The sequence below is a fragment of the Saccostrea cucullata genome, unplaced genomic scaffold (genome assembly GCF_032062105.1).
Source record: "Saccostrea cucullata isolate Sc308-1 unplaced genomic scaffold, CSIRO_AGI_Scuc_v1 ctg1005, whole genome shotgun sequence".
Lineage (NCBI taxonomy): Eukaryota > Metazoa > Mollusca > Bivalvia > Ostreida > Ostreidae > Saccostrea > Saccostrea cuccullata.
The window spans coordinates 10,971-137,476 of record NW_026927867.1 but is presented as its reverse complement, the minus strand read 5'-3'; the positions used below and the strand labels follow the sequence as shown (position 1 = coordinate 137,476).

The 126,506-nt window shown below is 32.5% G+C and overlaps 5 protein-coding genes and 2 long non-coding RNA genes across 8 annotated transcripts; 1 reads left to right on the top strand and 6 right to left on the bottom strand.

Annotated features, from left to right (window-relative positions):
- Nucleotides 1–6,583: 6,583 nt before the first annotated feature.
- Nucleotides 6,584–16,341, top strand: LOC134275690 (protein DGCR6-like). Its single transcript, XM_062757951.1, has 2 exons — nt 6,584–6,700; nt 16,135–16,341. Exons 1-2 carry the CDS (start codon nt 6,584–6,586, stop codon nt 16,339–16,341), a joined length of 324 nt encoding a protein of 107 aa, XP_062613935.1.
- A 1,669-nt stretch (nt 16,342–18,010) lies between these two features.
- On the bottom strand, nt 18,011–19,914 carry LOC134275689 (uncharacterized). The gene is made up of 2 exons (XM_062757950.1): nt 18,390–19,914; nt 18,011–18,207 (listed from the first exon to the last, which is right to left on the bottom strand). Exons 1-2 carry the CDS (start codon nt 19,146–19,148, stop codon nt 18,196–18,198), a joined length of 771 nt encoding a protein of 256 aa, XP_062613934.1. The 5' UTR covers nt 19,149–19,914; the 3' UTR covers nt 18,011–18,195.
- Nucleotides 19,915–30,385: 10,471 nt separating this feature from the next.
- Nucleotides 30,386–31,919, bottom strand: LOC134275688 (uncharacterized). The gene is made up of 4 exons (XR_009993880.1): nt 31,719–31,919; nt 31,122–31,182; nt 30,718–30,791; nt 30,386–30,502 (listed from the first exon to the last, which is right to left on the bottom strand). It is a non-coding gene; the product is annotated as an uncharacterized LOC134275688 (long non-coding RNA).
- Nucleotides 31,920–33,721: 1,802 nt separating this feature from the next.
- Nucleotides 33,722–35,183, bottom strand: LOC134275687 (uncharacterized). The gene is made up of 3 exons (XM_062757949.1): nt 34,320–35,183; nt 34,066–34,218; nt 33,722–33,962 (listed from the first exon to the last, which is right to left on the bottom strand). The coding sequence occupies exons 1-3, from the start codon at nt 34,573–34,575 to the stop codon at nt 33,949–33,951; spliced, it is 423 nt and encodes a 140-aa protein (XP_062613933.1). The 5' UTR covers nt 34,576–35,183; the 3' UTR covers nt 33,722–33,948.
- Nucleotides 35,184–38,714: 3,531 nt separating this feature from the next.
- LOC134275686 (uncharacterized) lies at nt 38,715–42,789 on the bottom strand. Of its 2 annotated transcripts, XR_009993878.1 has the most exons (4): nt 42,731–42,788; nt 40,248–40,339; nt 39,070–39,235; nt 38,715–38,816 (listed from the first exon to the last, which is right to left on the bottom strand). It is a non-coding gene; the product is annotated as an uncharacterized LOC134275686 (long non-coding RNA). The 2 variants fall into 2 exon arrangements; XR_009993879.1 differs by lacking the exon at nt 40,248–40,339 and having other exon boundaries at nt 42,731–42,789.
- A 2,499-nt stretch (nt 42,790–45,288) lies between these two features.
- On the bottom strand, nt 45,289–103,067 carry LOC134275697 (uncharacterized). The gene is made up of 9 exons (XM_062757958.1): nt 103,028–103,067; nt 96,787–97,266; nt 96,087–96,326; nt 75,330–75,824; nt 57,975–58,226; nt 57,549–57,782; nt 53,388–53,500; nt 48,208–49,470; nt 45,289–46,340 (listed from the first exon to the last, which is right to left on the bottom strand). Exons 1-9 carry the CDS (start codon nt 103,032–103,034, stop codon nt 46,314–46,316), a joined length of 3,111 nt encoding a protein of 1,036 aa, XP_062613942.1. The 5' UTR covers nt 103,035–103,067; the 3' UTR covers nt 45,289–46,313.
- Nucleotides 85,464–87,846, bottom strand: LOC134275698 (uncharacterized). Its single transcript, XM_062757959.1, has 2 exons — nt 87,517–87,846; nt 85,464–85,643 (listed from the first exon to the last, which is right to left on the bottom strand). Exons 1-2 carry the CDS (start codon nt 87,805–87,807, stop codon nt 85,476–85,478), a joined length of 459 nt encoding a protein of 152 aa, XP_062613943.1. The 5' UTR covers nt 87,808–87,846; the 3' UTR covers nt 85,464–85,475.
- Nucleotides 103,068–126,506: the final 23,439 nt, after the last annotated feature.

Genomic DNA, 126,506 nt, shown 5'->3' with positions numbered 1-126,506 from the left:
AAGACTTAAGTTTAAACCACTAGAGCAATAAAGGAGAATAACAGGGTTTCAACATCGATTTTTGAAACGTTGAAGCGATTATGTAAACAACACAGGTACTTTGTCATCATAAATTAACAGAAAGATATATAAAAAAAAGTCATGGATCACCATAAATTATAACATTTAACCTACATGTGTATATCTTTTTTAAAATGTCACACATATAAACTGAATATAAATAAATAATGCAAAGCATGATACAATGATGTAGTTACATACTGTATAATTGATAGTGGTAGAGAATAATTTTCGTCTGAAACCTTTTAATCCAAGGTTTTTTGTTGCAGTAAGTGCTTGCTCGAAAAAGAAGCTAGCTCATCCATCGATATCTAGGGAAAATGCTTTAGTCTAAATACATGTACAGTCATGAACTTCAAGCTGCAAAAATTGTTTTTTTTACCTGTTCACCACTTTTTAGTTAAAATTTGATAATTAAATGTTTCCTCAATAAAAACATATAGCCCGTTTAAAGATTGAACGATATTTTGTAAAATATATGCATCCGGCTTATCTTTTTAAAAGATTGGTGAGCTAACGCTGTGGCCAAATAAAATACAGGAAAAGATGTTTGACTATTAGTTAAGTGTTATTTGTGTATATATTGCAATATGCTTGATTATTGGAATGCGCCGGGATCGATAGATCCGTGACATAATTTTTTGTCCTGTCTGTCTGTCTGCATTTCTGTCTGTCTGTTTGTCTTTTTGTCTGCAAACTCTGACCTTCGCCATAACTTTTGAACCATGAAAGATAGAGACTTCTTATTTAGTATGCCTACTCCTCTTGCAAACCTCTTTCAAATGACACCAATTTTAATGACCGAGTGACCTTGAACGTGACCTGTAGGCTTAAAATAGCTTTTGTTTCGCCAGCAAAGTTTAACCTTCGCCATAACTTTTGAACCGATAAAAATAGGGACTTCAGGCATACTCTACAAATTAAATTCTTTCAATTTTACCAATGCCAATGACCTTGTAACCTTGACTTTGATCAAAATGCTAAAAATTTTTTTTTCCTGCAAACTTTTACCTTCACCATAACTTTTGAACTATGAAAGATAAAACTTCATATTTGGTATGCGTACTTAACCCATTAAGCTCTTTAAATGACTCCAATGTCAATGACCACTGATTGTGGCCAGCTGTGCTTTCATCAATATTCGTTGAGCACTAATTTTCGTGGATTTCGTTGTTGAGCAGATCCACAAATTCAAATGTTCATCGAATTACGAAATATGACATTCATTTGTGAAGAAATGCTTTTGTACACGAAATTACGTATCCTCGAAACTGTCTGTTTTACAAAATCCACGAAAATTAATGCCAATGAAAATTGATGAAACCACAGTATAGTATAAGCTAATAATAGCTTTTTTAAACCTTAACCATAACCTCTGAACCATCAGAGTAAAGACTTTATATTTGGTATACATACTCCACTAATCAAGTTCTTCCAAGTAATACCAAGGACAATCACCTTGTGACCTTGACCTATATGCTAATACATTTAATAGCTTTTTCGAATCTTTTTTTCCTGTTGGGGTCGGGGTTTCAATTCAGAATCTAAGAATGGACTTCACATTGGCAACAGCATAACTCGAAACTGTAAGACATTCTGTATTTAATTTTAATTTCAAGGTGAAAATTAAGATGTTGAATATATGGAGATAACAAGGTCAATAGAACCAATGATCACTAAACTTAAGTCAGAGGATACCTTCACCAGATATCTGTTTTGTATATATTGGTAATGCAGGGGTTGTTCGTCGGTGCTCGGAAAGAATCAAAAAGGTCTTTTCAATAATCTATTCTTACGCAGCACAGTTAAGGTTACAAATGGAAATATCGTCGATTTTTTAAGATAAAAAATAATACTTTATTAGGATAGGCGATTCTTTTTAGGAATTCACTGATATCCAAAAAATGTATTGTGGTTTAAATCTACATGTTTGGGACATTTAGATTTTTTATTTAGACTTGTTGTGTGATGTCGACGTCACAGGACTTTCGCAATTATACTTGCAGTTTAGATGTCATCTATAAATTTCAATATTGCACGGGCATAACCAAGTTAAAAATCTTAGTTTATTTTGTAATCCTTTTCAACACTATATGTACTTTGTGAAAAGTGCTGCGAACCTATGAAGATTTCACTATTTAATTGCTAAACTTTACTTTGTTAGATGGCAGGTTGAATATTTTGCTGCTCAGCTACATTAAATATAGGTATATTTAATTTACTTGCAGATTTTCATGAAGTTTGCAGCACTTCTTAATGCTTCTTGAGTTTATGTGTAAAAAGGTTGGCAAGATACATTCAGGGTATTCTCTTGCACTAAATCGATTTATTAGGGTCTTTCTATTACTTTTTCAATGAATCTGCATACAAGCACACTATAGTATCGCTTGTCTGGAGAATGCACGTATAATTTATAAATAAAATACTAAAATAGACATCGCATCCAAGTAAACGGCTTCTTATTTTATTGCAAATAATATTTTATTAGAGAACAAAAAACATTTTTCATTGTACAAAATGCGACTTGATCAGCCTCTCACTGTGTACAAACTGCGTCATTTTTGCGTGATGACGTCACATTGATAAGTGCATTGCGATCGATGCATCGTTTATTACCGGCCGCCAGGAGGCGGTCGGTTATATGATATGAAAGTTTGAAGTCGCTGTGCGTTTCTGCGGACTTAAAACAATTTAAATAAAAATATTTAACATTAATATAATAGTATATTAAAAAGAGCGTCTAAATGTTTAACAAGAACGCACAATAAACATATAAAATTATTTTTTTTATAAAGAACATGAGGAGGTAAATATTTCATCCAATCCTGATTGAGAAACTTAGACATGTTTGAGGTGCGGAGAAAAATAGGACATGTGTTGGGCCTAGTCTAAAGCAAAGACCGCGTTATGTATTTTGCACAATTTTACTTTCTCTATTTAAACATGATTTGTCGTACGTATTTATTTTAAAATGACGTGTTCACATGTACATATATAAAATTTTCAAAAATATGGGTAAATATAAATTCATCAAAAGACCTAGCAGGCTACAGAATATTACGAGATTTTGCCCTTAGCAGACGAGGATAATGCACGTTTTACAATGTGCCAAGAATTTTCCCGCTACAACTCAAAGAAACTGAAAGAGAAGAAATGTATTGGCGGATCTAGAGGGAGTTTAGTTTTTCCTCTAAGAGAGAGCAGGGAGCCCCTCATATTTGTTGCGTTTTTATCAAATTAAAACTACACTGCATATCTAGTTGTAGATTACATTAAACTTCAGTTTTAAACTTTTAATGTAAATGCCTCCTAATTATACAGCCCACGGTTTGTTGACGCAGAGGACCAGGGGTACTTTGCTTATATATACATGTAATACTGAACATGCATTATATAATTAAGAAAATCATGCAATGTTGTGCACAAGCGTTTAATGTCACGAGGATATATATACACAGGGGCCTTTAACATACTGTTTTTGATTTTACGTAATCACTATCCTTTTCTGTATATATATAGTGATTACGTAAAATCAAAAACAGTATGTTACAGGCCCCTGTGGATATATATTAACAGATAAATATAAGCTATTTTAAAGACCCAATTTTTTTACCGTACGGTTACCTGAGGAGGGGGAGTGGTCGAAGTAACAGTGGTGTTATTTACCTGGAGACCCCCAATACCCAAGATGTCAAAAATCTGTGTATACGTAGCATTACACAGGAAGTCTGTGTTTGGTAATCAGGGTCAACATTACGTGTTTTGTGTCTGGTTTTGAGTGAAACAACTTAAAATAATTATTTTAATATGAAATTTATTTGTAAACTAAAAGCATTTATCGTAATTATGGTAATGTTTTGAAGGAAAAAAAATAATAAGATACATGTATATCGTTTTATAAAAATTTTTCCTTACATAATTGATAAAAAGAAAAAATCACGTCGAGTAAAAACGTCAAATCAATAATATTTATTTTTTTTAATCTTCAATAAAAGAAATCACTTGAAGATAAAAGTCTGAATATTGAAATAAAAAAATTATTAATTCACCTATCCGTCGTGCATGTGAACATGCATTTACCGCGATCTGTATGTTTTTTTCTGGCCAGCAATGTTGTCCAAAATATTTCATATTTTTGATTCTCCGTGTGTTAACAAAATTTTATTGTTAGAAAGATTTCCTTTCAGAATCGATCACTATTATATACAGACGCTAGAGGAAATTCGAGCATTAATTCTGACATCAAGTTCTGTACAACATCGTGTGGATTGTAGCCATAGTACAAAATAAAACATCTTTTAAAACCTATGCTATGCCGTTTATTAGTGCTGAATATTTTTCTTACATTCCATTTCTTAAAAAATAATTTAAATCGTCGGCCTTCCAATTACGGCAAATAGAGCCGATTTCTGTGGACGCGGTCTTTTTTCAACAGATAACGTGGACAATATTACACTTACAAGTAACAAACAGCAGTGAAGATAGAAAAGAAATAGTTTATTTTGTTTAATAATCTACTTTCAATTATTTTTTGAAATAAAATTCAAGCATATTGGAGTTTTCTAACTCGCGTGTATACTATGCGGGTACATGAAAGCGTTTGACGCGTGACCAGGTAATTGTTTTTAAGAGCCAGTCCGCGAGAAAACCATGCAGAACTGTCCAAATCGAAGGTTGTCATATCTTAATGAAATTTGGAGGGTAGTTAGACTTTATACTATGTTGTTAAAAAATGACCAAAACAAATCCAATCATTCAACATGGCAGCCGTAGGCAGCGCCACCTCCTTTTTGCACACTTAAGTGCAAATGCACTTAAAAAATTCAAGAAAAATGGTAAAATTCACATTTGATTTATTTTACTCAAAATTAAACTTGCATTTCCATTAAGGTATTTTGAATAAAATAAGGCTATTTTCTTTCAAAATTGACATTTATCATAATCAAATATGCAATATATCACAGGGCAGACAACTCTTGAAAATTGGCATGATGCCAATTTTCAAGAATTGCCAAAAGTATTACAAATTTAATGCCCCAAATCTTCCAAGACCAATCTTTGAAATTAATATTTTTGACTTTATTATTCAAATATAACTCTAAACATTATCTTTGCCAAATATTGAGCTTGGGAAATAATAAATAATTGAGATATGGGGATTTACAAATTGCCAATTTTCGAAAAAATTGCTCAAACTCAAATGGGTTACAGTCAAATATAGTACTTTAAATTATAAACAATTGTTGTTAGATATTGAAACATGTAAAAATTTTCTTTGAAATGATAATTAAAAGTGAAAAATATTAAAATTAAAAATTAAATAAAACTAAATTGTCAGAAAATACCCCTAATATGAGGACTAGCATTTTGCCAATTGTTTAGAAATGAAAAAAAGAACATAATAAATTGTATTGGCTTACTTGCAATTTTTCAACAATCATATTAACATATATGTTCCTTACATTTGTAAGTTAGTTTCTTTATAACTAATAAAAGGGAAATTACAAGCATTTAAATTCAAACGGACTCAGTATCATTCATATAAATTTTGAGACTTGAACATGTAAAATTTGAGCCTTCAGTAAGTTGTTTGCTAGCTGCAGAACTGTAGCTCTCCGAAAAAATATATATTGATAGACCGGAGGGCTACAGTGCCACCTGTATATTCATTGCGCATAAAAAATGCGCTTGGTTCTGGATTAATTCTTCCAAATTCTTACCTCTATTGCAAAAAAGGCTAGATTTCAATACAGTCCTTACTCCTTTATCATGTTGATAAATTAACGGCATGGTTTAAATCAAAGGTGCTTGAGGACAGGAACCCCCCCCCCCCCCCAATATAGACCCCCGGGCCTGTTAGACTTTTTTCACATAAATTATATATGGATGACACATTTGTGATATAATCTATCCTATCAATTCAGAAAATTTGCTTAAACTTACATTTTATAATATCTACCCTCTCTATATGATTTTCATATAGAGAATGTAGGGTAGATTTAATAGAACGTTTGTTTTAGGTAATTTTTCGATTTGCTGGTATAGATCTTATCACAAATATGGCAATGAAAGATATCTTATGATAAAAAAAAGCCTATCGAAGGGGGGGGGGGGTGTCCTGTCCTCAAGCACCTGTGAAATTTGAGATGACAGTTTTAAGAACACGGAGAAATAATCGAGAAACAGCGCATTTTTTATGCGCAATAAATATACAGTTTTTTCAATGGGTGGCACTGTAGCTCTCCGGTCTATCAATATATGTTTTTTCGGAGAGCTACAGTTCTGCAGCTAGTTGTTTGCTTTATGCCAATTTTAAATTGGTACAATCTTATGAAAATACTGACAGTGGATTTATACAAAAAGCTCCATAAAGGAGTTTAAGAAAATGAAAGATGCTGGAGTTTACTCTTATCAATGGCGGGGCAGCATACATTCCCTATATACTGTCGGCTACATGTGCTTCGACCCGAAGCTTAGCATGAGTTCTCTCTGAGTATTTGGGCCTCTTCAGCTACGGCAACCAATGCCGTTCCCGGACACGAAGTCCGTACCTGGACACAAAGTCCTAGTCTTAGAGCTTTCTGAAGCAGATCGGAACCTGACTTCAGATACGGCAACCCCTGCCGTCCACAGACACGAAGTCTGTATATGGACAGAAAGTCCTAGCTCTAAGACTTCCTGAAGCAGGACACCAGACACCCAGAGGCAATACGCTGCCACATATTTTGCAACGTGAAGGGGTCACCCATCCAAGGGTTAAACAGGCTCGCCGTTGCTTAACTTGCCTGGAGGGAGACTCTACCGCATCATCAGAAAAGCTAGCTCACTGGCGATGCAGTATAAGTTCCCTATATACTGTCCACTACACAGTCTTTTATCATGTTTATAGTCAGTGTTAAATTTTTACCACTATGTACTGCAAACTAGCAAAGTTTTGGCTGCAGTAACGACTCATATTTTCTTGGGGGGGGGGGGGGTAGTACCCTCCTACGAATAATTTTGCGAATATTTATCGTGGAGGGTCCTACGGTATATCGGTGGGGTACCTAAATTGGTGGCATCTTCTTTCGAGCTGATGATTTTTAATGTGAGGTCTGAGTTCATTCATTCAATATATGAATGTTACGTAACACAGTAGTTTAAAGTATGTAATGTAAAATTAAAAATATTTTTAGGAACGACGGTGTTTGGTTAACTCAAAAACACACTAAATTTATGAAACCTAAACAATTTACGTGTAGATTGAAATTACAAATTATTTTTGAATTTGTTGAGAGTATGCAATCAAATACCTGTTTGTATTCTTATATTTTCTCAAATGATGACAAGACAAGTTTCTAAGACACTAAGAAAACTACGTGCGTTTATATTGAAATATATGATTTTAGTTAGTCATTCCTCCATGATTTTTCGATCCCTCGCTTAATATTTCATTATTACATGTTTCTTAAGTGTTTTTCTTTTCTTTTTCATATTCTGATTATGTATATCATATACTTGTCCTCTGACCTGAATTTATATATTGTAAATATTCTTCATTGTCCTCATGCACCTGACATGGTTTGAGTGAATAAAAATGATCTTGAACTTGAACGGGGCCAGGTGCCTTAAACAAAATATCAAATGTATATTTTGATTAAAAATATGTTATTTAACTTATTATTTGATTTAATTTCCTTATTTTCCTATTATATTGTACTTGTTAGAAAAATTTTGTATCTGTTAATTACCATGAAATACACGTAGATTCCCCGAGGACAGAACCCCATAGAAAACATACCTACTACATGTATATGCCCCAAATAAAAAAAAAACATCTGATGGCCTTTTATTATTTTTTTTTACTTTCTATGGAATTCTTTGTATTTTTTAATAGTTGATAATGTAGGTTGTCCCCCCTCCCCCACACTGAAATTGCTTCCATGGGCCTGTTACATGTATTTGTTAATTCAAGCTAAATTGTTATTTTTTACATTCAAATATCTTAAAATAAGTTTTCCCTCTTTCATTATGCAATAATGCTCCACAATAACTCCCAAGGTGAAGAAAAAATGATCATACATGATTTTCTTCTGTCCATATTGACATACCTGTCACTTTTTACCCAATAATACAAAAGAGTTCCAACAAGGGGAGATAACAATTTAACTCCAGGAAATTGGTAACAAGGGGGTAAAATAAGCAGAGGAAAGTTATATGACGTGTCCAAATCAGTTATTCCTCTTCTAAAAAATATATTAGATTAAGAATCTTCTATTTTTCTTTAAACATCATAGAAATAATCCAAAAATATGACAAAAGACTGTTATTTAAAATATGTGAAATTGTAGCAAAATATGGTATTTCAAAGTTAATTTACAGCATGTAGATATTATTTCCCAAGCTCAATATTTTAATACAGAGTTGACCTTAGATCATTCCTAAAGTAACAATTAATTTGATTTAATTTCAACCTTGGTCTTGAGAGAAACGAGCATCTAAAAATGGCTAAAAAATCATACTCATTTATTTATGATCTATAAATAGATGTGTAAAAAATAAAATATTCATTTGAATTAAGTTTTTCCTCATTAATTGTGTTAATTGGACCATGACTTTGAAAATAAAACAAAATTTGAAAATAAACTGATGACAAAAGGTAACTTTTTGACTTGATCAATTTGTATACATTTTCCATTAAATTTTGTGTGATTTTCGACAAATATGCAAATGAGCTGTTACTAAAAATAGATGCTGGGTTCGACATTTTTTTGTGGATATTCTGACTTCTACCGTTATGTAGAAAATTTTAAGCCACTCAAAATTCTCAAGTTGCAACCTTCCATTTGGACGATTTTTTTAATTTTGCATGGTTTTCTCGCGGACTGGCTCTTAAAACATGCAAACTCAGATTATCAGGAGGCACAGGTAGCTTACCTGTCAATCAAATCAGAAGCTATTGTTTTTTTAATGATTCACAGGCGGTGAATTATTGATCTTGAATCAGGTAGATTTTGGGGGCGTTAACATAAAATTGGGTGTTTAAAAACAGATCTACATCACCATTTCAGTCTTTAGATGCTTCATAAAAGGAACAATTAATTGATTTGCGGCCGATTTTTGACGCTTGCGTCAATATATGTTTCTTGTATACTGTTGTGTGGGATTTAAGAAACAACAAAACTACATGTGATAGTAAGTTTGTATGTAGTATACAGCTATCCAGCTGTTTGAAATAGCAGATAATTTCATTTTCTGGTAATTTGAATACCTTATATTATGTGTGACGTCATAGTAAACATTTCCCGTACAAATTAGGCCCCGCCTCCTTACTGTAACCTTAACTGTGCTGCGTAATGATTTTACTTTAATATTAAATATTCTATCTTAATTAAAGTACATATCTGAAATATTTTTCCCCTATTTCTGATTGATTTAGAACATCCTTTTGAGTATGGCCCTTTATACATGTACACTGCGATATGGCAGATCCTATGATTTCCAATACTCGTTTCTCCTTTCTTAAAGTTTTTTTTCAATTTTGAAAGTGAACCAAATCAAATGGTGAAAAATCTGGCGAATATAGTTGGTGTGAAAAATTAGCTTTGTCGTTATCCCCCAAACCCCTTTACTTATTATGACATTGGATTCGGACGCTGTTATGAATAAATCTAATATAGTGGATTCGTGATTCTGGTTCCTTCCTCTCAAAAATCTTAAGATTTTTTGCAAAAATTTGGCTTTTAGTCTGCTCCAGAAATTGAACTGCCTCCCCAAATTAGATTTTGCACAACAAGACCAGTAACGTTTAAAGAAAATAGCTTACAAAATGGTTTGTGTGCTCTCTTAATTCTTTCCCTTTTCATACCTTGGCTGTTTTTGCCAAGTGTATCTTAGTGAAAATATTTGTTTTGAAGATTTAAAGCAATGGATTCAATTTTCATTTTCTGTATGAATTTCAGACAAACGTGGATAAGTACATTGGTTGTTGTAATCCATTGTCAACAAGGACAGTACCCATTTTTTGATACTCATTATATTAATCATTTTTCTTGAAATACACCTGCTAACATGCCAATAAAACGAACATAAGTTGCTGTAATTTTCAGTAAATATTTATTTAGCATTTCTAACAAGTTAAACAGCAGCTTATTTCACTTTAGTTTACTGATTCTTTACCATTCATTTATAATTCAGTGTCTCGAATAGCCCTTGTTTTCCAGTTTCTCACATTGAAACTATGTGGTGAAAAGTTGTCATATAAACTGTAATCAATTCATTAAAGATTCAATAATGTGAAAATCAGGCTTAATATCATAGGATTTCTGTGTTGTATGTCATAGAGCTGAGTAAATAATTTACAAAAAAATATTTTATAATACATGTAGGTTATCTTATTTAAAATTGTTTAAAAAAAATACATAACGTAGCGTTTTTTAAATTTCTGCATGTTATATCCAAAAGGATTTTATAAGCAGCACCACCCCATGGTAACTAGCACAAATGCCCGGTAAGGTACCTCATTTTTTGAGAGTTAACTTGTAAAAATAACTTTACTTGAAAGACAATGTTTCAAAAAAATATATTACCTAGGAACCTATTGTCTTTTTAAAAATATTTAAGTGTATTAATGTTTTTAAACATTTGCAAATTCTAGGGTCTTTCTAGCAAGCTCTGAAACATCCAAGCCCTGTAGAAAAGACCTATGAAGGTAGATCAGAAAAGCAATGCATTGGATACAAATTTTAAAATACACGTGTAGCAGTATTTGTTTTATAAAACCTGAGCTACTGTATTTTTTTGTTCATTCTGATCATATCTACGTATACTTTTGTATGACAAAACAAAATTTTTATCGTAATATCTATCAACAGTAGATTTTCCAGAAGCCCCTTCCGTGAAAGAGGAGCATGCGTTCATCCGAAATATCCTCCTATCTGATTGCTCGAGCTAGAGACGTAATAGAAGTTGAATTTAATGTACTTTTTTATAACAAAGTCTGCATGATTGTTTTATATCAAAAATATATCATTCCCATCCTATCCATAGAAGAACCTGTAAAAATATTTTTTAAAAACTTTTGTGAAATACATATGTACATTCACAAAGTATAGGTTACAAGCCGAGTAGTATTGATTATATCGTTTTCATGGGGCGTGGAAATCGAGGGCGCTCCTGTAAGCAACTTGTCGCATGTCTGATGAAGTCAATTTCATTGAGAGTGTCAAAATTTAATAAAAAAAATGTTCAGCGTGTCATTAACTTAAAATTCATTTCAAAATAGCTCTCCAACATGTCGGACGTTCTTAGTCATTTGACTTCGACTTTTTAACCTAGTTTGAAGATTTTGACTATTTATTTTTGATCCAGGCACTCGGCAAATATGAAATCACGGATTCTGAAGCAAATATCAAAGAGTTTAACGATAAAAAGTTTTGCAGATTTACCGTAACTTTCAAAATTTCAAAATAGATTAATCTTTTGAACGACTGGAAACTTTCAACCGAGTTAAATAATGTATGTTAATTTAGTTAAAGGCTAAATATAGCTTAACATGTTCATTTTTTGTAGTAATGAACTTATGTGAAATAAAATCAGTTTTTTTCTCATGGCCCTATTTCTGCCTTCTGCAGTGATATATGAAGGGGTGTGGAAAGTATTATTGCATATGTGATGTGGGATATATCACCACAGAAAGATCAAAGAATATCACAACAGATATGCGACAATTATATTTACTAAATATTTTCTTATGATAATTTCTCTTGTTTGAACTTATGGTTTCTCATGCAAAATCATTGTGCAATGCATTTATGTCAAGGCACTTTACGTATATAATAATCACAAAATAATTTGAAAATGAATAAAGCAGTCCTAATTAGGCGTGGCTACAGTCGAGGAGCGTCTTCTCTATAGTCGAGGAGTAAGGAGTCAGTCCTTTCCTCTCGGGGCGGCGTCCCCATATAAGTGAAAAATTCTCAAGTAAGATGTTTAACAACAAACTAACATCCCCTTTTGAAACAAATCTCATTACAATACGCTATTTCCTTCAATGCATTGACTTTTAAAGCGAAAGTCGATTAGAAATACGTGTTATTTCCTACGGATTAAATTCAAAGGTTGTAAAAAATATAAGAGAAAGTTGTTTTGAAATAACTTTACTTACTTCATTCCTTATCGCTCGCTTTTCGTACAGGAATTTTCCTTAGTTCACATTTAAATAACGTTTATTATTTATTACAGTAAATGTAAAACATGTCAGTGCAACACCTACTATCCTGATATTGAATCAGACAATTTATCACTTATTGACCGTGAACTTTAAAGATAAAACTAAAACGGCTTTGATTCATTGATATACATTAACTACTAGCTAAAATGCTACGGTTGCGGAATGATAAAATTTGAAAGTACAACTAAATATCATTTTCAGCTTCAAGCAATAAAAAAATATAATTTTTATAAAAATATACATGTAGATGAGCATACATTTGTACGTCAATATTTATATTTTATTTTCAAATGATAGCACTACTCTCTCGTTATCAATGACAGAAGGTTAAATAACACCATGTTTGAATGTACCATATGCAATCGTGCAAATGATAGGCGTTCTCAACATTTTTAGTCGGGCTTATTGCTCAAAGAACAATTGCCGGCTTATGTGATCCTGTTCAAGGCAGGATGTTGACCCCTTAGTCGCCATTTTAAAGTTACGTGCAGAAATATAGTTCTTACTCGCAACCGCTTTTGAGATAATACAAACGCTAAATGAAGCAACAAAAATAAAACGAAGTTTTATCTATATAAAATAAACATTGGAAGTAATAACTTTGAAACCTTCATAAGTCAAAGAACATAGTTCAATAGCGTAAGGATTTTTGATAATCAGTGTCACCGTAGTTCTCTACACGTACGAGGTAAAGCAGGAGAGAGAACCAGACTGGCCTGTTTGTTTACATTCAGCTGCGCTACCAGATTAATTCTGATTCTGACAAAATCGGACCGTTGTATTAGGATTGAAAAACTCACTGTCAGTGTCTTACATGTATCATTTATATTGATAGTTTTGAAATATTTTTTCATCAGAATATAAACGTGATTCATGTACGAAATCCATTCTACTCTGTAAATGAGCCCGGGTCTCTGTACTTCTGAGTACTTTGATTTTTAAATGGATGACAAAATTTAAAAAGTATTCTGTTATAATATTCAAATAGAATTAGTCTAATAACACAAAACTTGCAAGTTTGATTTTTTTTATTTTTCAAAAAAAGGTGATGGTGTAAAATAAAGTAAAATAAAATGAATTCATTTTCTTAGCGACAAGGCTTCATTACTAGTATGATATATGGTAATGCATAAAGGTTAATTTTGGATCATTTTTGAGCCACTCAGATGACGTATTACTCTTATTTCACCAACTTGTGCGTCGTCCGTCGATTAACTTTATTATGTACTTTTTGTCTTCGTTTGAAGACTGAATTATTATTCAGTATAAAGAATTTGAAAATGTGACATCTATTAAGAGAATCAATTTAGAGTCAAGTTATATGTTTAAAAAGATTAAAAAGATGGAAAGTTTACCTATACAGAATGTAAAGCTAATTAATAGGGGATAAATACTAACTTCGAAGTTAGTAATATCAGTTTTGTAGTTATATATTTCACCTTAATTAATGAATGCCGTAACTTTTTTTCACAGATTTTTCCGATATCTCAATAAAGTATTGATTTCAGCATTGAGTGGTCGTTATTAGTTTGTTTTGTTTTTTTTTACATCGTTTAGATAAGTTTTTTTCACTATGTATTTTTAATGAAATAAAATATTTCCAAATAAGATGCTTAGGGTAAAAAAAATAATTTTATAAGATACATTATATTTATGTGATGAAAAGCCTCATTACATATCTTTAATCAAAAGAATTTTTCAAAAATATACCGCATTGTGTGTTTTGTTGGTGGATGTGTAATTTTTCCATCTCAAAGGTATACCAACAATTTTGGCCTAATTAATTTTAGCAGACACAGGGTTTCTACTCCTTTCATGTGAACACTAAAAAGGGTACTAAATACTTTAGCGATTAAAATTTTGCGGGCTACTATCAAAACATCAAAATATGCTAAAACTAGCACTCCGCTAAAAGAAATCTGCTATGCGATAACATATCATTTTGAAATATTTTCAAAATCTATTGAAAATATATTTTAAAAAGAACACGTAAATTTTACAGAGAATGTGTTTAACAGTCATATGCTGAAGGATACTGATAAAATTGTAAAGAACGAGGGCGCTTTTGATTGACATTCGGCAGAAATGTGGGAATACTTGAAAAGTGAAAATGTTATCGACATGTTACATGAAATTTTAACATTTTTTAATATATCTAGTTCCCGTACAATAGGAAGGAAAATATTTTCCTGTAAGTGAACTTTTATTTGCTTATAAATAACCTTAATATCGGCTGTGTGAATGAGTCTAACCTCGGTGATCATTGACGAGTGTAATTCATTTCCTCTTAAATTTTACATTAGTGCGTTTCTGAGGAGGGGGTACTGGCTGTGTTTCTGAGTTAGATAATTTGTGTTATTATCATACCATGGGTGAAAAAATTATTTCTGAAACAACTGAATGTGGTGTGGTCATTAAAAAATCATTCACTTACAAATAACTAGCCCAGAGAAGCTGAAACTTATATGGAAGCATCCTAGGGAAGCTCTCGGATAGATTGTATTTGTAAACAAGCTCCTGTTAACAAGCTCCTTCTTTCGACCATAGAACTTACTAAATAATGACATTAAACCAGACTCTTGATATTCTTGCTACTTTTTATGGCGTGGAGCGAAGCTCGGGCATCATCTAATGATCGGTCAGATTTACACAATCGAATGTGTCAGTGGATCAACAAGCATCCGCAATAGAAAAGTAGCAACAGCTGTAAACCAATTTCTTTGAAAACGCTCACGATAATTAATAGCTTGAATATAAAATTATGTCAATTTGTATCTTAAATTAATCTACTACAAAACTACGATATTGTATATAAATTTTACACTAAAAACGTTATGGTTGTTGGGGATGAATTTCTACAGAGAGAGTGCGTCGAATGACATGAATCACATTTTTGGGACCGATTCAATACTGTAATACAAACAACCTTCAAGACGGTAAAATAATTACAAAATAAGCACGAATCTTACAGGACTATAAAGATTGAATTTCTTAATCTTACAGTGTAGCTTTACATTACAATCTTCAATCCAATTTTATCCGAACAACCCATAATATTGACCAGTATTACTGTTATTTATCCATTACCTCTGTTTACCGTTTCCTATGATAACGCGATCGTACTTGTAACAATATAGTCGTGGTTTTAAATGCAATAACCACATGTATACTGTAGAATAACACCCTGACAATGGCAATTATAACAAATAATACATAAATTTACGTAACCTATCATACACATGCATGTCTTCGACTGATTGAAAAGAAATTATAAAATAGTTTTGATATTGAGTGCGAACATTTCTGACGATGTCTGGTCAATCCGAACACTACTTCATTCGGACCAGGACATAAGGCCCCCGACTGTATTTGTATTAAAACTTCTTTTTATTTTATTATAATTACATGACTGTATGTTACCCGAGTCACTTACTTGACGTATCTTCAGATCCTTTGCAATTACTATCTTTCTTGTTCGACGCCATTGCAGCCTTTCAATTTGTCAATTACTTACATCATTTTCGAAAATATTCATAAGTAGAGTATGCTCTTCCATATCGCGTCAACCTAGAGATATAAACTTCATATGCAGGTGACAAGGGTAGATTGTTGCAGAAGTATGGGATATTGGGAAGTTGACGATTGTAACGTTAAAGTCATCACGTTTATCACAGAACTTGGTTGTTACATTACTTTTAACGTCTTTTCCTAGTAATATATCTTATTTTTAGACTTTTCCAATTGACAATAAAATGAACATTGATTGCAGTCAATCTTTACTATATTACATATTTCTGATGTTCATTTCAAATCTTAGTCATCATAAATTTAGACTTTAGCATCTTATGATTTCCCTTTTTCAGACAATGGAGAAGAGGTGTGAAGAAGAGGTGAAGAAGAAGGACATAAAGATAATCATGGAGCTAGATCAGAAAGTGATGGATCAGCAGGTCATGTTGGAGAAGGCGGGAGTTCCGGGGTTCTATGTCACCAACAAGAGCATTGACGTCAGACTACAGATGTATCTACTGGAGTTCATCACCAGAATGGGACACATGCAGCCGCCTTGAAAGCAAGGCATTAGGTCGTCGTTGTTTTGATTTAACATCAAGAAGTCTTTTTCTTGAATTTAGAATTTAGAAAAGAAAAATTGATGAATTGAGGCAAGTAGTTTGCAAGATAAATTGAGATTGACCTTTCAATATGGAATAAAATGGACCCCCGAAAATAGAATTATTAATCTTGTGAACATTGTGGCATAGAGGTATCTTGTTTAGACTATACCACTGTTAAATCACATGCTTTTGTGAAGAAAAGTTCTGGTTACGTGAGAAATTGATTCTTTGAATGAAGTAATGTTTGTAAAAATACATTTCATGATTAAAATGAGTCATGATTCAAGAATTTGCAGTTATTTTCGTACATTTATCTCAAAAACAATGAAAATTAAATCCCCCATGAATAATGAATCTCATCACAGTAAATACAAAGATTTTTTTCTGATCGGGAAATAATGTGCAAGTTTGTATATTTCCCATTTGAAATTTAAATTGATCAAGATAAGATTATTGTTTTTATTTAAACTTAATATCTAATTAATTTAATTATTTTTATGTTTTCACTTTGTGTCACACTTCCTAATTGTGTCCAGTGAAATTATTCTGTTATCATTCATTTATATTTATTCACGGACTAAGCCTTTTTTTCTATCACACGGAGGACAATAAATGTAAGAAATATTTGTGTAAATTAATACATTTTACCACTTGAATAGTATCTTGTAAATGTTTAATTTACTAGTTGGAGGCAATTCCCGCCAAAACCTTTCTATTCTTTAATTTGTAAAATTTGCATTTACCTTCAACAAGTGAATTCAAAATGTACTACATGATAACTATAGAAAGTATGAGAAGAAACACACAAGGAAACAAAAAATGTTAAAAAATCTTGACACAATCAACAAGCTAATTATAGTACACAATCATGTATTTATATAAATATACAATAAAATATACATGTTAATTGTATACGAATTCATGTTTTTATTATTAACATATGAGTAATTAAAATATGAATGGAAATTACAGAACCAGGGGGGGGGGGGGTGCAACAAAAAACTATAATAGAGGAATTGGAATTTCTCGGTGAAATAAAATGTATGTTAGATTATGTATTTTATAATGTATTTAAGATTATTTGATATCAGTATAATTTTGAATATGTTTGAACATAAATTTTCAAAGGCTTTGAGAATAAGTGTACTTTATTATGATCACATGTATAGTAAAAAGACATATTAGTTCGTTATTATAAGCTTAAAGTGGATAAAAACATTTATTTTGCTGAAAAAGTTTCATTTTTCATTTTTTTCTTTGTTAGGTTGGACATTGTATTATTTAAATTGCCAATTAAAATATCTTTCATTGAATATATTGTCAGGAAAATCAACTCAATTAAAAAAACATTAGGTATTTTGCGTTCGTTTGTTTCAAATACTCTATCATTATTTGCTCATTCATCGAAGAATATTTTTTTTGTTATAACAAAAACGTTGACAGGGTCAGAATAAGAGCGGAGGATATATACTACATTGATAGCAAAAAGCAAAAAAAAAAAAAAAAGAAAAAGATTTGTTTATACAATGATACATGTAAAAAAATAATTTGAATTACTCAGTGATATTTCTTCAGTATCAATCTCATCTCTTCTTAAAAAGAAGGTCAACGGAGGATCAGTCCTTAGTAAATTTTTTTCAATCTTTTCGTGACTACACAAGTTAAAATTTATGTACATACACTATCATTAGTCAATAATAAGTATGGAAAAATAATAGGTTGTTGCGCAAAATGTTCAGAGTAATCCACTTTCTTGATTTCTGGAGATGCTAAAATTGCTTTGAAACAATGAACGCTGCTTCTAGTACGTTATTCAGTGCCCTAAAATGAAATTAAATAATTTGAAAAAAGCATAAGAAATTATTTTTGAACTAATATTATAAAAAAAAATAATTAATTAATAGATAACATTGAGGAAATGAATGCAATCAACTCATATTAATAAATTTTCTCATTGTTTTTGTTTTGTTTTTTTTTTTAATCTAATTTTTAAAAATCCTTACCGTGTACCAATAATACAACAAATTGTCACGAACTATGTCGTGTTTCTCATGCTTCGTTGGGGGTACATGATGGGGGCAAATTCTTTTGTTGGTTGTCAGTTCTGCCACTGTTTTCTCACTTAAAAAGAAATCTTCATCCTCCTCAGTGATATTTATATCTTTACACGTGTATCCGACTTCAAAGAGAACTTGTTGATGGAATGTGGATGTTATGTCATTCATCATCCTCTCACTCTTTGATCTGATCTGTTTAATTTTGTCTTTTGTCAGCTGGATTGCTTTATCCGGTGTAAGCACTTGTAACTGAATAGAGGTTTTGTTTACTGCAATAGCAATGTTTCGGTCACCACCTTTATCTTTGTAAAATGCAATGTTTTTGCAGAGTAGGTCATCACGTAATGGTTCCCAAACAGAGAAGCATAAAGCTACAAGTCTAAAGAAAAAGAAATGAGGGATGTAAGTTTTGAAAGAAAATATTAATATGGGAGTTTTGTTGACATTTTCCGTTATCGCCATACATTCTTTGGTGAATTCAGTTTTATTAATGCTAGGAATGAAGTAAACAGGTCCAATTTCCTTTTCAGCAGCTTCCTCTGTTCGTACTATAGCTAAGTTTTTCCATGTAGGGTGCAATGATGTCTTTCTGAGAAACATACGAAGAATTTTCTCCCCATATCTTGACAAGTGTAAAATCAGATATCTTGCCAGTTTCCATGAATATCTTCCATTCCTTGACCCTTTCGCAAAAAGGTTCAGCATGAGTTGGATCAGTTATAATATTTTTGAATGCATCTACAAACCACTGAACGTCATTGATAGCATTTTCTTTTAGAAATTCTTCTGCAAAATAAATAATTAGACCTATCTCTTTGAAATATCTTAGCATATCGTCCACTTCCTTTACGTTTAATGGTTTAAATTCCTTCATTTTTAAAAGTTTATTTCTGCTTAGAATTGTCATCCCCTTCTCCTTTTTCTCTCTAATTAACTGCTCAAACATTGTCCATTTTAATGGTATTTTTTCACCCCAATGAGAGAGGCTTCGTGCAGCACGAACAATACATTTTCTGACATTTTCTATCATTTCTCCTTGGTGTTCATTCAAACCTTCCTATGGACATTCTACTTCATAGTAACGTGCGTGCGAAATAAGACCTTTCAGTGTGTGCTCCTCGGGTAAACACTTCTCTAATTTGTTATAAAAAGACTCGTCACTCTCCGTTTCTGGTTTCTTCTATAGTAATAAATAAATGGATATTTATTACAAAAGCAATCTTTTTGCAACTTTAATATATCTTTAAGAGGGTTGTCATTTAGATTGTGAAACAAGAAGCCTACGGGCAACATAGCTCACCTGAGCCCATGGGCTATCCAAAACCACACATTAGCTCAGTAATGAAAAGTTTACTAGGGATGGGGGACTTGAATATTTCATATGTACTACTTGAGGATCCCATCATATGAATTAAGCCTGCATGTTCATGTATGACTTTGCCGTTATTGAAAAGATGATTTATTAAAGATTTCTGTGCATTTGTACCTCTCTCCCGAGTCATGATTTGAAAAAAAAAGAATCATCTCTATATGTGAATGCTTTAATGTTAACTTGATTAAACATAACTTTTTCCCCATATTATGTCATTTAAAACTTAAGTATCTCAGTGTGTCCACATTCTTATCCCGTGGATCACTGTACAAACCTGAATCTAAAGCGCTTGTGGATGCTTCCAATATTTACTAGGGATGTCAACGAGTACCCGGTTAACCGGGTACTCGATCGAACGTCCGAGTATCGAATTCTAAAATCGGTTACTCGGATGTATATTTTTGAATATTTCTTAGCTTAATTATTAATGCATTAAACAATCTGTTTTAAAACGTAAAATACTCATTGCATTTGTACATACAGTAATTAGGGTTTCCTACTCCTCTAAATGAACGTTATCGCCCGTGGCAGTGTTTATACAGTACGCAGGTATGTTAAGGCAGCACATGGACCAGAATTCGGCGAATTAAGACTTTTTTATAATTATGTAACACTTATAAATCGGAAAAGTCAAGCATAAAACTTTTGTTATAAATATGCATTCTACAGACTTCAATGGGACTTAACGTTATACTACATGAAGCACTTCACCACGACGTCACTGCTTTAATTTTACGAAGAAATCGTTGAAGTATATTACCATACCTTATTTATAAGCTTTTTTCCCACATGAATTACACATGATATTCATTCTAAATGATTTAAACTCCGATTTCTTGTGTTTGTTTACATGAATTCTCGTTACGTTTCACATTCACTCTGCTACTGCATGATCAACAGTTATGACGTCACGGGTTTGGAATTTAACCCCTGTGATAACTAAAGAGACCCAGAAACTACAAAATTCTGTTTGTATTATGCCTCTGCATATTTTTATTAATTTTTACGACCTCAAATCAATCTTAGATATCGATTATAAGAAATTGTTATCTCTAAATGTCATGTCATATAGCTTACTATGACGTCATATTATATAGGCAAGTAGAATATTTGGTTGTAACCTTAACCTACCTGCGTAATTATCGTGACCAAGCACCTGTAACCTGGCTTTTCTCACCTTTGACTGTCTTCTACCCTTATTTTTGATCAACTTTAATTATTTGTTTTCACTGAACATCGTTTATAGTCTATTACCATTTTATAAATTGGACAATCTTGTCAATTCTGCAATAAGTCTTTTAAAAATTCTCGGGAAAAGAGACAGATGATATTGCCCGTGCAATTGTTGATATGGTTGTGTTTGATTATCTGCCAATACAAATGGTTGAGGCCGAAGGCTTAACAAAAACATATGTCCATCATTGCGCCAAACTACAAAATACCGTAATACTAGAAAATCTATGTTTGAAAAGTGTACTACATGTAAAACCGTAAATCCGCTCTGTTAGGCGAACTTGATCAAGTTCAATAAACTGTTTGATTAATGCCTGGACGTCAAAGGCAACAAAGAATTTCATTACAATATACGGAGCAGATAAATTTTTGAAACAAAAAATCTGTGAACTTCCTAATGATTTTATTTCTTGTGTTTATCTGATGAATAAATAGAACATAAACGATGCTATGTTAATCTTCGGACACGAAGTGCTCTTCGTTGTTACAACAGAGATACACTAACGGGTAAACCTTCTATGAAAGCATGTGGTTTTATTTCTACAAGAGTTTACAATGTTTACTTGTTCATATTTATTTACACCTTTACCTACCGAGTACCCGGATACTCAATCGGAAAAACGTCCGAGTAACCGAATATTAAAAATTGACCGATTTGACATCCCTAATATTTTCATATAAATAAATCACTAATCATAGGTTTGCTGTTTCCCAACATTTTTTAAAGATATATAAGTATATATCCCTAGTAAAAACTCACCCCACATCCCATATTAATATAACTAATCATGGCTTTGCTGTTTTACGAGAATAAGATTTTTGAAAATTTTTCCAATATATTGATATGATAAGCTTTTATTGCTCATAATGGCCCACCCTACCCACAAGGGTCATGATTTGAATAAAGTTAGATCAACACTACATGTACCTAAGGATACTTCCATATTAACAAATCATAGTAGTGTTATTCTTGGCCTCATCCTCCGGTTTCTGTGAGTTATGACTTCAACAACTTTGATTAATTTTTATATCGTATAACACCGATTCGGCAATATTTCAGCCATGGTTTGGAGGTGAACAAATTGAAGAACAAATTTGAAGAACTTGAACAAACCTGAGGGTGATTTCACATGAATTTCATCTTTTCTGGCCCTGTGATTCTTGAGAAGAAGGTTTTAAGGATGGCCCCATATATTCCAAAGTTTAACTTTGATCGTCCATTGTGATCCCAATATACCTCCTTGGTGCATTATTTGAACAAACCCGATTGAATCAAAATGAATCAAGATCACTTGTCTTTTAGTGGCATAAACGATTTCGATACGGTAGAGAATCATGTGAAGACGATATCGATTTCTGAGTTGGATGCCCGAAACTTGTTACCACTGACAATTAGAGTATTTCTTTTCATCCTATCTCTTTTCTTCCAGATAAAATTATATATGATCTTTGAAACATTTTTGATAAAGTCGATACTTGGATTTTGAAATATGCAAGCATTATATATTATCTTAGAAATAGCTTATGTGTTTATTATTAAAGGTGTAACGTTGAATATTGACCCGAATTGAAACTGACCCGAGGTTCATTTTTAAACGTTGAATATTGAACCAAAGGTGTTTTTTCAACGTTGAAAATTGAGACCAAATGTCGTTGAATTTATACCCAGGGTCATTTTTCAACAGATTGATAATTTTTTTTCTTATCCCTGATGACCTCAACAAGTTGAAAATTGACCCTGTTGAATATTGGCCCCACCCCAGAGTTTGAAAATTTTTTGAACTGGGAAGTTGTTTACGGGACTTATCAGTATCTCTTTATTTATATTTCGGTTTCAATTTTTTCCCTTTTCAAAGATAACAGAAATAAACTTTTCACCCTGTATATATATATATATATATATATATATATATATATATATATATATATATATATATATATATATATATATATATATATATATATATATATATATATATATATATATACATACAACATGTATTGGTAACAATCCTCTAAAAACTAATGGCCAAATAACTGTATCTCACTTCTATTCTCAATGACCGTGTAGTGTAGGGCAGCGTTGTGAGAATTCCATCGGCATCGAAAGCAAGTTTTAATAACTTTCCTAGATAGCCGAGTGGTCTAACGCGCTGTTCCTGTACTGCTAGGAGACAGATTTCGTAGGTCGAGAGTTCAACCCCGGGTTGGGGCGGAAGAAAGTATCCTTATAAAAGTGAATTTCTCTGTGCTTTCTATATTAATAGTTCTTCACTTAAGGCAGTTATATTAGTTAAAGAGTTGTTGTAAATTATGCTTTATAAATAAAATTAATTTCATCACAACATGTATTGGTAACAATCCTCTAAAAACTAATGGCCAAATAACTGTATCTCACTTCTATTCTCAATGACCGTGTAGTGTAGGGCAGCGTTGTGAGAATTCCATCGGCATCGAAAGCAAGTTTTAATAACTTTCCTAGATAGTCGAGCGGTCTAACGCGCTGTTCCTGCACTGCTAGGAGACAAATTCGGTAGGTCGAGAGTTCAACCCCGGGTTGGGGCGGAAGTGAGTGTCCTTATAAAAGTGAATTTCCCTGTGCATTCTATATTAATTTTTCTTCACTTAGGGCAGTTATATTAGTTTAAGAGTTGTTGTAAATTGTACTTTATCAATCAAACTAATTTCATCACAACATGTATTGGGAACAATCCTCTAAAAACTAATGGCCAAATAACTGTATCTCACTTCTATTTTCAATGACCGTGTAGTGTAGGGCAGCGTTGCGAGAATTCCATCGGCATCGAAAGCAAGTTTTAATAACTTGCCTAGATAGCCGAGCGGTCTAACGAGCTGTTCCTGCACTGCTAGGAGACAGATTCCGTAGGTCGAGAGTTCAACCCCGGGTTGGGGCGGAAGTGAGTGTCCTTATAAAAGTGAATTTCCCTGTGCGATATATATATATATATATATATATATATATATATATATATATATATATATATATATATATATATATATATATATATATATATATATATATATATATATATATATATATATATATATATATGCACTAAAAATGACCAACGTCACGAACAATTTAAATTGTCAAATTTTTGGGACGCCCTGACCCTTCCTCAGGACGAAGAAAAAAGTTAAAAAGTAAAATGTCATAATAACAAAGGAAAAAGAGAAACAAAAACAACTAGCACTACTACTAAACTACTAAACACTAGCTATTTACATACATAATTACATGTTGAATTGGAATTTTTTAAGAACGCTGATAACGCAGTACAGTTAAGGCAACATTTTCTATAAAAAGTCACCGAAAACAATACAATTAATATTTAACTATTTTATTTTTTAGCAAAACACTCTAGTTAAAAAAGCTTTATGTTATCTTGAAGAGTTTGTCCATCGCTATTAAAGTAGGAATTTTTGTGATCATGTGACCCTCTAAAGTCACGTGGGCTCCGATTTTAGGTCAACAAATGAAATGTTGAATTTAACCAAAAAGTTCAAGGGCAAGGCAAACAAACAAATAACTGTACAGTGTTTTAAATTGTCCCTAAGTATCTATACTTTCGCAAAAATGATGCTCATTCAGTTGGTTTTCCGATACATTTAAGTTATTCACCTGAAACAGTCAGTAGTATATGAAAAATAGGGTATTTTCCTAATATCATCGGAAATTATAAATTACCTAAAGAATTACAAAGAAATTAGCATCACTTTTTGAAAACTATACAGTAAAATGAATAATTTAGAATAAACCAACTTATTAGATTGTCGCCTTGCCCTTGAACATTTTGATTAAAAATTGACATCTTGGTACAGTCAGTCTAAATATAGTTATCAAACGCATCGTTGACCCAGCATGGGAGATAACTCTTGAGTACTTGATAAAGTTAGTTTACCTCGTAGATTTTAAATAACTAGGCCTAAATTACAGAATGCGCTGGGATTTTTTAACTTAATCGAACAGTCTGCATAAAATACTGGATATTACTTTCTATTTTGTGACTTCGTTCTCTATACAATGTGTGAATTATGTATGTTATGATAAAACGTCTTTCAGACCTTTCGCATTTCCTCGAATCTGTGTAAACACACATGCAGCTAAATGTAGGTATAAAGTTTGCCGCAGCATGTAATCTAAAACGCTGATTGTTAATAAAAATGGGAATATTCAATTATAATTGTCAATTGATAGCCTCCATCAATAATCAATTCGATAACCATACCCCTCTGTCACTAATGTACATACACTTGTGTACAAATATTTTTTTCGCATACAAGATTATATCATCATGGCTTTCTTTCAAACCTTCAACTCCTGTGGGATTTAAGGTAAGGTTTGCGTCTCCCTCCAACTTTTATTTTTTTTAATATGCACACATGCCATATATCAATTTATTCAGGGAGATTAGCTTCATCATTTAATATGATTTTCAAAGATATTGCCCGTCCCATTTTTTTAGTAAAAGACGCCAAATTTAACGTATTTCATATTTCACCTCGAATATTATTTTCATTGAAAAAATTGATTTATTTTATTAATTATCAAACTTTTATAATTAAAATGACCTGAATTAGTATAATTCATGCTTCTATTATTTAAACTATTAATTTTCCATTATCAAAAATGTGAAAATTTGGGTAAAAAAGATTTTTCAATTTTCCTTGATAAAGTGAAACCGTTGCCATGGCAACAAAAATATAAAAATCAACGTTTTACATATCTACCGATTCCATCAAATTCCATGAAGTTATGAATTTGATCATTTTAAATAATTTGAACCAAAAAAATATGTATGTCCCCAATATTATTTCCATGGAAACAGGGGCTATATTATGGGTTCGGAACACAAAAATCAGGCTTTTTCTACACTTATAAAGACAACATTGATATCACCTTGTCATGGTGAATGTTAAAGACTAAATGTATTTTTGATATTGTTTTTAAGCAAAACTTGGCCAAAAATATTCAAAATAAAACTCCTCCTGTGCTACAAGATGGTCTAAAAATTTATTCCATGGAAGAAATCTAGTATTTATGGCAATCTTTACATCTGAATATTCTGATGAAATTGTCCATGAATTATACTGCAACACTTTAGAAGTACATGTATATGTTTATAAACATACTTCAGAACATGTTGCAACTAACCCAATTAAAAGCCTCTGAATTTGATCTTATGCTGATTTAGTTATTCCAACATGTAGTAATTTCTAGACATCTTCGTAGCAAAATATCTCTATTCAGTTATGTCTCGTGACTATCATTATACATGTATGCCATCTTTTGAGTGAAATGTTGTAAGCATTGCATCCATGAAGCTGCTGTTTTTATAATTAAATGATTTCTTTACTTCGAAGAGTAGAAATGCTATCTTGAAAGTAATGTTTGTTTGCCCTCTCTTGACTCAGGGTAAAATTATTGGGTCGGTAGGTGAGAAAATCTTCAACAACATTTCTTTACGGGGAATAAGAGGAATAAAAAGAACAAGAGGCCCATGGGCCACATCGCTCACCTGAGTAACTTGGGTGATGCAGATCTTTTTAAAAGATTTGTTCTATATATATTTCTATGTAAAACTTGGATTCCCCATTGTGGCCCCACCCTACGCGAGGGTCATGATTTTAACAATTTAATATCTACACTACTCAAGGATGCTTCCACATAAGTTTCAGCTTTCCTGGCCTAGTGGTTCTTGAAAAGAAGATTTTAAAAGATTTGTTCAATAAATCTCTATGTAAAACTTGGATTCCCTATTGTGGCCCCGCCCTACCCCCGGGGGTCATGATTTTAACAATTTAATATCTACACTACCCAAGGATGCTCCCACATAAGTTTCAGCTTTCCTGGCCCAGTGGTTCTTAAGAAGAAGATTTTTAAAGATCTATTCTATATATTTCTAGGTTAAAATTGGATTCCCTATTGTGGCCCCGCCCTACCCCCGCGGGTCATGATTTTTACAATTTAATATCTACACTACCCAAGGATGCTTCCACATAAGTTTCAGCTTTCCTGGCCCAGTGGTTCTTGAGAAGAAGATTTTTAAAAGATTTGTTCTATATATTTCTATGTAAAATTTGGATTCCCTATTGTGGCCCCGGCCTAACCCCGGGGGTCATGATTTTAACAATTTAATATCTACACTACCCACGGATGCTTCCACATAAGTTTCAGCTTTCCACCCAGTGGTTCTTCAGAAGAAGATTTTTAAAGATTTGTTCTATGTATTTCTATGTAAAACTTGGATTCCCTATTGTGGCCCCGCCCTAACCCCGGGGGTCATGATTTTAACAATTTAATATCTACACTACCCCAGGATGCTTCCACATAAATTTCAGCTTTTCTGGCCCAGTGGTTCTTGAGAAGAAGATTTTTTAATGACCCCACCCTATTTTCGTATTTTCTTGATTATCTCCCCTTGGAAGGGGTCTTGGTCCTTGATTTTAACAATTTAAATTCCCCTTTAAACGGACACCAGGTGATCAGAAAAGCTCACTTGAGCTTTCAGCTCAGGTGAGCTAAAAAATACGGCCCTGCATTAAAAAAAAATTTCAGTCTGGTCATTTTAGTCAGTCGGTCTGGAGAGGCCGACAACCAAACATATCTTAAAGATGGCCTATTTCTACACTTCATGGACATTAGCTCAATCATTGGATTAGGTAGTCTGAGAATCTAAATTGAAATATCAGACAGAACAAAATAAAGATGAATTCTAAGTGACATCAATTCATACTTTAATGAGTTGACAGAGTACTTCTGATTTCAGAGAAAAGGCAAATTCTGCAAAATGGCATAACACTGTCATAAATATTTGTCAAGAACAGGGAAAAAGAAACAATGTTACAGTGATAGATATATCTCCTTGATATCCATGAAATAATAATTTAAATATAACAATTTTTTCTCCTTTTTAAAATCAAAATACAGAAAAAAATTAAAAGATTATAAATGTAAACAATTTTAAAATAAACTACATGTATTTGTGAAAGATTTTAATTTTAGTTGATTACTAAACTGGTCTTATCATTCCTACTAAATTAACTACCTTTCAATTTCCAAGTGTCATATTTTAAACTGTTAAATGTTCACTGCAGCTTTATTTACAAAACTCATCAGTTTTCAGAAATACTTATTTGAGCATATTAGGTCCTGGTAAGAACAAAATTTAATGAATAAAAATATTAAATTTAATTGTTCGTGTATTAATTTCCTTGCAATTTTACAAAATAACCCTTTTAAGAAACTTGTTACTTGTAAGTGTAGACAAAAGCAACCTTCAATTAATACCTTAATGTATACATTTATTTTACTGAAAACAAATTCAAAGATGGACAAACAGAGCATGCACTGCAATCATCACATACACATACATGTATTTTCTAAATATATTGAAAACAGCATGTATATACTACCAGGTAGATAAGGATGCTGTTAAACATTAAATTTTTTTCTATAATCTATAGACATATAAAAAATATGCATTGGGTACAACAAATCATCATTTCTTTTCCAAATCTCCATTGACTTTGCCATGTCTGGTTCAACATCTTAGCTTGATCCATCCAACTTTCTTTAATATTCTTGAGCTGATATGGGATGACCTCTACTTTGATTGATGGCACAAATATTTTAAGGAAACACTGAAGTACTTTTTTTTTGTTCTTATCTATTTCAATTAATGACCCAATTGATCTGAAATCATATGTGTTCATTTTTACAATAACATTTAAGGAATTGCATTTTTGGAATAGCATAAGGAATTGGACTGAATTTCATTCACTCAATGAAATGAAATTTCCAATATAATCAATGAAGAATCAATATGAAATTATTGTACAATTTATAAATGTAGATTGAATTAGTGAAATGCAAATGCTTGATCAAGAAAATTAATGTTCTTGTCATGCACAATTTGTATTAATTAAAAAATGAGATATTAATTAAAATCAAACCTCATTTAAAAGGTAACTTGAACAATTGAATACCTGTTCCAATAATGTTACAAATATTAGGCCTAAAAAGCAAGGATTTTTTTCATAATTTCTTGAATGAATGCATTTTTATTTTTTGGCAATGTTGGGATATTAGCCACATCCTGACATCCTTGTACCGTTTATTCGTCGTTTTTAAATCTGTAGTCAGAAGATCATTCATAACTTTCAGTAAAATGAATAGTTAAATAATTACCTGATGAAAATACTATCAACAATCAAACTGTCAACATCATCATTGGACATGGTCAAATGCACCGTGACTTTTCTTCCCTGTTCGGACTGCATAAAGCATAATACTTTACAGGATACTCTCAGGTCTTTTCTTTTTTCCTTCCCATTCTCACTTAAAATTTTAGTGTAGTGGTGAAGCGAGAAACACACAACAGCACAATGCGTCGATAACTTTCTTCTGGTCGGAATGGCCTACAACTTGCCACATTCCGTATCGAAAATAAACAAGTCCTCCTTTATTGGTTCATCCACATGCATCACGCTAATCTCAAAGGCTTTTAAGATTCCTATGCTTTAATTTGTTATAAGACTTTCTCCTGAAAACGTCCTTTGTTTTTAGTCCTAACAATAAGTGACAACAAACATCAAGTATGACAGAGGAAATTCGTTACCGAGATGCTTAGCATCGCTGGTTTAAAGTCGCCTGTTTCAAACGCTTTGGTGATTCGCAAGAGTTATCTCCCTGTTAACGCAAACCTTACCTTAAGTCATACGTTTTAAGAACTAAGACTTAGCGGAAAACATACAAATTCCTGTATTTGTTAAAGGGACTACCATTTTATTCCAAAAGAGGGGGAGGGGTTATATCTAAAAAAATGTTGAAAATAAATGTCCCAAACAGAATAAAAAATTTTTGATCTGCCCCAGACCAGTGTTCTCCCTCCTATAATTTTTTTTAGCTTGTCAGACAATTTTCAGTAAGGATGAAAATAAATAATCTGTCCTTCATCTTATTGGAAATAAATATTAGTAGACCTGTCCTTCATTGACATGAACATGAAAAGAAATGAAAAAAATAATGACTTGGGAAAACTTGCCAACCCCCATCCCCTCTTCCTTTCAGAATTAAATAGTGCTCCTCTTTCTTGTTTTGAATTAATAAGGGGAGCCTTTAATCTCCTTTTTAGCTACTTTTATCAAGAAAAACAAATTAACACAATGAACATGCTAGAAAAAAATCTTGCTGGACATTGACAGCCTGGCACCACACAAATATATGCAAGTGAAGATTATCAAATCTTAATAGTCTTTTCAACACCTGTTCAGTTAAGTACATGTATATGAAAAACTTAAAAGTGAAATCATTTTCATGAAGAAATTTTATTTCATAAACAGCTTTTCAAATTAAGATAGACTGTACAAGGAATGCTGGGCAGCTGCAAATTTTTTCCATCACTTCATGTTCTTGTGGATGAAATCAATTCTGAAAATACATGTATGAGAAATTCAGGACATATATGTAGTAATTATAAACCATTATTGAGAGTAAACTGGTGGTTAAAATTGAATTGAATTCAGATCAATGCATCGAAACATGCATTGTATGCATAATTAAATGTTTGCAATTCTACTGTTATATTTTATTGTTTGCCAGGAATATTGCATGGTAAATTGGTTTATAGCTAATATGGAGAATACCATTTTCCTTACATGATGGATTAACTTGCTGCCTGATCATGAATGATTCCATTGGTCGTATTCTTTAGAAATAGCTGCAACACATTATATGTGCTATTGCTAGGAGATTACTAAATAAAATACAATTGTCATTGTAAAATAAAATGAATTTACAGTTGACAAAACAATTCATGATATATTGTATAATGTAGTGAATTTATCAAATTCATATAAAAGTTAAATGGAAACAGTTGTATTACAAAACTTTTCTGGGAAATTAAAACCTCTGACATTAACGAGAACAAATGATTAGAATATGAAAAAAACATTCTTTTATCTTTACCAAAATGAAAAATAAATATGGGCCTAATCATGCACGCATGCATGGTTTAAAAAAATCTGAAATGCTTTATAAGGGTACATACCCTGTGGAGAAATGGATGCATTTTGTATTTATTTATACTTCAAGCCTGGATCTCTTGACTGCTACAATAATAAAAATATTATATGAGTAAAAAAATAATTATGTATAAATTACAGAAATTAATTGACTTAAAAATTGACATGAAATCAAACTAAAAAAAAATAAATATTTTATTCCCCATTAATTAAGAAATTCTAAAAATTTAAAACCATAGATCTAAAGTGGAGGTTCTTTGTTTTCATCATAATGATACAAATGATATTTTCTTTACATTATGTAACATGTATGCCAAAAAGACAACAACATTACATGTTCAGTAAATCATTGTCAACACATTGATTGCAGCAATGATATTTCACATGTTGTCTCAAAGAAAATAAGCCAGTACAATTAGATTTTTAAATTTCTAGTAAAACAAAGTGATCAACTTTATGTGGGCTGTTTGAAGAGGGGGGGGGGGCACACACTACACTGCATTAGTTTTTCATTGACTGTGATAATACATCTAAATAAACACATACACACTCGCAATCGTTTTTTCTTCGATTTTAACAAAAGCATTTCTACATAATGCACATACATGACTGTGCATACATACCTGGGCTGAATGCACTGCAGTGATGGATCTAGGGAGCTGGCGGATATCGTCTCACTCTTCCATTATTTTCTGTAATAATGTCCTCATATTCTCGTAATAGGGATAAGCAATGCCTTGTCTCTTATCTTATCCCTATTTTCTTTAAAGAATGTCTGATTATTGCAATTAAATCCACTGCATATCTCAGCTGATGTCGTCACGTTTTTAGATGTAAACAACATTCCGTGTCATCGAGTGCAAGCGCTTGGCTGAAGCTGAATGCAGCCAAACGGCACATTAGAAAGAGAATTATTTTAAAAACATGCCATTCTATAGAGGAGAAAATCACTAATATTTATTAATTTAAACATGGAAATATTGCCGTTTGTTAAAAGTTCTTGCAAACATCGGTAAATAGTTATTTTGAGCTCTATTTCCTTATAAGGATCAATCAGGGCGGAGCAACTGTCATAACGTCAGACCTCATTATAGCCTCATTACCATATTTTTTCCATGGGTTGCCTTTACCGTACTGCGGAAGAAAGAAATCCGGACCGCTTTGAAATGCGTCCGGTCTGTCGGGTATACTAGGGTGAAGTGCGATTTACATAACGCAGCACAGTTAAGGTTACAAATGGAAATATCGACGATTTTTTGAAATAAAAAATACATACTTTGCTAGGATGGGCGAATCTTTCTAGGAATTCAATGATATAAAAAATGTAATGTGGTTTGAATCTACATGTTGGGAACATTTAGATTTTTTTATTTAGACTTGTCATGTAATGTCGACGTCACATGACTTTGGCAATTATACTTGCAGTTTGGAGGCCATCTATAAATTTTTATATTGCAAGGGCATAACCAAGCTAAAAATTTTAGTTTATTTTATAATCCTTTTCAACACTATATGTAGTTTGTAAAAAGTTCTGCGAATCTGTATTCCCCTTTTTAATTGGTAAAATTTAATTTAGTGGATGGCATGTTGAATATTTTGCTGTTCAACTACAATACATGTAAATATAGCTATAATTAATTTATTTGAAAGATTTCAAGAGGTTCACAGCACTTTTCAAATATCTTAATGCTTCTTGCGTTAATTTGTAAAATTTTGACAAGATACATTGAGGCTATGCCCTTGCAATAAATCGATTTATAAGGGCCCTTCCATTACTTTTTCAATGAATCTGCATACAAACACGACAGTAAACATTTATTGCATGATAGTGAGGGAAATATGAAGATTTCTTCACCCATGAAAAATCATATTCCCCGAGGGCAACGCCCGAGGGGAATATGATTTTTCATGGGTGAAGAAATCTTCATATTTCCCGAACATTCATGCAATAAATTGTTTATTATACCGAATCAAGCATTGCATCAAATTAATATGAATAAAAATGATGATCAAATATGACATATTTAATAAATTTATTTAACACACTCAATTTTAACAACTGTTCAAGTAAGAACTGAGAAACAGCATAAAACATGTACCATTTCCTACTCTCTCTGAAAAAAATCCATTCTGCTTTGTATCACAGACAAGAAAAACTTAACAATTTTAATAACAGACAAAAATTTGGCTAACTGAAAAATATCACAATTTCACAACAACAAAAAAAATTAACTGCTTTGTATCACAGATAATAAAAAATTAACAAATGTAATAACAGACAAAATTTAGCAAATTAATTCCAGAAATATCATAATTTAAATATAATATCTAACTTCTTTGTTTAATATAACGTAAAAAATATGTAATTATAACATTTTAAACACAAAACAAGTATTATAAATGTTTTTAGACTGGAAAAAAACTATATTCAGTCTTGTAACAATAGATAAAGCAATGAAATTCAACATGTTAAATCAGTCTCATCAAAAAGTTCATTACTTGTGATAATTTATGTTTATTTGGACTCGGCAATTTCCCGAGAAATTTGGTCTAAACCATCCAGGTCCACTACTAGACACATCCAGCTGATTTTGGGACACAGGCTTCCTTTGATCAATTTCTCGACATTCGACTGAAGATTATCGAGAGGATCAAGTTCAAAGTCCTCTGCAAAAACACTGGCTAGATCACTAAGATTTTCCGTGACTGTTTCTGGGATTACGTTTTCCTGTGTTGTATGTTGGTGTCCGAGGGCTGCACTAAGGGTTTCTGATATTTCCCTCTTCTTTCCGTCACTTATAAAGTGGGAGTATGATTTGAGTGAGGTCTCAGACTTATGGCCGGAAACTTTCATTATATGTCGCCCACTGATACCAGCCACATCTAATACTGTGATACTTGTCGCACGGACAGAATGGTTCCTATAAATTTTGGAAAGTTTTCCCACATTTGAGATATCAGACATAAAACTGGCCAAGGAATTTTTCCCTACAGATGCGTTTACATACCATACATCCGCATCAGGGTCGAATGAATCTCGGGGTCTCTGCCATAGATCACTCTTATTGGGATTTAACTTGGATAAATACTTTTGAAATGAAAACACAGGGCAGTTCTTGTTTCCTGGAAATATTGAGAATAAAAATGCAATAATACATGTGTATTCTGTAAAAAACCAGAGACCTCTAATTATACATAATTGTTTAAACAGCTAATTATTTTACCTGGTAACTCGTATATTCGCCCATCTGTTACACTCCCTGCTGCATCTGCTCTGTGATTCTTATCCAACTCGTCAATGGACTGATACACATACTGTCTACCAACGTCATCTCTGGCTATCTTGAATGTGTCTTTAGTCATGGACCTCAAATTTTCTCTGCCTCTTCTGCATAGGTACAGAGTTATTTTAAACCAAAATTTTCTCTGTAATCCATCTGAAGTATTGGTATCAAATACTGGGGTGTCGACGCTGTACATTTTCTGGAGATCTTTCTCAGATATTGCCGGGAGGGTGGTGATCAATTCCCCAAAGCCCTTTTCTTTTCAAATCTGTAGAAACTGCTTTAAATATTCCGTTACTTTCATTGAATTCTGAGTCTTTCACAATGTCGATGTTTCTTTTCTCTTTCAAAAAACGTTTTAACCCATACCGATTGTTCTGTAATGCACTTTTCTTGAAAAGCTCTCTTGACGTTTTTCTTGCACCGACATAAAAGGATTTCAACGCTTTGTTTCAGTCTTCTACGAGAAAATCCTCAAAATCCGTTGTCAAATCAGGGCATTCTGCCAAAACGTCACGGAGACATTTTACTGCCACTTTTTTAGCTTTTTTGTGTTGATAGCGTCCTTTTCGTTCATTAATAATGCGTAATCCTCACTGACAGGCTGGTGAAACCTTGCCATGTTTGTTATCATCGGATTTATTCGGAACTTTTCGGTTTTGTTCATTTAACCGGAAACGAAAGTGAAACAAGAGATATCCGAAGAGGTGGAACACGACGTTTTGCTGCAGGGAAAACACGACGGTCATGTGACCTTCTCAGCCAATCAGATTTTATTTTAGTAGTGTTTATTTAAATGAGGTATAATAATATCGCTTGTCTGATAAATGCACGTACAGTTTATGAATAAAATACTAAAATAAACATTGCATCCAAGTAAATGGCTTTTTATTTTACCCAAAATAATATTTTATTTGAGAACAAAAGACATTTCTCATTGTACAAAATGTGACTTGATCAGCCTCTGACTGTGTAAAAACTGTGTAAAAACTGCGTCATTTTTTGAGAAATGACGTCACAATGATAAGTGCATTGCGATCGATTCATTGTTTATATACTGTTGTGTGGGATTTATCAAACGACAAAACTGCATGTAATAGTAAGTTTGTATGTAATATACAGCTATCCAACTGTTTGAAATAGCAAATAATTTCATTTTGTAGTATTTTGAAGACCTTTTATTATGTGTTACGTCAATGTAATCATTTCCAAATAAGGCCCCGCCTCCTTACTGTAATTTTAACAGTTGAACGAATTTAATTATGCTTATTTATTACGACAATCAGTAAATCGTACATTTTTTCATTCTCTCAAAATGGCGTAACTTTACTTAGTAAGGAATAATGAAAGAAAAATCAAAAAGTAGGGATATTTAAACATATGAATTGTGATCAATTATAAATTTTGAAATATTTAAGAACTTATTATCGGGAAAAAATAATTATAGTCTGTCCCACCAAGTTACTGTAAGCACTTTTCGCATAAAATCTCAAAATATATAAATACCTTGGCTTTCAACCCAGTTCCGATCGATAGATTTTTTTTCCAACCTTCCGCCGTTTATCCGAACCCTCGAGGTCAACCAGTGTATACACACGGCGGCAAATTCAAAGTCTACGGAGATTTAACATTGTCAAAATGGCCACCCACCACTTCGGAAGGGGATCATCCATTGTTCGTAATTTTCCGTACGTCGTCGTCAGTAAGGAAATGACGTCGAACACGTTCGGGAGTGCTCTATGGTTATCGACGTCCGAAAAACCTATAACGCCCGAGACTTCCAAGTATATATTTATACTACAAGAAATATTACTTCTTCAACATGTTCAACAAACTTTCATACCCAGACTGAGACCCAAGGGACCAAAGATTCATAAAAGGGTTAGTCACTGCATAAAGGCAAATAGGTATGACTCAATTCATACATAACATTTCGATAGAATAATCGAGGCTAGGCTACTGCAAATTTAGCTCAAGTAAAATTAGTTTTATAATTTATAGCCAACACGTAACATTAGAGATCAATCAAAGTAATATCACTAGGATTAAGATTTTTAAAAATTATAATTGGTGCCTTACCTTAACGTTTCACCTTAGTTTTCCTTATAAATCCAACTCCTTTACGTTTGTTAAAAAACTATAACACACGGTCAAAATAAGCCATATTATCGTTTCTATGTCACAGTATGTGAACAAGTGATGTCCTCACATGCACATGCCACAGTATTTCTTGACTTTGATATACTTCCAACTCTTTGAACACATAAATCCTTCGTTGATATTTTATTTTTAATCTCGGTGCAAAACAACGTTTGTTGTCTGCATCAATTAAACTACGTCACCAATGAATTTTGACCTTGCCCTTCCAAACCTTCCTGTAATGTATCGGTGTTAGGTAAATTCAGACCCAGGATATACATTTTTGTTTACCTTAAATATAACAGAATTATACCAAAATTTAAAATATTCCTATACACATAAAATTAAAATACATAACGCAAGTGTGAAGGATTATGATTTTTTTTAGAATATATTATATTTTTTTTCCTTTCTCTATTTCAATAAAACAATTTAACAGAAAGCCTTTTAATTTTTATGAGTTTTCAGAACAAAAATTTTCATTGCAGGAATCTGAATAGCTGCCTGGTGCAACTACAAGATAGAAAAGCACAAACATGTACATTATACATATTAAGCCATAAGTACCTGCAGATACATATATATTGAAGGTATGAAATAATGCAGAGTTTGATTTTTGAGTCCCAGCAATTTTTTTTTCCTTTTGTATTTGTAAACTTTCAGAGTAAGTTTATTCATTGACAGTTCCCTAGTACGCAAACATGCATATATGCCTATATCATATACCTAGTAGTGTATCAGCTCTGATACAGATGTTTTGGACTAGGTGAGACAGTGTCTTGTAAGGCCAAAAAAATAATTATCTTGTTTCTTGCTTCCAGCCTGAAATAAAATTGGGTAGGTAGGCAGGAAAATTATTTTATTTTTTAATTTCTTTTTATTTTCGATATGAACTAATACAAAACCAAATTAAACATGTCATAGACCAATATTTTCATTACAAATTAAATTTTGTCTTTTGATGCATGACTCAAGTAGTATGTTATGAAAGTCCATATTTAAAACATATACTCGGTAGTATCATAAAATACTACGAAAGACGAATAGGGCCACATAAAAAAATATTTTTATCTCGTAATTACGAGAAAAGATCTCGATATAACAAGAAAAGATCTCGTTATTACGAGTTAATTATCTCGTTGTTACGAGAAAATATCTCATAATTACGAGATAAAAATATTTTTTTATGTGGCCCTATTCGTCTTTTGTAAAATACCACTTGAATATACATTATTTTTTTTCAGTTTTAGAACATGGAACATGAAATTACAGAAATTCAAGATTTTTTCCAAACCTAAAAAACTGTAGGGTCAGGTGCGAAAAATTAAGGTTGGGTAACAGGAAACAAGACTATAATTTTTTGGGGCCTGAGTACAGCTGTCTCTCCCTCGGGGCTGAGATATCTCTGTCTCGGCCCATTGTCATGGTGCTGTCTAGCCCTCAAATGTCAAATCATTATTTCTGTTTATTTGTGTGAATTAAGAGTAAAATTCATATTTAAGTAAGAGATTCTATATCAAAAATTTGTCTAGATATGAACACAGATATTGCGAATTCACAGATATAGCGAGGTAACCTTGGATCCCCAGCTATGTAAATTAATGAATTCCTTATACGGATAAAACAAATTATGGTTATTGCAAAGTATTTTCATAGGTCCCATTGACTTTTCTTTAACAGAGTTTTACTATATAAGGTTAACATTTCGACTTTCTACAAGACCTTTCTGAGAACTTCAAACAACCTTAAAGGACATTGAGAAGTTATAAACATTTTCATGATAAAATAAAAACTGTTGCATGAAGAGATTTAATTTTTCAAGATTCATTTTGAGATTCTGAATTACCGCGGTAAATTATAAATTAAAGAGTTATCCTTCTTGGCTGAGAATCCAAGTACCTTAACAGATTTTTAATAAGTCTTGTAAAATTATAAATGCTTGGACCATAAAACAGCTTTATATTATAGGATAAACCAGTTTGTTTGCACTGTTTTCATCGTTTTATTAAGTAAAATTTAACAATATTTTAAAAGATAAATGAATTGTTTGTCCTATATTTAAGGATAGTAGAACAAAATAAGAAGAATAATTGTCAAGTGCCCACTGATGCTGGAGTCCATGCTGTAGAAAAGACATGAAACAGAAGTGAGAAAATGTCGACATCAGTCATCTATGAAGATGGAGATTGCCTAGAGCTATTCTAAAATTTCCGAGGAAAATGGTGTTGTCTGCCTCATCCAATGATCACTCCATTTGCAGACTACCAGGTAATCTTTGATTTTGTCAATACTTTGTGCCTGAAAAAAAATTAATGATAAAACATTTTAAATCATCATAAAGATTTCAGTGCATAAAAAATACTTTTAAATTTGTGCAAAGTGAAATATAAAGATACAATAAAAATTCAGATTGTGCTCATCATATTAATATGAATTGTTTACTTATCAAAAATACATATACTTGGTCAATTCTCATTTTCAGGTCTCAATCTGAAGTATACATAGGAAGAGCAAAATCTTTCTCATTGACATATACAATGTAAACACTTACAACCTGTGATCCAGAAAAATGTCCTGATTGTTTAGTCCAACATAAGATGGATTTCAATTTGACACGTTATTCTGAAAAATTGAGTGAACAGTGCAGGCATGTCTTTGTTTCAATATCTCGACTCTGCATGGTCATCAAAACTTTGGACTCTTGTGATTTATTCATCCTATAAAAACATAATTTTGTAAGCAATAAAAGTATAATCAAATATTCTATGCTTCAGTTATAATTACATTTTTTTTATCAATATGTTTGTTTATTCTTTCAAATGGTGAGATAGTGCAGTATTACAGGTGCTTAGACACAGATTTGCAGTTAATATTTTCTCAAATTTTCTGTAAAATATCACAACTTATATAACAAGAGGCTCATGAGCCACATCACTTATAATTACATGAATAGCTTTGACGATGCAGTTTTTTACCAGATTTCCCCCTTGTTATACCTTTTGTGACCCAACCTAACCCCTGGGGTCATAATTTGAATTTAAAATCTACACTACCCCACAATGATTTTGCATAAGTTTCAGTTTTGCTTGCCTAGTACTGGTAATGCCAAAGAAGAAGATTTTTATAGATTTTTATGCGCCCGAATTTTTTCGGGGCGCATATTGTTTTTGTCCTGTCTGTTTGTCTGTTTATCTGTTTGTCTGTTGTCAACTTTAACCTTCGCCAAAACTTTTGTCATAAGAGTAACAAACTGTAAGAGATAGAGACTAGATAACTGTAAGAGATAGAGACTTCATATTTGGTATGCATACACCTCTAATAAAGTTCTTTCAAATGACATCAAGATCAATGACCTTGTGACCTTGACTGTGAACTATATACTAAAAATAGCTTTTTAGAACTTTGTTGACGCCGGGCGCATAGTGTTTCACAAACACATCTTGTTCTTGTATATTTCAATGTAAAAGTTGGGTTCCCTATTGTAGTCCCACCCTACCCCAAGGGTCATAATTTAAATAATTTAGAATCTACACTACCCCAGGATGCTTCTGCATAAGTTTCAACTTTTCTGGCCAGTGGTTCTTTGGAAGAGGATTACGAATGATGAGGGAAAAATGTAACATGTATTCACATCTGACAGGTGCTGAGCTTCAACAAATCATTCTCAATACATGTATTTAAAAGAGACGGGATATTTTGAAGATCTTGAATATTATATGGTAAACTTACTGCCTTTGTTATGCAAATCATCTTTACTTAAGTCAGGGTTTCTGGTCTGCTTCTCTCCTTATAATGCAGTGGCTAAATCAAGCTTAACATTGCTGAAAGAAGAGAAAGTGTTATAAAAGAGTACAGGACATCAATATCATTACAAACTAAAGTGTTCCAAGGAACACATATGTCACCCGCTTTTAGCTTCTTTAAAGATGTATCTATAAAATCTAAGAGTTGTCAGCTATTTTTATGCTTCTAGCATATACAGAATGCAACCCTCAACTGAATAATTAAGTTGAAATCATCATAAATAGTTATTACTTTACATGTGTTAATAGCAATTGTCACATTGCACGATCCACTTTGTGAGATTCCATCCCAATGTATTTTCATAATATTAAGATATCAGTTTTTGTGGTTTACTGAATATCATATAGGTTAAAAGAACAGTTTTATGAGCTCATAAACATGTATAAAATTAATGTTAATTATCAACATACATCACTCAATATTTAAAAAAGTCTTTAGTTAATTTAAAGTTTCTGGGGTATCTTTGTAAAGTAGGTCAAAGTTCAAGTCAACCAAATACAGTACTAGCAAATAAGGGCAACAATATAAACAAATTTCTTTGATGTACTCAGACTGACCCATCAAAAATAGCCCAACCCAATCATTTTTTCAGCACTTTGAATTTTTGATTTAAAAAAAAATTGTTTTATTTATTAGAAATAGATACTGTTTCCTTTTAAAATTGTGGTATGTGATTTCTGTTGGATGCTTTTAGATTAATAATTTTTTAACAATATATATTTCATCTGTCTTAGATATCCAGTGTGTATTGAAAATATTAATAAATTTCTGTCGAGTCTGGAATTTTTTAATGACACTTTGATATCAATTTGATCAATATTATTAAGCCAAAAAAGATACGTACCTACCCACCTAAGTCCTTGAAAAATGTGTGTCAGGGTACATCAAACAAAAATATTTTAATTATGCTCTACGGTTTTTAAAAACAAGTACTTTAAATGAAAATCTTGGAATTAAGGAAACAGAAATTTTCAAATTAAGTTCACATTTGAGCAGTATAGGACTTTACAGAAAAAACAATGCTGTTGAGGCCTGCCTTCTCCCAACTCAGGATTAGGTTGGTATATAGGTAGATGAGAAAATTATTCTCAGAAAAATTACCAGTAATTATAAATTAATAATGTGTTCTCCAGAATACAAACTAGAGGTACTGTGAGCAATGAGCCCACTAAATGATACCCCCCGCCTCCCATATGGTTATAACTGATGACAAAGTCCATGAGTTGCCATGGCCGGGAAACCCAAAATATGTGTCAGATCAAAAAGTAAAATAGGAGGTGCACAATGGCAATATGTAATAAAGATTCTGTGAAAGTTTCGTTAAATTTCACTCAGTGGTATAGTTGCGGATAAGAGATAGGTACCCTAAAGCGTACCAGACGGACGGACGGAATTAACGATTACTATATACCCTCCCGCTTTTCAAGCGGGGGGTATAAAAAAGTTAATTGCTTCTTGGAGATAAAAAAAAAAAGTTTTGAGTCATTTTAGCCAGTTGGTTGGGACAGGGCAATCAATTTTTTTTTTCGAGATGACCAGACTGAGAATTTGAACTCTGAATATGTGCATGACAGCTAGTATAACCGGGTAATGGAAGATTCCCTTTGATGTTACATGTATATCAATTTTATTTTAAAGTCTGTACTCAGATGAAATAATTCAGCCTATCTTAACTTCTTGTGCTGATCAAACTAATCAGACATGTTATTCTATTTAGTTTTTCTGTTTTCCTTTCATGAATACTACATATATAATTACTTTCTCATTTAAACTGCAAGGTCAAGACAAATCATTATTTTCTGAAACAGTACGTGCATATTCATCTACTTTATGCCTGGTTCTGCTAATTAGTTCATCAATATGAATGCATGTACATAAATGACCATTATAGAACTCAATCCAAAGACTTGATGAAAAATTACATGCACATTTTAATATTATAAAAAGTTTTGAAAAATAATTCCAAAATGTGTCATCTATTGAAAACTGTTTTGATGTCCCCAGGGTGTTGATACTACACATAAATGAAAAAATAAAAATGCACTTTAGATCTCTAGCTTATTATTTATTTGCCAAATGCATGTAGTATGTACATGGAATGTTATAAATTGAAAATGAAAATAGGAATAAAATTTTAAAACTTTAGTTACTAAGTTAACTAGCTGTTATATTCTTTTTGGTATTATTTCATCTAATTGTTTAACCATATTACATTCAGACCGTTACTGAACACGAACGGTTAACCATGAGCACTAACAATAGAACTGTTGTCCTAATGTCAGCAATATCACGCGTTTTGAAATATATTTACATTCTTAGCATTTGTAGACACTTCTTTCTTGTGTGTATATAAGCTAGGAAAACAACAACAGCTGCAAAAAGTACCATAGAATATATAAACAACTTACGTTTTAAACACTGCGCCTGGCAAGCTTGCATCATCATGCCCACAGCCATTATCCACAAGTTGTACTTTGTTAGATTCGGACTATTTTCTCGTAGTTTATAATTAAATTTGTTAAATGCTGTTAAGATTTATTTCAATTCAAAGTAAAAGTTATATTATCGATAAAAGCAATTTAAATTAATTCCTTGAATTTTTAACGATTTTTTGGAAATTTACTTTGCAAAGGACGACTACTCCCTTCGAAAACTGGTTCCCGGCCCCGTAATCTAGACGCTAATGGACGAGTTTACCATGTTAAATCTCCGTAGACTTTGAATTTGCCGCCGTGTGTATACACTGGTTGACCTCGAGGGTTCGGATAAACGGCGGAAGGTTGGAAAAAAAATGATCTATCGATCGGAACTGGGTTGAAAGCCAAGGTATTTATATATTTTGAGATTTTATGCGAAAAGTGCTTACAGTAACTTGGTGGAACAGACTATAACAAAGGCGTAAGCAATACATAGTTATGTGGTTGTTCGAGAGTTGGTGGCGCAAATTAACTGTAGAGTTTACACTAAATTAAGAGAATAATTTTGTTTAGTATGATCATGTCATTCAATTTGTTAATACCATTTGGGCGGAATGACTTCAATCTGTGCATCCATAACTTTTCTTTGCTTTTCCTCTGAGCATCTGTCTATCTTGGTTATGGTCAATCACCCCTACTGTCATGTCCTCTCATTTGTGACCCTCAAGGTTGAAATGTTCCCCGACGGGTTCATTAAGTTTTTTGGTCCTAGTGGTCGAACGGTGGTTATTGACTCTTCTACGGAGATCTCCTGTTTCACCAATATACTATTTGGAGCAAACTTTGCAACTGATGAGATAAATGCAGTTGTCAGGACAAATTCCCTAGTATTTTGTAGCTGCAGTCTGTAACAGGGCTGTTAAAACTGTCTGTGCCAGTGATGTGCTTACAAAGAAGACATCTCCTGTCAGAGCAAGTTTTAAAGCCCCATAAGTAATGGGTTGTCCAGTCAGGTTCTTACTACCACGTTCTTTAGATTCCTAAGGCGTCTGTATGCAGACAATGGGGGTTCCTTAAAGACCTCTGTCATTCGTTTGTTTGAATGGAGAATTGGTAGGTTCTTTTGAAGGATACCGCTAAGGTTCTTAAGGACGGTATGGTATGTGGTTACCAGAGGGACCCTGCTGCTATTGTCTTTTTCCTTGTAGCGTAATAGGTTTTGTCTGTCATGTTCCGCCATCTTATCAATAGCTGTTTGTACGGTCGGGCATTGTAGCCTCTTTTGCATAAGTGGGACTTAAGAAGACCACTTTGCTCCTGATATAAAGCAGGGGACGAACAGATGCGTCAAATTCTGGTGGCTAGACCCTTAGGCACTCCCTTAAAAGTGTGTGGGGGATGACAGCTAGTGGGCATAAGATATTGGTGGGAGTCTGTGGGTTTGGTGTGGAGACTGAATTCGATTTCACCATCAATCAGGGTAGATGTAGTATCTAGGAATACGTTTTTCGAATTAGATACGTCTACTGTAAATTGGATCCACTGATGAAAGGTGTTGGCAATATATATGAAATTTTGTCGATACAATATGCCCTGGTGAGCTTGATATTAAAGTCTAAGACAACTGTGTATTTTTTTTATGAAATAAAGACAATGAATATCGGACTGCCAAAATTAGTGACTTTTAATTTACCAATTAAATTGAAACATATTTAAATAAATACAGAAAACTGAACTAGATAATTTTATTTATATATGATTAAATGTTTATGTTATCACTACACACATTCATAAAAATTGTTTAAATATACGTCAAAAAACATGGAAAAGAAATAATTATTATAATAAGATCATTGTTTTAATGCAACAAATAGCTGGAGTTATAATGTTTTTGCCCGGAATACGGCATATTACTAATGGACTAATAAGAGGAGTGCTGACTTTTACTCTTACACTTGGACAGTGAATGGAAGCTTTCTTTCGATAGAAATATATACCTCAACATATAATTCAACGAAAATAAATAAGTGCACCTAACACCATTTCTATGACCACTAGGAAGGTTTTCTTATCCATTATCAATTCTGTACCTCCGTAGTTGATACAGGTTAAAATGTCCAAGTCCATGTCCAACTGTAAAAGTCAGTTCTTCTCGTAAAAGTCCAAAGCCATGTTTATCATTTGATGAAATCATTTCAAATCTGCTGAGTATGAGTTATTAATATGACTGTATCATCAGTACTATTTTATGAGCAATGATTTTATAAGCTGCTGACAAACTGAGTTTCTTTAATTTTGAGACTGTAAATAATTGAAATAGATGCACGAAAAAACATTTGTTAGCCTAAAATCCTTTTGTCTAGTTACGAGATATATTCATTAAAATCTTGGAGTTTTTTTTTCTTTTGAGACTTTAATTACCCAATATGTGTGTGTCGGAACCTTTTGTCAGACATGAAATGATTTTAGGGTCTACTATGTTGCACAATGAATGTTTCATAGAATTTTATCCCCCCCCCCCGAAAAAAAAATAATTTGACAGGAAAACATATGATTACATGATAACCTTTTTAAAGTCAACACAATAAACGTTGATGTGGAGCTTTATATTCGAAATCAAATTGCAACAAAAAAATTTACATGGTTTAAAAAGATGAGATGATAAAAAATTGAACAAAAATCCTTAGTCTTACATATTAAATGTGAAGTAAAGAGCTCTGATATAGCTATTGAAATGTATATTAAAACAATCTATTAGACCTAAATACACACAATTAATTTTGCCAGCTGAAATATTCAACGTATATCCTATTATCAATAAATTAAAAAAACTGGATTTACCCATTCACAATTTACGACTTAAATACTTCGAGGAGACTTTGATTTTATAATATATTAACTGTACGTTATACATATTAATACATAAAATGTGCTAAATCAGTAGCTAAAAGCTTACATTAAACATTAAAAGTTTATTAATTAAAAGCTAATGGAAACATTAAAAGTTTATCATTTTAACTTTGTATATTTTGTTTTGTGGCATATTGAGTTCTTTAAACTGTCATTAAAAATAGCTGTTTTATCACATAATTCCCGGTAAAACATTTCAAGGAGATAAATTTTTTGACTGATTTTAAACTATTGCAAATAAAAGCAAATAACGTTTCTGAAAACAGAATTCATTTAATTAACATTCTCTTTACTTGTTGAAGAAGCGTAGAAAATATCGGGATAAAACGCACATTGTGCTGATAACAAAGGTCAAATATAAAAGATATGTTCATAAAAAACTGAAATATATATTCTTTGAACAATACATAAACTCCATTATTACTGCAATATCAACCTTGTATCTTCATCAAAGACAAGGCAACGAAGGATCAGATCAGACTATGTTAAGGTTTTCCAGTTTTTCTTGACTATAGGAAATGAATACATGTATGTACAGAAATTTAAATTAGACAGTAACAGTTATGGAAAAATAATAATTGCTGCGCAGAATGCTCAGGGTTTGCCTGAACTTTCCAAGTCCTTAAATTTCAATTCAAAATCTGTTACGTCACTGTTGCGTGTGCTAATTCTTGATATTCTTTTCTGGATCCTACGAAAAAAGTAATGAACGTCATAATAATTGTAAATGAAGCACAGGGTTCTCCATGAGCTGTTTTACTGCGTTGTTCTAGACACAATAAAATTTTCTTCGACACAGTTACGTTTCAAATTTTATGCGAGCAACACATTAAAATTATTTTCGACACATTAGAATCTGTGATTATTAGAAACTCCAAACATATAAATTCTCTCTAACTGAAACTTTAATCAAACAATTCTACTGTCTTTCAATTCTAAGGTAGAGCACCTAATTACTATGGTTTCATCTTGCATAATCAAATATCTCCTAGACTGTTGTCAGACTTTAAGGCCCTTTCACAATTTGCGCACGAACACTTTACAACACTTTGCGATCGGAAAATTTTAGCTTCGCACGAGCTCTCGCGCATACGTTGCACGATGTTTCGCATTCATTGCATGTGTTTTAGTGGTCGCATCAAGTCTCTTCAAAATAGTCAGCATGCACACTATTCAGACGAGACCAAATGCGATCCTAATTATCGCAATTCAACGCACGAAAATTAGTACGAACATCTTACAACGTTTTATGTACTCGTAAGAGTGATGTACGATTTTGAAAGATCGTAAGATGAATCGCAGCTGTCTTTTCGTGTGTTTTGCGACCATGAGACTGTTGCTCAACATGTCTCATGTAATCTTGCAACGTTTTACAATCATTGCTTGATTTATCACCTTCAATCGCCATTCTTTGCAACAGGTATAAATACCCTGTATAATTATAAGCATCTTAACTCTGTCAACTGAAGAGCGTCGGAAACGGGTGGTATATATACCCGGCCCTCTGACTCGCACGAACATTCGTACTATGAAATGCATGAGCGTACAAGTACCGCACGTCCAATCGTATTGTCGCAAGTTCAATCGTCCCATTACCTGATCAGTCGTGCCATCCCATGGCATTATCTTACAACAATCGCTTTCATTCTGCAACAGTTGCATATAGACACAAAAGATATCGCAAGATTTAATGTACAACAGTCGCTTTAAATCGTGCAAATTTCGTACGAACACTTTTTTCATATGCGATTATTTTGGCAACAGTTTACGATCCTAAACAAAATTATTCGGTCGCACGAATATTTTGCCGCATCTGCTCGTGTGCCAATTGTGAAAGGGCCTTTACGCATGTTGGAACAAAGACATATATTTTATTTTCACACTTCCATGTAACGGGTATTTGGTAGTTGTATTTTAATACATTGTATTAATATAAAAATATATTTAAATACATGTATGCTTTTTCTTAGAGCCATGGCTCTAAACATAACATTGTACCGAATTCATTTAATTGATGTTAATAAATTGCTTAAAATTTTGAACATTTTCAAGGAAGTCTTAAAAGTAGTTTACTATTCTGATTTTTTTTTTGTTATTTGGTAGCTTGATCACGAAATTTGACATATATAATCACGGAAGATATATTTTCCAAATTGTTAAGTACATATTGTAGTTCAACAGTATCAACCAGAATTCCCTCTGCTTTTCTGAACATGTGCTTTTACTTTTAGCAATATGTACGACCATGCCACCTGTGTATAGAATTATAGATTTTTGATGTATGTATTCCTTTGTAATTAAAATGAATAGTGATTTAGTTGAGAATTGAATCGCGTAAATACAGCAAAATTGTAGTATTTCGCGCAGACTCTGCAACACAGTAAAATTTAAAAATGAGAACCCTGAAGCATCAAAAAATATTTTCGAAATGAAACCAACGATAATAAATAAAAAAAAATAAACACGACATCAGTTATTCAAAAACAGCAATAAATTCATTCTGATAAAATTTCTAATAATTATTCTTTTTTTAAAATTTAATTTCGTAAATTGCTTACCGTGTACCAATAATACAACAATTCATCACGAACTATTTTATGTCTCTCATGCTTTGTTGGAGGTATATAGTTTGGACAAATTATTTCATTGGTTTCCAGCTCTGCTACTGTTCTTTCGCTTAAGAAACAGTACTCATCCTCATCTGTGATGGTTATATCTCTACATGGGTATCCGACTTTATACAAGACTTGGTGATGGAATGTGGTGGTTATGTCTTTAATCATATTTTCTATGTGAACTCTGATTTCTTTGGTTTTTTCACTTCTTAGCTGGATTGTATCATCTGGAGTAAATACTTGCAACTGAATGGAGGACTTGTTAACCGCAATAGCAATTCTTTGGTGACCACCTTTGCTTTTGTAAAAAGCAACATTTTTACAGAGTAGGTCATCACGTAAGGGTTCCCACACAGAGAAGCACAAAGCTACAAGTCTAAAGAAAAAGAAGTGTGGGATGAAAGTTTTGAAAGAAAAAACCAAAACAGGGGTTTTGTTGACGTTGTCCATAACCTTTCTATGTTCAATTGAAAATTCAGTCCTATTAATACTAGGAATGTAGTACACATGCTCTACTAGTAGTGGGTCGTTCATCTTCCCTTCCTGTGTCTGTATTGTGGCCAGTATGCCAAGCTTTTCCATATACTGTATAATGATACTTTTATGAAATACATACAAAGAGCTTTGCTCACTCAATAACTCAGCAAGTGTTGAATCAGTAATTTTCCCAGTGCTCATAAAAGTCTTCCATTCTTCAACACTTTTGCAAAATGAACGAGCATGAGTAGGATCTGTTATTATATTTTTAAAGGCATCTACAAACCACTGGACATCTACTATGATACTTTCTTTTAGATTCTTTTCAGCAAAGTATATTATTAGTCCTATCTCTTTAAAATATCTAAGCATATCCTCCTTCTCAATTTCACGTAAGGAATCTAATTCAGATATGTTCTGTAGTTCACTTCTACTCAAAATTCTTTTTTCTTTGTTTTTCTGTACAAAATCTTCAAATATGGTCCAATTAACTGGAATTTGTTCACCCCAGTGGGCAAGGCGGCTTGCAGTCTTAACAATACATTTCCTGACATTTTCAATTACCTCCAGCTGGTCTTCATTTAATTTTTTCGGTGGACATTGAATTTCAAAGTAACGTTCCTTCGAAATGTTATCTTTTAGTAAGTGTTGTCCTGGTAAACACTCCTCCAATTTGTCATAGAAGGTAAAATCTTCAATTTGAGCATTGTGTGTTTCTACTTTCTCGAACTGTAAAAATTAAATGGAACTTCATTTTTTTACATTAACACTTGCTACTGAGGAAAAGAATATATTAATTCTTTTTTCTACCTGTCTTTAAATAATGAGGGGGTTATAATGAATTTCAATTTATTTTTTTAGTCATTACATAAATGATGTACTATATGTTACACAAGGTACATGTACATGTATGTATTTATAAAAAACATGTAAAATTTGCATTATACTTCAAAATTCATTTTTTTTCTTTATTTTGATTTCGCTACTTTAGTTTTAATGATGTAATGTCTGTGCGTAACTGCAACTTTGAATGTTACTCTTGAACAATGCCTATCTGAGGTGTCTAGAAAGCTTGAAGGGTATCCTACATCTTCAACCTGTCGAAATTTAAAGAATTCGACTGAGATGTCGTTAGTAACTTGTTTCTGACGTAAGGATGTTCTTTGTCAAAGTGACCTCATTGTTCACACTTTACACACGTTTACTTGGGCGACTTTTTTCAGATCTAACTCCTACACTATCGCTACTGTTTAAACTGCATTTTTTTCTGACTTGAGGATTTTAAAACTTTGAGGATTCTTGAATGTTAGTTTTCATTTCCCTTGTCTCGTCTTCTAACCTTTTGACTCTTGATACTAGATTCGACACTTCTGTTTCTTTTGTGTACATGTATTGAGTTAAAGTTTGTTTCGTGTTGTAAATAACATTAATTTTGATATCTTTCTCTTCATCTTCCTCACTCTCGCTCTTTGAACTCTCGAACGCCCCCTATTTTGTTTCAGACTTTTGATTTGTGATGACACTTTCTATGTTTTGTGTTGCAATGTCTTATGTGGGTGGATCTTTCTTTATTGCAGTGAGAGCAGCTTGTTTGTTTGTACATCCCCTTAGAAATGCATCTAATGCTACAGTTTGCTGACCACTTTTAGGTGTGTCAAGATGTCCTTCTTTTGTCATGTCTAAGACTTTGTCTGTGGCAAGTCAAACGTTGCAACATTTGTACTGTAAAATTTTCCTTTTGAATTGTATCATTTTTATTTGTATTCTATAATTTTCAATTTGCATTGTTTAATTTTTCATTTGTATTGTATAATTTGTATTTGTATTCTATAATTTTCCATTTATAAAGTATAATTTTTCATTTGTATTGTATAATTTTCATTTGCATTGTATATTTTTCATTTATATTGTAAAAAAATAAATTCAAAAAAATCATTTTTATTGTATGATTTTTATTTGTATTCTATATTTTCCATTTGTTTTGTATAATTTTTTGATTTGCATTGTATACGAGGGAATGTTTGTGTTTATTTTGATTTGTTTCGAAGGATTTCATTGGTCTAAACTAATCATATATCGGGTTTGGTAATACCTGAGATATATGTTCGGGATGTTTACATATGTTATCCAGTCTAAGCATAAACTTGCTGACCTATTTGATCCTCGATATACAGCAACTAACCAGTTATTTAAAGGGCTGCGCTCATAACAGTCAATATATCTGCACTCTGTCGCAAAGGTGTCGGAACGGAGGGGGGCTAGAGGGGACACAACTTTTTATTTTAAAAGCAGACATTATAAAGGCATTGGAAATTGGGATTTACCTTTTTTGGTTGGTTTAGCCCCCCTCCCTTAATTACGATTATACCCCCCTCCTCACTTTCAATTTGCTTCTGAAGTACGCCCATACTGTGATCTGTTTTTATTTCACCGAGACTGAAAACAAAACAGACCACTGCATGGGCGTCGAAAGCAAAATGAAAGTGGGGGGAGGGGTAATCGAAAGTGTGAGTGTGTGTGTGTTTGGGGGGAGTAAACCGACCAAGAAAGGTACTATGAAAAGGCACTCTCACAGGCCTCAGAACCGTGGGGGGGGGGGGTTCGTAACAAACCAAAATAAACAATCCCTTGGATGCAATGCAAATGAAAAAATTATAAAATACAGAAATATACAAAAACATAGAATACAAATAAAAAATTATACAATACAGATGATTTTTTTACAATATAATTGAAAATTATACAATGCAAATGGAAAATATAGAATACAATAGAAAATTTTACAATTCAAATGGAAAATTATACAATAAAAATAAAAATTATACAATACATATGGAAAACTATACAATACATATGGAAAATTATGCATCACAAATAAAAATTATACAATACCAATGAAAAAAAAAATACAAATGGAAAAGATCGAATATTGCAACGTTTGACTTGCCATATTTGTCCTCAAATTCTTATACTGACTCCTCATGACTGTTTAATGTATTGACGTTTTTTCTAATGATATGAGGGAGGTCTTCCTTTCCAAATCCGTTATCCATCTGGGAGAGAAGTTTTATTTATTCTTTCCATCAGATGTTGACAGTTTTGGTTGACTGGTATTAAGGTTCACATATGATGATTTCCTGTTAATTTCCAGTGGGGCTAATTTGTCTTCTTCTCTGCTGAGTTTCATTTTCAACTTGCTTGGTTTTATTTTCTAAATTTTTTAGTTTATTTGACCATCTGCCAAAGGTCTTTGTTCCATCACCACAAGTTCTTTGTTCTTTCCTGCCATTTTCTCACTAATTGTGTTTTCAAAGTCTGCTTTTGTGTTTTCTAACTGTTTTAAATTATTTTTGTAAATTTTGCATTTGTTCACAATATTCAGATCTTAATGCATTCTCCAAAAAAAATCTTATTTGTTGTTGGCGAGCAGTTTTCCCTTTTGTTAACCTAACTATTTATGATTGTAATTTTGCAAGTTGAGTTCCTACAGAGAATGTCACTTTGCCCTCTCTTATTCCGATATTAAGCCCTGTCCCTTATTCTCCTAAGTTTGGGATTGATTTTAATTTCCCTAAGTTGGCATTGTTTACGTCTACAGGGTTTTCATTAGATGTCATTTGGTTGTTGTTCTATTTTATTTAGAAAATAAAGGAAGAAAAAACAGACGTGTTGTTGATTAACTAAAAGAAAGTCCGATAAAAAATAAAGAGTGAAATGTCTATGATCGCTTTCAGACAATCCGACAACGAATCAAATTTAATTGAAAAAAAAATGAGAAGATAGTTAGGAAATGATGTAAACCGCTATTGAATTATTTTTTGAAAAGGAATTTGATTTGACAAAATATTGAAAATAAACAAAGGGAAAATGGCGCGAAATATAAACAATCGATCGAAAGATCCTACCAGCGACTCCAATGTTATGAAGTGCTTAAGATATTCAACATAATAAATAAATAAAAAATTATATAAAGACTTGCAAGGGTGAGGGATAACGTCAGTTACAACCCACTTGAGCTGTGGACCTCAAACGGGACATGTGTGGATAAACTTTTAAGGGTGAATAATTTAATTTCACCTGTATTAAGCAATTTCATTGGCTGAATCATTCAAAGGAACATATGATATTTTGGATAACATAACTTGCCTACGTCACAATGAGTTACGTCAAAAACGTATTACTCAGCTTGACGTTACTTTTAAAATAATGCTCAATTTGAAGTCTTTTTCGATTCGTGGTTCAGAAAGCGTAAACTGCCCCAAGTTATGTTATATCGGATAACATAAGTTGAAATTAGCTTCATTCCTTAAATACACAACACTTGTTGTATTTAAAAAATAGTAAACCGAACCCGACCTTTTTGTATACGAAATGTGTTATTTACGCAATACTACCCTCATAGTTTGTAAAAAGTGACGTGCATGTTTTAGTTGAAGATAAAATGCATTTAATATGAAGTATAATATAAACTTTCATACGAGAGAGACAACACTTATAATAGAATTAGACAGAAATGAATTATACATAGTATCTATATAATAAAAATGTATTTGTTTTAAAGCACACTGTTTGTCAAAAGAAAACGCTAACAATTAAACATGAATAAAACAGATATTTCATTATAAGAGTATCAACATTTTTTGTACCTGTATACAGTCAAGGTGAGATGCAATAACAATAATTGGGTTGGCCTTTGTTTTCAGTCTGTTTCCATCCCCGCAATACGTTTTTATTGACCGTAGCCAGAAAAGGAAGTAATCTTACAATGAGGAAAAAAACTTCTTCAGCACTTTTATAAGAAATCTTATACATAGGTATAAATAAAATACAAACAAGGAAAATGCAGATTATTGTTAAGGGCGCGATTGCACGCCGTCACGAGACCAAAATAAAATATAAAATAAATAATATTTCCCAAGAACACTAGTCTGAAGTGGTGTATTAAGGGTTAAAACATTATTTACCTTGACAATTAAATAGATTTCTTCATTGTAAATATATGAAGAGGCAATAAATAAGCATTTTATTCATTTTGTTTTAATTTTGATCGGAATCATTTTAATTTGGATCGGGTTAGGTCCAAATATTAAAAAAAATTAATTTCTCTAAAATTTCTCGATTTCGTTTCATTAATTCTTAAAATATGATTGACAAACAAGTTGTCCTCAGTTGTGACTAGTTTCATGATGTTTTTAACAAAAGGTTTAAAAAATATTCAGAAATAATGTGTTTTATTTTCATAAATATTTTTTATAGAAAAAATTAAAAAGTCTAACCAGCCTTTCATTATAAATTTCATTAGATTTTCACTTCTAATTAGAATGAATTAGAGATTCATTTACAGCAAACTTTTAACTCGAAAACAACTTTTTGGATATAATTTCTTTTTCATTTGATAAAAAATCATATAAAATAACTAAGAGCTAATATCGGCCTTTCAATGCTGAACCCATTGTTTAAAAAGGACTCAAAGATCTATAAAATAAAAAGTTTGTGTGGCATTCCACCTTAAGGAATAACTGTCGAGTATTTTGATTTCACGATGTGATCAACGATTGACTTGTTTTATAATTTCCGTAATTGCCGAAGGCGTTTATGCATAAAATTATCAGGCAAACCAATCGATTGATCGTCGTCATGAAATCGACACATCTGACAATTATTCCTTACTTTTACATGATCGTGATCCCACCAATCCACCCACCAGAAGCACCGCTTCTTGTCTCTATTTTTCCGGTCCTGCACCTGATTTTTAACCGTGCCTATTGAGTACATTTATGTAGAAATAAAGTACAATTTCTATCTGTAATTTCTATCGACATTGGAAATATAAATATTGTTACATGTATATATAATATCCCACTTTATAAATCGTTTGATCCCATGCAACCATATTCATTGACTTAGTACAAGTTATTGTTACTTATTTACTGTGCAACAATGGACAACTTTTGGACAATTTGAAATCCCAAGATTTTACCAAACTCCAGAGTAAAAGAATCTGGACTTTTCAATATTATACACAACCATGTCCCACGATAATAGTATATTACTTCATACACTATGTTTGTAAGGGAAGTTGCCGATAGAAAAAATAAAGTATTCACTTTTTTCATAGGGCTTGGCTTTTTTAATTCAAATAACGTCTTTTTTAAGTAGAATACTGTATAAAGGGTTATTTTCGCCCCGTGTTATTTTCGCCCTTACACATTTGCCCCGATTATAATTCCCCCAGTCACAATTTTGTTTAAGAATTTATACTGTGTTCCTCGATTTCGGCCCTTTTAAATTTGCCCACTTGTGACAAGGGGCGAAAGGAGCGAAAATAAAACGGGGGCAAAAATTTCCCTATATACAGTGTCCAGATGTGTCAGACTCACATAAAGAAAAATATTTGAAATATGAAGTTTCCTTTACATTTTGTACGCCTGTGTCATTAATTTTGACCTTTCTGTACAAATCAAAAGGTAACCAAGCACTGACGAACATTTGAATATAAACTGTAATTTTGTGGAAAACAAGTTTTTCTGTTTTGATTTGTAAACAACGTGCGCTGATTTAATCTTTTCTTCTTGATTCCATTTTCGTCCCTTCCCCTTTTCTCCGTCAACAGAAAGCAAATAATAGAACTTAGAAATGCATGGCTTTATAATGAAATCTACGAATCATTTAGCAGATCTAGATATAAGTACATTTCAAAACAATCTTAGTTTTATCGAGAAAAAAAACAATAAATGTAAAACATAGAATTAAACATATCTTCTTAATTTTAGCCTCTTTATTTGCTGAATTTTACCTTATATTTTTGAATTAATATCAGCATATTATCGAGGTTTATATCATATTATATCGAGGTAAATAATCAACCAACAGAGGGTGAGGGGTAATCTGATCTCAACAAACTCTATAAATCAAATTAATCTGTAAGGTATGATGTATAAATTTTCGTGGATAAATTGTAAACGTTATTGGCTTTGAGGGTTGTCCTAGAAAAAAGCAAGCATTTTCAATATTTGCTGGTATACGAGATAATCAACATTTGTAACACAATTCACAGAAATTTCAAAGAAATACATGCATCTACATAAATCTATTTTTTTTTATCTTTGATCAAAAAAGAATTCAAACTAGCTGTCGCGCAGGTATGTTAAGGAAGCATTTATGTCATTTTCCGGGAAAATTAGACTTTTTGAAAAAAAAATAGGTTTTATAATTTACCAAAACCGATGATAAATGTAAACTATTATTATTTATTGCATAAAGATAAAAGAGTGTCTAACGCAGCAATGTGCACCACCACCACGGCATCACGTGACTTCTATGAAAGGGACATTTTCCTTAATAAAAAAGCTAACAGAACAACAATTCCTTGGAATTAAATAATTTCCAATCAAAAATAAAATTGTTCGCATAGCTAGCGGCGATCTCAAAGTATGACGTCCAGCTCTAGACATTTTTTGTCATTTTTGTAGGTCTATTAAACACTTCTCTTATCCCCTATGAACAAGTGTCAAACCCCGCTCCACACAGTATTACATGTAAGTGATAAGTTTGCGCATTATCTTCCCACGTCGCCGATTTCGACAATATCTAACCAATAGTGTTTGTGCGAATAACGTCATAATTTTCTTTTTTATAATGTCAGAGTATTTTTCCCCGTGCAAGAACAAATATAGAACATACAGTTTCTAAGGATTTAATTTTTAATTCATTATATTTCCCTATATAGTAGGATAAAGAAGAAAACACCGCTGTCAGTGCAAAATTTGAAAGTCAAGAAAGTCAAGAAATTACCATGCGACGTCCACCGTTATCTTTTTAACACCCTTTAAAATTAATGTTGTATCTAACTGCATATCACGTCACAGATTTTAATTATTTAGCTAAAATTAAGAAATCTTAATTCCCCAAATTTGTGCAAAAATTTATACTTTTGGTCCAGTAATATGTTAAAAAGTTCGCTCTTTTTTTCTCCGGGACAACACTCGTATTATCAATGTTAGGTTTATAGCACCATTGCAAGAAGTCAACCGGTAAAAAAGAAACGTCGCTATTGTGAAATGAAATAAGACTTCTCTGACGTAGACCGACATTGCCCCCTTAAAAATATCAATTCTTAGGTTCTTTGGCCGATACAAAAACTTTGTTAGCAAATACAATTTCTTGTAAAGTCAAATGCTGACACTGTTTTCCATTATTTATACAAAAATTGACCACCGAATTTAGTTATTTCCTGATCACGACAATGATCACACAGCGTTTTATTTCTGGAACAACCCTCGTATAAACAATTTTAGGCCTACATCACAATTGCAAGGCGTCAACAGGTAAAAAAAGAAACGTTGCTTTTGTGATGTTTAATAACTCTCCCCTGACGTTGAAGGATATAGCCCCCTTCTCCTTAAAACCATGATTTCTTAAGTTCTTTGGCCGATACAATGACCTTGTCAGCAAGTACAATTTATCATTAAATTAAAATGCTGACTGTAATTATTTTTACTAAGTGTTTTTTTTTTCATATTTATTCATAAAATTGACGAGCCGATCACGACAATGATATTACAGCAGGTATGAACGGTCACCAGGGGATGCTTACTTCTCCATGGCACCTTGTCCCACCTATGAAGTTTTACAGGTCTGTGTTTTCTCTGCTCCTATTTCATATCGTTTAACGGACTATTGATCTTGAATACTGTTCGTTATCTCCGTGTGTTTCATTCATTAAACTGCAGAACAAAAATGATATTCAATAACAAATCTTTAAAAACGGTATTTTTTCTCTTTATAGAGGCGTGCTTAGAAATTACCTTTGTATGTCCAGCCATGAAATAAAGATCCTATTGGGTTGTGTCGATCAGTGTCTTGTGTGTGAACTACTTCATCCAGTCTCTTAGACATGTCCATAACAACCAGATAAAAAGCTCTTCTTGAGAGGTAAATCTGATGACAGGCGTAATACGCTACTTGACCGGCGAAGTCCGTCATGCTTATAATCTGTTTGCCTTGACTTTTAATGAAATCAAATTCATCCTTTTTGGTATCTGTTTAAAATAAAACAAATGTATATCCAAGAAAATTAATTCCAAATAAAGAACTCTAGAATTTCCTTTCCGATTGTAAAATCAAATCATATTAAAATACATGACTGTAATTATAAAAGTGTAATTTTTCAGTTTATATAAATATGATAAATAAGTATAATTATCTTTTTAATAAAATATTTCGTAAATCACCTATCAATGTGCCATCTTTTATTTCAAAGAGATCTTCGTGGATTTCAAGACCAACAGTCGTCTCAGTTGAACTATGACAATCGTGTGTTTGTTTTCTTTGAAGCTGTCTAAGAAGAGTTGTTTTTCCTGCGCCAGCACAGCCCACTATCATTCCCCTGGCTCTGTACATGGATTTTCTTCCTTTCTTGGATAGTTCGATATATCTTTTTCTGGCATCTATGTCCCATCCCAGTACCTCTTCTGTTATTTTTACTGAAAATGACGCTTTGTATTTTATAGTCTATAGATAGTTCCTATATAAACTATAAGAAAACTAATAGTTCATTACCGTCTTTTTTGAACACAGTATACAGTGTTTAGCATTTTACGGTATTTGGACTGTGCAGTCTTCCTCTCTTATGTGACTGGATATAAATCAATCTATTAAAATTTTTTCTATTAGGTTATTTCATTGGTTAAAAAATTAATTATTAAAAATTAATTAATTCTAAATACCATGCTTTTTACATAGAAAATACCAAAAAAAAAACTTTTTATGCTTTCGTTGAAACAGATTGATCATTTTTGTATGCAAGATTTATTGCACAAACATTTTCCTTTGTTTTGCACCGTCTTTCTCATATCAGAAGGACTCGGCAAACTATCTTAATGACGAAATCTTCCAAGGTTTGCCCAATAATTGCAGAGGCAGAATGTACGGAAAACATAATCTTTTACTCATAAACTCAAGAAGCATTAAGATATTAGAAAAATGTTTCGAACCTCATGAAATCTTGCAAAATTAATTATAGCTAAATTTAAAGTAATTTACCAGCAAAATATTCGGCCTGCCGTCCAATAACTTAAATTTTAGCAATTAATTAAGGGAATCTAAATTGGTTCGCAGTACTTTTCACAAAGTACATTTTGTGTTGAAAAGGATTATAAATTAAACTAAGATTTTTAATTTGTTAATGCCCCTGCAATATTGGAATGTATAGATGACGTCTGACCTGAAAATATAATTGCTAAAATCATGTGATTTCAACATTATGTGACAAAACTATTTTAGTAAATAAAAAATCTAGATGACCTCAACATGTAGATTTGAAACACATTACATTTCTTTTATATTAATGAAGTCCTAAAAAGAATCGCATATCCCTATTAAGTATGACATTTTTATCTTAAAAAAAATCGCCGATATTTCCATTTGTAACCTTTACTGTACTGTGGAGCAGCTTCCTCTTGCCCGGAAAGAATATAAAATTTAACCATCTGTTGAAAAAAAAGTATTTCAAATGAAGATCACATTAAGATTTTACTCATTGAAATAATGTAAAATTACGAAAAAGGCAGCAGTGCACAACTTGCTCCATAGTAGGGACAAAAACTACAAGTAGTAAAAAAATTATTATTTTTAGTTAAGTGAATATCGTTGAACTTTGAGAATTTCGAGGGGTTGTGTGATTTTAATTCATTAATGTATAAATGTGCATAACTTCGGCTTAATATGAATCCTAATAGCTTTCAATTTATTAAAATTGGAAAAATATGAATAAAACATTCAAAAATATAACTTGTTTTGGTCAAATCACGTTATTTTGATTTTCAATTTCATATTTACAAGCCCCAATAATAGCTTGATCTACGTCTCAAGTAATCAGAAACTGCGTGTCAGACAAGTCTATGACGTCTTCTCAGTCAGTACAGCGAGATCATGGTGGCTTTAATTCTATATTCAAATAGTGTTAGGACAATGAGATAAGTTACACACTGATTTATATTAACAATATTTATGAGAAATGACCGCATGTAAGAGTGTATGAAAAAAAATATTATTTATTATTCGCCGAAATTCGTTTTACCGTGACAACATAATCAAATTCTCAAAACTCTGTATAAGCTGAGGTACCTACTGGAGTCCTTAACCTAGCTGCGTAAATTTTCCCTGCTCAACAATCCAATTTTTTGAAGTTCTTAATTCTGGATAAGTTTAAAATTTATAATTATAATATCTTTCAATACAATTAATTTTGATTTATTGTTTACATATTTTTACAAAATTTTAATAGCCTATGACGTTAAATAAACAAGAGGCCCATGGGCGACATCGCTCACCTGAGAAGCTTTGACCATGTTAATCTTAGCCAGATTTCCCCTTGAAAACCTATTGTGACCCAATCGTACTCCATGGTTTGTATAATTTAGAATCTACTTTAAACAACAGAATGCTTCCACAAAAGTTTCAAATTTTTTGGTCCAGTGGTACTTAAGAAGAAGATTCTTTTTTAAAAAAAAATCCTATATACTTCTATGTAAAACTTTGATAACTTATTGTGTCTCCGCCCAACCCCCTGGGGTCATGATTTGTACAATTTACAATTGACACTATCCCAACATGCTTCTACAAATTTTCAACTTTCCTGGCCCAATGGTTTTTGAGAAGATTATTTTTAAAGATATTCCTATATATTTCAAAGTATACTTTAATTCCCCATTGTGGCCCCACCCAACTTCCAGGGGTCGTTTTTTGCAAAATTAGAATCTACACTTCCCCAGGATGCATCAACATAAGTTCCAAATTTTCTGCCCTGGTTGGTCTCGAGAAAAGTATTTCTAATGACCCCACCTTACTTTTGTTTGGCCCAGTGGTTTTTGAGAAGTCGAAAATATAAAAAAGTTTACAGACAGACAGACGGACGGACGACACACAAAATGTGATCAGAAAAGCTCACTTTAGCCTTGGGCTCAGGTGAGCTAAAAAGATATGACAGGTAGTCTACGTACTTTTCGAACAACCCTCGTATGTATTAAATCAATGTTCCTCCTAATTAAAGGATTACTTTTTTTTAAAATCAATTTAAGTCCTAAAGCTTATAACTTATTCAATTTTCTCCTATGTTGCGGTTTTATTTTAATCTTTCCCATAGCCTATCTTTTGTAATATATTGCACTTAAATGTGAATTATCTGAGAACGCTTTGTTTAAAATATATGTTAAAAATCACTATCTCCAGCTAAATAATGAACTAACATCCTCTAGCGTAGCAAAAGCCGATATTTCTTTAAGAATGTGATATTCCAAAAACAGTTACTGTGAAGAATTTATGCTCTCAAGGTTCACTGTTCAAACATCGTGATGTAGAATAAAATAAATATACCATGTAGTTACATGTACGTGTAATTTTGACAGTTTTCACCCCTGTCCCTGGAGAGCCTTGTCGATAATTGATACCTCGCGTTAAAAAAATTGTTAGACACAACTGAATGCAATATTTATTTATTAAATGAGCCGTTCCAAGCAAAAAAAACCCCTAAAGTCAAATTTTTTTGAAAATGGCTTTTTTTTTAAAATGATGTAGAACCTTAGATGAATATAACCTGTAAATATTAAAGGTGTGTTTTGCTCCGTTATGGATTTACAGGTAATCAAAGTATGCATCATTTATACGGCTGGCGTCATATTTTATTTTTAATTTTTTTATTGTAGCGACGTCGACGTTATAGCGACGTAATAAAAACATGAATTACTTATTCGCATTAATTAGGTACTGTGTTGCGGTTCTGATTAATATAAATATGCTTAATTTGTTGTAAACATTTTTTTTGTCTTTTTATCAAAAAAAGATCAATTAACTCTTTTCTGACATTAATTAAAAATATGTCAATGGAGTTCAAATAGTCTTATGATTCGCTGACTTTGAAAATACACCACAAATATTTAAAAGTAAAATTCACTTTCAATTTTACCGCTCTAGTTCAGCCCAAATCTTTCAAAACCAGCAACAACAAAAATATTTTTCTATCAATTTATTTTTGATAATTGATTTCCCTTGTCCAACCTTTGCTTTCAAAACACAGACTTAAAAACAGCATTAGGGGACAGTGGCTTGGGCTTTTGAAAAATATGGTATATTATTGTAAATAATGAGTGCCATTGATCCTTTTTTTTCTAAGTGCTCAGCTACATATACATAATTATGTCCTTATGTGTTAAAAAATATGAGGAGGAAAGTGAGAGGGCTTTTTAAAAAAAAAAATCATATATTTTTTACAGTAAAATCTCGTACATGTAATTAATATTTAGAAGATTGCCAAACACACAGCCCCTTTATATAAGTTAACAACAAAATTATAAGAGTCGATCCTCTCGTGATTTATGAATAAATCTATGAAAGTGAAAATTAGACTTATACCTTCTCAATATTAAAGTTAGTTGTGCGATCCGATCTGCAGTTTAAAAAACCATACATGTCACATAAAAAAAACAGGTTGTGATGAGGCAAGTTTCACACTTATTAAGAAGGACCTCTGAAAATATACAAGATAGTCAAAAGCAAAAAAAAAAAAAAAAAAATAAATAAAAAAAAACTAAGAAAAACGTGTAAGTCAGGGGCCTATTCAGAGCAGCTTTTAAAGTCCTCGACACAAATGTACAATATTTGATTACCGTCTTCAAAAAGAAAATCACATGAAGAAGTTTTATAGAAAAGAAAACCATGTTTTACGTGCGAAATCTGCACATTGGATTGTCTTTCGAATAAAATGCTTCTCATATATAAGTAATATATATATATTCTATCCCATGCAGTCAACCAAACATTTTACACACATACAAAGAAGCTCCATTGTGTGCTGAAAGGGGAGGAATGCTGGGCATTCTCTGTCACTTCATTGACTTTCGAACATGTAACCATCCATTCTGTCACAATCAAAGTTGATTTTGTTACATGTTTATTTGTTTTCTTTTATTAGTATTGCCCTGTGTTGAGCCTTATTTGTATTTAGTGTTTATCCTGCAAGGAGCCCCATTGTGACGCTCAGGTGATTTAAATATTTGGCCAGTCGCTATATAAGGTGATGTCAGGTTTGTCTTGGGTAGCGCACGTTTTCCTTGACCAGTGAAAGTAGTTTCACATGTCCATGGAGGGTTAGGTAATTTTTCGTGGTAACTGAATCTCCAATCAGGGTAAGTGTAATTTACTTACATTTATTATATTAAAAAGTAATGCAGTATTATGTTAATTGACCTTATTCTATTTTTATCCACGAGAAAGTGTTTGAATTGTATACGGGGATTTTACCACGTGCACATGCCGCGAGTTTAAGCGTAAAGTAATGATATTAGTTTATTACTCAAAGTGTAACGTTACATTGTATTATTATTTTGCTTTGCGAAGCGGTGTGATACATGTTAGTTAAAACTGTATGTTTAAACAAGTATATGTGTAAACATTTATGTTATGTTGTAAGGCAGCCCGTTCGGGGTCAAGCTTATTATGTCTACGCATATTGTTGAAGGTCCCTATTGATACATGTACGTTAGTATGATTTGGTGCTGTCGGCGGAGACAACCTAAGGGCGTGGTAAGCTAGGCCGAGACCGTGAGAGAGGAAACGTGGTTTCCCGGATTTGGCAGCATTGCAGACGCTTAAGACGCGTGGGATAGGCGCGGGACGTCAAGGACGTGGTGGCATTTGGTGTAAGGGCGTGGTACCCGTAGGTCATGGACCGTTAAACACAGGAGGCGGGGACGGATATAGGAACGTGGTCTCAGGATGGACACTGATAGACATTTTGAAATTCATTAATGTCATTTTGTATATTTCTACATTTTGTTTTTATATAAAATTGTAAATAGAAAATAGTTTTGTTATCACTGATCAAGTTTAGGGTGTCGTGACACATTCCTTACCAACTAACAAGAAGTCAATGTGTTCTTGGGGAGGAGTTGAATAGGCTACTTTTGTATTAGTCTTCTAGTTAAATTTACATGGAGACCGGTCCTCCGGATGAGTCTGTATAAACCACGGTCCCGTGTTGCAGTAAGTGCTGGCACGAAAAAGATCACTCACTGCTCAAAGGCCCTGAGTTCCGGTTAAAGGAAAATATTTGCAGCTCTCCATCGGCAATGGTGGCGTCTCCATACTAGTTAAAAATTCTCGAGATGGAGTTTAACAAATATAAACAATCAATCTATTTAAAGTTAAACATTTAGAAAGGGTCATCACATGCAGTAATCTAGAACCTTTGTTTATAAATACAAGACACTTCCGAAGTTATCTAGAAACTTTTTTTATGCAAGATATATCCGACTTCTTTGTTTGACACCTAGCTCACTAGCGAAGCAGTATAAGTTCACTATATACTTTCTGCGATGCTGTAGAGCTTCTCTCTTTTTCAGGCAAGTTCAGCAACGACAAGCCTGTTGAAATATTAAATGGGTGACCGTTCAAAAAGCCATGAAAAGTAATGAGATATAGGCCTATCTAAATGACATGCAAAAAGAAGTCGATTCACTTTACGCATAAAATGGCCCTGTAGATATACTTATTGATTTATTAACACTTGATTCTCTATTTGAAGCTGTAAAGTAAAGTAGAGAATTGGTACATTCATATCCTATAAAAATATGTCTCCTAAAAGTCCAGGTCTTGGAGAACTGGCTCTTTGAAATTGCAATGTTCTTGAATTTTTATGTAAACAGGTAAAATTGAGTACTTTCAGTGAAGAAAAATTATATGAGCGCCCTCTCTGATCTAAAAAAATAAGGCATGTCCATTAATCCTCAGAAACTGTTCTATCATTTACTAGTTGTCTATTTTAGATCAGAGAGTGCGCTCTATATCAAATATCAAGAAATAGCTTTAAAAATTGGCTGTTTTTTGTACACTTTTTCAGAATATGAGGAAATTGATGCATTTCGTGACGTCATAATGCACTGACTAGCCAGAATATGACGTCATTTCTATTGATACACAGTCACCGAAGATCTAAGTGATATCTAATGCAAATGTTAACTAAAATTATGCAGTTTCAGTTTTTCAGAAATTCACAGGGCCAAATAAGGCAAAAGTGAACCTAGTTCTTTCGGAGCTTTTCAGACGAACAAAATTGTGTATACTTATGTTGTCAACATCAATCATTTGATAATTTGTTTGTGTTTTTCATTAAGCACTTTATACTGAAATTCTGTATCATTGCAAACATTATTTAAGGATAATTATTTGAACAACAAATTAAAAATTGCACTCTTATTCAACGATTTCCATCATTTTATTGTTCCCTGGTGGAATCTCGATATATTGATATAATAAATTTCACTATTATTTCTCATTTTATTTTTTTCACATTTGCATATACACTGTCAAAGAGTTGTCTTGGTACAGATTCACTAAAGTCATATCGCTGAAATATTTTCCTATATATGCTCATACGTTTAAAAAAAACATGTTACAACGCTTTTCAAATCATTTGATAAAAGTGTTTATAATATGATAAATACTCCTAGCTCTCCGATATTTCAAGATCTAGCATTGTGGGAAAAATCAGGTTATGTTCGGCTGCATGTGATTTTCATGGTGAAAATTACAAATATTTACTTCTGCTACGTAGATCGGGAAAATATTTATGAAATGTAATCATTTTCTACACTAAACACAGGATGAACATCCACCATTCAGTCGACTGAATGGTTGCTGAATGGCCACTGAATGATCACTGAAAGGTCACTGAAAAGACCCTTAACCGTGACCCTTCCGTGATCATTCAGTTACCATTCAGTCGACTGAATGGCACATACATTTCAGTGAACTTTCCGTGATCATTCAGTTGAATCTTTTTATTGAATAATCGGCTTATTTTTTTTACCTAGAAATTTTATTTCACTTTTTCCTGGTATAATAGCATTAAATGTATCTAATTCCGAATAAAAAAATAGGGAAAAAAAATAATACAAGAAAAAAAATCTGCTCCCATGCCCAGAATCGAACCCTGGTCTCCTGCTTAGTTGTTCGCGACCTTATCAATTGCGCTACAACTTCATGTTGAGAAATGTGGATTTAAAATCAATAAATTTATAGAAATCGATTGAACAACCAGTTCACCAGTTGTTTCGAGGAGCTGCGATGTGTATGTATCTTGTATATCTTTTGTATATTCTATGTTAGTTGCGCGGAGTTTAGGGACGGGCTAATTAATTACACATCTTCTATCGGGATGATGACAATTATCAGAGACGGGCACCTGTTCCTGTGTCAAAGATTTAAGATCGTTGTAAATTCTCTATCTAAAAACTTAGTAGAATGATTTTATTATTTAAAGCAATATCATTTAGAGAGCTAAAATCTCCTATATATATTTTTTTTCTACAAGAGGCATGTATAAAAATGATTTATTTATTTTGTAATTAAAAATGAATTTAAAATAATGTCTTTTAAAAGCTAAATATATCCTGCAGTTTTGACAATGACATAATTAAAAAACGAAATTGATCAGTAATACTTGCGATCTTTCAGAAAAGGTTTAATTAAATAATATAAATTCTTTCTCATCAATCAAAACTATATAGTTCCATAAAAAAATACACGTATAAGCACTATAGAATATTATGCATTTATTTAAATTTTGAATCAGTTATCGGATCATCATTTTTTATCACTTTAGGAATTTTTGTTTTCTAAATGTAACTAGAAAATTAGAAATCATTTTTAAATAGGTCTCACATATTTTATTTTTGGGGACAGACTAATTAATTACACATCTTCTATCGGGATGATGACAATTATCAGAGACGGGCTCCTGTTCCTGTGTCAAAGATTTAAGATCGTTGTAAATTCTCTATCTAGAAAATTAGTAGCATGATTTTATTAAAGCAATATCATTTAGAAAGCTAAAATCTCCAATATATTTTTTTTCTACAAGAGGCATGTATAAACGATTTATTTATTCTTGTAATTAAAAATAATAATTACTTAGACATATTTTAAGGTACCCGAATTTGATCACGATAAGTAAAAAAAAAAACACAATTAAGATTGAATAATAAATCTTTATTCAAAATATTGCTTCCTTGTTAAGGAAAAATATCGGATTAAAAAATAATACGCTAGTGAAAAACGTTGCTAAATTGAGACTTAAATATCACTGAAAGGTGGCGGAAAGGTCACTGAAAGACGACATAAAGGTCACTGAAAGTCGACGGAATGGTCACTGAAAGACGACAGCAAGGTCACTGAAAGTCGACGGAAAGGTCACTGAAAGACGACGGAAAGGTCACTGAAAGGTGATGGAAAGGTCACTGAAAGTTGATGGAAAGGCCACTGAAAGTTGACGGAAATGTGTCCGCTGAATGGTGACTGAAAGATATCTGAAATGTGACTGAAAGGCAACTGAAAGGTCACTGAAATGTATGTGCCATTCAGTGGCTGAATGGCCACTGAAAAGTTACTGAAAGCCGCCTTTCACTTTTAACTGAAAGGTCTTGTTTCTTCCTGTGAAATTTTACTCAGGTGAACAAATATTGTGCTTACAAACATGTACATAAAAACATATCCGGAGGTTACATGGCGCTCTTCTCCGCATTTTTTTCTGAATTTAAATTTTCACTTTTAACATTTGTATGCCCGGGAGTTGGGGGTAGGGGGTGGGGTGGGATTGGTAGAATAACTTGAGAAGCAATTAGATAAATAATTTAGGTGTGAATGTCAAATAGAGTACTTTTCAGAACTTCCAATATTTTGTAAAAAGAGATACATGTATGTATTTATTGCTAAATATGCTTTATTACATATATTCTTATACTTTTTTGTGGTGGTGGTGGGAGGGGCGGGGGGTTACAACAGAACTAACAAGTTATCGATCTTTTCAACACATAACAAAATAGGAGAATGTCGGATATACGTCTTTTCTATTAAGGTAGCTTTGTTTGCTGAACTAGTGTCACTTTTCTGACTAAAGGTTCTGGATCTACAATAAATGAAAAAAAATACCCCAGATTTAGATCTGGCATTGGCATGGTTTTACAATTCTGTCATTCAGTTTTGATTGATGAATACCTTGCACAATTTACATGACATGAGTGTAAGTCCAATCAATTTTCGCCAGGAATTCGAATTAAAAAAACCCATTTCAAACTACTCTTCCCTTCCTTCCTTTTTAAATAATATTTTTACACTCAATATCAATATTGCATACTACTAATTTTTGTCGTTGTGGAATAAGAAAGAGTCGTGAATCTTAATTTTAAACAACAGTTGTATGTTTTATATAGTTTAACTGAAAACTTATATTATATATGGAACAGAATTGTTGACAAATTTTATGCATTTAATCAGAACACTCTTAGTTCGTTTTAATGTGTAATGCACATGTACTTTGACGACAATCAGAGTCAGATATGTTATGAAATAGACAAAAGATGTCACGTGACACTGAGCTAGTTGGACGTTCCTTCTCGGGGTCTGTGTTTTTTGACAATCAATTCTATGAGGGACTTTTTTATTGTGAAAAAAAAGTTTCATATGGAATCTTATTGTGTTTCCTAACGTGTGTGTGTAAAATAGTTGATAATCTTTCTTGGACTGTAAATATTTTTTGTACATAGTGTATTCAGTGTATTGTGTTTACTTGGAGTTAACCTGGTGAGTTACGCTCACCTATTCATTGTATTGCCATGGATGAAAACGACCCGGAGAACTTTAATTCATTATCGGTTGAACGCACATGTAAACTGTTATACCTAAAGAACAGTGACCTGCGGTCTGACGGAGGTAAACAGTTCACTGATTATGAATTGATTGTACCAATCAAGCGAGTAGTTTGTGATGATCTCCTGTGAGTACAATTGGACCGGAATCTCTGGCATATTTATTTGAAGAATACGGAAAACCGAAACAAACTTCTGATACAGGGTATGGAGATTAACAGTATCTCATACCAGTTCTATTAAACAAATCCATTAACATCTGGAGATCAGAAAACACTTAAACTTTGAATATGCGGTCTTCCTTTATCTGTGTCCGAAATTATGTGAAAAACTTGTTAGCAAGATCTTATACGAAAAGATTCGACACCCCGAGACTAACAGAATGACAAGTATTTTGAATGGTACAAGATTAATGTTCATTGAACCCCTACCTGATTGTAAAGCCTACCTAGAACAAATTATTGTGCGGGTGTCCAATGTAAAATATTTCATTTTGGACAACGACAAAAAATGAGTGTAGAAATATTTTTTATAAGGAAGGGAGAGTAGTTTGAAATGTGTTTTTTGATCCGAAGTCTTGGCGAAAATTGAATGGACTTTCAAAACGACTACACCAATGCCAGATCCAGATCAGGGATATTTTTTCATTTATTATAGACCCAGAACCTCTTGGAAGAAAAGTGACAATAGTTGAGATAACAAAACTACAGTTATTGAAAAGACGTATATCCGACAACCTCATTTTTTTGTTATGAATTGAAAAGATCGATAACTTGTTAGTACTGTTGTAACAACCCCCCCCCTTCCCAACACCACCACCACGCCAAAAAAATCATAGGAATATATGTAATAAAGCATATATGTAAATAAATAAATACATGTATATCTTTTTTCTTTGACAAGCACACAAACATTTTTTATCTACTTGCTTGTCAAGTTATTCTCCCCCCCCCCCCCCCGGGCTTCATTGCATGTTCATGTTTTTTCTTCTTTATTTTTACATTAAGCTTCACAGCTTATCAGTATATATACTAAATAATCAGTTACATTACAGTACAGAAGAGGGTAATTAACAAGAGAAAAATGTGTACGTGCATAAATGATAGTAGAAAAGACAATCAAACAAACAAAATTAATGGAAAAGATACAATTAACAGATTAGAAGATCAACTCTTCGCCTCAAACTATAATGAATATATTTACCAAGGTAACACATATCCTTTTCTATCCAGCATTCAGCAAATTACGTCATACGTACAGAAAATATTTTCTAAAATTGTTATCTTTCCATTTATTGTCAAACCTCGGTATATATTCATGCCCACCTCTGTACGTGTCACGTGATAAGTTGTTAACAGTGAAAATGTACATTCAGAAAAAAAAACGCGAAGAGGGGCCCGGGCCATGCAATCTCCCGAATTTTTTTGTGTTCATGATTGTAAGCACAAAAACTTTCCAAAATATTTTAATCATCTAATCAGTTTGGATTTTACCGATCTACTTTTCGTTTAACGAAGCAAGAAGTAAATGTTCGTAATTTTCACTAGGAAGATCACATACAGTTGAACATAACCTGAATTCTTCCCCACAATGCTATATCTTGGAAAATCAGAGAGCTAGGAGTATTTATCGTATTATAAACTCTTTTGTCGAATGATTTGAAAACGTTCTCACATATTTTTTTAAACGTATGTGCATGGGAAAAATATTTAAGCGTTATCATTTTAAGTGAACCTGTACCAAGATAACTCTTTGACACTGTAGATGCAAATGTGAAAAGAAAGAGAAATGAAAGTGAAGTTTATTTCATCAATATATTGAGATTCCACCAGGGAACAATAAAATGATGGAATCTCGTTCTATAAAAATGCAATTTTTAATTTGCTGTTTAAATAATTATCCTTAAACAATGTTTGCAATGATACAGAATTTCAGTTCAAAGTGTTTAAAGAAAGATACAAACAAATCATTAAGTGAATGATGTTGTCACCACAAAGTATACATCATTATATGTTTGTATGAAAAGCTCCTAAATTTTTGCATGTCATTAACATGAAGATAGGCCTACATTTTGTTTATCTCATTACTTCCCATGGCTTTCCATGTTTTTCAGCGGTCACCCATTCAATGGTTCAACAGTCTCGCCGTTGCTTAACTAGAAAAGCTAGCACACTAGAGAGGCAGTACAAGTTCCCTACATGTATATACTGTCTGCTACAGATGTCAAACACAAAAGTCGGATATATCGTGTATAAAAAAGGTTTCTAGATAACTTCGGAAAAATTTTGTATAAACAAAGGTTCTAGATAACTTGTGAAAGTTCTTTCTCAATGTTTGAATTTAAAAAGAATTATCGTTTGCGAGTTGTTAAACGTCCATCTCGAGAATTTTTATCTCATAGATGATACCAACTGACAGAAGAGAGCTGCAAATATTGCCCCATAACCGGCACTCGGGGCTTTTTAGCAGTGAGGGATCTTTTTTGCCAGCACTTACTGTGACAAGGGACCTCGGTTTGTACAGACTCATCCAAAGATCCGGACTGCATGTAAATTAAACTAGAAGAATAACACAAAAGTAACCTACTCAACTCCTCCCCCCACTTTCAGAACACGTGGACTCCTTGTAAGTTGGTAAGGGTGGTCAGATGTTCAATATTTGATGTTAATGAAGTGACAGAGAATGGCCAGCATTCCTCCCCCTTCTGCACACAATGGAACTTCTTTGTATGTGTGTAAAATATTGGGTAAACTGGGACATAATATATTTCACTAATATGTGAGAAGCATTTTATTCGAAAGACAGTCCAATGTCCAGATTTTGCATATATATCGTATAACATGTTCTCTTTTTAAAAAATATTCTTTGTTTTTTTTTCTATGAAGATGGTAATCAGATATTGTACATTTGTGTAGAGGATTTTAAAAGCTGCTATAAATAGGCCCCTGACTAACACGGTTTTCTTTGTCTCTAAAATATTGTTTTTGCTTTTGACTAACTGGTACATTTTCAGAGGACCTTCATGATATATTATAAGTGTTGACCTGTGAAACTTGCCTCATAACAACCTGTTGTTTTTGTTTTTGTTTTTTTTTTTTTGGGGGGGGGGGGGGGGAGGGTGTATGACAGGTATGTTTTTTTAAACTTAGATCGGATCGCATACTGACTTAAATATTGAGAAAGTCTAAGTCTAATTTTAACCTGTCATAGATCTATGCTTAAAGCACAAGCTGATCGACTCTAATAATTGTGTTGTTGGATATACATGGGGTTGTATGTTTGGCAATCTTTATATTAATTGCATGTACGTGATTGAACTGTATAAAATATACATTTTTTTAAGCTGAATCAAATGCCTTACCCATTTTCTCAGTTTTTTGGCTCATGTTTTTATTAGTTATTTCTTAATTTGAAATCTGAAAGGTATACTTAAACTATTCAGAACTAATACCAGAAAAGAATGAGTTGAACGTTTTCATAAAAAAGGGGAAAAAACGTTTACAACAAATTAAGCATATGTACATTGTATATTAATCAAACAGCAATACAATACCAAGTTACTGCGTATAAGTGATTCATGTTTTAATTACGTCGATATAATGTCGACGTCGCTACAATTGAAAATTTATGGAAGGATATGGAAATAACGAACAGTATTCAATCTCAACGTCCATTAAACAAATATACAAAATAAGAGCAGAGCAAACACGGACCTCCGAAACATCAGAGGTGGGATCAGGTGCCATGGAGGAGTGAGCATCCCCTGCCGACCGGTCCCACCCGCCGTGTGCTCGTTGTCATAATCAGGAAATAACGGAAAAAATCCGTGGTCAATTCAGTGTATAAATAATGGACTAACAATTGGTATGAAAAACGTCAGTCAGCATTTCATTCAATGATAAATTGTATTTGCTGACAAGGTCATTGTATCGACCATAGAATTTACGAAATGATGACTTTAAACGAGACTGTTGATATTCTTGTTTCATCAACTTGCTTGTCAATAATTTACCTCGTTTAAGAAATTGTTCATACGTAGAGCATGCTCTTGCATATCGAATCAACTGAGATATAAATACTCCGTATGCAGGTGATGAAGGTATATTGCTGTATATTAAAAAATAAACTATTAAAAAATAAAATATGACGTCAGCCGTATAAATCATGCATACTCTGAATACCTGTAAATCTTTTCGGTTTTCTTTTTCTCTAAGATATTTTTTTTTCTTTTGACTAACTGATACATTTTCAGAGGACCTTCATGATATATTATAAGTGTTGACCTGTGAAGCTTGCCTCATAACAACCTGTTGTTTTTTGTTTTTTTTTTTTTTTTTTGGGGGGGGGGGGGGGGGGGTGGGGGGAGGGTGTATGACAGGTATGTTTTTTTTAAACTTAGATCAAATCGAATACTGACTTAAATATTGAGAAAGTCTAAGTCTAATTTTAACCTGTAATGGATCTATGTTTAAAGCACAAGCTGATCGACTTTAAAAATTGTGTTGTTGGATATAGATGGGGTGTATGTTTGGCAATCTTTATATTAATTGCATGTACGTGATTGTACTGTATAAAATATACATTTTTTTAAAGCTGAATCAAATGCCTTACCCATTTTCTCAGTTTTTCAGGTCATGTTTTTATTAGTTATTTCATAATTTGAAATCTGAAAGGTATACTTAAACTATTCATAACTAATACAAGAAAAGAATGAGTTTTTCACAAAAAAGGGGAAAAAACGTTTACAACAAATTAAGCATATGTACATTGTATATAAATCAGAACGTCAATACAATACCAAGTTACTGCGTATAAGTGATTCATGTTTTAATTACGTCGATATAATGTCGACGTCGCTACAATTGAAATTTTATAAAATATGACGTCAGCCGTATAAATCATGCATACTCTGAATACCTGTAAATCTTTTCGGTTTTCTTTTTCGTGATTGTACTGTATAAAATATACATTTTTTTAAGCTGAATCAAATGCATTACCCATTTTCTCAGTTTTTCAGGTCATGTTTTTATTAGTTATTTCATAATTTGAAATCTGAAAGGTATACTTAAACTATTCAGAACTAATACCAGAAAAGAATAAGTTGAACTTTTTCATAAAAAAGGGAAAAAAACGTTTACAACAAATTAAGCATATGTACATTGCATATAAATCAGAACGTCAATACAATACCAAGTTACTGCGTATAAGTGATTTATGTTTTAATTACGTCGATATAATGTCGACGTCGCTACAATTGAAATTTTATAAAATATGACGTCAGCAGTATAAATCATGCATACTCTGAATTCCTGTAAATCCCTGACAGAGGAAGATACACCTGTTATATCTACAGGTTATATTACCCAAGGTTCTGCATTATTTTGCAACAAAAATGTCATTTTCAAAAAACTTTGATATAAGTGGGATGTTTGCTTGGAACAGCTCATATATAAATTTTCGTTACACAAAACATAATCACGTTTACCAAAGGTGCCGAAAACCTTTGACATTGGTGCAAAATAAAGTAACAGGACGTCTTGATTTCACTAATGAACTAGTATGGAAATAAATATAGAAAAGCATATTTTGAGTTGGAGTAGGACCATAAAATTTCAGATTTGACATCTTATTATCCTATCTATCGAAACCAATGAAAAACTCAATAATATGTTAAAATTGGGATAAACTCTTTTCTCAAGAGCGCGAGCATATATTGAAAAAGTCCATTATAACCTGTCAATCTTTAATATAAGAGAACGAAATGTATTAAGGACGTTCGATCCTGAAAGTTTGAGCGTATTTTGGTCAGGTTCTTTATTTATAAAATTCTGCATCTGCATCATTTTTTAGTTCTAACATTAAATCTGAATTCTACAGTGCAAATTTAAGTATATCCGATGAAAAAAAAAACGCGATTAAATTCCATTCAAGTAGAAATAAGCTGAGACTATATTTTGTGGCGGAAGGTTTTTTAGACGATAATGATCTGGGTTTTTTTTTCATTTTGAACTATAACAGTACTCTTTATTTTGGATTTCTATTTTCCATCCTGGTTGCACACAAAGCTGTTTTTTGCAGTGGAATGTGTTATGCTGGTTATGAAATATCTATTAAATTATTTCTTATGAATTCTATCAACAAAGTGTGACAAATTCTGAAAATCCTGGAAAAAAATTGAGCCAATTTTAACGTAAAATTTACACTTTTTTTAGTAATATCTGAATATTCACATCATATACCCCCACTTTGGTTATTATTTTCTAAATATTCTAGATTAATTTGACCTATTTGCTTAAAATCAGGAAAAGTTTAAGACTTTAAAATAATTTTCTTGCTTATTACATTTTCAATGCCAGAAAAATCACTTTTCATTTGTGCAGAAAGGTCAAATAGTTGATTACGCGAAGCAATTTGAACTTTTTTTTCAGTTACAATTTTTAAATGTTTTTTTTTTTTAAACAAACTTATAGCTCATTTTGTTTCATGCTCTAATTGGATAAAAATATTGGAGGTAAAACATAAAAATTCAATTTTTAATCAAGGCACAAATGTCAGTGCAAGAAGGTCATATTAAATGTACTGTAGCGCCAAAAGAAGCGTATTGACCCCCATTTTTTTATTTGAATTTTAATTAAGCTATGTATGTATAAACTTAAAATATACTTGGCAGAAAAAGTTTAAGACTTTAAATATCAGGATCGAACGTCGTTAAGTAATATCTGAACATTCTCAAGCTATCCATTGTTAGTTTGCTTTTATGTCATATATATAAAAACGAATTTACTATAAATAATTGATGGAACTATATAATTAGTTCAATTATTTTTCTGTTTTCCATTGTATTTCAAAATCTCTCAATGATAAAAAAAAACCTTGATTTATACTCACAGCGATAAATTATCTTATGATATATACTCTTATCATTCATGGTAGGGAGGATGATGATGTCCAACTGTAGTTTGTCTATAAAGAGGTCGTACATCTTCTCTGGCTCCTCCGGAACATACACACACCTCTCTCCCTCACTACTCTCATAACCCCAGGATCTGCAGTATTCTGATACCACGTCACGTGACGCCGTGGTCAGGAAAAACTCCAGATCGCTGTCCTCCACCAGACACTCCGTAACAAAGGCGTACATGACGTCATGTCGAATGTTTTCTGATATAAATGTAACGCCACCGTCCCGCTTATAAATTATTCCGTCAGGTATCTTTGATACGTTGATTTTATCATATAATGGTATGTCTGTGAAATATCTTTCCCTGAGTTTGTTTAACACTTCTTTGTGGGACTTGTGATTGACATCAAACGTATACTGATCCACCAATAGAACACAGTACAGTAGACATCTCACAGCAGGCTTGTATTGGTGATACTTATCTGAAATTACAAATATTCAGAAGTGAAGTTTGAGTTATTGCCGATTCAACTTGTCTGATAGATTTTGATCAGTACTATCTTTCATGAAATTTGATTTTAAACTGACTAAAACGCTAAAGAAAGATTGTGTGAATAATATTTGTTTTACATAATTTTGTCGTGCAGCTTTAAATTGGCGTGTTCGCTGCATATTAATCAGTAATCACACATCTGTCTAGAAGAATAAAATTTTGGCTTTATTCATTTTTTTCCCCACAATTCAATATCTTTAATGTAACGTAACAGTGATGCTTCTCGAAGTAGAAGGCACGATCTAAACTTATTGCCTTGTTATATACGACTGTCGCCTGCGTGGCGCAGTGATTAAAGTATCTGCACTAGAGTCGCAAAGAAAACAGTTGATCATTAGGTCGTGGGTTCGAATCGCATTGTTGAGCGTAGAATCAGGTACATTCTCTGAAAAGTTCTACTTTCCCATCTAAACGGCGAACGAACGGTAAACGAAGGTAAACGAATGGTATACGAACGGTGAACGTACGCAGAGCGAACGGAACGCGAACTCGAGCGCAAAGTGAACAGTAAACGAACGGTAAAAGCAAAATGAACAATTTATTTGGAATGCCTTCGATCTTTTTCTTGCATTGAAGTTATTAAATTATTCTTTGATTTTAATTTCACGTGCTAAAATATAAGTAAACAGTAGGTAAATAAATCAATAATAATTTAATGCATCTACGTGTTTTATCGATATTTTAATGACGCTATTTTAATTGCCGTATAACGTGTATATCTTGCCGAACGCGTGTAGTATAAATATAAAATTAATTTACCTATAGTAAATATGCTTATTATTTCATCTAATAAATTAATGCGTGGACTTAGGAAGTAAAAAATACTATTTGTAGAATGAATTAATTACATTCTACCCGGTTGAAACAATAATACATGTATTTCCGTGCCAAGGCGATTCTGTATTCATTTACAAATGTCTGTTGACGTATTTACTCATATTTCAAAATTCTAAGATGGTGATTATTTTAGCTAACTTCTACATGTATCTGTAGATATTTCCCGGTTGTGGTTTTACTCGGACAAGATAATGAAAAGAGGCAATCAAATTATTTGTAAAAGATTAAATTTTCAAAACTAAAAAAGTAATGTGTTATCATAGTTTTTATTGAACAGAGAAATTTACGAGAGAGAGAGAGAGTTTACACGTTTCACACGAAATTCTCGTGCTTCTCCTGTCAATCAAAATCATTCGACACAGTAGTACAAGTGTGGAAATCTCGTTTCATGGAACATGCCGAAGGCAAAGTGTCAATTACTTTTTCCAAGAAGATTTTACATTTTTCCTATCCTTTCTAGATCTGATTTTCGCATTTCCGCAGAAAAAAAATATATAATAGGAATATATACTTGGAGGGATCAAATTTGAAATTGAATTTGAACATATTATCTGCCAATTAAAAATACTAATGTGGGCACATGTATATTTTGAAATACTACTATTTTTCAATGACTGTTTTGATATCGATATTAGTTTTAAGATTTATTTTCTTGTGTTACAATACACATTAAAAAAATACTAAATTTTACTGAAAATACTTACTAAGAATTTGATTTCGGAAGAAAAGGCGCCGGGTAGGCAAACATACCCAGCAGGCACGCAACGTTGTTTCAACGTTGAAAGGAGGTGGAATATAGGTTGCAACAGTGATCAATTATATTTCAACGTTGTTTCAACGTTGAATCCTCAACCTTTTTTCAACGTTGAAACAACGTTGAAGCTGCAACATATTTTCAACGTTGAATGTTCGTTGATATTTCAACGTTGAAAAAAGGTTGAGGCTGCAACGTATTTTCAACGTTGAATGTTCGTCGATATTTCAACATAGAAACAACGTTGAAGCTGCAACAAATTTTCAACGTTGAATGCTCGTCAATATTCAACGTTGAAACATCTTTGAAGTTTCAACATGTTTTCAACGTTGAGTATTTTCTGATTATGTAGAGTTAAAACAAGGTTTAAAAATTCAAAGTCTCTCGATTTCAAAGTTGAAACAACGTGGAAGATGCAACATATTTTCAACTTTAGGAAAGTTAGGAAAATTTAACGTTGTAACAACGGGTAACGAGTATTGAGCATTTTAGTTTTTAAGTTCAAAATATAAAGGAATCTTTATTTTCTATCCCATGTGATAAAATTTTTTATTAGAATTTGAAATGTATTTGTTTATGAAGCAAAATGTAAAATGAATTCAACGTGTTTTAAACCAAATATCAACATTTGTACATTGTACAACCGAAAATGTTCGACCAAATCCCAACCTAATTTCAACCAATGTTCACTTTTGTTCAATGTTGATATTTGACGTTGAAACAACGTTGAAGCTTCAACGTTGCCTCAACTTTCGTTTGCAACCAAAAATCAACCAAAAAACCAAAAATTCAACCCATTTTCAACGTTTATTCAACGTTGAAAATTGACGTTGAAACAACGTTATGTCTCAACGTTGACTCAACTTTCATATGCAACCAAAGTTCAATGTTGATTCAACGTTGAATCAACGTTGAAATGCCTGCTGGGTATATTTTGGTATGGTGAAGGAAGGAATTTTCCCTCTCTAAAAATTTAACTCTAACTTAACGTAAAGTAGAAAAAAAAATTAATGTAGTATATTTCAAACAGGTAGTCTTTTCTTATATTTAAAATCACACTATAAAATTAATTAGCTCTTAAGATATCTAATTAACTGAATATCTGCAGTACTGTTGATAATAGTCAGACCTCAATGTAGTTCTAATATAGGATTTCGTGCATTTTTTAAATACCTGTTAGAAATATTTTTTGTGTGTATTCTTGTATTGTAAAAGTCTTGGATTATTATACATCCATTAACAATTTGTTGTCTTTTACATCACAACAAAATGTTGCCGTGCTTGAAGCATTTGTACATTTTCCTTATTTAAATTTAGTATTTTAGCATCGTTCTACAGACATGTACGAGGGGTTATCAAAAAGCGCCATAAAATTAAAACCACTTTAGGCACATCAATGAATTTTAAAAATTCTACTTGGCATTATTTTTTCTATCTAAGGATTAAACTATAAATCATAAATTTTATTTTTTTAATAAATTAGTAATGTTTTTGTAAGCAATGGAATGTCCAGGCGGTGCAACCTCGAAGATGACGTACGATTAACGGTTTTGTGACCTATGTGTAACTAAGAAAAACTCTTTTGATATGAACATTTGACATCCAAAAATCCTGTTTGTTCAGGTATGTGAACACAATTGTCCCATAAAATATGAAATTTTCACTTCATTCTGGAAGTTCTATGAAATTTTATCGTAATGTTACATGGAATGTCCAAATAAATGAGGCCTTGATAATGACATCAAAAGGGGGGGTCCTTTTCCAACATTCTGAAAAAAACTGGTATAGGCCTCAGAAATGTTTAAATTGGAAACAGAGAAATAATATGCATCCAGAGTACTTGTCTTTTGATGTCAAAAAAAATTCAGAGAGAACAGGGATACAAAGTTAACGTCGATTGGTGATCAATGTGTGAAAAATCAATCACGTTAAGAAATGACGTTGATAGTGTGTAATAGATATTGAGCTCCCAAAAGCAAAATATACTGGTACTATCAAGCCTGAATCTCTCTCAATGTATGAATCCATTTGGAATATCATTTTCATTAAAAGCCGTTGTTAACACTAGAGATGTTTCTGAATATGAATCGAATCCGAATCTGAAAATGAATATAAAAACGAATCTGAATCGGAGGGATTCCGATCCCGATTTGAAAAGAGATACAACTCTAATTTATACACTGAGAGTATGATTACTGATGTTTTGTCATTAATATATCAATGAATACTTGTAACCTGTATGAAACGTTAATGAATGTGTAGCCCCCCCCCCCCTGCAACAAATGACAACAATCTTGTATGAAATAAGTCTTATTTTATTTGTTTTACTATAATATGGTTGTTACAAATTAAGTGAAAAAAGGGTCAGTCAAGTTTGCTAGATTAATTTTATTTTTTTTTTCTCGTGGCCTAAGGAGTGTGTTTGAAATGTCATCGGCGAACCAGGGATTTTGCAACAATGACATTTTCGTACAGGTTTTCCATAAATTGAAAGGGTATTTATTCTGTTATTCAGTCTATAGAATTTGACTTATCCAATTTAAAACAATAACAATCCCAGTAACAAAAGTATGAACACCGTACACTATTTATTTCCCTTTAAGCTTATTGTTACATGTACAGTGACGATTTAAAAAGCGGATTTAGGAAATATTCTCTTTCTAAAGTTTTATCAAGTTTTCAAATCGGGATCGGGATCTCACCGATTCAGATTCATTTTCAGATTCGGATTCGATTCATTTTCAGAAACATCTCTACTACTGGCTTTTAAAACCAGTGACCATATGAAAATCCACTGTCTTTCTCTGTAACCTACAGCATTTTCACAGTACTATACGGTATATCTACAGTATGCTACGGTATGCTAGCTCTGTATATACAGTTTATCTCTGTATGCCACTGTATGTATCCCAAGCATGCCACAGTTACATACAGTAGGCCCCGATACGCCTACAGTATGCCACTGTATGGCTACTGTTTCCTACAGACAACTACGGTACACCACAGTACATGCCCCAGTACGCCCCTGTATATGTTCATTGAAGCAAAAATGAAATTTACACACTCCCAGAGCAATGTACAGTTACCGAAGATGTGGGATTATCACAGAGTTACTTACCTAGGAAATTTTTGAACATTATTTTAAACACATAGTAGTATTTTTTTAATGTGTTAAGAGGTTAATGATCTTTTATAACTCTGAAATAACTATGAAAAATTAATAAATTGTTGCTTCAAGAAATATTTATCTATCAATTTTAAAAATTAATTATTTAATTATTCTTTGGTTTGATTTATTAGTTAATTGATTAATTTATTTATTTTGCAAACACCTATTTAATCCATAAAATACTTGGAGTGATTTTGTAACTTTGAAAAAAAAAACACGACCGGGGTAATGATGCATTTTGGAAAATTGTAAATTTTAAAATTGATATAGTTTCTTTGAAAAAATAAATATAATTTATGTTCCTTGGTTCTCCTGCCAAACGACTGAGCTTGTTTTTTGATAAACAGGCAAAAAGAAATAACATCATGCTGAAGTGAAATATGTCATTTATTAAAGTAAATGACGGAAAAGTAAAACACATTTAACAAATTGGGGGTCAGAAAAAGGAGGACTCAAATATAGAGTATTACACATCTTAGTCAAAATATTACACAATCTGACCCCCAGCACCATAATGACATTGTAACATGATGTACATAGGCAAAAGGGGGGTCAACCAGACTATAATAATAATTCCAACCCTGTAATCTTTCACAAGGTACAATATACATGCATTTTAAGTTGACCCCCTTATAAACATCATAAGTTTGGAAGACATATACAAAATGCTCTAAACTGCTGCCTTGCCTGTCATCAACAAAGGTGGGAAAAAAAAATAACAAACAGCCAATAACAATATAATCGCACAGGCATTAAATTGAACACAACTATGTTTCTCTCACCGCCGAGGAAAAACCATATATAAAAAGCCACACTGCTTTATGCTGAAAAATCATATGGAAACTTGCAGACATAAGCAAAATTCCGAGGTACACAAAATAAATGTCGGACTCATTCTCAGTAACCTAATACATGGATTTGCCATTTATTCCAATGTACAAAAAGTTTACTTGTTCAGTAAGAACCTGCGGTAGAAATAAGTACTATAAATCTCTTTTAAACCCATTCAAACACTATCAAAAAGGATTGGTAAAACATATATAACAACAAAAATATCAACCTGAAAGAAATTACAAGCATTGGTGGCAGAAGAGGTGGATGGTGGGTTCGAAAAATTCAACAGTTGAATAAACCATGCTTTCTCGTTTGGTAAACGGATCAATAATGATCACGTGGAAAAGGGTAAAATTAGTTCAAAAAAGGAACCGAATAGCTACTTAGTATAAAACTAAGTCCAATACAGACACTGTTTTATGATAACATAATACAACAAGAACATGTCACATAAATGAAATTATTTGCAATAATTACTATTTTATGCTCCTTAGTTCTCCTGCCAAATGACTGAGCTTGTTTTTTGATAAACAGGCAAAAAGAAATAACATCATGCTGAAGTGAAATATGTCATTTATGAAAGTAAATGACGGAAAAGTACACATTTAACAAATTGGGGGTCAGAAAAAGGAGGACTCAAATATAGAGTATTACACATCTTAGTCAAAATATTACACAATCTGACCCCCAGCACCATAATGACATTGTAACATGATGTACATAGGCAAAAGGGGGGTCAACCAGACTATAATAATAATTCCAACCCTGTAATCTTTCACAAGGTACAATATACATGCATTTTAAGTTGACCCCCTTATAAACATCATAAGTTTGGAAGACATATACAAATGCTCTAAACTGCTGCCTGTCATCAAAAAAGGTGGGAAAACAAAATAACAAACAGCCACAATCCAATCAGAGATTGGATCCGCCCACCCAAAGGCGTCTTGGCAGGAGACGCAAAATTCCTCAACAGGATGATTAATATAAAAGCATTTAAACATCTTTTTTTTAAATTTTTTTTTAAGTTGACATATACTCAGTTCAGAAGACAATACAATAGTTATTGTGAACAAGAAAAAGAAACATCTAATAAGACTGAGTGAAAACATTACAAAGGGCAAAACATCAAATAATTTTAAAAAGTGTACAAAATACCTGTCTGTAGTGAATATTAACCAGACAGCAAAATGGGAATTTAAAATCATGGACAATGACCTTGTCAACTGCAGACAACTTCTAACCAGTCAACAAAGTTGTTAAACTTACATCATTCTGCATCAAAATGTGCCTCTTGACTGCAGACAACTTCTGAACAGTCAACAAAGGTATCAAACATACACCATGCTGCAGTCAACAAAGTTGTTAAACTTACACCATTCTGCATCCAATATGCCTCTTGACTGCAGACAACTTCTGACCAGTCAACAAACGTATCAAACATACACCATGCTGCAGTCAACAAAGTTGTTAAACTTAGACCATTCTGCATCAAAATGTGCCTCTTTACTATAGATAACTTCTAACCAGTCAACAAAGGTATCAAACAAACACCATGCAGCCTTAAAGTGCCTCTTAACTGCAGGCTTCTTTTGTTCAGTCAACAAAGTTGCTAAACATACACCATGCTGCATAGACATAAAAATATGCCTCGTGACTGCAGACAGTTAACTTCCGAAGCAGTCACCAAAGGTGTCAAACATACACCCTGCTGCATAAAATGTGTCACATGACTGCAGACAACTTCTGACCAGTCAACCGAGATGTCAAACTTATAAAAATGTTCCTCTTAACTGCAGACAACTTCTGACCACTCGAGAGGAAAAACAGATTACCAAACTGAGGGTTTAAATTTGTGAGGATAGGTATAAGGAACCAACAGACAACTTCTGGCTTGGCTTGGCGGAATCAAACAATACAGATAATGTCATACATATGGTATAACGCTCTGATATACTATTGGTAACTGATGTCAACAAGAGACATTTCAAATAAATTAATAAATACTGTGTACATTTAAAGTAATGAAACTGCCTCAACACGTATGGCCCCGTGCTCAGTGACATATAGCATAAACAAAGTGGTATAAATTCCTTAACACGTCTGGTCCCGTGTTTAGAAAGTCTTCCATTTTCAACATGTGACCCATTAAACACGTATGGTCCCGTGTTTAGAAAATCTTCCATTTACAACATGTGAATCACTAAACACGTATGGTCCCGTGTTTAGAAAATCTTCCATTTACAACATGTGACCCATTAAACACGTATGGTCCCATGTTTAGAAAGTCTCCCATTTACAACATGTGACCCATTAAACACGTATGGTCCCGTGTTTAGAAAGTCTTCCATTTACAACATGTGACCCACTAAACACGTATGGTCTCGTATTTAGAAAATCTTCCATTTACAACATGTGAATCACTAAACACGTATGGTCCCGTGTTTAGAAAATCTTCCATTTACAACATGTGAATCACTAAACACGTATGGTCCCGTGTTTAGAAAATCTTCCATTTACAACATGTGACCCATTAAACACGTATGGTCCCATGTTTAGAAAGTCTCCCATTTACAACATGTGACCCATTAAACACGTATGGTCCCGTGTTTAGAAAATCTTCCATTTACAACATGTGACCCATTAAACACGTATGGTCCCGTGTTTAGAAAGTCTCCCATTTACAACATGTGAATCACTAAACACGTATGGTCCCGTGTTTAGAAAATCTTCCATTTACAACATGTGGCCCATTAAACACATATGGTCCCGTGTTTAGAAAGTCAGTCTTCCATTTACAACATGTGACCCACTAAACACGTATGGTCCCGTGTTTAGTGAAACATTCCATGTATAAGATGATCTAACTATTCAAATACATATGGTCCTGTGTTTAGCCAATATCTATTACATGATGTAACATACTAAACATGTATATGGTCCTGTGTTTAGTCAAACATTTCATGTACAAAACATCTACTTTCTAAACACGTATGGTCCCGTGTTTAGAGAAATATTTTTATATACAACATGATGCAACAACTTAACACATATGGTCCTGTGTTAACTGAGATATTCCATATACCAAGTGATGCAACTTTCTTAACATGTATGGCCCCATGTATAGTGAAACAACATTGCATACAACAATCGAATGCATAAGCTTTAAAGCATCATCAATAGAAATTGCAGGGTTAATAAGCATGTATTTTTTCCTGTATGACAGTAAATCCTCATTAGGATACCTTTATGCTACAGTAATTTGCATTTGTCAAACGTATGGTCCCGCTCGACGGCTACTGAGCTCTGCAGAGATTGATTATAGAGATGATCCATGAACTGTATTCACCCTTTGTTTCATATTTTGTAGAACAACTATTATAGAAGATATGATTTCACAAAATGTGTTTCTTTTAAAGGACCTGTGATTTTTGCATTTTCTTTCTTTTTCGATCTAAAAATATTCATATTAATGATCTTATGATCACCCTAAGTCTTCTTTGATTTCTAGAAAGTTTTATTTTAGGTAGTTTAGTACAATCTGACATAAAACTTGTAAATATCCCTCTGATATGACTTTCAGTTTACCAGATCTTGATCAAAGCTTTGAAATATTCAAATGAATCTCTTTATCCTGAATGAGGTTAGTTTATAGATTAATTTTTTTTTTGCATCGGTCAATTGAGTTAAAGTGATTGGAATTTAAAATTTTGGGCCCTACTGCATATCTCTAACCCCTGTTTCAGAAGAATTGACTAAAGTTTGCTTCATGTACTGATAAAAGACATAAAGTGTATAAAAATCTTTATTTCAAAATTAGGATATATATATATATATATTTTTTTTTTACAGAAACTATTGAATTCAGTGAAAAATCATTTTATCCTGATATTATCTTACTCAATGGACTTGTTGACAGAGCATTCCCCAGAAACATGAACCAATACATCACCCAAACTAAAAGTGGCTGTTGCCACAATACTTTGCTATGTTGAGGCAATGTCCTTGGTAATGGGCACTTGTTTGTCCACTGTTGTGTTGTCTGTGCATGCATATCTGATTTCTGACTGTTGTTTCCACATGGCCCATATAGTTTCTGCAAGTGTTACCCAGTGTGGATAGTGTCTGTTTCTAATTTGGTGGGATAGGTAACTCTGGAAAAATAAAAGTGTAAACTTCTATCCAGTATATGATATTCATTTTTTTTAATCAAGTGCTCTTGATCTAAATCAACATTTTAAGCCATGTCCTATACAACTGTACAATCAGAACATGCAAGATAAATTCTTAGAGAATGATATAATTATTTTACTTTGGGTATTGCACAGCTGCAATAAATCAACAGGGAATAACAGGTTATGTAAATCCCAACATGAGAATATGTCTACATATATGCAGCATAAATTATTCTCATTATAACATTATATTACCAAAAAAACACTTCAAAATTTGCATGTCATAATATACTACCATGCAGGTCTTGCACAAATCAACAAACACAAGTGCATTATTGTGCATATGGTCCTGCACAATCCAATAAAATACATGTGTATATGGTCCTACACAAGTCAACAAACACAAGTGCATCTGATCCTGCACATTTTTCCCTGCAACCCTAACAACAAAGTACTATAGTTAACTATAGTTTACTATAGTTTACTATAGTTTACTATAGTTAACTATAGTAAATCAAAGTTTTCACTATAGTAAATCAAAGTATTTTTACTATGAATCTCAGATAGATATATTTTATTTTTTAAACTTCCTACAAATACTTTTCTTGAATTAAAATGAAGTATTCCTTGTATATTTACATATTTTATCCAAAAAGTATATCATCAGTATGTAATTTAAAATATATTAGGGCTTTAAATCTTCTAAAAAGTTCTAGAGTAAAGTTCAATAGTAAATCAAAGTGTCAAAGTTTTCACTATAGTTAACTATAGTAAACTATAGTTAACTATAGTGGATTTTTGTTAGGGAAAGTTCAACAAAATTCATGTGTATATGGTCCTACACAAGTCATCAAAAATGTGTGCATAGGGACCGGCATGAATCAACAACTTGCATGTGCATATATTGTCCTGCACAAGTGACTAAGTCAACAAAATACATATGCATATGGTCCAGCACAAGTGACTAAGTCAACAAAATACATGTGCATATGGTTGCGTACAAGTCAACAAAACAAAATGTATGTCAATTTGGCATAATTATGTATGGTTCTGCATGAGTCGACAAAATACATGTGAATATAATTCTGCCCAGATCAACAAAATGCATGTGCATATAATCTTTCATGAGTCAAAAGGTAATACATGTGCACATGGTCTTGTCCATGTCAACAAAATACATATGCATATTGTTCTGCACATGTCCACAAAATATGCGTACATGTTCCTACAAGAGTCAACCAAATGTGTCAGTGAAATGAATGTGAATATGGTCCTTCACAATCATAAAATACAACATAACTTGTAAATCAGTGGTGGGTTTGCATGGTAAACATAAGTAGTGTATGTGGATCACTCTACACTAATTCTCAGTAAAAGGTCACCTGAAACTGTGGTGTGCACCCTTAGCAACAATATTATATCACCATTAAATCATGTAAATCATTCTACCTATATACAAGCTGTGCCTATGACCTGCACAGTTTATGTGATAAATGTGTATCTGGTCCCACGTACACTATATCTTGATTCAACAATTGATCATGAAAATTTGATTCATACACGATTTGTGTACCCATATAATGACAATATTTTACCAACATCATATAGGCAACTAACTCCAAACAATTTTTTTGGCTCCATGAACAACTTGAGTAAACTTGAGTAAGATCATTCATTGTTCAAACTCTTAAAAGGAAAAGCAGAATTTGTTACCAAGTATAATACCTGTATTGGTAAAAATATTGCAAAATTATATAAGGAACCAAAAAACTTTAGCCTTTAATTATGAGCTAATTAACTTAATTTTAATGGATAACACATGACTTCATCAGAAGTACTATACTATACTGGCCTGTTTTATACTGGGAATGCAGGAGTGTAAAGTGAATACTACATCAGCATCAATGGAGATCTCATAACTTGTAAAAAGGTAACACTCGTCACTGCTGAGCTGTTTATATTCACTCATCAATATCTGGTTTGTGTAGATGATTCTGACATTCAAGTCCTTGAAGAAGTGAAAGGTTTCCACTGTAACAAACAGGTTCTTATTCCCCGGCCAAGGTGAATGTAAGAAGCAAACTGTCTTGTGATATTTTGGATGGACAGTTAATAAAAATGATGTTATTACATAGATGCACATTTTCTAAGCTCAGCAAATTGCAAATCACCGTAAATAGGCAAAAGTCCCTAAAGGAATGAAGTTACTGGTGTGATTAATAAAATCTCCAGGCCTGTTCACGGTGTTAGGATTAACGATGTAGGTGAATCACTGACGGCCAGTTTCAAAAACGTCCCGGGAAAGAGTCTATACACTGTCAGGTCTATAATGTAATTGTATATTATTGTTTACAGCAAAGACCTTCAGCGAAGGGTCTATGTTTACACCTGACATAGTTCATGTAAGAGTTTTCGGGATCTCGAGCCCGACATTATTTTCTACATATTTTACACCACTGTAGATACACTGACACCGTTTATCGATCGTTTACCAAATTTACGTCAGTTGACCATATTATTCCCCAGACGACTCGTAGTAATAGAATAACCATGTAAGAATCGCATGTAAAGTATTTTGGTCGTCCTGAATTGCGACTTCCTCAGCATGTTTTATGCCCGCATGTAAATTTACAAGGCCGATTTCGCAACAAAAACTCACTTTACAGACGTTTTTTCTGCAAATAACAAGCAGATCACATCGTCCGACATCTTCAAAATGGCATCACAACAAAAGTTGTAGGATTTTCTTTGGGAAATATGGTATAAATTCAAAAAATTCAGCAGTTCAATAAACCATGCTTTCTCGTTTGGTAAACGGATCAATAATGATCACGTGGAAAAGGGTAAAATAATTAGTTCAAAAAAGGAACCGAATAGCTACTTAGTATATAACTAAGTCCAATACAGACACTGTTTTATGATAACATAATACAACAAGAACATATCACATAAATGAAATTATTTGCAATAATTACTATTTAATTAACGGGTGAAATTAATCATTTGAATTCAATGAATGACTTCAAATCTACAAATAAATGAACTAATTATCTATACTTTTTATTTATTTGTTTATCAATTTATCTAAAAAAAAACATGAATAAAAAAATAAAGAAAAAAATAATTTATTTATTTCTGTAATTGACAAGACAACAAAGTAATTGAATATACACCCGAATTGATTTTTTTTTAGTTTTATGTATATATGAAAATTATTTTACCTAAAATATACTACAAAGTATTTTTTAAGCATATTAAAACAAATTTCAATTATTTTACGTTCATGATGGATATCAAAATAATCGTTAGATTATGCACAATTTTAATTTGTCAATTGCAATTTCATATTTTTACTTTCTTTTGATTGAAAAAAAAGGATTTTAAAACCGTAACATATGAAAGAACTTCAAAGCCATTGATTATTTACAGGTGACAGTATCACTCTGCAGCTGTTTGAAATAACATTTTCTCTTTGTGAGAAAACCGTTTTGTCCAACAAAGCAAAATTAAAGTATCAAAAAAGCTATTGACGGGTTAAGATTGTGCATAATTAGACGATTATTGTGATATCCAACATGGAAGCAAAATAATTTAAAGTAGTATAAATATTCTTCAAAAAGACTTTAAGAGACATTTTAGCGGAAACTTGTTAACATTAAATAAGCCAAATAAATCCAACTTTCGGGATAACATTTATTTAATTTATTTGTATAGTCAATTTTAAAAATAAATTGATAAATATATTATTCTTTTTACAATGATAAAATACGTGATTTAAATCAGTATTATTTATTTATTCACTAACCATTTAACAATCATTTATTGAATTGATTTTTAAAACTAAAATTTTCTAAAATGCATCATTACTTTTGTTGTGTAGGTGTGTGTTTGTGTATTTTTGTTCTCTAAAAGATACAAAAAAAGCCATTCCAAGTATTTTATGGATTAAAAAGGTGCTAGAGAAATAAATAAATGGTAAATAAATAATTAATTTATCACCATAAAAATGTCAAACTTTTAAATTTTATTTTATTAAATTGACAATGCAACAAATTAATCAATTATTTATATCCCTAAAAAGAGATTTTTAAAGGCTTTTTTGTATAAATATTTTTTCCTTAACTATGTTACAAAGTATTTTTTAAGCATATTAAAACAAATTTCAGTTATTTTATGTCCATGATGGATATCATAATAATCGTCAGATTATGCACAATTTCTATTTGTCAATTGCAATTTTATATTTTTACTTTGTTTTGATTGAAAAAAAAAGTCGGTTTTCAAATCCCTTACACGATTATGAAAGAACTTCAAAGCCATTGATTGTTTACAAGTGACATGGGGTACACAGTAATGACACCTATTGTCTTTTTCACTGACACTATACCTTGTTTATTTTGTGACAGAGAGCGACCGTGCCCACTCTGCGGCTGTTTGAAATAACATTGTCTCTTTGTATGAGAACCGATTTTCTTCAATCAAAACGAATAAAAGTATCAAAAAAGTTATTGACGGGTAAAGATTGTGCATAATGAGACGATTATTTTGATATCCAATACGGAAGTAAAGTAATTAAAAGTAGTATAAATATGCTCAAGAAGACTATGAGAGACATTTTAGCGGAAACTTATTTACGTTAAATAAGCCAGATAAATCCAACTTTCGGGATTATAATTAATTAATTTGTTTGTATCGTCAATTTTAAAATTAAATACAAAAATATGTTGTTCCTTTCACAATGATTAAATATGTGATTTAAATCAGTTTTATTTATTTATTCACTAACCATATAAAATCAATTATTGAATTGATTTAAAAACTTTTTAAAAAAAAAATGCATCATTATTTTTGTTGTGTAGGTGTATGTGTGAAATTTTTTTTTCAGCAGGACTGGTACAAATAAAGCCATTCAAAGTATTTTATGGATTAAATAGGTGTTAGAGAAATAAATAAATAGTAAAAAAATAAAATAAATAATTTATCACCATAAAAATGTCAAACTCTTTTATTATATTTATTAAATTGACAATACAACAAAATAATCAATGACGTATTAATTTTATATCCCCCAAAGTTAGATTTTTAAAGGGTTTTTTGTATTACTATTTTTATCCTAAACTACATGTATGTTACAAATTAAGTATTTTTTAGCATATTAAAGCGAATATCAATTATTTTACGTCTATGATGGATATCAAAATAATCGTTAGAATATGCACAATTTTAATTTGTCAATTGTGATTTCGTATTTTTACTTTGATTTGAGTGAAAAAAAAAATCGGTTTTCAAAACCCTTACACGATTATGAAGGAACTTCAAAGCCATTGATTGTTTACAAGTGTCACGAGGTACACAGTAATGACACCTCTTGTTTTTCTCACTGATCACTATACCTTGTTTATTTTGTGTCAGAGAGCGACCGTGTCCACTCTGCAGCTGCTTGAAATAAAATTTTCTCTTTGTCTTAGAACCGATTTTTGTCAAACAAAATAAAATAAAATTTTCAAAAAGCTATTGGCGGGTTAAACCACACGAAAGTAAAATAATTAAAATTAGTTTAAATATGCTTCAAAAAGACTTTGAAACACATTTTAGCGTAATTTTTTTTACATAAAATTAGCCAAATAAATCCAAATTTCGGGAATACAATTATTGATTTTGTTTGTATATTCAATTTAGAAATAATAAAAAAGTTTTTTATGCAATGATTGATTACATGCAATTAATTAGATTGATTTTTTTTCAATAAGTTAAAAAAAACAAACAAGAATTACTCAGGCTATATTTTGCTTGGTTTTTTTTTCAAGTTACAAATTAAAGTCACTCCAAGTAAAGTATTTTATGAATTGAATAAGTGTTCACAAAATAATTAAATTAATTAATTAACTAATAAATCAAACAAAATAATGATTAAAAAAATAATTTTAAAAATTGATAGATAAATATTCTTTGAAGCAATGATTTATTTTTTTTTCATAGTCATTTCAGAGTTACAAAAGAATACAATAAGTTTCCTAACAAAGTTTCAAAAATACTACTATGTGTTTAAAATAATGTTCAAAATTTCTAAGGTAAGTAACTCTGTGTACTTAGTTAATAATCCAACATCTTAGGCAACGGTACAGTGCTCTGGGAGTGTGTAAACTTCTTTTTTGCTTCAATGAACATATACAGGGGCGTACTGGGACATATACTGTGGTTTACCGTCGTTGACTGTAGGAAACAGTAGCCATACAGTGGCATACTGTAGGCGTATCGGGGCCTACTGTATGTAACTGTGGCATGCTGGGGATACATACAGTGGCATACAGAGATTTACTGTATATACAGAGCTAGCATACCGTAGGATACTGTAGATATACCGTAGATTACTGTGAAAATGCTGTAGGATACAGAGAAATACAGTGGATTTCATACGGACAGGGGTTTTAAAAGCCAGTAGTGTAATGACATTGTAAAGACATATAAACAAGGCGGGCTTAAGTCCTTACTAAGCTGCAGAGAATCTCATTAAAAATGTGTATGAGGTAGAAGACGCAGACATTGAAAAAACAATGATGTTGTTGGACGTCATGAAAATAAACGACGACAGTACCGGTTGATCATATAATGTCGTTTTTATTTAAAAAAAAAATGGCAAATGATGAATGTATCGAGCTAAATTTTTCAACATTTCTTTACTTTTTGTTGTTTTATGTTTCATATAAATTTTGAAAGCACACACTACATATTGCTAATTTTATAGCTCAGTCCACGAACTAAGTTATAATAATAGAACTATAAATATAGTAGATACATTTTGCAATGAAATAATTATTCTTCAATCACGATATATCAATAATTTAATAAAAAAAATCGTGTAAACTTTTAACTTCAAAAAGATGTGTCCTTTCACTTCGGAGTTCCGAATGGCAATGAAAACTGAACGATGAGTTGAACGCAAGGTGAACGCAAAGTGAACGGGGCGAAGAAACGAAAATTGAACGTTTTGTGAACGGTGAACGCGAGTGCACGGTAAACAGTGAACGCAAAACTGCGAACGGAGAGCGAACGTAAACGCACGCTGAACGAACAGTGAACGCACGCTAAACGAATACTGAACGTACGCTGAACGAACATTGAACAAATGGAAAAAAAATGGGAAAGAAGAATGTTTTAGGGAATGTACTTTAAATGATGAAACAAGAATATCAGCACCCGTTTAAAGTCATCATTTCGTTAGTTGGATGTTCGATGCAATGACCTTGTCAGCAAATAAATACAATTGATCAATGTTGACTGACGTTTTTCAAACCTTTTGCTAGTCCATTATTTTAATATTGAATTGACATCGGATTTTTCCGCTGTTCCCCAATCAGGAGGACATGGCTGATGTGACCGATCAGCAGGGGATGCTTACTCCTCCATGCCATATGATCCCACTTCTGATATTTCGGACGTCCGCGTTTGCTCTTCTCCTATTTTGTGTTCTTCTGTGGACTTTGATATTGAATACTGTTCGTTATCTCCATATCCTTCATAAGACCGTATAAAATGAGGTTCCGTGTCGCAGTAGGTGTTGGCACTAAAAAATGAAAAGATCCTTCAATCCTGAGTGCTGAGTACAGGTTAACAACAAATCGCAGCTTTTTACTGGCAAGTGGTTGCATCTCCAAAAGAGAAGAGTGAAAAATTCCCGAGAAGGATCGATGTTAAACAATAATCAGACCAAAAAGCAAACTATACACGACTTGATTTTTTTAACACAGAGGGAAAAGAAAGAAAACTTGATGTTGTCATAAAACATGTTTTGATTTCATTGTCAAATGTAGACTGCAAACATGTGAAAAATTTTTAAAATGAATTTATCTTTATTTTTTGTAAATGTTATACATAAGATTCATAAAGCTTGAATTGGGGTTTAAATCGCTATCCCAAATTCCCAATCCCCCACCAGATATATTCTTTCATTTGTTCCTCACACGTAGTGTTTTTTGTCAGAGTAATGCCACAGCTTCCGTTTTTTTTTTCATCTGTATTCATCTCTAAATGAAACCAAAATTCAACACAAACCCAGGGACTCGTTTTGTTGATTTTAAAATTTATAATCCGACGCCTGTGTAAACCGACACACAGTAATTTCCAACATTTAATTTCGTTCCCATTTTACTGTTTTCCATGTTTCTTAACACTGTGCGATCCGACAGCCTGTTTATTCCGACACACTATTCATCTCCCAGTGCATGTCAGATAAGACAAGTTTCACTGTATAACGAATAGTGTTTGTTTTGTACACGGATGCCATGACATTTCTTAGATGGTTTACTACATTCATCGGACCCATTCAATTTGAGTTTGGAATGCTAATTTTAATGTTGTACGGAAATTGTAAAAATGAATTGACGGTGATAATTTTTACACTATCATTTTAATTGTCATTTTACTCCGAATTTCCTTTTTGTAGCTCTTCACGTTTTCATTTCTCCAATAAAATGTTGATATTCTTGTTAGACCGTCATTGTCCCATGACGTAGAAGTGTTGGTCTTGATAGTTCGCTTTGTCCAACATTTGAATTTTACAATGACGTTCCACATATCAGTTCAAGAATTGTTTGTTTTCAAATATACTTTCTAAGTCCCCACTTTTATTATTTTAAGTATTTAAAAACCTTAACATAAATGAACTTGTTGTTTACAATTTTGACTTAATTTTTCAATGATTGCCTGTAACGGCCAGATAAATTGGAATCAAATGTGTAATTACTCATCCATGACCGTTTTTGTTAAAAAGCATTCAGTACGAGTTTCATATGTTTTCTGGTGTATCTTTCATTTATTTAAATTTCCATGTGTTCTCCATCTTTAGTTGTTTAGGAAAAACAAAACAAGAGCTTGTTGTATGTACGAACGACAATGTGCAAGTGAAGTTGCCATGGTCCAAGCTGATGGTAGTAAAGGAGAGTTGTATTACCTTCCTTTGTATTTGTTTAATTTATCTAATACCGTTGAAAAGTCCGTCAGGGAGATGCACAGAGCTTACTTCCATCCCTTATAATCATTAATAATAGCTAGATTTTCACCATATGCCACTAACCCATCCTAGGGTTTAACCAGAAATTCACTGAAACCGGAACCGGAAGTGCCCATCGTCAAGGCGTACACGTACTGCAAAGACACATCAATAGGGCTGCTACATAAGAATTACTTACTATTGTGGAAGGAACCTATCTGAACGTGCAATTGCTCTGCACTCATTAAAAATTAATTGAAGTGTCCTTATTTATCCAAATTATTAGAAACAAACTGGAAGGTTTGGGATTGTGTGTAAGGAGACCTTATGTACTGTAGAATTAATATTGTTTGGTACAAACATTTTCGGCAAGCTTTAAATGTCATCGACATCTCAACGCCATAAAACATGAATGGAACAATATGGACCAGAGATTGAGGTCTTTTCGAGAAGCAGAATCTAGCTGAAACACAGAGGACGACCTAGTCATACATAGAATAACTTTCAATAATGATTTTTCTTTAATTGCGTGAACTCTTTGAGAAGCAATTGTCTTGATCTTAATTCGCTTGAATGGAGGATAATAACTGTATTGAACGTTGCGAATTTTTAATTCTAGGGTGCCTTCACTTTCTGCATTTTGTGTTAAAGTGCTTCAATAAAATTAGATTAAGTAAAAGAAAGTTTTGCTTTTTTTATCCTGTAAAGTTATCAATTTATATTGTCTAAATTGTTTAATATGAATGCAGTGGAAAACAAAAACTTACGTCGGGACTTATAAATTTTGATAAGTATACAGTGTATAAGAACAATGATCCTTACTGAGAATAATCTTACTATATTAGGAGTTCTTAAAAAAACTTGAAGCAAAAACGGCTTTTAGTTGAAATCATTTCAAAGAAATTTTGGGTTTAAAAGGTAGGTGCGATTTTAGGTGAATTATAGTATTCTAATATTTTTCACACCAAAGGAAGATCTATTGGGCATCTGCTGAATTGAAATTATCTACATGCTTAAGTTATTATATCTTCTTCATTGCTTTCAAATTAGTACATGTAATTCCAAAACCATACAATAATATATATGAAAACCAGATACCATCTTGCCCTGCGCTATGACCTCTGACCCTCAAATAATTTCAAACCGAACTGAAGGTATTTTATCTTCAATATGTACATATTAGAAAATAATTTTCAACTGTAACTATTCAAGTTTATTTTACAAAGCTTTCGACAATAAATACGTTTGAAAAAGGCTTTAAAGCCTTTTTTATTAAACCAGGTGATTACTTCAATAATCATGGAAAACTTGCACTACGTATAACCTTGTTTTTAACCTACAGTAGTGTAATCTAACTATTCCAGATATAGTGCACTTCGGCTGAGAAATAATGGTTATTATTCATTATAATTAGTCATTATTCTCCAACTCACTTGGTTTTCTGTAAGCCTTGTTATCTATAACGTAGATATCCCAGTGTGGATGGAGGCCTATACAGGATCTCACAATGTCTGGTCTCGCGTCTTCGTCGTATCTCCAGAGCCATGTCACGTGATCTTCTCTGTCCGATGATCTTCCTTTGTAAAGTATACCCTCACCTTTCTGCTTCAAAGTCTCTAAATACCCCTTCTTTTTTATTTCATTTCCACCTACAATTTCTATTGGGATCCTCACTTGTGTAAAAGAAAGAAGATAATGTGGAAATCACTGTTGAGTTTTAGTAAAATACGGGTATATATTAAATTGTCAAACTGTAATGTATTTACAAATAAAAAGCTATTAAGGAGAACCGTTACGAATTTATTCCTAAAGGATAAATTCAATTTTTATACCATGTGCATTTAAAAACTCATTTTTTAATGAAGTGAATGCAATAAAAAAGAACAGAATACATTCTGAATACATTAGCATGCAGGTGAACTACGGCATGATAAAATCAAAATCATGTTTGGATGCTGGGAACATTACTGTCTGTATAATGTTATTTCGTTAAACAAAATAAATTTCTGTCAAAATAATTCATAATTCCCGGTATTTTTCTCCTAAATAATCTATTTGTGATACAATTTATTCTGAAACTAAAACAAATAAATAGATGGGCATAAATAGATATCAGGAACATTTTCAACTTACAGATATGAGACACTTTAAAAGTGATCAACGAGTCCTTCATGGTGGCATGAGTCAGTATATTCATCTGTAAACGAAGTATCAGTAATTTATTATAAGGAACACCACAGATACACTTTTCTCCAGGTCTTCTTCTATACAACATTGATCTCAGATACACACTGGCTGTGTTATAACTACTGTAAATGAATGGAATAGCAGGCCATGTTTGTGCTATGGTAAACATTATACAATCTTTTGTTTCCTCCGTTATTTTGTCCTGATCTTCCCAAAGAAAATCACGTGACTTCAGTCTGTCCAGAGTCTGCTGTGCTTCCTTGGGTGTAACCATGTTTACAAGATTTTCTTTATCGCAAGCATCCCGTCGTATACCATTGAGCAGATCCAGCCACTCTGTGTCATTGAAGTCAGGAGGACCGGAGTCAGAACACAGAAAACAGAATAACACCAACATCTCGTCTCCAGTAAGTGTTAAGAACTCATCTGAAAAAAAATGACAGAAACCGAAATTATATTTTCGTTAAAGATATGAATAGACCGTTATTTATAAAGGTATTTTTATCAAATAACATTTAGTATTATTTAGAGAACGAGACGGGTTCTGTATTGTAGATACAAATTTGGGGTTGGACGAGTGCGTAGCACAGAATCTGTCGATATTTCTAAATGATTTGTGACACGATCAATCAAAAATAGCTCCTCCCACTTTATAACTTTGCAGCATCCAAACTTCCGCCATAGTTCTGTACATTATGCCCCGATGGGGACTACGCATACGCAGTATATATGTTTCCACGGAAAACGTAGGATTTGGTCAGAGTAGTTCTGATAATTTAACGGAGTAGACGTAATCGAGTGATAGTCAGTCTTAATGGATGAAGTAAAGGATTTAACCGTAATTGTTGGATCTGTTGTAGATGGAAATTGATTATAATATATTTCAGGGGTTTTAAAATCCCGGTTTACTTTAACTGATATACAAAAACAGAAAAGTCTTCGATGGATTTTGATGTTACGTATTTTTATTTTCTAAATTTCTTAATTTAATTGCAACATTAAAAACGAAGTGAAAGAGACGTGTGGCTGTCGTAAGCGAGAAGGATATCAAAAAATAAAAACTCAAAAAATGGACTTGAATGATTTTGCACGAGGAGAGTGGATTTTTCCGTTATTGCGCAATTTCCCTTTTCGTTTGGATCGAAATTATGTGTAGAGGATTTTCCATTATTGCGAATTTTCCTTTTCCTTTGGTTTTAAATTACATGAAAATTCTGCGTAGAATAAGTTTTTTAAAAATTGATTGAGAAATTTTGACATTTTACATTCTCTGGATTAATACCGGGTATTTCTCCAAAATTTATAAAACGAAAACTTTATCATTAACTATTTGTACGAGCTTTTGCTAAATTGAATCTGGTTTATCTTTAGACCTTGCTGTATTTTAGATACAGAATAGTTGGCAATTACAGTACAGTATACTGGGCTAATGCAGAACGGAAATTAGCTCCGCCCACCAAAGTCCCGTTCTGTATTGGTAATACAGAACAACAAACTTCAAAGATAATCATTACTATAGTGTGACAAGGACAGATTAGACCTAATATTTTGTGTACCTACCATTTCGTTTTGAATTTTACCCAAATGTCATAGGTATCTATTGAAAACATTGTTTCGCTGAAGGCAAAGAAAGTCTCCATATTCAGAGAGAAACTATTTACGAGGATGTCTCAACTTATTCACATTTTGATAATTGTCAATTTTACCTATTGCTACTTCAAGAAAAAAAAAGAGAAGAAAAGAAAAGCCATGATTCTAAAACCATTAAGTTAATATTTTGTTGTTTATAGCACTGTAAATTAATTACATCCAACTTTGTTTTACAAGTGTGGATTCTACACTCCAAGACAGAATATAGGTAAATCCTGAGAATTTCAGAAGACTACATTGGTACTTAATGCATTTGATATCTTAATGTGTTTTTGAATATGTATTAAGTACTTATTTATTTTGTGCTCCATACATCGTACGAATTTGTCTGACATAAATAAGGGCTTATGCATTTAATTTTTCAAATAAAGCAAAAGACAATTTTATTATTTCAATTTTTTTTCAGTCTGAAACATGGTAGTTGGAGGATGCTACCCATATTGAAAATATTGTTAAAAAATAACGTGTGATTGAGGTGCTTTCATAATGAATACTTATTGGAAATTATCTGTATATACAAGGGAAATTGCATCTTTAACCTGAAACATTTATTCAGGGGTACTTATGTACCAATCTTTTAACCAAGAAAATTAATAATGTTGACATCCGTGAAAATAGCCACGGCGAATTCTGTTATCTTTATTTCAAAACTTGCCATTACACAAATTATATTTTTAAATTCTCAATTTAGAAATATTTATAATAAAATAAACACTCGCCGAATACTGTTTAAAACCAAACAAGATAGTTATTAAGCTGTCTAATCTTTAAAGTTCCTGCTAAAATAAAGTTTTCGCCAATTATTCAATTTAATTGTATCGGTGTGTTTTATGCGTAGATACGTGTACTTAAAAGTTTTCATTAAAATGTCTTTATTTAATAAGATCTTGGACCCATGTATTGACTTATGTAGTCAATGTTAGTACTACTGTATTTTGATATATACCCGCACTTTTTATTCACTATAGAGAAGTCTATGGGTTGTTTCAATAAATTATTGCCTCTTCAAATTTATTACGAAAGGCAACATGACTGTACTTCAAATATTTACTTAATGAAGAAACATTTTGATTACCACTCCGATCTTTGTCTTAATTTTTAATGCTTTATATGTATGTTTTTCTGTACATTTTGCATCGGTATGTCATTTTGTGTTGTTAAAATTGCACTACAGAATTGTTGTACTTCAAAGCAGTTTAAAAGATCTGATAATTTAGATCTACATTGTATTTTTTTTTTTAAATTTCTAAATCATTCAAGCATTCCTTCATTTCAATACTTTAACACAAAGGTATTGTTGATTGAGGGGAACTCAACTCTTTCCTCTAATCCCATTATCTACAACCAGTCTCATTTAGTAAAAGAGTCACCACGTGATATTTCTGTTAAGCAACAGTTCGTTTGATCAAACATTTTTTCCAAAAGAGTTGATGGTTGATATATCCTTTGATTTTTGCTTGTTGATCCATGTAATATAAATAGCCACAAAACAATCGATATTTATTTCTTTGCACATGTCGGCATACTTCTTTGCATTAAATTTATGCGTTTTCACTTATTTGTAAAATAAATACCTTCATTATGTCAATACTAAGAGCTTAAATTTCTTTCAAATTGAACAATAATTATTGCCAGTGTACAATAAAAAAGTATATACAAAATATTGTATTCGTCTTGGATTGAATTTAAAAAAAAAAAGAAAGATTCGCACAATTCATAGCCCTCGGCTTGCATAAGTATGTGATTTGTGTCTTATACTTGACTTCCATAATTGTTTCCGATTTATATCTTGTATTCGGTTATGAATAATTATGAAAATTGGTCAGATGAGTATTTTGGTTTCTTTGCACTAAATAATATTGCCGCGGTCTAAACTACTCTTCCATAAAATGTATGGGGACATGTAGGGGAAGTGATAAAAAGCCAAAGCATGTGCATGTTGATGATAATAATTTTGTGATCACATTTTGTATTGCCATACAATGCATTACAGTTGTAGATATCGTTTTTGCATATTTGCAAACAGTTTTAATTCCTTGCAATTTAAGACAATATTTAAAAATCTTCTTATTACTACTGGTCACCAAAATGTCAAACTATTGGCATGACTGTTAGAGTCCTTTACCTAAATTGCCGATTCATGGCCCAGGGTCAGGGTTGTAGTATCAGAAGAGGGCTTTTATGATTATAAAGGGAAAATTAATTTTTTTTTTTTTTTGAAAATCCTCTCGTCTCTAAATCTGGCTATTAAACCAATGATCAACATACATCGTTATTATTATGAAGAATACTTCTTACAAAATTGGCCCCGTGGGAATCTGGGTTAGAATATGTCCTCAGTACCCCCTTGTTTGTCGTAAAAGGCGACTTAATGGGCAATCCTTCGGATGAGACCGTATAAACCGAGGTCCCGTGTCACAGCATGTGTGGCACGATAAAGATTCCTCCGTGCTCAAAGGCCCTGATTGCCGAACATAGGCCTAAATTTGCAGCTTAATTTGTTGGACGGCGGGTTGAATATTTTGCTGGTCAACTACATTAAATAAAGCTATAATTAATTTATTTGTAAGATTTTAAGAGGTTCGCAGTACTTTTCAAATATCTTAATGCTTCTTGAGTTTATGTGTAAAATTTTGACAAGATACATTGAGGGTATGTCCTTGGAATAAATCGATTTATTAGGGCCCTTCCATTACTGTTTCAATAAATCTGCATACAAACACACGACAGTATCGATTGTCTGGAGAATGCACGTACAGTTTATCAATAAAATACTAAAATATACATCGCATCCAAGTTAATGTCTTTTTATTTTACTGCAAATAATATTTTATTTGAGAACAAAAGGCATTTTTCATTGTACAATTTGTGACTTGATTAGCCTCTCACTGTGTACAAACTGTGTCATTTTTGCGAGATGACGTCACATTGACAAGTGCATTGCGATCGATGCATCGTTATTTGCTGTTGTCTGGGATTTAACAAACGTCAAATCTGCAAGTATTAGTAAGTTTGTATGTAGTATACAGCTATTCAGCTATTTGAAATAGTAAATAATTTTATTTTGTGGTATTTTGAAGACCTTATATTATGTGTGACGTCAGAGTAAACATTTCCCGTACAAATTAGGCCCCGCCTCCTTACTATAACCTTAACTGTGCTGCCCTTTACCGGCAATAGTGACGTCTCCATATCAGCGAAATATTCTGGAGAGGGACGTGAAACAGTATATATTCAATCAATCAATCTTACAAAATTGTAAATTTCATGACCCAAGGGTCAGGGGTTCTGGCGGGACTCAAATAATTATATTATAGTGGAACAGTATGAAATCTTTGAAAAATCCCCAACAATAAAACTGATAATCTAGGTACAAAGTTATGAAGAGCAATGATCGTTATTGAAGAATTGTTGATTTTAAGGACCCTGGGTCGTGGGTACCAGGATGTTTGACTATCTAATGATTATAATCTAAAAATGAATTAAAGCGCTGAAATCCGCTGTCGGAATTAAACAGTTATGATGAGCAGAGTATCTCCTAAAATTGTAAAATGTTTGGCCCAAGGGTCAGGGTTTCCGATGAGGTGAAGACTTCCTACTAATTATTGTCGATTGTTTTTTATTGACGGAAATGATTTCTTTTTCTTTTTCTCCTACTCTATATGACACATCGTCTCAAGCCACGGTCCGTAGTCCGCATATAGCTCTCTCATACCCGTGGCTGCTTGATTACAAAAACTGTCGTTATCTTGAATGTTTACTTTTCTCTACTGTAATGTTATATTCAGTCAATGAAAAGTTTTGTTTCCATCGAAATTGAAATGAACAAATTAAATCAGCAGAATATCGTACACTGCAATTAGGTATTGAAAAGTCGCATGAAAGCTCAGTTTCCGGCAATGCTTTACTCGCATTTGCCATTACTTTAATGAACAACGAGATATTCTCGTCTCCTGCAACCACGTCCACAATGAGAGGGGGTCGTATATTTTGGCCGTGGTTTGCGACGATGCCTCTGACATTGACTTGCAAAAAATGTGTCAATTGATCGTATCTCCTTAGCTCGTTCTTTAGATAGTCTCTGGATTAAAGAAGTTTCAAAACAAGCTTATATTTTTGTGTAAAATGCTCCAGCAACATTGAATGTTTATACTCAGACAATTTTGTTCTGCAAAGCGCAGTGGTTACAGCGTCCGCTCCAGAGTCGCAAAATAAAAAGTTTTCAAGGATTCGAATCCCACTGAGACGTTAAGACCTGTCCTTCGGTGGAGACGTATAAAACTACCTACCGTGTCGCAGTAGGTATTTACAAGAATAAGATTCCTCACTGCTCAATGCTCCTGAGTGCTAAATGTAGGATAAAATTTTCAGCTCTTCACCACCATGTGTTTGTTTCTTTATACGAAGTAAAACATCTTTAGAGGAATGTTAAACAACATACAATCAATCAAACAATCAGTAAATTTAATTAGATCTGTTTCCAATCCCCTTGAATTAGCCAATCTTGTAAACGAAAAAAATGACATCCGTTTCTTACCATGCATTGGTATTTCAAACAGATAACCTTGACTAGTAGAATCATCTACAAAAAATAAAAAGGAAAGAAATCTGTATTAGGGAAATAATAGTTATGGGTTTTTTTTTTATATATTTCATTTCTCATTTTCATTAATCTTTTTATGAGACTCGTCGGATAGAAATCGATCTTAGGACAAAAATATATCGTTTTTAAGATTTTGTGTATTTTAGTGGTCCATGTAAAATTACGACAAAAACTGAAAACAGAATAAAAATATCTTTATTTATAAGAAAGTTATTTCATTTTGAAATTGATATGTTTACAAAATTAACTCTGAGCACATTGTAGTTTTTTTCACGATTCAATTGTGACGTCATTGTTTATTCTCAGTGTTCAGTTGGGGGACCTGTCATTCCTAATCAATCCAAGTGGTCATCATGTTTAAGTCATACAAAATGCTTAATTAATAATAAAAAAAATAGTTGATCATAATCTACAATCCCAAAAATTGTCTTAACTGTATTTCAAAACCTTTAAAAACCGGATCCCCCCTCGAAAAAAAGATCTACTTTTCTGTCTTTCATACCGACAGGATTTGTCGGTATCTATGAACAACTGAACTTTCAATAAACAAAATTTAGATCTACATGACTAAAACCATGATACAATAAGATTATTCCAAAGTTAAAATATAAAATATCACATCAATTTTTATATAGTTATAACGTGAAATCAAACATGACGTGATACTAGCATTGTGTCTCAAAAATGACTCATTTTATTAGGATTTTTTCCTTAAACTGTTTCTACTGCAGGCACATTCTACTGTGCCGTACATTATCCCCCCCCCCCCCCTGCTCTTTGAAATAAAAACTCGATCGTCTTTTTATTAAATTTCTATTATCCATAATGTACAAAAAAGTAAGTAAAATTAATAGACTACCATTTTAATCAGTACACAGATCATTGATTGATTGACTGATTTTTTCCTTAACGCCGAGTCGGCAAGATTTCAGCCATTATCGGTGGGAAATTTATATCTGTTGCATGCAAAATACATGTACATGTAGTTGTAAACCTTAACATAGGGAACTATCTAACATTCCATCTGACGGACTGTAATTTCAAAATATGTAAAAAATATTTCTCTCTGTGTTAAGCAACACAATATCTGATAATGTACTAAACTTCACCTTAAAATCAATTTGATGTAAATAATCTAAAATTATCTTTAATCTATTATTGTAAAAAAAATAATGATTATGCATCGTTCATACATTATTTACTTCGTATTTGAGGAAAAAATAGCTTATTTGAAAACAGTATTATTTATAGTTACATGTAGAGAAAATTAAATCACGGGAAACATGTATACAAATTGGCTGAAATTCTCGATTCAATCGATATGCATGCATTACTTTTGGACGATTTGTGCGTATTCTGTAAATGATCATATCATTCTGACGTTTTAGGCGGAAGTCAAATGATTTTTTCATTTTTGTTTTTTATAGTATATTTAATAATATTTAGTATTATTTAATAATAATTAGTTTATTATCATCGGATACCCAAAGATAATCTCATCTTTTCTCATCACCGGATGATAAGTAAAAACAAGATCACTCGTGTGATTTGGACAATGGTAGTTTATTTGTGACGCATTTTGAAAACTTACGCACTTTGAATTTTTTTTCAAAGTGCATTAAATTTGGGACCAAGGTAACGCACTTTGAAATTTTTTTTTCCAAAATGCGTTAATATGGTGATATTAACGCACTTTGAAAAAAATGTAAAGATTGGTCAATATTCCTAGAAAATAATCGGTATGATGAATAACAGATCCTGGTTTATGATAAGGTCACTTCAGGACCTGAGATATTGACGCTTTAAATGTTTGAGGTTTTGATAAAATAAAAGGAAAAAGGGTCCGGAAGAAGAGAGTGACGATGTTTAAAATCATTAATTCGTTTTTTTTTTAATTCTAGTCTTTGATAAGTAGATGTAAAGGTGTAAAGGTGTAAAGGGGGCACTAACAGTGGACAGCTTTAAGCAACTTAGAATTTATCATAATAAAAGGGAACAATTTGTTCAAAACTAGAAAATTCTTTCTCTCTGATACGTTTAACTGTACTTGAAAATTTCTAGTTTTCATTTGTTTTAATAAATTCATTTCATTCCATTGGTGAGCAGAGTGATTACGGCGACAGGTAGACTCTTCTTCTAGCCAGTTTGAATTTGAGAAATTTAACACCAAAACATACGTAATATAAAAATGCAATGATTATCTACGATCTTTCAACCACTTTTTAGATTAGATAAATAATTTTTTTTTATATACCGACATAAGATAAAATTAACGATAATGAAAAAAAGATTGATGTAAAAACCAACCGGGGAAAGGCACATTTTTTTAAAGATTTAAGCAAAAATAAATATATGAGAAGGGGTACATTACATCCAAACTTTTGTAAAAGTGACTGGTTCCTAATATTTTTGTTAAGTCATGTTAGTGTGTGTGGAACAGTGGAATGAGGAATTTGTTTGATTATCAATCAAATAAAAATAGTTCATGATAGTATATTTCCTTTACTTTTTATCAGTAATAAAGAATAATTAAAAATCAAACACAATTTATATGCAGCAGTATTATGACAGTAAAAAAATCAGCCGGAGTTGAATTTATACATGTATTTTAAACTTTGAATGGGTCGATATTGATTTTTTGGAGAGAGAGTGAGAGAGGGGGGAGGTAGAGAGAGAGAGAATAATGCTAACTCATCACGGAAGGTAGTGGGACCCTACAGTTAGCGAATAATCTTAATCTTATTAAAAGGAAAGATGTTAATGAAACCTGAATCAAATAAATAATGAGTACGGGACGGGTATAAAATGATAAGATAGACAAATAAACTTGCATCATTCAAAAAACTTACACCATATCCAAGTACCGATATACTAGATTTTGTTTTCAGGTAACATGTGTGTATAGAGGGGGGACTTATACATGTATGCTAGAGGGTTCTAAATAAATACATGTGTATATGTGAGCACTGGTTCGACGACTAATGTCTTCCAATTTTCACTATTTCCTAAAATATTTTAATAGACAAGTACGCATTCTACCTTATGATCATGTTAACATCATAACACCCCTACGCCTACCTACTTAAATAAGATGATTTTAATTTCAGCACATAAAATTAAATTAATTCCAATTCACCGATAGCTACAAGAGAAAAATAGAAGGTACGGAACATTTAAAATTTTTTGTTAAAATTAAATCATGATTTAAAAATACTTAAAGATTAAGTTAAAAAACTAAATAGTAATCTACCCCCCTTGGCAATATGTAAATAAACGGAGCACTTGTCAAGTATTTAATATACGTAAGTAACTTAAAGTGTCAATACTGTTTGTATCTTTAAGAGAGAGAGAGCGCACGGGGAGGGAGAGAGAGAAGAAAAATATTTGAGAATGTTGCTATTGATAATATTAGTCTAACCGCTGACCTAGTAAATATAAATATTTTCCGTAAGCACTCTTAAGGCTAACTATGAGAAATCAACAGAAAAAAAGTGCAAAAACGGGAATCGTTTTTAAGCACGAATTCATTTTTATTCAGTTATTCTATTATCACAGACTTTACATACTTATGGAAATAGCGTAGTATAACATACTCTGTACTGTATAAAGCTTGGTCCCATTGATGGACAGTCACGTGATGAACGCATAGTAGTGTAACGTGCAAGGGAGGTCACTGCCTGTGAACCCCCGCAGGCTCGTACCCGTGATAAAAACGGATAGCCTTGAGATGCTGCAAATATGTACAATGCGCAGTCTTAATCACTTGGTACTGCGTATATAAGGTCTTTACTGGTAGCGAACAAGTGACACTGGCAGGGCAGTCCTCACACCAGCGCACTCCCACAAGAGACAAGCAGGGATGATTACACACTTGCCCTTGCGCAGTGACAAGCAGGGATGACCACACACTTGACACTAATACGGTTTTAGTCTAGAGACACTGGCAGAGATGTCCGCACACCAATGCTCTACCACAATATGCAGGCAGGGATGTCCGCACACCTGATCTAGCGCAGCAACAAGCAGGAATGTCCGCACACTTGCTACTTAAGATGCCAATCACAGAGCAGGGATGACCACACACTTACTACTTAAAACAGTACAATATAAGCAGGGAAGTCCGCAAACTTATAAGTACACAGACAGGTTTGCCAAGTTTTACCTCTAGAACCGACTTCGCAATCCTCGCCAGTAAAAATCCTATATATCCTAACACCATCTAAGATACTTAGTGATTATTTATTTACAAACTAATTAAAACACTAATCAAGCTTCTAATCAACCAATCTTTAGTAATCCAACTAAAGTAACATACAATGATTATTATTGATCATTTTAATTCAAATTCAACACTAATTAAGTATTTATTTTTAATGCAAGAAGGATATGAAAATAACGAACAGTATTCAATCTCAACGTCCATTAAACAAATATACAAAATAAGAGCAGAGCAAACACGGACCTCCGAAACATCAGAGGTGGGATCAGGTGCCATGGAGGAGTGAGCATCCCCTGCCGACCGGTCACACCCGCCGTGTGCTCGTTGTCATAATCAGGAAATAACGGAAAAAATCCGTGGTCAATTCAGTGTATAATAATGGACTAACAATTGGTATGAAAAACGTCAGTCAGCATTTCATTCAATGATAAATTGTATTTGCTGACAAGGTCATTGTATCGACCATAGAATTTACGAAATGATGACTTTAAACGAGACTGTTGATATTCTTGTTTCATCAACTTGCTTGTCAATAATTTACCTCGTTTAAGAAATTGTTCATACGTAGAGCATGCTCTTGCGTATCGAATCAACTGAGATATAAATACTCCGTATGCAGGTGGTGAAGGTATATTGCTGCATAAGTAAGGGAAGTTGACGATAGAAAAGTTAAAGTCATCACGTTTATCATATAGCTTGGTTGTTAGATTACCATTAGTGTCTTTTTCAAGTAAAATATCCAAGTATGAAGCAGAAGTGTCGGACTCTGTGGTATCTTTTATCTCAAGCTCACCAGGATATATCGTGTCGACGTAAGAATGGAAATTATCATTATTAATTGACAATACGTCGTCGATATATCTAAATGTCGAGTTGAAGGCCACAGCAAGTGTTTTCTTCTTTTCACGTAAAAGATTTTGCATAAATTCTGCTTCATATGAATATAAAAATAAGTCTGCTAATAACGGAGCGCAATTTGTACCCATAGGAATTCCAATACATTGTTGGAATACCTGGTCTCCAAAAACCACATAGATATTATCAATCAGAAACTCAAACATCTTCTTGATGTCAACTTCAGAGTACTTATGTGTGCAATCAGAATCTGTTTTAACAAAATAATTTTTCAAATGACCAATGACGAGGTAAGTAAACTTACGAGTTCCATTTTTGTTGAAGAAGCAGCTGTCAATGATATCAAAAAGCCTGGATTTTAATTTGTCGTGGGGAATTGTTGTGTATAAAGTTGAAAAGTCGTAAGTTTTTATACTGTTGATTTTTGTAAAGTCTTGTGATTTCAAATTGTCCAAAAGTTCTTTAGAATTTTTAAGTATCCACATCTGATTTACACCACTTCTTGAATATATAGTTGTACAGTACTCTTGAAGTTTTTCCTTCACTACTGTCAATATTTTAGTGAGAAGTAACGAAAGAGGCTTGGTTGAACATTTACTGGAACCTGCAATGTATCTTTGTTTGTAAGGATTCTTATGAAGTTTTGGAATCCAATATATATAAGGTAGTTCAAATTCATTTTGGCTCTGTGGAATATTAAAAGTATTCAAAACTGACAGATGATTTTGAAGAATTTCTTCCTTAGAAAGAGAAGTATGTGTATAAGTAGGATTACCACTTGTAGAATTAAATCCAAGTTCTTCTAGAATGCAATTTATATAATGAGCCTTACAAACAAAGACAATGTTGTTACCTGCTTTGTCGGCAGGAACCAGTACGTACTGATCGTGTAATCTATCTAATTCTTTTTTCACTTCTGGTTTATTGAACATAGAAGGATAGATGGTTTTCATTTTGCCCCTCAGTCTTTTAATACGTGACTTTAACATGGATCTGATACATTTAATCCATTCTGACAAGGTGTCAATGTCTTCTTTTTCATATCTAGCCCATCGTCTGGCATAATTTTCAACAGAATCCATAATATTTATGAAATTCCGACGCCAGTTGAAGGATCGGGGTTCCCTATATTTAGGACCTTTTAAAATAAGTGATCTAAGGTCCTCATTACAAACTATTTTTACGTCACCTGTAATAACGTGTCCGGCAGGACTATAGTTATAGGGCGTAGAAGAACATGAACACGAAAGGGGATTATTTTTCAGATAGTCGATATCCAGGCCATGTAAAGTGCTTTTGTAATTGAAAAGTTTGGAAGCAATGGTCGATGTATATTTGTAGGAAATACAAGGCGTAGTCTTTAACTTGAAATATGGTGGAATACAAGACTGGACCTTTTTGTGATTAAGAATATTACTTATATTAACCGCGTCAATTCCTTTATTGGCATATTGAAGTTTAAGGAAAAGATGGATTGTTTTAGCTGCATTTTCTTCCGTGAAACGTGCGGGTTTAAAAAGCCTATGATGTGCAATATCCATAATCACAGAACCGAGCCTATATTCAGGTGTCGAGGAATCTAAATTTGGATGTTCCTTGGTCTTTTCAAGAAGACTATTTAAAAGTTTCAAAGGGACAGAGTAAAGTTTGGTTCGAATATGATGTAGACCTAACTGCCGATTTACATAAGGTAGTAATGAATCAAAAGAGACGTCGTGTAATGCAGGTTTATTGTACGAACGATGTCCATGACTACGCTTACGTCTCTGAGTATTGTTAAAAAGTCCCATCACATTTACATTATTACACTGCGGGCTTGTAAGATTTCCCACACTATCGACATTGTCATTACATCCATAGGGAAAGGCTGTCCCTAGTTTCCTAATCCAAAATTCTTCACGTTGTCTACGGAAAGGTGTACTCAACGACGGACTATTTGTGTGGTGATAAATCTTTTCCAGAATTCTAACTTTCATTGATAAAATAGAATGATCAGGTGAATTAAAATGTTTATATAAAAGCTGCTGACCACCATGATTTATTTGAAATCGATGACCTGATATTCTTTTGTTAAGCGATCCCTTGGTTTCACCGACATGAATAAGTCCACACAGATTACATTCTATTCCATAGACAACATTAGAAGATTTGCAGTTCAGATTTTCCCAAGTTTTGGTATAGAAGCTCTGTCCAGTAAGATTACTGGTGAAAGAAGTGTCAGTTATCAAAATGTCACAGGTTTTACAGTTTCGCACAGAACATTTTGAAACCGAAGACATTGGATCGGAAAAGGAATCATCCAATATATTTGTAATAGAAACTTTACACTCTTTCAATTTGGTATATGATGTATTGGTTTTATAACAAAACTGGGAATCTGAAGACTGTACATATGACATATGTTTAATATCCCTGAGGATAATCCGAGGGGCACCAAATGAACTCCTTGAGTCTGTGTCCCTTATAGACTCAAAGGAGTTACGCCTTTTTATACTGGGCGACGCGCCTGCCAGTATCATTTCGTTATTATGTGTACTCATGCATGAATAAGTACCGAACGACAAGTATCCTCGGGGACAAATTGTCCACCAGCAGAGATACATGTTCGATGGTTAAAAGAAGGATATGAAAATAACGAACAGTATTCAATTAGTAATTTATAACTTTCTCTATAATAAACATAGAGGAAACAGCTTTCCGTTTCAGTAGGTACACAGAATGTAGGTCAATAACAAATTTCAATATCGCAAGGGCATACCCTTATTGAAATTAAAAATTTATGCTATAAATTATTTCTGTATACTTTGTAGTTTCTGAAAATTGCTGCTGCTTTGAATAGAATTCGCGTTTTAATACTTAAAAAAATAGACCAATGTCGAAATACGTTAGACTTTTACGAAATATTTTGTGTACTTATAAAAGAACGGCCTCGATTTAAAGAAACAGCAGCACTTTTCAAGTAAAGGAATATATCCTTTATCTATATTTAAAAAAAAAATGGTTCAGATCTATGCAATGTATGCCCTTGCGAAAGTACGATTTTATGAGGCATCTCGATGTAAAATATACATAACCTGTGCATAAAACACGACAATTATTAATAAAACACATTCTCTTTGTAGTTAATTAACAATCGCACTAAACAAAGGCTATACCTTGGTATTAATGGACTATTTAAAATCTGTAAATAATATTCCGTTTAATAATAAAACATATTTTTCGTTGTTTAACAATTTCTCAATTTGCCTCTCATAGCACATGAAGTAGGTCATTTTTACCAGTATGACGTCATGTTTACAAGTTCATCGCGATGAGTGCTTAGTTTTTAACCAGCTACATGGGTTTTAACTAGCAACTTTTTTTAATGCATTGATCAGTTATAATGTTGTTTATTATGCTAATACTGTTAAGAGATGCAAATTATTACATTTCCACGTAGTATGAGAACTACATAAATGTCATCTTTTTGTGTGACGTCATAGTATACTTTTCCCGTATAAATTAGGCCCCGCCCCCTTATTCAAGCCTTAACAATGCTGCAAATTGCTTGTACATGAATTTTCATTACTAGTCTGATAATTATTTATTAGTCTCGGACTTACAGACATTGGGTACTTATCAGCTGATGAACCCTGCCTAATCGATCAACCAACCATTCATTCAGGTATTTCGTTTCCAACAGAAGACCTTCTACTGATTCTGATGATTTAGATTATTCTTATTAGGGTCTTCCGCTTCCTTCGGAAGACCTTACTGTTATTCTATTGTTAGGGTCTTTCGTCTCCAACGGAAGACTCTTCTATTATCTATTGTTTCTTTTTCACTTTTATTATTAGGGTCTTCCGTCTCCAGCGGAAGGCCCTTCTATTATTCTATTGGTTTTTTTTCACTTTTATTAAGGTCTTCCGTCTTCAGCGGAAGACCTTTTTGTTAAGGTATTCCGTTTCCAACGGAAGACCTTATTGTTTTTGTTCTGTTTCTTTTTCCCTATTATTAAGGTCTTCCGTTTCCAACGGAAGACCTTATTGTTTTCGTTCGGTTTCTTTTTACCTATTATTAGGGTCTTCCGAGCTTCCTTCGGAAGACCCTACTGTTATTCTACTGTTTCTTATTAAGGTCTTCCGTCTTCACGGAAGACCTTATAGTGATTCTACTGTTTCTTATTATTAAGGTCTTCCGTCTTCACGGAAGACCTTATAGTTATTCTATTGTTTCTTATTATTATTATTCTTATTTTTTTCCCTAAATTTTGTGCACGCGATTTCTCAGCAACTATGCAATAGATTTCATTGAAATTTTCAGGTAATATGCGTATTAATGGGAATTTGATACATCTGGGCGGAAATTAGAAAATTCGCTTTTGGTGCCAAGTTATGGCCAATTTTCTGATTCTAAAATGCAATTTTGTCGCCCCTTTTTCTCAAAAATGGCTGAAGATATGAACTGGAGACTTATTGGAGACGATTTATCATGACTTTGTGGTTAGCAGAATTACCATTTCGTACGTCGTCAGTACTTCCGGTCGTTATGAGATGCAAATTTTAAAAATCGTATTTTCTAACTTTTTTTGTTTTTCAATATTTTTCATTTATTTTTGGTATGTTAATAGTAACCTTTCTTATTATGCTCACTATATAATTTGTTTGAATATTGATGAATCGAAACTCTAGATATAAGCATTTAAAAATCTGAAGCGAGTCCAAGATGGCGGCTGTCCTTGTCAACTCCGACATTTCGCGATTGGGGTTTACGGAGTCAGCCGAGCGTTTGGTTGAACGAAAGTAACACAAAGAAAAATAAAATGTAAGGGAATACTTGGATTGTCACGTCGTAGTAACGTTGCAATTCTGTGTCAAACTATTTTCTTTTAAACGTCATCTATAATTGGATTTGGCTGTTTCTCACAGTAGAAAAAGAAAACTTTAAGACTAAATATTCAAATGAAATTCGATACCTAATACTTTCTGATTTCCAACACATGAAAACAGGTCTTAAATCATAGTTATAAGCAATAGTTTTTCTAGAAACAATATCAATGAATATAGTAGGTATAAAAATTACAAACTGTTTTTCCAATGCACACTTGTGTCATATCAAAATAATAGAAAAGACAAAATAAGATAACAATTTTTTAAAAGATCGCTAAATGGAGTTAATATTAACATTCTTGTCTCAGAGATCTGATTCAAGTTACAGAGCATAAATGGTATCCGATTCCTTGACTGTCTTCGGGCGACGTATGTTTTTCGGCAAAACATTTCAACCTTTTCATGAAAGCTTAACTAAATGGGATAGTTCACTCAAGGGATAAACAAGAAATTTAAAAAAAAAGTTAAATTCAATAACTGTTTCATTGCTTTAGTGTTACTTGCTTATATACAATATGAAATTTGTAAAATGTGTTAGATATACTTTCTTCACCTTGATATTTTTGCTTTAAGAACGTTCTTTTTTTCTTTCCATTGATGCTATCACACCTACATGTATTTAGTAGAACATTCTACAGAAAAGCGCGAAGATTTATTCAGTGCGTTTGACGCAAAATTATGAATAGTGATTCGCCTTTCATTATTCTAATACAGATGTACTGTTGCAGAAATATATACAAATACAGTTAGAGCTGTGGTCCCAATAGCGCAATAGTAAGCGCATTGGATTTTTTTACGCTGGCAATTCGGGTTTAATCCCCTTTGTTTCCATAAAAAGTTTGATCACTTTTTTAGCTCGATTTTGCGTTTTTTTTTCAGAATCAGACGGAAGACCTCTCGTTGCTCGCAACGAGTTTCTTTTCTAGTTCTTATTATTATTATTTTTTTTGACAAAATTTTGTACAGGCGATTTCTCGAAAACTATTCAGCGGTTTTTCATGAAACTTTCACAAAATATGTGTCATAATATGAATTTGTTACATCCGAAGAGAAATTTTAAAAATTCGCTTCTGGTGCCAAGTTATGGGCAATTTCCTGATTTTAAAATGCAATTTTGTCCCCCCTTTTTGTCGAAAATGGCTAAAGATATGACTTGGAGACTTATTGGAGACGATAGTTTGTCACATTGTGGTTTGCGGAATTACCTTCTCGTGCGTCGTCAGTACTTCCGGTTGTTACGAGATGCAAATTTAAAAAAATTGTATTTTCTAACTTTTTTGTTTTTCAGTATTTTTCATTTATTTTTGGTATGTTAATAGAAACTCTCCTCATAATGCTTACTATATAATTTGTTTGAATGTTGATAAATCTAAACTCTAGATATTATTAGCATTCAAAAATCTGAAGCGAGTCCAAAATGGCGGATGTCTCTGTCAACGCCGACATTTCGCAATAGGGGTTTACGGAGTCAGCCGAGCGTTTGCTTGAATGAAAGTAACATAAGGCTAAATGAAATGTAAAGGAATACTTTGATTGTCACGTCGTAGTTTCGTTGCAGTTCTGTGTCAAACTAATGTCTTCTATAATTGATAAAAGACTAAGTGTGCAAAGGAAATTCGAAACTTGATATCTTTTTTGCACCATGGAAAAACAGATCTTTAATTATGCTTTTAAATTATGCTTTCTCAAAAAAGAATATCAATTAATATTTTAAGTATAAATCTTAACCACTGTTTTTCCTATGCACACTTGTGTCAAGTTAAACTAATAAATAAGACAAAAATAAAATGGTTTTTTTTAAAGATCGCTTCATTGAGTTTATTTTAGCATTCTTGTCTCAGATTTCTTGAGCAAGAATGATATCTGATTCCATTACCGTTGTAGGAGGAGCCATGTTTTTCGGAGAAACATTTCAACCTTTGTCGACTAACTAATCGGGATAGTTCACTTTGGGGATACAAAGGAAATTGAAAAAAGTTAAAAATTCATAACTGTTTCGCCGCTTTAGTGTTAAATGCATATATACAATATGGAATTTGTAAAATGTGTTAAATATACTTTCTAAACCTTGAATAGACTATAAGAACGTTCTTTTTTTAAACTTCATTGAAGCTATCACACTCTATTTAAAAGAACATTCCAAAGAAAAGGCGCCGAGATTAACTCGTGGCGTTTATCGCTGAATTTTGAATAGTGACCTGCCTTTCATAATTTTAAGACAGAAGCACTGTTTTGTACATATATACAAGTAGATTTAGAGTAGAAGTCGCGATGGCGTAGTATTTAGTGCGTTGGAATTTCATGCTGGCGACTTGGGTTCAATCCCCCTTGTGTGCAAATCTTTTTCAATTTTTCTGCTCGATTTTACGTAGATTTCTTTTCCTAAAACGGACGGAAGACCTCTCGTTGCTCGCAACGAGATCGTATCTAGTTATTATTTGTTTTTTTCCGCCGGATTTTTGACAGGCGATTTCTCAAAGACCTTTCGACTGATTTTTATGAAACTTTCAGGTTAGATACCTTGTATTTACACCTATTTACATCTGCTTTCAATTTTTTGATACATGCCTTACTTTGTGAGTTATTGCCCTTTAATTGATAATTTTGATGTCTCGTGTCCACTAATAATCTCAAGAACGACGAATGATAATTACATGAAAGTTGGAGAACTTGTAGCCAATACATTGTAGATGTGCATAAGGATAAATTTAGAAGCTGATTTCTTAACGATCGGAAGCTTTGTGACGGCAATTTTTAGTAATTTTTTTTTTCCTTGAAATTTTGCTTCTTTTTGTATAATAACTTAAAATGAAAAGTGAAATATATAACAAAAGTTGTGCATAATTACAAGAGCTTTCATTTAAGATCAAGGAAAAGGGGCTGGTCCCTATAATTAGGGGTTAATAGCTCATACACCTTTTTTTCTGATAGCTAAAAATATTGGTATATTATGAAAAGGTTTGACTGAAATAATTTCGAACTGATTAAATCTTGTCGTTTGATATAAAGAGAAATAAACTTCAAGCTATATTTAATAGTTTTTTTTTTATAAAACAAATATGTGAGAATCCTTACAGGAACAAGTTGTCTACTATAGCCAAGCCTTTACTGGGCCTCTTGCATAGTTTTAGTTGATGCATCTGAAAGACATTTTTTTTATTCGGTGTCTCTCTGTTTTCTTTTATTCAAATGATTAATATAATGTGATGATGTACACAGCAATAAATAAAATCAAAATATTTCTGCATTAGTTAAGAGGAAGTCTTTTCGGGGCCTCTTGTTTGTAAACAACGCGCGGCATTATGGGAAATGGGAAGGTACTAAGGACCTGATATACTAAAAACCTTATTTGACCTGATTCAAAATCGTCAGCAAATATTCCAAACAAACGAATTTTTGAATAGCATTATGCATCATAGTCATAAAGTATTTAAATAATTCATTTGAAGTACTCAATATTGTCATTTAATCTAGAATTAAAACATCAGGTAAATATCAGGTCTTTCGTATATTCGGTTATAAGTGTGTCCCAAAAGTCGGACACATGTTTTACAAACTGAAAGTTGGAAATCATGTAAAGCATTTCTTACCACACAAGCCACAGGCCGTATGTAGACATGCACGCACATTTAATCTGCAGCTACGAAGTACTTTATCAATCCTCTGGAGCATTATTTTCAGCAGAATTATCTGATTTATAAATTTTTGTGTGAATTGTTTACGAGAAAATTCCGACTGCTACATTAACAAGCTGAGCACTCTTGACTCTGGTTCATGGTTCCCAGTGATGAATGTATCGAGTGATGAAAGAGTCGACGGTGTCATTTTAAAGTTTGATTGGCGTGGACTATCGGAATGAAGGTTAGAAATTTATTTTACCTAAAAGTTAAATTACATGTATTATTACAGATTAGAGCATTGATATTTTTAGAAATACACAGACACACCGTTACATTATCTGTTTTAAAGCTCAGACGCTTTCTGTTAGCCTTTTAAAATCCCAACAGCTTTTTATTTCTTATTTAAATATATGTGAGCATTTAATTTCAACAAGACTCACTTTCAAAACAAAAAATTCAACACTCCACTATCCATCATAGTGATACTCTTATAGACCGTTTCACGGTAACTGCAGTACTGCTCTTTTGCAGGACAAAATGATATAATTTGGTGAAATATGACATATAAGTAATTGTTAAGTATACGTCATTTAATTATCTCTCAACAAAAACTTTGCCAAACGTTATTATTTTGCCCTGCAAAACAGCAATACCACAGTAACCATGGAGGGGTAATTCACACTACACTTATTATTTGTTGAATATACACGGTAACAATATGTTGACGGTGTGACTGTTAGGGTGAGGCCAGATACTTATTCAGTTTTAATTTAGATCGGGCTTGTCAAACCGCACTTGTTATTTGGTGCATCGATGCTCTGTTTAATTCAACTTAGTTTTATTAATTCAAATTAATTTACTGCGAATAAAATTACTTTGCATTAGCTCCATGTGAACACAAAGGGAAGCTTATTCGAATTAAATTTTGAGTATGTGTAATGGCAAAATTAATTCAAATGCTACATGTTGGTGGTCAGCTTAAAGTACTTAATTGTGCTATTTTTGAGTGGATAGCCTTACTGACACTTGACTGTAGAAGTAAAATTTTTATTCGCATTTGTTTAATTCGCATTAGCTGTGATGTTAAGACAGTTTGATTCCCATTAGTTTGATTCGCATTAGTTTACTTTGCAATCATTTACTACGAATTAAACTCTCCATGTGAACAGGGCACTAGACTTTGAAGTCACACGATGTTGTAGTGTAAGTAAGGCCTACATTACCAGTCTAAATCTTGAATAGTGCTGACTTTAATGAAGAATTTTTTCCCCCACTATTTATCTGCAATTTATCCATTAAATCAAGGTGAATTTAATTTTTGGAAACTTTTGATCAATTCTTGCAAGAATGTAGCTTAAACATGTTAAAGAATCAAAGCACTGTGGGTCCAAAGTTACTGCGGAAAAAAAATTGTGTGGATCAATAAGCAAGTGATAATTTTCTCTTCGCCAAGGCGTTGTCATGAGTGCTTGCACTATGAGGAGCGCTTCGTGCTGCTGTTTGTAATTGCTATAAATAGCTGTTCAAACAAAGTCTTTAGTATCAAAATTTATTGACAAAAAATTGCACAATTGTTGCTCAGTTAAATCTCAAAAGAAATTTGTAAAAACAATTGTAATAATAGAAAGTTTGCTTATTTTTAGATGACTGCAGGAATGGTTTGTTTGATTATTGGCCTATCAAACATTTCCAGTCATTTGATGATGCCACTACTTGGGATAGTAAGCTGCAACTATATTGTACTCAGCACTTATTGCCTTTGAGAAGTAAGGGATCCTTTTGACACTGAATCTCGGTGTATGCGGTCCCATTGGAATAACCCGTCTAAAGTATTTAGCAATAGGATTGGAACCTGTGATGAAAGAATCAGCTTCTTATTGGTACTTTGATTGGTAATGTTATTTGAGAATTTTAACTCCTTCACTCATTTAAAGGTGTTAATATATACCGGTGAATAGTTTTTATTTAGACCTTTATTTGGAACTCAGTGACATTGTCCTAACATGTACTATGAGGTTTTTAAGGTCTCATTCACTTCAAATGCTGGGTGCATGGTTAAGTAATATTACTGCATCATGTTTTTGTCTTAGGTTTGATGCAGTGAATAATCAAAGTACTCAGAAGTACTGAAAGCTGGGCTCATTTACAAGGTAATGAACAAAGACCGTGATGAGAGTTTAAAAACAAATTCAGACATTGAGAGGATATGTTATCCACAAAAATGTCTCTATGGCATATATATAGTATTAAAAAGTTTTAAAATTAAATAAAATTATTATAGAATTTAACAGCATTAAATATTCATCACATGTATCGTTTGAGGCGGTTTCGGGGATTTATATACCAACAGAAGTAAATGAACACTGATGCAGCAAGATTAATTAAGGTCAAACGATTATGCACTGATGTGTCCTCAGCTGAGAATTTGCAGGAAAGCGTACATCAAGTAATTAATTATGTTTACTGCATTTGTGTTAGACTGACAATACAACCTTTATTTATAGAATATGGCGCACACATCGATACCTGATGAAAACCTTTTGCATATTTTAAACAAATAATTAATCGAAGAAGACTGTAGAAAGTACATTATTATAAATATTTTTTGAAAATTTCAGATATCTTTGAAAATTTAATTCTGTAATCAGTGTTTGTATTGCCTCAAATTTGATTGCGCAAATGTACTATATTTTAACGTGTAAATTTGATTAAGCATCAGTGATGAAGCAGCATTTCCTATTGAACTTCGTAGCAATGAGCCCGGCTAGAAATCAAGCTAAACTTCAGGATTATATAGAGGGAATGCCCTACCACTAGGCTACCATAAAGACAAAGATGTATTTTGGTTATATAGGAAAAAATGCTTTGGCAAACACTTATAATGAATAGAAGCTTATAGAAAATTGAATTTTATTCCTTGTCTTTTTAAAACATATGGAAATCTAAATGAAAAAAATGATTTACATGTACCCTGGTACATGTACTTTTACAAAAAAACATGGCTAGTTGGTTATGAAAATTATGGTGTCCAGATAAGGCTAATTGTAAAAGTGCTTCAGCATATTTAGGAACAATGTGCTAACACAGTGTTCACAACACTGTCAGGCTAAGGCAACTTAAAATAACATGCAGTTGTGCTGACACAAAATATGCTGCCATACCAACACAGCTTTACACAATCTATTACATGTGATCTTGACTGTGTGGTGTAAAAGCCTGCTGCAACATTGTTACAATGCACAAGTAAATTGTCATTGTGTTGTCATAAACACACTAGACCATCGTCATAAGTGTTGTAGCACATTTTTACTTCATGCTACCTTGTAAGTGTCTTAAACTGGACAGAATGTTGTCATAAACTTACTAGCATGGTGTTATAAATGAGCTAGATCTACATTGTTACTTTGCGCTAGCTCTTTGTTCCTTATGCAATAGCGTTTTGTCACTTCATTAGCGCATTGTTCTTAATTGCTGTAACACCTTTACGAATGTTCTTATCCTGACACATAAAAAATTCATAACTGGATACCATCTTTTTGGCTAATTAGTCGGTTAACAACTGTTAACCATTACCATTCCTAATAAATTTTGATATGAACAAGTAATGTACATTTTCTTTATTTGAAATCATGAAAAACTAATATGTTATTTTATAACATCCTCAAATGACTGCCTGTAAACCTATATTTTTAAATAATTATAGACTACCGGAAAAAGTGACAGTATCTTTGAACTCAGTTTGATGGTTTATCTTATCTTATAACAGTGTATAAGTTGCACTTTTAAAAAAAAAAATCAATAAAAAAATTTCAATTTCTTTTTGATAGGTGTGACGATCATCAGAGTACTGAAATTTGATTCCAAGCACGATCATGATTTGCCAGAAGAGCATCTGTTGGGGTATGACAAGGAATAAACAGCATAATGAAATTGAAACATTAATGTGAAACAGTCTTAGTTTATGATATTGACTTTAAATATTCATATTTAAATTTTGATTTGAGAAACAGACATAAATCCACAAATATGAACAAATCAATTGCTTTCAGTTTTTCAAGAGAAATAGATTTTGTTACAGAGTCTATCTTAAGTTTGGAATAAATATTCTTTTTAAGTATGTGTCAGATCTTGCATGTTAACATCTGTATTGAGGTCTTCCGTTTCCAAGAGAAGACATACCAGTTCTAATAGTTAAGGTTATAAATGTGTGTAAATATCTGGATTTTTACAGTATAATTGACTGATTGATTGTTTACTGTTTAACATCCCTCTCCAGAATATTTCACTAATATGGAGACGTCACTATTGCCGGTGAAAGGCTGCAAATTAAGGCCTATGCTTGGTACTTATGGCCTTTGAGCAGGGAAGGATCTTTATTGTGCAACACTTGCTGTGACACGGGGCCTCGGTTTATACGGTCTCATCCGAAGAACCGCCCCATTTAGTCGCCTTTTACGACAAGCAAGAGGGTACTGAGGACCTATTCTAACCCGGAAAGGTTTTTGCTATTTGAGTCAAAGAAATAAAGAAGAATCAAACAGTCTGGAAGGTCCTGTAACAAACTTTGAAGTTTTAAACTTCTTAAAACAAATAAAAATGACAAAAGTCCAGGACCGGATGGATTTACATGTGATTTTTTTAAATTTTTCTGGAAAGATATTGGCTCCTTTATTACAAGAGCAATAAATAATTCAAATGAAAAACTTCAATTCTCAGACTCAAATAAATTAGGAATCATTACTTGTATCCCCAAAACAGGAAAGCCAAAACAATTTCTAAAAAACTGGCGACCCATTAGTCTTTTAAATGTTGTTTATAAAATATCAGGATGCATCGCGGAACGAATGAAAACTAAATTGGGCAAATTGATAAATAGAGACCAAACTGGATTTATAAAAGGTAGATTTATTGGAGAGAATATTAGACTGATATATGATATAATGCATTATACAGAATATAATCAAATACCTGGCCTTTTGATGTTAATTGACTTTGAAAAGGCTTTTGATACAATCTCATGGAACTTTATATATAAAAGCCTTGACTTTTTTAATTTTGGACCCTCTTTTAAAAATTTGATAAGATCCTTCTATAATGGTTTTAAATCATGTGTTATACAAAATGGATTTACTTCAGACTATCTTTTCCCCCAAAGAGGATGCAGACAAGGTGATCCGATCTCACCTTATCTCTTTTTGTTATGTGCTGAAATTCTTGGAATCTTAATTCGTAATAATCAAGATATAAAAGGTATAACAATTGAGGGTGAAGAGTACAAACTCTCTCAATACGCTGATGATACTTCTCTTATCTCAGATGGTTCACCAAGATCTATGGATGGTATTCTCCGAGAATTAGATTATTTTGCTAATATATCAGGCTTAAAGATAAATTTCTTAAAAACTAAAATGATATGGACTGGAAGTAAAAAATTTTCAAGGGATGTATTTCATCACTCAAGGTGGAAGCTTGACAGGGAAAATTCAATATTTGATCTTCTAGGAATAAAATTTTCAGAAAACTTGAATGAAATGCTTGATCTAAATTATTCCATAAAGCTAAATGAAATCAAAACTTTGTTACGTAAGTGGAGTTTAAGGAAACTTACCCCAATTGGAAGGTTAACAGTAATTAAAACTTAATATTACCCAAATTAAACCATTTAATCCTTACTTTACCAAACCCTAAGTCAGACTTTTTGAAGATGTTTGAGACTGAAATGTATTACTTTCTTTGGGGTAGCAAAACTCACAAGGTAAAGAAAAATGTTATGACTATAAATGTGGAGGTCTAAAAATGATTGATTATACAGAATTCATTTCTGCCCTTAAATCAAGTTGGATTAGAAGACTTATTCACTCACAAGCAAACTGGGTAAAATTATTTGAAGCTGAACTAAAAGTAGATATAAACAATCTTTGGATAAGGGGTTCAGATTATATTCTGAATGTCTCAACAAGATTAAATAATTTTTTTTGGAAAGAAGTTCTGTCAAGCCGGGCATGGTTAACTATAATAAATCAAGAAAAGGACAGGCATTTGTTCTTTGAACATATATGGAATAATCCTAGGATTAAAATTAATAATAAACCTTTTTTTGGAAAGACTATTTTAATGAAGGCATTGTTTTTCTTACTGACCTCTTTAACAATGAGGGTAGTTTCATAAGTCTCGACTCATTAATAAACTTGAAAGTGAAAACAAATTTTGTTGATTATAATGGTCTTAGAATAGCAGTGTTAGATAGACTGAAAAATATAAACTGTGATGAAATTAAAAATGCTAAGTTGATTGGACCTCATCTTCTAAATTCCATTTTTGTATTTTATAAACATGATAAAGGTTGTAAGGATATGTATAACATATTTATAAGTAAAAAGAAAGAGCCAGTTAACTCAATCAAAAAATGGAGAGAAAACAGATTTATCTTCCATGAGGCAGACTGGGCTAAAATATTTGAACTTCTTTTAAAATAACTCAAGAATCTAAACTTCAATGGCTACAGTTTCAAATCTTACATAGAATCATCCCAACTAATTATTATCTTTTTAGACTAAAATTGATCGATTCTCCAGCATGTAGTTTCTGCAGAAGTGACATAGAAACAATTGATCATTTATTTGTTGAATGTTTCCAGGTAAAAGAACTCTGGTGTACTATTGAAGAATGGATTTTAAATAAGTTTAATATTCATTGTTGTTTTGATAAACAAGCAATACTATTTGGTAAATATGAAAATATGAATGTTTATAAATTTCAAAACCTTTTAATACTTACTGTAAAACAATTTATTTTTGCCAGTAAATATAAGAATGTTCCAAGAATAGATGATGAAGCTGTATTAAAGAGGATCACAGATAGAATTTTGATTGAAAAATTTTTATTGATGAAGAATTGTAAATATGAAGAATATGAAAGGCATTGGCAAAATATCTGTGATACATTGTAAGTAACAGAGTTACATATACAAGCTAATATATACATGTACATCCTATAATTTCTTTGAGGGATTTTTTATTTTTTATATTATTTGTAACAGAAGAAAGGGTTTTTTTTCTTGCTGACCCCTCCCCCCTTTTCTTTGTCTTATTTTTTCAAAACACCTTTCACATTCTACATGTTCTACAAACATAACTCTATATTGTGTGTAGACCCGATGTCATTGTGTTCCAAATGATGAAAATTATTTTATATGTACATGTGAAAGTGTTTATATAAAAAAAAAAGAATGGTAGCAAAGTTGACAATTGAAACATTTCACTTTCTGCTTATCGCTTAGAAGGAAGACCCACTCGTTGCTTTGCAACGAGCTTTGCTCTAGTTATTAAGGTCTTCAGTCTTCAGCGGAAGACCTTTTTGTTTTTCTTAGGTTTCTTTTCCACTATTTTTCTTCTTATTTTTTTTTCTTACCGATTTTGTGCACGCGAGTTCTCGGAAACGGCTCAATGGATTTTCATGAAACTTGCAGGTCTGATAGAACATCAAAAAATCTAGAAATAATTTTTTTATTTTGATGACGTCACTTACGGTTCGGATATTTTCGCGATTTTGTCATTTTTAGAGGGTCACTTTGTCCGGTAATGTTCTCAAAAACCATTGAAGATAGAAGTATGGAATTTTCAGTGATGATAGAGCAACCTTTGGAGAAGTGAATTCCGTATATAATTTTTAGCGGAAGTACGAAGCGCCGACGCTCGATATGGCGCGAAAAAAGTCCTATCAAGAATTTCAAAATTTTTGACACCTTTTCAAAGATAACTTTTTACCTTGAAATATTTTGTTAAGACATGTAGAACAAAAGAAGTTTAAAATTACACGATCTTTCAAATGATATCTCGAAAAAAGGGCTGGCCCCTAAAATGAAGGGCCTAGAGTGGCCGAAAGTATTTCCTTTATATCTCAAAAAGTATTGAGAATTTGTAATACGTCAAAGAAGCAAAGTTGTACAAAATGTCAAGCTTTATCTAAGTACGTCGTCAAAATACGTCCAGCGACGTCACTTCCAGTCAAACCGGAAGTAGTCAAAAATTGCATATTTTTGCTGTTCTTGACAGGTTTTTGGATATCATATGTCACTGGAAGCTTAAATTTTAATTTTCCGTCCGTCGACGGTACTTCCGGTCCAACCGGAAGTTGCCAAAAATGGCTTAATTTTGCAATAATTAACATAAATTTGAGGATTAAACTGTTTTTGGACTTCATTTGTCTTTTTTTCTTCAAAGAAAGTTACTTCCGGTCAACAGGACGGAAGACCTACTTGTTGCTTTGCAACAAGCTCGGCTCTAGTTATTATTATTATTCTTACCGATTTTGTGCACGCGAGTTCTCGGTATTGGCTCATCCGATTTTCATCAAACTTTCAGATCTGATAGGTCTTCGTCTGAACCTTATTGGAAATTTCTTTCGGCGATGACGTCACTTTTTATCTCGAGATATTATGATTTTTCTGATTTTTAGAGGTTTATCTTGTCCGGGAAACTCCTCCGAAACGACTTAAGATATTGACTTAAGATTTTCAGTGAACGTAAAGGAAGAATTGTAGAGTTGCGGACTGGTGTCCAAATCTTTCTAGCGCAAAAGGCGCCGAAGCTCGGTAGGGCCCGAAAAAATATCTCAGAATCATATCACAAAATTTGACACCTTTTGTTTCATATCTTCTTATTACATGATACTATTACACAACTATTACATGATATAAAGAAAATGGGGCTGGCTCATCAAATTAGGGGCTCAGAGGGGCCAGACGTCTTTCATCTTTAACTCTTTAATGATCAATATTTTGTGATACATTACAGAAGCAAAGTTGTTTATATTAACAATTTGCAACAATATATTATAATATTTTGGTCATATGTTACGTAATTAGGGGTCATGAGGGGCCAGAATGCTAAATCTTTGACGCTTCATATCTCGAAAAGGGGGAAAATTTTGATAAGCAATATTGAACAAAAGATGGTCAGAATAATGATCTAAACAATATACATACTTTGAGCTTTTGTAAAATGGCCCCATTTGAAATCACAAGACCTTTCGTTTGATATCAAGAAAATGATTTTTTATCACGATATTCTGAACATGTTTTGTTCAATATGGCTTATAAAAATACTCCCTCTTTTCGAGATATAAAGCATAAAAAATATAGCATTTTGGCCCCTTGCAACCACTTATTACGTAACATATGATCAAAACTTTATAATCTATTGTTGCAAATCATTAAGATTAATATCTTTGCTTCTCATAATGGATACCTATAAAAAAAAACATTGATCATGAAAGAGTTGAAGATGAAATACTTTTGACCCCTCTTAGTCCCTTATTTACGGAGTCGGCCCTTTTTTTCTTAACATCAAATGAAAGGTTTTGTGATTTTGAAGATTTTTTGTTCAACACTTATTCAGAGATTTCTATTCGTTGTGGAGATATGCTAAATGGAAATATTTAAGGGTCACTCCTACAAGTCCTCAATGGGGCCGTTTTACAAAAATTCAAAGTAAGTATATTGCTTAGAACATTATTCTTGCCATCTTTTGTTCAATATTGCTTATTAAAATATTCCCCCATTTCGAGATATAAAACATCAAAGATTTGACATTCTGGCCCCTTCTGACCCCTGATTACGTAACATATGATCAAAATTGTATCTTATATTGTTGCAAATCTTTAAGATAAATACGAGGGTCATTCAAAAAGTTCGTAGACAATGGCGCTTTTTGCAGTATTTCTTTTTAAAAATTCATGATCAACACATTATTTTGTTTAGAAACATTTATTTTACCTTTGTACAAAATTTTATTTAATTTGAATAAATGGCACTAGCGTTATTCTATTTTAAAATCGTCTTGTTTTGTCTG

Coding starts and splice junctions, on each gene's coding strand:
- LOC134275687 (XM_062757949.1), bottom strand. CDS start 34,575: ATGTACAGCGTCGACACCCCAGTATTTGATACCAATACTTCAGATGGA. Junction 34,219..34,319: donor GCGAATATACGAGTTACCAG/GTAAAATAATTA, acceptor CAATATTTCCAG/GAAACAAGAACTGCCCTGTG.
- LOC134275697 (XM_062757958.1), bottom strand. Junction 58,227..75,329: donor TCATAAGATAATTTATCGCT/GTGAGTATAAAT, acceptor CGTCATTTTCAG/TAAAAATAACAGAAGAGGTA. Junction 57,783..57,974: donor AAAAGATGGCACATTGATAG/GTGATTTACGAA, acceptor TATTTTAAACAG/ATACCAAAAAGGATGAATTT.
- LOC134275698 (XM_062757959.1), bottom strand. CDS start 87,807: ATGTGCATCTATGTAATAACATCATTTTTATTAACTGTCCATCCAAAA. Junction 85,644..87,516: donor GCATTCCCAGTATAAAACAG/GCCAGTATAGTA, acceptor TTATTTTTCCAG/AGTTACCTATCCCACCAAAT.
- LOC134275689 (XM_062757950.1), bottom strand. CDS start 19,148: ATGCTGAACCTTTTTGCGAAAGGGTCAAGGAATGGAAGATATTCATGG.
- LOC134275690 (XM_062757951.1), top strand. CDS start 6,584: ATGCCGTTCCCGGACACGAAGTCCGTACCTGGACACAAAGTCCTAGTC. Junction 6,701..16,134: donor CTGCCGTCCACAGACACGAA/GTCTGTATATGG, acceptor TCCCTTTTTCAG/ACAATGGAGAAGAGGTGTGA.